At 43.8% G+C, this 144,179-nt stretch overlaps 5 protein-coding genes across 18 annotated transcripts in view; 3 read left to right on the top strand and 2 right to left on the bottom strand.

Moving 5' to 3' along the window:
* Positions 1 to 8,188, top strand: part of LOC121571394 (26S proteasome non-ATPase regulatory subunit 4) — a 12,042-nt gene extending 3,854 nt beyond the window's left edge. The window contains exons 6-10 of the mRNA XM_041882811.1: positions 1,885 to 2,100; positions 2,256 to 2,358; positions 2,541 to 2,675; positions 2,983 to 3,041; positions 7,565 to 8,188. Coding sequence (XP_041738745.1) covers positions 1,885 to 2,100; positions 2,256 to 2,358; positions 2,541 to 2,675; positions 2,983 to 3,041; positions 7,565 to 7,738 — 687 coding nt within the window. The 3' untranslated portion in view covers positions 7,739 to 8,188. The remainder of the gene's footprint in view (positions 1 to 1,884; positions 2,101 to 2,255; positions 2,359 to 2,540; positions 2,676 to 2,982; positions 3,042 to 7,564) is intronic.
* An 88-nt stretch (positions 8,189 to 8,276) lies between these two features.
* LOC121571393 (zinc finger protein 687b) lies at positions 8,277 to 23,324 on the top strand. Of its 3 annotated transcripts, none has more exons than XM_041882810.2 (10): positions 8,277 to 8,557; positions 9,470 to 11,839; positions 12,145 to 12,407; positions 12,940 to 13,124; positions 13,835 to 14,011; positions 14,318 to 14,480; positions 19,126 to 19,497; positions 21,272 to 21,384; positions 21,699 to 21,795; positions 22,004 to 23,324. In XM_041882810.2, the coding sequence occupies exons 2-10, from the start codon at positions 9,484 to 9,486 to the stop codon at positions 22,586 to 22,588; spliced, it is 4,311 nt and encodes a 1,436-aa protein (XP_041738744.1). In that variant the 5' UTR covers positions 8,277 to 8,557; positions 9,470 to 9,483; the 3' UTR covers positions 22,589 to 23,324. The 3 variants fall into 3 exon arrangements, with proteins under 3 accessions (XP_041738744.1, XP_041738742.1, XP_041738743.1); XM_041882808.2 differs by having other exon boundaries at positions 12,103 to 12,407; XM_041882809.1 differs by lacking the exon at positions 8,277 to 8,557 and adding an exon at positions 8,573 to 8,766 and having other exon boundaries at positions 12,103 to 12,407.
* A 3,995-nt stretch (positions 23,325 to 27,319) lies between these two features.
* aqp10b (aquaporin 10b) lies at positions 27,320 to 30,001 on the bottom strand. The gene is made up of 6 exons (XM_041882813.1): positions 29,771 to 30,001; positions 28,908 to 29,034; positions 28,654 to 28,791; positions 28,443 to 28,561; positions 28,003 to 28,220; positions 27,320 to 27,792 (listed from the first exon to the last, which is right to left on the bottom strand). Exons 1-6 carry the CDS (start codon positions 29,855 to 29,857, stop codon positions 27,597 to 27,599), a joined length of 885 nt encoding a protein of 294 aa, XP_041738747.1. The 5' UTR covers positions 29,858 to 30,001; the 3' UTR covers positions 27,320 to 27,596.
* Positions 30,002 to 64,558: 34,557 nt separating this feature from the next.
* LOC121571396 (ubiquitin-associated protein 2-like) lies at positions 64,559 to 128,645 on the bottom strand. Of its 12 annotated transcripts, none has more exons than XM_045221894.1 (30): positions 128,619 to 128,645; positions 122,090 to 122,221; positions 119,044 to 119,121; positions 117,700 to 117,810; positions 117,304 to 117,478; positions 117,015 to 117,110; positions 116,247 to 116,301; positions 114,619 to 114,663; positions 113,385 to 113,491; positions 111,433 to 111,495; positions 111,265 to 111,317; positions 96,078 to 96,163; positions 93,390 to 93,567; positions 78,424 to 78,625; positions 77,856 to 78,157; positions 77,430 to 77,602; positions 77,116 to 77,233; positions 76,855 to 76,891; positions 75,288 to 75,483; positions 75,088 to 75,154; positions 74,622 to 74,949; positions 74,261 to 74,361; positions 73,964 to 74,017; positions 73,654 to 73,735; positions 73,021 to 73,241; positions 72,593 to 72,698; positions 67,818 to 67,943; positions 66,081 to 66,151; positions 65,704 to 65,907; positions 64,559 to 65,593 (listed from the first exon to the last, which is right to left on the bottom strand). In XM_045221894.1, exons 2-30 carry the CDS (start codon positions 122,177 to 122,179, stop codon positions 65,495 to 65,497), a joined length of 3,624 nt encoding a protein of 1,207 aa, XP_045077829.1. In that variant the 5' UTR covers positions 122,180 to 122,221; positions 128,619 to 128,645; the 3' UTR covers positions 64,559 to 65,494. The 12 variants fall into 12 exon arrangements, with proteins under 12 accessions (XP_045077829.1, XP_045077828.1, XP_045077831.1 ...); XM_045221893.1 differs by having other exon boundaries at positions 128,442 to 128,633; XM_045221896.1 differs by having other exon boundaries at positions 65,704 to 65,904; positions 128,442 to 128,633.
* Positions 128,646 to 133,504: 4,859 nt separating this feature from the next.
* Positions 133,505 to 135,716, top strand: LOC121572469 (protein C1orf43 homolog). Its single transcript, XM_041884540.1, has 3 exons — positions 133,505 to 133,660; positions 135,284 to 135,342; positions 135,509 to 135,716. The coding sequence occupies exons 1-3, from the start codon at positions 133,505 to 133,507 to the stop codon at positions 135,714 to 135,716; spliced, it is 423 nt and encodes a 140-aa protein (XP_041740474.1).
* Positions 135,717 to 144,179: the final 8,463 nt, after the last annotated feature.

The following is a 144,179-nucleotide window of genomic DNA, read 5'->3' as shown; positions in this document are numbered from 1 at the left end:
ATTCCATGTGTTATTTCATAGTTTTGATGTCTACAGTATTATTCTACAATGTAAAAAAATAAATAAATAAAGAAACCCTTGAATGAGTAGGTGTGTCCAAACTTTTGAGTGGTAGTGTATGTATGTGCATATATATATATATATATATATATATATATATATATATATATATATATATATATATATATATATATATAGTGCATTCGGTAAGTATTCAGACCCTTTACTCAGTACTTTGTTGAAGAACCTTTGGCAGCGATTACAGCCTCGAGTCTTCTTGGGTATGACGCTATGCTTGGCACACCTGCATATGTGGAGTTTCTCCCATTCTTCAAGAACATGCACAATTGGTGGCTGACTAAATACTTTTCCCCCCACTGTATATATGTATGTATGTCCAATTGAAGTCGGAAGTTTACATCCACTTAGTCATTTAAAACTCGTTTTTCAAACACTCCACAAATTTCTTGTTAACAAACTATAGTTTTGGCAAGTCGGTTAGGACATCTACTTTGTGCATAACACAAGTAATTTTTCCAACAACTGTTTACAGACAGATGATTTCACTTATAATTCACTGTATCACAATTCCAGCGGGTCAGAAGTTTACATACACTAAGTTGACTGTGCCTTTAAACAGCTTGGAAAATTCCAGAAAATTATGTCATGGCTTTAGAAGCTTCTGATAGGCTAATTGACATAATTTGAGTCAATTGGAGGTGTATCTGTGGATGTATTTCAAGGCCTACCTTCAAACTCAGTGCCTCTTTGCACTTCACAAAATAGATGGCATCATGAGGAAGGAAAATTATGTGGATATATTGAAGCAACATCTCAGGACATCTGTCAGGAAGTTAAAGCTTGGTCACAAATGGGTCTTCCAAATGGACAATGACCCCAAGCATACTTCCAAAGTTGTGGCAAAATGGCTTAAGGACAACAAAGTCAAGGTATTGGAGTGGCCATCACAAAGCCCTGACCTCAATCCTACAGAAAATGTTTGGTCAGAACTGAAAAAGCATGTGCGAGCAAGGAGGCCTACAAACCTGACTCAGTTACACCAGCTCTGTCAGGAGAAATGGGCCAAAATGCACCCAACTTATTGTGGGAAGCTTGAGGAAAGCTACCCAAAACGTTTGACCCAAGTTAAACAATTTAAAGGCAATGCTACCAAATACTAATTGAGTGTATGTAAACTTCTGACCCACTGGGAATGTGATGAAAGAAATAAAAGCTGAATTAAATCATTCTCCCTACTATTATTCTGACATTTCGCATTCTTAAAATAAAGTGGTGATCCTAACTGACCTAAGACAGGGAATTTTTACTAGGATTAAATGTCAGGAATTGTGAAAAACTGAGTTTAAACTTATTTGGCTAAGGTGTATGTAAACTTCCGACTTCTACTGTGTGTATGTGTGTACAGAACCAGTCAAAAGTTTGGACAACCTACTCATTCAAGAGTTTTTCATGATTTTTACAATTTTCGATATTGTAAAATAATAGTGAAGACATCAAAACTATGAAATAACACATGGAATAATTTAGTACTAACTCATGATAGTACATTTGCAAAATATTTTTTCGCTTTGTCATTATGGGGTATTGTGTGTAGATTGATGAGGAAAACAAATTATTTAATCAATTTTGGAATAAGGCTGTAACCTAACAAAATGTGGAAATAGTCAAGGGATCTGAATACTTTCCAAAGGGTGTGTGTGTGAGAGTAACACAATTCCTGCTTGTTTCCAGTCCGAGCTAAATACATACATTTATTTTATACGTTTTCATAGATAATACAGTATTAACTTCTGAATGGATCATTCTCTCCCTCCCCTTCTCCCATATTCTCTATTGTGTCTCTCTCCCTCCATCTTCCTCCAGGAGTTCAATACGGAGAAGCTGACCGCCTTTATCAACACTCTGAATGGGAAGGAGGGGACGGGCTCCCACCTGGTGACTGTACCCCCAGGGCCTAGCCTGGCTGACGCCCTGCTCTCCTCCCCCATCCTGGCTGGAGAGGGAGGCTCCATGATGGGCCTGGGCGCCAGCGACTTTGAGTTTGGCGTGGACCCCAGTGCCGACCCCGAGCTTGCTCTGGTAAAAAGGCAATAGGGTTCCTTTAAAGTTACATTTTTTACATTTAGGTCATTTAGCAGATGCTATTATCCAGAGTGACATAGTCAGTGAACCAGAGTTACCAGCATACAGTTTCTCTGGCCTCAAACTCTAACCGCGTGTCCCTCTGTACTCAGGCTCTGCGTGTGTCCATGGAGGAGCAGAGACAGAGGCAGGAGGAGGAGGCTCGCCGGGTGGCTGTTGCTTCTGCAGCCGATGTCACCACAACCACAGCAGACGGTAAGGAGAGGGAGGGTAGGGATAGATGTGTGTGTGTATATGTAGTGAGTAGGTTTTGTGTATCGCTTTGTCTGATGTATTATTTATGCCTAACCATTCTAATTTCTAAAGTATGTAGGGTATAAAAGAAGAGAATACAGATGTTTGCACTGTATAATGGTTGAATTGACTCGCTCTCTCAGAATCCGAGGAGGCCCTGCTAAAGATGTCAGTGTCTCAGCCTGAGACGGGTGGTGCTGCAGTTCTGCCTGACTTCAGCAATATGACAGAGGAGGAGCAGATTGCATACGCCATGCGGATGTCCCTGGCCGGAGAGGGTGGGTTATAATCACCATCCACACTCATGCTTTCTGAATAACACCCACTGACACACACACACATTGCGGTGTGGATTATTAAAAATGGACCACAGGTAGGTATTTTTTTGACCGTTTTGTTTTAAAGCTTGGGACCTACCAATGACCTGGACTGTCATAGTTACACTGACACACCGCAAACCAAAACAAAGGGACAGATGCGGCCACTTGACATTGCCAGATACATATTGAGTTTCCATATGATATATAAATTGTATTTTATTTTGACTCTCTCCCTCCGTTCCCTGCCAACCGTCCCTGTGATTAGAGTATGGAGATGCGATGGCTATGGACACAGGTGCCCCCATGGACACTGAAACTGCCAAGGTAGGTAACTTGCATGATCAATGAAATCAGAAACTATATAGTTTGTTATTCAATAGAGTCGTGTGGTGTCTGTCCACAAACATTTCCCAGTTGCAGTTTACGAAACATGCCCTTTCTCGATTTAGTCACTGGACAGCGATTACTCACCTCGTATTGGACAAAGATTTTTTCTTTAACGAGTTGGATGCGAAGGATATTCTACAGGCACCCGACAAGGCCCAAATCCCTGTCATTTGCATGAGACCGAGACAGAGATATCGTGGACGTAGGTCGGGGTGCCTTGTAAGGATCCGACGGCGAGCGAGTAAACTGCCTCTACCATCAGTCCTATTAGCCAACGTACAATCATTGGAAAACAAAATAGACGACCTACGATCACGGATATTCTACCAACCGGACATTAAAAACTGTAATATCTTATGTTTCACTGAGTCGTGGCTGAACAACGACATGGATAACATACAGCTGGCGGGATATACGCTACATCGGCAGGATAGAACGGTCTGTGTATATTTGTAAACAACAGCTGGTGCACGAAATCTAATATTAAGGAAGTCTCAAGGTTTTGCTCGCCTGAGGTAGAGTATCTCATGATAAGCTGTAGACCACACTATTTACCAAGAGTTTATCTATATGTTTCGTAGCTGTCTATTTACCACCACAAACCGATGCTGGCACTAAGAGTGCACTCAATGAGCTGTATAAGGCCATAACAAACAGGAAAACGCTCATCCAGAGGCAGCGCTCCTAGTGACCGGGGACTTTAATGCAGGGAAACTTAAATCCGTTCTACCAGCATGTTAAATGTGCAGCGAGGGAAGAAAAAAACCTAGACCACCTTTACACCACACACAGAGACGCGTACAAAGCTCTCCCTTTCCCTCCATTTGGCAAATCTGACCATAATTCTATCCTCCTGATTCCTGCTTATAAGCAAAAACTAAAGCAGGAAGCGCCAGTGACTGGGTTAATAAGGAAGTGGTCAGATGACGCAGATGCTAAGCTACAGGACTGTTTTGCTAGCACAGACTGGAATATGTTCCGGGATTCTTCAGAATGCATTGAGGAGGACACCACATCAGTCACTGGCTTCATCAATAAGTGCATTGATGACGTCCTCCCCACAGTGACCGTATGTACATTTTCCAACCAGAAGCCATGGATTACAGGCAACATCCGCACTGAGCTAAAGGGTAGAGCTGCCGCTTTCAAGGAGCGGGACTCTAACCTGGACGCTTATAAGAAATCCCGCTATGCCCTCCGACGAACCATCAAACAGGCAAAGAGTCAATACAGGACTAAGATTGAATCGTACTACACCGGCTCTGACGCTCGTCGGATGTGGCAGGGCTACAAAGGGAAGCACAGCCGCGAGCTGCCCAGTGTCACAAGCCTACCAGACGCGCTAGATCACTTCTATGCTCGCTTCGAGGCAAGGAACACTGAAGCATGCATGAGAGCATCAGCTGTTCCGGATGACTGTGATCACGTTCTCCATAGCCGATGTGAGTAAGACTTTTAAGCAGGTCAACATTCACACGGACTACCAGGACGCGTACTCCCGAGCATGCGATGACCAACTGGAAGTGTCTTCACTGACATTTTCAACATGTCCCTGACTAAGTCTGTAATACCAACATGTTTCAAGCAGACCACCATAGTCCCTGTGCCCTAGAACACTAAGATAACCTGCCTAAATGACTACACGTCTGTAGCCATGAAGTGCTTTGAAAGGCTGGTCATGGCTCACATCAACAGCATTATCCCAGAAACTGTAGACCCACTCCAATGTGCATACTGCCCCAACAGATCCACAGATGATGCAATCTCTATTGCACTCCACACTGCCCTTTCCCACATGGACAAGAGGAACACCTACCTGAGAATGCTATTCATTGACTACAGCTCCGCGTTCAACACCATAGGGACCCTGGGATTAAACACCTCCCTCTGCAACTGGATCCTGGACTTCTTGACGGGCCGCCCCCAGGTGGTAAGGGTAGGCAATAACACATCTGCCACGCTGATCCTCAATACGGGGGCCTCTCAGGGGTGCGTGCTCAGTCCCCTCCTGTACTCCCTGTTCATCCATGACTGCATGGCCAGGCACGACTCCAACACCATAATTAAGTTTGCCGACGACACAACAGTGGTAGGCCTGATCACCGACAACGATGAGACAGGTCAGAGACCTGGCCGTGTGGTGCCAGGATAACAACCTCTCCCTCAACGTGATCAAGACACAGGTGATTATTGTGGACTACAGTAATAAAAAAAGAGGACTGAGCACTCCCCCATTCTCATCGACTGGGCTGCAGTGGAACAGGTTGAGAGCTTCAAGTGCCTTGTGTCCACATCACCAACAAACTATCATGGTCCAAACACACCAAGACAGTCGTGAAGAGGACACGACGAAGCCTATTCCCCCTCAGGAGACTGAAAAGATTTGGCATGGGTCCTCAGATCCTCAAAAAGTTATACAGCTGCACCATCGAGAGCATCCTGACTGGTTGCATCACTGCCTTGTATGGCAACTGCTCATCCTCCGACCGCAAGGCACTACAGAGGGTTGTGCGTACGGCCCAGTACATCACTGGGGCCAAGCTTCCTGCCATCCAGAACCTCTATACCAGGCGGTGTCAGAGGAAGGCCCTAAGAATTGTCAACGACTTCAGCCACCCTAATCATAGACTGTTCTCTCTGCTACCGCACGGCAAGCGGTACCGGAACGCCAAGTCTAAGTCCAAAAGGCTTCTTAACAGCTTCTACCCCCAAGCCATAAGACTCCGGAACAGCTAATCATGGCTACCCGGACTATTTGCATTGTCCCCTCACCCCATCCCCTCTTTTACTCTGCTCCTACTCTGTTTATTATCTATGCATAGTCACTTTAACTTCACCCACAGAGCTGGTGTAACTGAGTCAGGTTTGTAGGCCTCCTTGCTCGCACACACCTTTTCAGTTCTGCCCACAACTCTTCTATATGATTGAGGTCAGGGCTTTGTGATGGCCACTCCAATACCTTGACTTTGTTGTCCTTAAGCCATTTTGCCACAACTTTGGAAGTATGCCTGGGGTCATTGTCCATTTGGAAGACCCATTTGCGACCAAGCTTTAACTTCCTGGCTGATGTCTTGAGATGTTGCTTCAATATATTCACATAATTTTCCTTCCTCATGATGCCATCTATTTTGTGAAGTGCACCAGTCCCTCCTGCAGCAAAGCACCCCCACAGCATGATGCTGCCACCCCCGTGCTTCACGGTTGGGATGGTGTTCTTCGGCTTGCAAGCATCCCCCTTCTTCCTCCAAACATAACGATGGTCATTATGGCCAAACAGTTCTATTTTTGTTTTATCAGACCAGAGTACATTTCTCCAAAAAGTACGATCTTTGTCCCCATGTGCAGTTGCAAACCGTAGTCTGGCTTTTTTATTGCGGTTTTGGAGCAGTGGCTTCTTACTTGCTGAGCGGCCTTTCAGGTTATGTCGATATAGGACTCGTTTTACTGTGGATATAGATACTTTTGTACCTGTTCCTCCAGCATCTTCACAAGGTCCTTGGCTGTTGTTCTGGGATTGATTTACACTTTTCGCACCAAAGTACGTTAATCTCTAGGAGACAGAACGCGTCTCCTTCCTGAGCGGTATGATGGCTGCGTGGTCCCATGGTGTTTCTACTTGCGTACTATTGTTTGTACAGATGAATGTGGTACCTTCAGGCGTTTGGAAATTGCTCCCAAGGATGAACCAGACATGTGAAGCTGATTTCTTTTGATTTTCCCATGATGTCAAGCAAAGAGGTGCTGAGTTTGAAGATAGGCCTTGAAATACATTCACAGGTACACCTCCAATTGACTCAAATTATGTCAAGTAGCCTATCAAAGCTTCTAAAGCCATGACATCATTTTCTGGAATTTTCCAAGCTGTTTAAAGGCACAGTCAACTTAGTGTATGTAAACTTCTGACCCACTGGAATTGTGATTGATTGTGAATTATAAGTGAAATAATCTGTCTGTAAACAATTGTTGGAAAAATTACTTATGTCATGCACAAAGTAGATGTCCTAACCGACTTGCCAAAACTATAGTTTGTTAACAATAAATTTGTGGAGTGATTGAAAAACAAGTTTTAATGACTCCCACCTAAGTGTATGTGAACTTCCGACTTCAACTGTAGCCTCGCTACTGTTATTTTATTTTACTGCTGCTCTTTATTTTTTATTTTTTTTGTACTTATCTATTGTTTTACTTAACCAACAATGCAGTTAAGAAGAATAAGTGTTAAGGGCTTGTAAGTAAGCATTTCACTGTATATATTCTGTTGTATTTGGCGCATGTGGCAAATAAAATTGTATTTGTTTTATCTCATTCATGTGTAAGTTCTCCATCTCCCTTCCAATCAGAATCACCTTAATTTGCTAAGTACATGTACCAGGAATTTGACCTGCCGAAATGGTGCTGACAACAAACAGAATATATAATCAGTGGCCTTATTAATGATGTGCCTTGTGGCTCTTCCTCAGGAGGAGGATGACTATGATGTGATGCAGGACCCAGAGTTCCTCCAAAGCGTCCTGGAGAACCTGCCAGGTGTCGACCCTAACAATGAGGCCATCCGAAACGCCATGGGCTCACTGGCCTCCCAGACAGGCCCACCGAAGCCTAACCGCAAGAAGGACGAGGAGAAGAAGAAATGAGGCACGGGACAGACAAATTGACGACACACATGGGTTGCGTCCGAAATGGCACCCTTTTCCCTAAATAGTGCACTACTTTTGACAGGGCTCTGGTAGGGTAGTTGACACCGACAGACTAATGCAAGGCTACAGACAGGAAGCCAGTTGGACGGACACTAATGCATGACATGACTTACTGATGATGGACAGTCGACAACATCCACAAGAAACACACAAACAGACCAGACAATAAGACCAAACCGGGATGCCATCTGTCTTTACTGTCATGGAATTGGGTAGGATTGTCATATCGGCATACAATCTAAAAATGGAATATCCATCTTTTCCGGTTTCCCACTGATTTACCCCATCTTCACTGACTGACTCGCTGACTGACTGGCAATGTAAACTAAACAGTATCCTCCTTTTTTTCCTTTGTTTTTTCTATAGCAATAAAAATGATGGATGATGCTTGTTGGTATGTATGCCTGTCTCATTGATTGCTTGCCCAGTCCCCACTCCCCTCTCAACCCCAAATAGCTAGAACAGGAAAGCTTAATAAGAGAGCGGTGTGTGTGATCTATTGTGGCAAGAATTAACATATCTTGATAACATATCTGGTTTTATTGTATACAAACTGTAGACCAGGTTTGTGTTTCCATTTAGAAATTAACAAATTACATTTGTCTCTATGTGGCACCATTCCCTTGACAATATATTTTTGTAGCTTCGGCAGTAAATTGCATTGATACAATTATCTGATAGGACCTCTTCATCATGTGACAGGAAGTAAAGGCTCTTCATCTGGAGCGAGCGACTATAGTGGAATCACAGATTCAGGTAAACTATAAATATGTGCATTTGAGAATCAAAATACCGGTCCCACCAATTGTCCACAGTGACAATGATCCATGGTTATTTCCAGTAAGCGGTTATGAATGTATGGAATGGCCTCCGCTAAAGGACCTCTCCCGCTGGCTTGGCTTGGGCTCAGCGCGGCCGGGCCAGCCTGGCGGGGGAAGCCGAAAATAAACTCACAGCTGCGAGACGTTTGTGGTTTTAAATAATTAATCATTGTGAAGCCATCCATATGTAAAGTATATCGGAAGCTGAATTTAACGTCCACATTCAGTGAATGAATCTATTGAACAGATCAACAGAATTTGATTTTTGGCTAGTTAGCTATCTGTTGTTGCAAGTCTCGCCTTAGCTTTTAGCTAGCGTTAGCTAGTTGTTGACATAATCGTAGCGAGACGGGCTGTCTGTGTCAAACTGCGTTGTGTTCATGTTAGCTAGCTAGGTAATATAGCAGTCCCCCTCTCGCAATGTTTACTGTATGCAATGATTTGAGAAGCTGGCTAATGTTCGTGTCGGCTTAACAGTCGTAGCTAGCTAGCTACCACACTGATCGGTCAAATAAATCCTGCTCTGTTGTCAATCGACTTGGATCTGTGTTGTTAACTTGCTTAGCTACTAACTAGCTAGCTACCTTTACTGAACAGCAACATGTAAGGATAGCCAGCTGGCAATCAATTTAGCAATTTTAGTACTGCTGCATATATTGCAGGTTTTTAATCCTAGATGTAATGCAAAATTGGGTGCTGTTTTTATCTCCTTTTTTATTTTAGCTTTTGTATACATGATTTAGCTACAATTGCGACAATGAGAAACAGGATATTTTAATCTTGCAATCATATCACTCATTCTCTGTCCTCTTGGTTCTCTGTTCTCTGGGTGTACCCTCTCTTGCAGTATTTGGTCCCGGCATGGGGGACATGAAGACCCCAGATTTCGATGACCTATTGGCAGCGTTTGACATTCCCGACATCGATGCTAAAGAGGCCATCCAGTCTGCTGATGAGGCTGAGGGCCCACACGGGCCAGGCAGTGCACCTCTGGGAAAGCCAGACGGTGGGGTTGGTGTAGGGCCGTCTCTGAGACCATCTAGCCCCCCGGACCCCCAGGCTGACACCCCTATTGTCAGCGTTATCGTAAAGAACCGCGTACGACCCGACAACATGGGTGGAGGGGATGGGGACACAGACCAGGACACTATGGACAGCATTGCTGGGGTCGCTGTGGGTCCACGGCTCGGTGCCTGTGCCCCAGGCATGGCGGAATCTGAACCACTCAACCACAATGGGTTTGCGGCTGCTGGTGTGACCCTGCCTCTAACCCAGGCTCAGGCCCAATCTAATGAGGAACCATGGTCAGTGTGTACCCCCAAAACAGAGGGCGGAGGAGGCGGTGCTGGATCAACTAAATCTGTCAAGCAGGTTGGCAATATATTCAACAGACTGAAGCCTCTCATGGCGCAAGGGTCGGGAGACCCTGTAGGGAGGGCGAGGAAGATGCAGCTCCTACAGCACCAGCAGCAGCACACACAGCAAGAGGCAGACAAAGAAGGAGGAGATGAGGGCAAAGCTTCGTTATCCTCCTCTTCATCTGCCGTGTCTGCACCTCTTGTCCCAGGAGTGTCAGTAGGACTGTCCTCTCCTTTCTTCCTGCCTTCCAAGCCTCTGCTCCCGTCCCCGCCATCAGCCCTCTCCTCACACCCGCTGCACTCATCTCAGCCGTTTAATGGGGCACCTAAAGCCGGCCCGGCATTATTATGTCCCCAAGGCTCACAGGGGGATGATTCCGATCCAGACCTAGGGCCCCCGCTGCTGATCCAGGAACACCCTGACTCCCCCTCCCGCACCCCTCCCAAACTGATCTGTAGTTTTAGGTCCCCTGCTGGCAGCTCTGACTCCACCCGTCCCATGGCCTCATCGGCAGCTCACCCCAAACCAGGGGACACTCCCTCGGGCTCTAGCGTGACCTCCTCAACCCCTCAGTCAGGCTCCACCAAGAGTCTACCACAGGAAGACAAACACCCAGAGCATGTTATAGAAGAGCGGGACTCACCTGAAAGTCCTGAGCCTGAGATACCCAAATCGGCATCACCAGTAACCGCCAAGAGGTGCTCTAGCCCTGCAGTAGCCTCCACGCCACCCCCCTCAGACCTACAGGAGCCTAAGGAGGAGGAGGAGGAGATGGAGGTGGGGAATGGAATAGAGAAGGCTATGGATGGCAAGGCAGATTTTGGAAAGGAAGAGGGTGCAAGAACAGGAGAGGAGAAAATGGAGGTGGATGATTGCAAGTCTAAACCTCCAGCCACTGAAGGTGGCACCTCAACTCCAGGAGGGCCTGCGGCTCCTGCCCGGCCCCTCAAAGTGCGGATAAAGACCATCAAAACCTCCACTGGTGGAATCACCAGAACTGTTACCAGGGTCGCACCCAAAGCAGGTGCTGCTGGAGCAAAGGGTTTGGAGCCCAGCAAAGCTCCACCAGGGGGGCGCAAGACCCCAGCCAACAGGGCCTGGAAACCTGACACTGCCTCTGGTCGTATGGCAGCCTCCCAGCCACAGAAAGCAAAGAGCCTCAAAACACTACCCGTGTCTACACTAGCAGCCAGTACTGCTATGCTAGCCGCTGCAACCAAGGCTCAGAGCAAGATGGCTGCCTCCTCGGACAAGGCAAAGGTATCTGCCACTGCTGTTAGCATCACTAAATCTGCCGCCCTGCCTGCCACTCCCTCGGTTGCCTCCTCTCCTAAGTTCTCAGTAGCCACTGGTGGGATGAGTGTACGTCCTGTCGGTGCTAAAACGACTAACGGAGGCAGCGCCAGCGTCCTAGCCGGCACTCACCAGCCAAACAAGCCTGCCTCCATTGTGAACAGCACGGGCGCCGTCATCTCCCGCAGCCAGTCTAGCCTGGTGGAGGCCTTCAACAAGATCCTCAACAGCAAGAACCTGCTGCCCAGTTATAAGCCGGACCTTTCGGCGGCTCCGCCCCCAGAGTGGGGGCTCCCTCTGCCTGCCACGGGCTACCGCTGTCTGGAATGTGGCGATGCCTTCGCCCTGGAGCGCAGCCTGGCCCGCCACTATGACAGGCGCTCGCTGCGCATCGAGGTGACCTGCAACCACTGTGCCAAGCGGTTGGCCTTCTTCAACAAGTGCAGCCTGCTGCTCCACGCCAGGGAGCATAAGGAACGAGGGCTAGTCATGCAGTGCTCTCACCTCGTCATGAGGCCTGTCACCGTGGAGCAGATGATTGGCCAGCAGGACACCACACCCATCGGTAAGGCGGGTCTTTCGGGAAGAGTTTAGTGAAAATGTCTGCATCACATAGGGCTCTGGTCAAAATTTGTGCCAAAAGGTTTAAGCAATTTAGGACGCATACAATGTGGCTTCATAAACAAAGCTTTATTTCTGTCAGGATGTGGTACATGTTATTGCGTTCAATACAAGAGAGAGATGAGAGATACCATCATGCACCTGTAAATAAGTTCAATTGACTTACATCTTTGTATTCTTGCTTTACTTTCTTGCTTTGTTGACCAGGCATGTGTTCCCCTTCTTCAATCTCCTCTCCTCCTCCTCCAGTCTCTTCCCCCTCCACCACGTCCGGAGCCCCCGCCGTGTCGTCTAGTTCCAGCCCAATGAAGGACACACAGTCTCCCTCCGCAGCCCAGCTGAGACCGGTCCGCCATGCGCCCCAGAGCCCCCAGGCGCTGATGCCCCTCCCCATCAAGAAGGGCGAGGTGCTGCAGTACAACAACTTCAAGTGTCCAGAGTGCCAGGCCCAGTTCTCTGGCAAGGCCGAACTGGTCGCCCACTTCCAGCAGATCAGAGCTACCCCCAACTCGGTGAGTCCTTTGATACAGAGCCTGAAGTGTGGGTATGCATTACTCACATGGTAATGACGAACTACTAGTGTCAAATCTTAGTCATACGTAATGACTGAATAAGGTGATTTCCCAGACACAGATTAAGCCTTGTCCTGGACTAAGGAGCACTTTCAATGGACTGTTTTACTTTATGTATTAGTTAATACTATTACGCAATACTAGTGTTTACTATGAAAACAAGCTATTTATTTGTAATGCCTCAATACACCTAATTAACTGTTAAACCATTTCTCTCTCTCCCTTTGACTAAGGTATACACAGTACTAGTTTTAGTAGAAGTTTTGCAGTATTAGAAGTAGTAGTGTATTCACAGTGTTATGCCTTAGGCAACTTTTAAACCTTTTCTCCCACTCTCTCCTCCCTTCCCAAACCTGTACGCTGTGCTCCCCTCCAATGATGCTGCTAATGTTTACTATGAAAACGAGTTATGATTAATGCCTCAACGTGTGTGCTGTATGTCAATTGTTAAACCTCTCATCTTCCTGCCCAGACCTGTACCCTGTGCTCCCCTCCCATGATGCTGCCTAACTGGTGCAGTGTGTCGGCTCACCAGAGGATTCATAAGCACCGAGCACCCCACGTCTGTCCAGAGTGTGGGGGCATCGCCCGGCAGGCCAGCTTCCAGACCCACCTGGAGGAGGCCTGTCTGCACTTCGCCCGCCGCATCGGATACAGGTGAAGAGAGAGTGTCTGCACTGATAATCTCCCGAGTGGCGCAGTGGTCTAAGGCACTGCATTGCAGTGCTAGCTGTGCCACTAGAGATCCTGGTTTGAATCCAGGCTCTGTCGTAGCCGGCCGTGACCGGGAGACCCATAGGGCGGCGCACAATTGGCCCAGCGTCGTCCAGGGTAGGGGAGGGAATGGCCGGCAGGGATGTAGCTCAGTTGGTAGAGCATGGCGTTTGCAATGCCAGGGTTGTGGGTTCGATTCCCACAGGGGGCCAGTATGAAAAATAAAAAAATAATGTATGCACTCACTAACTGTAAGTCGCTCTGGATAAGAGCGTCTTCTAAATGACAAAAATGTAAATGTAATAAGTCGGCAACAAATGTAATAAGTCTGCACACAAAAGGATGTCGCAAAAGTATTTTCACTAGCCTATACAGATGTTTCGGCTAAGCAGCCTCCTTCAGTGTGTAGGTCATCTGCACTGATAGGTAAACGTGCCACAAATACATGCAAGTGAGATGCCTACAGTAATCAAATGCAAATACATATCTCACTCAAAGATATATGTGAAAAGACACATGGTTGAAGATTTTTGCCGTAGTTGCATCACAATCAAACCACCCAATTGTCAACGGACGGTCTATATTAGCATCAGTGACAACAGCTATTAAACCTATGTGTATAACATTTGTTTTTGTTCATATCTGTTCCCCAGGTGCTCCAGTTGCCAGGTGGTGTTCGGGGGTCTGAACTCCATCAAGTCCCACATCCAGACGGCCCACTGCGAGGTGTTCCACAAGTGCCCCAGCTGCCCTATGGCCTTCAAGTCTGCCCCAAGTGCACAGGGACACATCAGCACCCAGCACCCCACCCTCACCGGGGGACAGGCCAAGTAAGTGCCCCACAGTCACTGAACCATGTTATGTCTCTTTAGGTTTAGAGCATTGTTTTGCAATCCTGGTCCTGAGGACCCAGAGGGGTGCACATTTTTGTCCTAGTGCTAAAGCACTAACACACTTAAGTCATCTGTGTTCAGGTGTGTTAAAACAAAAAATGTGCACCTCTTTGGGTCCCCAGGATTGGGAAACACTGGTTTAATGGATTTTTAAAGCGTGTCTCGTCTGTTTTTGTCACAATTTGAACCCTGATAAAAACGCTACATTCACTCCACTATTTACCTCTTTCTCTGTATTTGCAGATTGATCTACAAGTGTGTGATGTGCGATACAGTTTTTACCCAGAAACCCTTACTGTACATGCATTTCGACACCCACCTGGCCAAGCAGAAAGTGCATGTGTTCAAGTGTCCTGACTGCACCAAACTCTACGCGCAGAAAGGTTCCATGATGGAACACACAAAGGTTTGTTTAGTTACATTCTAACTCACAGGTAAACATATGATTGCAGTAAAGGAAAGTGATATGTTAGTTGATCAATCCCCTGGGGCCTGTTGCACAAAACTAGGATAAGGGATTAAGCCAGGATATCTTGGTGATCCTGGCTCAATTGATCCGTAATCCGGTTGCACTAAAGATGGATAGGGGGCAGGAGGATATGTTATGGTATAAATTACCATGGAGATTTATTCTGTGGAGCTAGCCTGCTCCAGACCAGGCTAAATTCCAGGATCTATTTAATCTCATCCCTAATGTCAGTCAGCAGTCACCACAAATGGAAACCAATAGTTATTTCACTGCTCACTATACATTGTTATCACATATAACTAGACCCACTGTCATTATTTAAACGTTTGTGATCATTAATTTCAATGATTTTGGATAAAAAATGATTTTTAGATGATGTTGCTATCATTAGATAATTTACAGTTTCCCATAGACTATAAGGCTATATATAAAATGATAGAATATTAGGGCCACAGAGGGGAAAAAAACACAAGTCATAATATTGTAACCAGTTGTTTTAAAGGAGGACAGTTGTTAAAATGACAGATGTGGGGCATTTCGTGAAATTGTACTTCAGTATGGTTTCATAAACAAAGACATGCTGATGTGCCAGAATATTAAGTATCACATTGTCATGAGTATCAAAACTGTAAAAACAATATGTAGCTTTTCTGCAGAAAGAACCAGCCTCATAAATTTATGACTTTATCCTTTTTCTTCAGTGTGGCCCTAGTACTCTGTCATATAAACAAATACACATTCCATATGAATATAAAAACACAATGTGTAACATTATGTTCCTTTATTGAATAAGGACAAAACAAAGCAGGTAAACCATCAGCTCCTTTCGAAACTGAAGTCACAGTGACTCTACAAGATGGAAAGCACAGAATCCAAGCATATTATACAAAATGATACATACACATTCAAAGGTCTGTATATAACACACCCTGCATGTCTGCACACTAAAATAAATGCAGGACAAATCCATACACATCAACTGAACAGACAAATGAATGGATGCAGTAGCCTCCCTGCAGCCTTGTATTACACACAGTATACCGCACAAACATCATAAGAGGCCAAATTCGTAAAAAAACGAACCCAAAAAACCCAAATTCCTCTGCCACCGCAGGGTACATATTTAACCAAAATTGAAAGCACACATACTAACTAAAATAATTCAACACATATTGGTCCCTCAGCAGCCGACCACTGTCGTCATCAGGGAAGATTGCCGGATTGTCCCAGTCCATGGCTGGTGGCACTCTGGGGGCCCCTCTCCTTCCTCAGGCAGGCCACATTGTGGAGGACAGCACAAGCCACAGTAATATCACATGCCCTAACAGGGCTGACCCTTAATTTGTGAAGGCAGTGAAAGCGTGCCTTCAGGAGGCCAAAGGTCATTTCAACTCTGGCCCTGGTCCTGGCATGGGCATGGTTGTAGGCCTGCTGTGCTTCCTGGGGGTCTGTGAAAGGTGTCAGGAGAAAAGGCTGGCAGCCATACCCCCTGTCTCCCAGCAACACACCAGAGAATTCACCTGTCAACACAAAATCTCATCATTACTACCTCATAAACACAGTGATATTCTTGACACAGCCATGATGGTTATAAATAGGGGTTGTGTGGCTTACCTTGTGATAGGCACTGATAGATTTCAGAGGCCCGAAAGATTCTGGAGTCATGGACTGAGCCAGGCCATTTTGCCACAACATTGCTGATCACACAGTCAGCATTGCAGACCATCTGAAATCATAAGATGAGGAATATTACACCAATCAATGCACATCACTGGCAATGCAGAGTGTTCGTCAATGGACAATATCAAAAAGTTATGTTCACCTGAACATTAATGCTGTGAAAGGATTTCCTATTCACAAAATCGGCCTCATGGGCACCTGAGGGGGCTTTTATCCTTATGTGTGTGCAGTCCACTGCACCAATGACATTGGGGAAACCTGTCACACAAAGTAATGAGTATCCTACTATGTGTTAACAGTTGTCCTGTAATTTGTAGATCCTCTTACCTGCAATCCTATAGAACTCCTCTTTGATGTCACAGAGTCTTCTGTGGCCAGGGAAGGAGATGAAGACATCTGCTAATGCTTTGATAGCCAGACACACACTCCTTATTGTGCGGCAAATTGTGGCCTTGTTCAGCTGTTCTGCATCCCCCACTGAGTACAGGAAGGCTCCACTAGCAAAAAAGCGCAAGGCCACACAAACCATTTGCTCCACACTCAGTGCATGGCTCCGTGCAGTGCGGTGCTTAATCCTGGGACCCAGTAGTCTGCATAGATACCTGATGCCATCTGCAGAAAACCTGTATCTTTCATATAGATGGTCATCAGGGGAAGGCCAGTGGGTCCAACCGGTCCCTGAAGACCCTTTCTCGCCTGAAGGCTCTCCTCAGCACAAGTGCTTCTTCATCCACCACATCTCGCACGAATGGGCATGCCATTGTCAGAGCAGAAAGGAACACACAATTTTGGGCCTTCATATAGGCTAGTGGCCACACCTGGTGCTGGGGGGTGGGCAAAGAGGGCGATGCCTTATAACGATGACTTGGTTGTACTGATTGCTGGGAAAATAAAAAAAACCTTAGAAAGATGCCACCGTCCTGTGTGCTCACAATAAGAGCTCATATGTCATGGCTCACTTGACTTTACGAGAATATACCTAATTTTTATTTTGAGCTGTGTCATCTTCTTGGAGCTGGGGGAGGAACGAAAAATAATGATTAATACATTTGTGTTACAGTTAGCATACAGTGTACATTGAAGGCATATCTCACCTCCCTCTCAAGTTTTTTTATTTCAAGGTCCAGTTTCCTAATTGTCCTCTTTTTTATTTCGGACTCCAGTGCAAGATTTTCCATCTTTTTCTTGTTGTACTGAATGTCTATGTCTGCCAGTTCTATTTGGCGCCGGAGGTGGTTGCCATACAACTTTCTGATAGCTTGTGAGCTCTGTGAACACAATACAATTAGCGCAGCTGGAATTTGGCAGGATGTGGTGTCCTTTTATTAATACGCACTATGTTGCCAGGCTGGTTTTCCCACTGTATAGCATCTGGGTCCTGTAAAAGAAATTAGATTTTTTTGATTTTGATGAGGACTCCTCACCATTGTAGAGTAAATAGTACTTTCACAGTCTTAACATGATACCTCATGCCTTCTGGAATCCAGAGAGATGGTCTCCTCCTCATCATCGTCTCCATCATGTGCTGTTGCTGCTGCACTGGGGCCTTCACCCTATCACATTTAATCGGATTCATATTGAAGCTAGTAGACAAGACATGCCAGGCCTACAGTATGCCTTTGATGGAGTACTCACTGGATCAGCATCGTCTGGTGCTTGTGCTGGTGGCTCTAACAGGAACACAGTGCTGCCAGACACTGCAAGGCAATAGGTAAACCAAAGTCAGACAGTCCAAATTGATTCAATATGAATGTGGTTGTATCCCATGTAGAGATGGAAGGACATACCTTGAATGAAGCGGGTGGCATCTTGGGAGGAACCTATGCTCGTCTCTTTCCCCCCAGGGATCCCCTCTAAGACGGGCCTGCCTTTATTTAGCTCCAAGGCCATGTCCTCTGCTGGGGGTAAGGTCAGCCTTTGGTGACCCACCACCCGTGCCTTGTCTGTGGGTATTCTTTTTCACTGCTAAAACAGTACAGACAATGTGTGAGCAGGCACCTTCTGGGTACAATATATGCTTGTGCTTTGTTAAATATTAGTCAGGGACCATACCATTCTGCAGAATGTTCTTGTATTTGATTTTGACCTGCTGCCATGTCCGTTTTGGCCCGTTCATGTTTAATCTCACACACACACACACACACACACACATTTAATGGAGTCACACTGCAAAAAATAACTTGGTATTTTTGTCTTGTTTTCAGTAAAAATATCAAAACATTTATCATAGCTTTATACAGTGTGATGGAGTTACTTTACACAATTTCACTCATATCTGCAGTGCATTTCAATTAAAAATTTAACCGTTTCATAATTACAGTACAACTGCATTTTTGGAGATGTGAATTAAATATTTGAATTGTAATTGTGATGTTTCAGCGGAGCGGTGAGTGTGAAATTGTGCACTACTTACGCATTCAGGCGGTCTGCAATACTTTGCCACGCTTTTTCTCTTTGCTTTATCACTGTGGCGGTGTTGCCTTTCTTCTTAATTATATCTTTTACCTCCTCGTATGCCTCCATGAGGATTTGTGCTTCCGACGGGGAAAAGTACGCGGCTCTAGTTGCCATGGTAAATCAGTTAATCTGTGATCTGTGGCGGGGTCTATTTGAGTGAGCCGTGAGCGCGCACCTATCCAGGATTGGTTTCACCTGGCTTAATGAATCCGTGTCTGCTCATCCTGGCTTGGTCTTTGTGCAACCAATTAAGCCTGGACGCACATGTTTTGGCTTCATTGAGCTCAGCTGAGTCATTTATCCCGGATGTCTTAATTCTACTTTTGTGCAACAGGCCCCTGGTTGGTAAATAGTAATTTATGTTAGCTCATTTGTCAATATTGTCTTCCATTTTCACTTCTCTCTTGTCTGATTGGTCATTCCTTTCTTACTTCCTCTTATCCAGACTGCTCACAGAAGGCTGTCAGTCAAACAGGAGGGCCAATCCAATGCCTCCGCCCCTGCCCCAGCCCCCACCAACACCTCAGCCCCCACCAACCCCTCAGCCCCCTCAGCCCCCTCCCTCCCAAAATCCAAGCCCTCTGCAAAAAAGGACAACTCCGATGGGGAGGACTGGGGCCGAGACGAGGAGGAGGAGGAGGAGGAGGGGGGAGAGGAAGAGGGGGATGAGGACTATGAGGAACCTGAGAATCAGTCTAGTTCTGTGGGGGTAGGCAGCCATCGTGGGACCACCTCAGAATGGAGCTGCCAGCAATGTCAGAAGAGCTTCACAAAGAGTGACGACTACATCTCTCACATGAAGACAGAGCACGGAAAGGTAAGGCCGTACAAATGTAATTATCTGTATAACAGATGCCCCACATCATAAAAAATATGAATGTGAATCGATTCTTTTTAAACAATTCTTTTTGACAAATCGAATGATTCGCTTTGCCATTGTACTATTTGGGATTCGGTTAGATCGCGGTGAATTGAATCATGGGAATCAAATAATAATTTGTGAATTTAGTAGTCTTCCGTTTGGATTATGTTGCTGTAAAACTTTTGGAAGATACTTTAAGTTGATTTGGGCATTGCAACTCGATAGATGCCAGTCAGCCTGCAGTGAACACTTCTAACGTAAGATAAATCTGACAAAACTAGAATATATACATTTCCTGAACACTGTGTGTGCTTGCTTCAGCTGTCAAAAAATCTTTGTATGGTTACGGTAGTGGGAGATGTGTTAAATGTAGAAGTCAAGCTTAATAGAAGCTAAAGCAGTTCAATACAGTAAAGATTGGTCTGATTTACTTTAGTAGAACGCTGTATTTCAGCTGGAACATCAATATTTAGCAAATGTTTCTTACTTTTTAACTCTGCATTGTTGGGAAAGGTCTCTTAAGCATTTCACAGTAATGTCTACACCTGTTGTATTCGGTGCATGTGACAAATAAAATGTTATTTCATGAACTGTGACTAATTTGTCTGGGACATGCTTGCTGTAGCTAGGTTTCCATACAATTTGCAACCGATTTTCATGTGAATATAAAAAAAATCTGCGTAAAATAATATGCACATTTTCCCACTAGAGATGTTTCAATCAAACTGACATAAAAGTCTGTGCGTGATGATGTCGTGCACATAAAAATAATGTTTGCAGTTAAATTCCCATGTACCGAATGAAAAATACAAGTTAAATGTGTTTCCATTGCATTTTCAACTCTACTGATGGTTTTGTCACAAAAAACGTCGCGTTACATAGCAAATGTGCCCACTCTGGTCTTGGCACGTGCACTCTAGCCAACATCTTGCAGATGTAGGCAACCTACATTGAGATTATTATGGATAAGAGCAATATTTTTTGTTGTCAAACGGCAGCCAAGCATCGATCATCATGTCACAAGAATAAGACCCTCAATATTTATTGGAAAGGAGCATTAAGCTCATCACGTGCACTTTCACCATCCTGTGAAGTTCATAACTTATTTCATCTGTAGCCTAATAAACTGCATGGTTCCCAAGTTGTAGTGGGAGGACCACACAACATATCGCGTGACTCCAAGTTTACTTCGATATGATGGTTATTATATAAATATTTGCACATTAAGACATTTCCACTGCAATTTCTCGCATAATTAATTTTACAGATACAAAAAGATCCCACCATGTCGAATGAAAAAAAATCTGTCGGCATTTATAAAATGTAACCGCCATATCCAGTTTCCATCAGCCCCGGTCGTGACTATTTTCATGCATCAGGTAATTCATCCGCATGAAATGGTTGGATGGAAACGTGGTTAGAGATGTTATCCAACACGTGACACCAATGTAGGTAATTACCCTGACTGGGACTCAAACCCAGGTCACTGACTGTCATTCCCAAACCATTATACAAAGGTAGAATCTCTTGCTGAGGTCGCTAGGTGTTGTACCAAGGTTGTTTAGTATTTTTAGAAGAGGTTTTATTCTTAGATCATGTCACTTTTATGAAAACAACTAAAATCTGTATGACCTTAGTGTAATGTCGGTGTCTGTGTGTATACACACACACACACACACAGAGGACTCACTCTCTCTTTTTGACCTTGTTTGTGTATCTGCCTCTGTAGGCTATGAAGAAGTTCCCGTGTTGTGTGTGTGAGAGCTCATTCTCCACCTCTTCAAGCCTACGGCGCCATGTACGCATCATCCACGAGGGCAACAAGAGAGTCTTCCACTGCCAGTGAGTGAACCCCATACTCATCTACACATCCACAAAAGCACCCTATTTTGTCCCCTGTAGCTCAGTTGGTAGAGCACGGATAGTGGGCTCGATTCCCGGGACCACTCGTACGTAAAAACAAATTCTGCATGCATGACTAAGTCACTTTGGAAAAAAGCATCTGCTAAGTGGCATTTATTATATTTGAAAATGTCTGTAGAGTGGATGTGACGAGACAATTAGCAGGGACATTTCGAATGTTAAGTTCAGTCGAATATCAGCCCACCTAGGAAAAGTGGACAGCGTCATTAGAGCCTGTACTTGTGTGTTTGCAGATATTGCACACAGGGCAAACGGACCTTCAGCAGTCAGCTCATACTGGAGAAACATATCCAGGTCCATCATCACGGGGTCAGAGCCACTGACGAACAGGTCAGTTAGAATCCATTCTTATTTCCATCACTTGGTGGCGGTACAGTTCAATCATAACTGTACTCTTGTTTTCTGTGTGCTCTCTGCATCTTCGGTCTGTAATGTTACCCATGGTGTGGTGACTTGGATCTCAGTATGTTAAACCAAAAATCAAGAATGCTTTTTTGACGTTCTCTCTTTTTCCCATCGCCCCTCTGTCCCCCTGCAGGGCTCTCCTCAGACCAGGAAGCGTTCAGCCCCGGGTACCGGCCCAGGCAGCTCATCTGAACCTGACGGGGAGGGGGGGCCACCAGGGGACGAGGAAGGCACGGACAGCGGAGAGGCCACAGAGGAGGGGGGCGAGGAGGGCAGCAATCCCGTGAAGAGAACACGAGCGTCGGCGCCTCCCGAGCCCGAGGAGGATGACGGCGTATTCCGCTGCGTGCCGTGCGGCTTCGCCACGGAGGATGGCGCCGAGTTCCAGCGCCACATCCCTCAGCATCGCGCTGACGCCGCCTCCTTCCAGTGTCTACAATGTGGCGTGTGCTTCGCCTCGGCTGGCTCCCTGGGACGCCACCGTTTCATCACCCACCGTGTGAGAGATCCCCAGGGGGAGTCCAACCACAGGCCACCCCGCACCCCCTCCTCCCCGGACGGCTTACCCTCCTCCCCACAGGAGGGAGAGGACGGGAAGGGGAGCATGAGCTGCAGGGTGTGCAGCCGGCACTTCGACAGGGCCTCCGACCTTAACACCCACTTGAGGACCCACGGCATGGCCTTCATTTCCGCCCACAAGACGGACAAGCCCCAGTAGGGTGAAGTTGCCCCTAGATGCTGATCCTGGGTCAGTTTAGCATTTCTCCCACTAATGGTTAAGGTTAGGATTGGGGAGAGGAAGCTGATCCTAGATCTGTAACTCTGGGAAACATCATCCCAGAGCCAGACAAGCCCCAGTATGGAAAGGCCTCGGAGTGACGGACAGGCCTGGGAGATGAGGTGTTTTGACTTGGAATCATTCTAGGGGAGCTGAATGTGGATGGATGAGAGCCAACCCAGATGTACTTCTGTGCAGTTTTGAGCCACTTGAGCTCTGTGTTTCTTTGTCACTAACTGTGCAGTCATACTCCCATGCTGATCATCATACTGAGCATTGGCCTGGACACGCATGAGGATGGGAGTTCTGAGGGTCAAGACCACCTGATCATAGCATTGACATCAGCCATATCTGTCCATCAACTTTTCCATGACAATACGTTTTTCTGCCATTTAATATTGTTTGTCTATCTTAATGTGAACCATACTATCTTTTCTACATGCATTTCCTTCTGTATTATCTTTCTATAATTTGTACTTGTATTCTTTTCACTCTTTCTTACTAAAATCATTTCCAGAGCCATGTGTCTTGAAAGGTATTCTGTCTTGCATTGCATCGTCAAACTCGCATCCACACAGACCAACTGTACAAAGAAAGCACTCTTGTTGGTCCTACATCAGTTTGTATGGGTCCATCTCTTTAGTGAGGGCTAGATAAAACTTTTCTCAAACACTGATTTTAAGTACTGACGTTCTATTTATTTATATGAAACACATTGTTGTTGTTTGTGAGTCATTTGCAGCCAATCTTATAGCAAGATGTAATGGTAAAAGTAGTTTGAAATGTATGCCACATACAGAGGTGAGATTTATTTATCTGTTCGATACACATTTCTGTAGGAGACGGTTACATATGCTGAACAAAAATATAAACTCAACATGTAAAGTGTTGGTCCCATGTTTCATGAGCTGAAATAAAATATCCCAGAAATGTTCCAGATGCACAAAAAGCTTCTCTCAAATTCTGTGCACAAATTTGTTTACATCCCTGTTAGTGAGCATTTCTCCTTTGCCAAGATAATCCATCCACCTGACAGGTGTGGCATATCAAGAAGCTGATTAAACAGCATGATTATTACACTGGTGCACCTTGTGCTGGGGACAAAAGGCCACTAAAATGTGCAATTTTGACACACACAATGCCACAGATGTCTCAAGTTTTGAGGCAGTGTGCAATTGGCATGCTGACTGCAGGAATGTTCACCAGAGCTGTTGACAGAGAATGTAATGTTAATTTCTCTGCCATAAGCCGCCTCCGTCGTTTTTGAGAATTTGGCAAGTACGTTCAATTGGCCTCACAACCACAGACCATGTGTAACCACGCCAGCCCAGGACTTCTACACAAACTGTCAGAAACCGTCTCAGGGAAGCTCATCGTCTTCACCTGACTACAGTTTGGAGTCGTAACCACGTCAGTTGGCAAATGCTCACCTTCGATGGCCACTGGCTCGCTGGATGAATCGCGGTTTAAACTGTACTGGGCAGATGGCGTTGTGTGGGCGAGTGGTTTGCTGATGTTAACTTGGGGAACAGAGTGCCCCATGGTGGGGTTATGGTATGGGAGGGGGGCATAAGCTACAGACAACGAACACAATTGCATTTATCAATATCGTGTTGAGATCCTGAGGCCCATTGTCGTGCCATTCTTCCGCCGCCATCACCTCATGTTTCAGTATGATAATGCACGGCCCCATGTCGCAAGGATCTGTACACTTCCTGGAAGCTCAAAATGTCCCAGTTCTTCCATGGCCTGCATACTCACCAGACATCTCACCCATTGAGCATGTTTGGGATGCTCTGAATCGACATGTACGAAAGAGTGTTCCAGTTGCCGCCAATATCCAACAACTTTGCACAGCCATTGAAGAGTGGGACAACATTCCACAAGCCACAATCAACAGCCTGATCAACTCGCACTGCATGAGGCAAATGGTGGTAACGCCAGATACTGACTGGTTTTCAGATCCAAACCCCTACCTTTTATTTTAAGTTATGTAACCAACATCTGTATTCCCAGTCATGTGAAATCCATAGATTAGGGCCTAATGAATTTAAATTGACTGATATGAACTGTAAAATCTTTGAAATTGTTGCGTTTATATATTCGTTCAGTGTAGATTATTGTAACCCATTTTTTTCGAGTGGTCCATTGTGTCGTCAAAATTCTAGCCAGGACAAGAAGAGTTCAGAGATTTTACCAGTGGTTTACATGGGTATATGTTGCACTGTACATATTATACACTAAAAGAAAGCATTCGGGTTTTGTTACTTGTTATGAAAATGTGAATTTAAGTATAGTATTTGTACTCGTAAATGTTTTGTTTTTCAACCAATTTGAAACTAAATTGAATAGGATTTTTATGGTAGCTAGCTAGCTATATATTGCCACTCACAAATAAGCAGAGGGAGAGTGCGAGGGGTTGTATTGTGTTTTAATGTGTATGGATGTTTATCTCTTTGATATGATTGTTTTCTAACTGCAGAATCAGTGCTTGCTGTACCCCACTTTCTTTTGTATCTGTTTCAATAATCTCTTATCACGTGAAGGCCAAATTCTCTGGGGGGTTTCCTTTTTTGGGGTCACCTGATATCAAATACTGTATATGTGTATATATACAGTGCATTCAGAAAGTATTCAGACTCCTTGACTTTTTCCACATTTTGTTACATTACAGCCTTATTCTAAAATTGATTAAATACAAAAAAATCCTCATCAATCTACACACAATAACCCATAATGCCAAAGCAAAAACTGCTTTTTAGAAATGTTAGCAAATGTATAAAAAATTAAAAACAGAAATACCTTATTTACATACACTACCAGTCAAAAGTTTGGACACCTACTCACTCAAGGGTTTTTCTTTATTTTTACTATTTTCTACATTGTAGAATAATAGTGAAGACATCAAAACTATGAAATAACACATATGGAATCATGTAGTAACCAAAAAAGTGTTAAACAAATCAAAATATATTTTATATTTGAGATTCTTCAAATAGCCACCCTTTGCCTTGAAGACAGCTTTGCACACGCTTGGCATTCTCTCAACCAGCTTCACCTGGAATGCTTTTCCAACAGTCTTGAAGGAGTACCACATATGCTGAGCACTTGTTGGCTGCTTTTCCTTCAATCTGCGGTCCGACTCTTCCCAAACCATCTGAATTTGGTTGAGGTCGGGGGATTGTGGAGGCCAGGTCATCTGATGCAGCACTTCATCACTCTCCTTCTTGGTCAAATAGCCCTTACACAGCCTGGAGGTGCGTTGGGTCATTGTCCTGTTGAAAAACAAATGAATGAACAAATGAATGAATTCAAAGCCCAAACCAGATGGGATGGCGTATCGCTGCAGAATGATGTGGTAGCCATGCTGGTTAAGTGTGCCTTGAATTCTAAATAAATCACAGTGTCACCAGCAAAGCACCATCACACCACCTCCTAATGTCCATTGCTCATGTTTCTTGGCCCAAGCAAGTCTCTTCTTCTTATTGGTGTCCTTTAGTAGTGGTTTCTTTGTAGCAATTTGACCATGAAGGCCTGATTCACACAATCTCCTCTGGATAGTTGATGTTGAGATTTGTCTGTTACTTGAACTCTGTAAAGCATTTATTTGGGCTGCAATTTCTGAGGCTGGTAACGCTAATGAACTTATCCTCTGCAGCAGAGGTAACTCTGGGTCTTCCATTCCTGTGGCGTATTGGCTGACCTTCATGTCTTAAAGTAATGATGGACTGTCGTTTCTCTTTGGTTATTTGAGCTGTTCTTGCCATAATATGGACTTGGTCTTTTACCAAATAGGGCTATCTTCTGTATATCCCCCCCCCCCCCAACACAACTGATTGTCTCAAACGCATTAAGAAGGAAAGAAATTCCACAAATTAAATTTTAGGAATGCACATCTGTTAATTGAAATGCATTCCAGGTGACTACCTCATGAAGCTGGTTGAGAGAATGCCAAGAGTGTGAAAAGCTGTCATCAAGGCAAATGGTGGCTATTTGAATACTTTTTTGGTTACTACATGATTCTGTTATTTCAATGTAGAAAATAGTAAAAATAAAGAAAAACCCTTGAATGAGTAGCTGTGTCCAAACTTCTGACTGGTACTGAGTATTCAGACCCTTCACTATGAGACTTGAAATTAAGTTCAGGTGCATCCTGTTTCCATTGATCATCCTTGATGTTTCTACAACTTGATTGGAGTCCACCTGTGGTAGATTAAATTGATTGGACATGATTTGTAAATTCCTTCGACCTCATGGCTTGGTTTTTGCTCTGACATGCACTGTCAACTGTGGGACCTTATATAGACAGGTGTGTGTTTGCCTTTCCAAATCATGTCCAATCAATTGAATTTACCACAGGTGGACTTCAATCAAGTTGTAGACACATCTCAAGGATGATCAATGGAAAAACTTTTGCGTGTAGATTGATGAGAAAATTATTTTCTCCATTTTAGAACAAGGCTGTAACATAACAAAATATGGAAAAAGTCAAGGCATCTGAATATATATATATATATATATATATATATATATATATATATATATATATATATATATATAGCTAAATAATGATTGCGAGTGTGGTGTTTTTATTTTCCATCTTGATTGTGGTCTACGTGCTGAATTGCCATACATTTTTTGGTGCCGTTTCAAAATAAATGTTTAAGGGAGTACTTTGCTTTATCAAGTCTTTATTTCTGTCCAGTCATTGAAGGAACTTTATAGAACTGTTTAGGGATAGTATTAATTAATTTAGGCAAGTTTACATTATGTACAACTACAGTATTTTATACAGAAATACCTCATTCCTCTGTTCATAATCGTGACACAGACATTAAGATTACACCCTTTGCAAGACACTATAGTCCTTTAGGATATAACTGTTTAAAATCCCAAATCCCACTACTGGATCCTCCCCTTTCACATGATGGCTCCATCAAGTCCATCCTTAGGGATTAAATTTTTCTGGATGTACCAGCTCCACTGCCTGCCTGCTCTCAGTGGCCTGTCGCTGGGCTGAGGACTCCGAGATGAGCCCCTTCTCTGGATGGTGGACCTCAATGAGGAGCTCGTAGATCAATGTGCCTACCAGAGCGCCGGCACAAGTGGCCACTAAAGGCACCCACCACCAACTACGTCCCACCCTGAGAGGGAAAGAGAGAAACAGCAGGTAAGAGATGTTACTATCTGTATCAGCGTAGACTACACAAAGTAAAATTATTTGAGTTCAGCTTAAGATCCTCGTGAATAATTTCAAGATCCCCCATGTACAAATGCCTAACATATTAAAGCACTTGTTTGGTTTACTTAAACAAGGGCATTAAGAGTGTCAATATGTAGCAGAACTGACTTACCTAAACACCTCGTCCCCCCAGCCAGCGATGTATGTAAACAGTCTAGGCCCGATGTCTCTGGCTGGGTTCAGGGCATAGCCGCTGTTGGAGCCCATGGAGACTCCGATCACCAACACCACCGCCCCCACCAGCACCGGCTCCAGACCTGCAGGTGCCGGGCTGTTCCTGCCGTCCCCCAGAGCCAGGATACACACCATGAGAGCAGCCGTGCCTACCACCTGGAGGTGGTGAGCCGGTTAACTACTACAGAGCAGTGACACCATGATAAGACTAACTATGAAGGCTGAGGCGTCATTCAACCTCTCCCAAATTCTTGATCAGAATACAGCCCTTAGTAAAAGAGCTGATTGAGTCTTCCAGGTACAAATACATTTCCTATGTCTTTACATGAGTTATCCTATATTCATGTAAACCCAGAAGGGGGTTCAGGTGGTTCTGACCTGGTCAATGATGCCCCCCCACAGGCTCAGGTAGTCAGCAGGGTACGTGGAGAAGATGCCTGCTGTGGCTTTGGGACCGCTCACGGTCAGGTGACCACCACTGTATAACTGTATAGCATCTGTGAATGGAAACGCACACACACACTATCATGCTCCAGCCATAACTTTTGATTCTAGTATTCAGGATTGATATTCTACATTTTGTCCTTACCATAGTACTGCAGGGCTACGGTGGCAGCAGCCATAAAGGCCCCCAGTATCTGGAACAAGACGTAGAAAGGCAGGCGTGTCCAAGGATGCCTGCCCAGAAAGCAGAGGCTGAGAGACACTGCAGGGTTCAGGTGAGCACCTTCAAGAGAACAATACAACCATTATTTGATAATGTATCAATTATTTCATCAAGATATGGCCTCTTTCTGTCCTCTCCCTCATCCACACGTATAGATTTACACTCGTAAACTTTACCTGACACCCCACGGGAAACATAGACTCCAAAGGTGGTTCCCAGAGCGAAACCCAGATTGATTGACAGGTAGTGACCTTTACTGTTCTCAGATGTCGTTACCTGGGCAACGGAGCCACATCCAAACAGCTGCAGTCACATGACACAACAAAACAAGGCCTGTATCAGAGGAGTACCATCCCTAATGTATCATAGGCAGTGAGGGTGTAATGCACATATCCCCATTTTCTAAACTACTGCTTGAATTGAAATGTCAAATAATCTCAGAATTTACTGTCATGGATAATAAATCAGGTAACCAGGAAGGCCTATATCAAATATCAGTTGAAAGTGGTTCCCCATTGTCGTCTACTCAAACAGTAGGGAAACCTTAGAGTACCATTCAAGATTAGGCATGTTCGGCTGGTAGGCCAAGGACAGTCTTTACAGTCATCTGTTCTGATGAAGTGTATTGCTTTATGATTTTGTTGTGCGCTATAATTTTAATTGACCCTGGCAGGAGCAACAAGGCATTCATCTCAAGGCTTGGGGCATGTTCAATAGGGCAGAACGTTCATTATATTGCAAACCGAAATGTACAAACATCATTCTCTTTTCCAAATTACACACATCAATCTACTGATTTAGGAACTCCCTCCCACACCTCTCCTTCCACTCTCACTCCCTCTCGGGGGTCAAAGTCCTTGGTTAGCCATTGTGACGATCCACTAATAGCAACAAATGGGTTTTTGCAAGCACTTACAATTCGAAACAAGATCAGAGCGAGATAGGACTGGAGATTCAAATTAGAATAATAGAAAACATTGTACCTGCTTAAAATCTAAACAGAACACTTCCAACTGCCCAGAATTAGAAAGGCACTCACAATCATGATGTAGACCCCCAAACACTCAGCCAAACACTCTCTGGCAAGGCTACTCCTGATTCGAAATTTATTTAGCAGTCGGTCCATCCCTGTAGTATCCAGAGTGTTTTGGACACCAAAAAGGAAGCTTTCGAATCTATAATGTCCTCATCAGTACTACTACGTAACTTGGACAGTGAACTCTTCCTCTCCGGCTAACTATTAACAAGTTCACACAGACTGAGAAGGCTTGCACTCATACCGCAATCGTCTACGTCACTTGTTTTATGGCATGGCTGAGGTTTGTGTATGTAGAGGGGTTATCACTCTGTGGGTCGTTCCATGGATAGAGTACATTTTGCGTCCCTTTTAAGTAGGAATTGTGCAGCAATATTGAATTAAGAGCCCTTTAATATAGACCACATGGACAAATCAATAAATGTTGACATGTCCCTCGTCAAGTTGTTTCTAGGAAGACTTAAACCCACTTAACCCCAATATTTATCCAAGTTAGTTATGTTGTATTTTTTTAATCTTTTTTTTTTTGGGGGGATCAGATTTAATATTGCAACTAGATTGTGGATTCTATCAATGTAATTGTCTGCATCATTTCCAATCCCCCATATTTATTTTATAAATATATATTATTTTAAATATATACACTACCGTTCAAAAGTTTGGGGTCACTTAGAAATGTCCTTGTTTTTGAAAGAAAAGCAATTTATTTGTCCATTAAAATCAAATTGATCAGAAATACAGTGTAGACATTGTTAATGTTGTAAATGGCTATCGTAGCTGGAAATGGCTGATTTTTAATGGAATATCTACATAGGCGTACAGAGGCCCATTATCAGCAACCCTCAGTCCTGTGTTCCAATGGCACGTTGTGTTTGCTAATCCAAGTTTATCATTTTAAAAGGCTAATTGATCATTAGAAAACCCTTTTGCAATTATGTTAGCACAGCTGAAAACGGTTGTGCTGATTAAAGACGCAATAAAACTGGCCTTCTTGAGACTAGTTGAGTATCTGGAGCATCAGCAATTGTGGGTTCGATTACAGGCTCACAATGGCCAGAAACAAATAACTTTCTTCTGAAACTCGTCAGTCTATTCATGTTCTGAGAAATGAAGGCTATTCCATGCTTGAAATTGCCAAGAAACTGAATATCTCATACAACGCTGTGTACTACTCCCTTCACAGAACAGAGAAAACTGGCTCTAACCAGAATAGAAAGAGGAGTGGGAGGCCCTGGTGCACAACTGAGAAAGAGGAGTGGGAGGCCCTGGTGCACAACTGAGCAAGAGGACAAATACATTAGTGTCTAGTTTGAGAAACAAACGCCTCACAGGTCCTCAACTGGCAGCTTCATTAAATAGTACACGCAAAACATCAGTCTCAACGTCAACCGTGAAGAGTCGACTCTGGGATGCTGACCTTCTAGGCAGAGTTGCAAAGAAAAAGCCATATCTCAGACTGGCCAATAAAAATAAAAGATTAAGATGTATTCATTAACAGGTGGGTTTGTGTGTTGGTGCTGGTGTGTGTGTGCTGTGTGGTAAAAATCGTAGGGTAAAAACTAACAAAATAGCCAGGCCTTACTTAATTTGGGAGCTCCCTTAATAGCTGGATCCAGGAACCTTTAACTGCTTTCCCAAGGCACTTGCTTTAAGAAGCATTTCAAAGGGAGAGAGACAGAATCATTGATAGACCTGTTTTTAAAAACTTGGTAGCGTACATTCCATCAGTCAAAACAAACATGATAATGCCTTCCAATATGGAGAAAGTTGTTTTCATTTAAGTCTACCCTAACAATGTTACTCTATATATTCATTTCACATTTCTGTTGGATATTCACTTTCTGCTTCACACTTATTAAATATATATTATTTTAATAATAACATGTAATGCATTGGAGGGATCAATATGTATTAACTGGGCTGGCACTGTCTATCAGTCCCCTTTAGATGGCATGCTCTGTCCATAATAAGTCTCTACCTAGCACGTTAAACGGTTGAGTAGGCGAATACAGAAAATCATTGGTTCTATTTAACAGGGTATGGGGCTTATTTCAAAATGTATTTCCAGGGTGGAAGAAATCTCATAAGCGTTTATAGTTTTATTGGTTAGGGGTAATTCAAGTTCCGTACAATGCTTTAAGTCCCCTGTAGCTCAGTTGGTAGAACCCATTAAATCAAATCAAATCAAATTTTATTGGTCACATGCGCCGAATACAACAGGTGCAGACATTACAGTGAAATGCTTACTTACAGCCCTTAACCAACAGTGCATTTATTTTTAACAAAAAAAGTAAAAATAAAACAACAACAAAAAAAGTGTTGAGAAAAAAAGAGCAGAAGTAAAATAAAATAACAGTAGGGAGGCTATATATACACAGGGGGGTACCGGTGCAGAGTCAATGTGCGGGGGCACCGGCTAGTTGAAGTAATATGTACATGTGGGTAGAGTTAAAGTGACTATGCATAAATAATTAACAGAGTAGCAGCAGCGTAAAAAGGATGGGGTGGGGGGGCAGTGCAAATAGTCCGGGTAGCCATGATTAGCTGTTCAGGAGTCTTATGGCTTGGGGGTAGAAGCTGTTGAGAAGTCTTTTGGACCTAGACTTGGCACTCCGGTACCGCTTGCCGTGCGGTAGCAGGGAGAACAGTCTATGACTAGGGTGGCTGGAGTCTTTGACAATTTTGAGGGCCTTCCTCTGACACCGCCTGGTATAGAGGTCCTGGATGGCAGGAAGCTTTGCCCCAGTGATGTACTGGGCCGTACGCACTACCCTCTGTAGTGCCTTGCGGTCGGAGGCCAAGCAGTTGCCATACCAGGCGGTGATGCAACCAGTCAGGATGCTCTCGATGGTGCAGCTGTAGAATTTTTTGAGGATCTGAGGACCCATGCCAAATCTTTTCAGTCTCCTGAGGGGGAATAGGGTTTGTCGTGCCCTCTTCACGACTGTCTTGGTGTGTTTGGACCATGATAGTTCGTTGGTGATGTGGACACCAAGGAACTTGAAGCTCTCAACCTGTTCCACTACAGCCCCGTCGATGAGAATGGGGGCGTGCTCAGTCCTCTTTTTTTTCCTGTAGTCCACAATCATCTCCTTTGTCTTGGTCACGTTGAGGGAGAGGTTGTTGTCCTGGCACCACACGGCCAGGTCTCTGACCTCCTCCCTATAGGCTGTCTCATCGTTGTGTTACATCACAAATTCCTCCTCTACACCAGTGTTCTATTCATACAGGGGATTAAATATTCACTCCAGTGTTCTATTTAACAGCATATTCGGGAATAATACTCTCTTCTTTCATATCTCCATACAGAATCCCTTTGTAACGTTATAAATCATTAGGTTTTCACCTCCACACCGATCACAGCGCAGCAGCCCGAGAGGTACACAAATCTTTCAATGCTTCTCCTTTCAGTGCTCACTACCTGTAGATCGATGGCCGGTGGTGGACAGAACCCCAAGATAAGGTTATAGATCTAAAAACTCAGCTCACACAGAACTGGTTGGGGTATTCATTATTTTCCCTATATAACTATACTTAGGTATTCACACCCACACCACTCCATGTGCATCTATACACCATATGTATCTTAAACGGTTCTAGCCTCCCAGAGACAGTGGTCCCAGACCACATAGACAATTCAGAAATGCCTATAGACCGCTACTTCCTATACATATATAACAACACTGTGTTCAATGACACCACGTGCTATTATTAGTAGTCCCCGACTACGATGGGCAGTGGTGGACAGAACCCCTAGATAACGTTATAGATGGAAAAACTCACACAGAACTGGAAAACTCAGCTCACATTCACACTGGAGCTAGTCCCCTGACAGCTCTCATTCACTCAGTACGTTATAGCTAAATTTCTATCTCTTATTATCCAAATTTCAATCAGCTTATTATCCATATTTCAATCTTGTTATCCAAATTTCAAATCCGTTTAATATCCAAATTCCAATCTTAATATTAATAATTTCAATACATTTATTATCCAAATTTCAAATCAGTCATATGTCATATCTCACAATCACACAACTTTCACATCCACATTCACTTAGTACTATTCCCAAACACACTCGGTAATCTCCCTTATTACCCCATGTGCATCTTCAACGATTCTCTTGTCGTTACTTGCTATGCACCATATGTATCTTAAATGGTTCTCTTGCCGCTAATTCCTATTCATATAAATAACACCCAGTATTCAAAAACACCTTGTGTTATTTGTAGTGGCTGCAGACCACGTAGACACTTCTCCTATAAATGCCTACAGACAGCTGTCAGCGGGGCTTTCCATGGTTACACCCTTGCTCTAGTCTTCTCATAAAACTAGTGAATAGCCTTTTCTCTATAAGACTATGGGTACCTTTTTATGCGTTACTCGCCTTGATTTGATTTTTTATCATTTATTTTAATTTTTATACAGTTTCATTTAAATTGACTTACTGAAATCAGTTGCCGTCCCTCAATTGTTCGCGGATGATCTGTCTTCTCCTGGGCAGTTCACAGTAAGGGTCTGGTCTGAGTGGGTCTCGTCGTCTTTTGGTCAGACAGGAATTTCCCTCACACTTCATAGAATGCGCCACCGGTTTTCCTCGCAGACCCCCACTGGAATGCTCCGCAGGCAGAATCAAATCATCCTGTTCATTGACGCCAAATTGTCGTGGAAATTCTACACAGGGACACTCAAAGTCAATCTTAAAAGAATCATCGTTTATTATCAGTTAACTGGAGAGGATCCAACAAACTTGCACCATAGTGAACGTCTGTCAGGAGCTCTCACAGGGCAGTCCCGTTAGATATTTGATACACTGCCGATTTTGCAGGTTTTCCTACTTACAAAGCATGTAGAGGTCTGTCATTTTTATCATAGGTACACTTCAACTGTGAGAGACGGAATCTAAAACAAAAATCCAGAAAATCACATTGTATGATTTTTAAGTAATTAATTTGCATTTTATTGCATGACATAAGTATTTGATCACCTACCAACCAGTAAGAATTCCGGCTCTCACAGACCTGTTAGTTTTTCTTTAAGAAGCCCTCCTGTTCTCCACTCATTACCTGTATTAACTGCACCTGTTTGAACTCGTTACCTGTGTAAAAGACACCTGTCCACACACTCAATCAAACAGACTCCAACCTCTCCACAATGGCCAAGACCAGAGAGCTGTGTAAGGACATCAGGGATAAAATTGTAGACCTGCACAAGGCTGGGATGGGCTACAGGACAATAGAAAAGCAGCTTGGTGAGAAGGCAACAACTATTGGCGCAATTATTAGAAAATGGAAGAAGTTCAAGATGACGGTCAATCACCCTCGGTCTGGGGCTCCATGCAAGATCTCACCTCGTGGGGCATCAATGATCATGAGGAAGGTGAGGGATCAGCCCAGAACTACACGGCAGGACCTGGTCAATGACCTGAAGAGAGCTGGGACCACAGTCTCAAAGAAAACCATTAGTAACACACTACACCGTCATGGATTAAAATCCTGCAGCGCTCGCAAGGTCCTCCTGCTCAAGCCAGCGCATGTCCAGGCCCGTCTGAAGTTTGCCAATGACCATCTGGATGATCCAGAGGAGGAATGGGAGAAGGTCATGTGGTCTGATGAGACAAAAATAGAGCTTTTTGGTCTAAACTCCACTCGCCGTGTTTGGAGGACGAAGAAGGATGAGTACAACCCCAAGAACACCATCCCAACCGTGAAGCATGGAGGTGGAAACATCATTCTTTGGGGATGCTTTTCTGCAAAGGGGACAGGACGACTGCACCGTATTGAGGGGAGGATGGATGGGGCCATGTATCGCGAGATCTTGGCCAACAACCTCCTTCCCTCAGTAAGAGCATTGAAGATGGGTCGTGGCTGGGTCTTCCAGCATGACAATGACCCGAAACACACAGCCAGGGCAACTAAGGAGTGGCTCCGTAAGAAGCATCTCAAGGTCCTGGAGTGGCCTAGCCAGTCTCCAGACCTGAACCCAATAGAACATCTTTGGAGGGAGCTGAAAGTCCGTATTGCCCAGTGACAGCCCCGAAACCTGAAGGATCTGGAGAAGGTCTGTATGGAGGAGTGGGCCAAAATCCATGCTGAAGTGTGTGCAAACCTGGTCAAGACCTACAGGAAACGTATGATCTCTGTAATTGCAAACAAAGGTTTCTGTACCAAATATTAAGTTCTGCTTTTCTGATGTATCAAATACTGCAATAAAATGCATATGAATTACTTAAAAATCATACAATGTGATTTTCTGGATTTTTGTTTTAGATTCCGTCTCTCACAGTTGAAGTGTACCTATGATACATTACAGGTACATGCTTTGTAAGTAGGAAAACCTGCAAAATCGGCAGTGTATCAAATACTTCCCACTGTATATCCTGCCAATGGGACATTAAAAACTAATATCTTATGTTTCACTGAGTCGTCGCTGAACGAAGACTGCTGGCGGGTTATACACTGTATAGGCAGGATAGAACAGCAGCCTCTGATGTTGTAAACAGCTGGTGCACGATATCTAAGGAAGTCTCGAGGTTTTGCTCGCCTGAGGTAGAGTATCTCATGATAACCTGTAGACCCCACTACCTACCAAGAGAGTTTTCATCTATATTCTTCGTAGCTGTCTATTTACCACCACAAACCGATGCTGGCACTAAGCCCGCACTCAATGAACTGTATACGGCCATAAGCAAACAGGAAAATGCTCATCCAGAGGTGGCGCTCCTAGTGGCCGGGGACTTTAATGCAGGGAAATTTAAATCCGTTTTACCTCATTTCTACCAGCATGTTAAATGTGCAACCAGAGGAAAAAAACTCTAGACCACCTTTACTCCTGATTCCTGCTTACAAGCAAAAACTAAAGCAGGAAGCACCAGTGACTCAGTCAATAAAAAAGTGGTCAGATGAAGCAGATGCTAAGCTACAGGACTGTTTTGCTAGCACAGACTGGAATATGTTCCGGGATTCTTCCGATGGCATTGAGGAGCACACAACATCAGTCACTGGCTTCATCAATAAGTGCATCGATGACGTCGTCCCCACAGTGACTGTACGTACATACCCCAAACAGAAGCCATGGATTACAGGCAACATCTGCACTGAGCTAAAGGGTAGAGCTGCCGCTTTCAAGGAGCGGGACTCTAACCCGGACTCTTATAAGAAATCCCGCTATGCCCTCTGACGAACCATCAAACAGGCAAAGCGTCAATACAGGACTAAGATTGAATCGTACTACACCGGCTCGACTCTCGTCGGATGTGGCAGGGCTTGCAAACTATTACAGACTACAAAAGGGAAGCACAGCCACTAGCTGCCCAGTGACACAAGCCTACCAGATGAGCTAAATTACTTCTATGCTCGCTTCGAGCAAGTAACACTGAAACATGCATGAGAGCATCAGCTGTTCCGGACGACTGTGTGATCATGCTCTCCGTTGCCGATGTGAGTAAGACCTTCAAACAGGCCGCAGGGCCAGACGGATTACCAGGACGTGTACTCCGAGCATGCGCTTCACTGACATTAACAACCTCTCCCTGTCGGAGTCTGTAATACCAACATGTTTCAAGCAGACCACCATAGTCCCTGTGCCCAAGAACACTAAGTTAACCTGCCAAAATGACTACCGACCCGTAGCACTCACGTCTGTAGCCATGAAGTGCTTTGAAAGGCTGGTCATGGCTCACATCAACACCTTTATCCCATAAACCCTAGACCCACTCCAATTTGCATACCGCCCCAACAGATCTACAGATGATGCAATGTCTATTGCACTCCACACTGCCCTTTCACACCTGGACAAAAGAAACACCTATGTGAGAATGCTTTTCATTGACTACAGCTCAGCATTCAACACCATAGTGCCCTCAAAGCTCACTGCCTTGTATGGCAAATGCTCATCCTACGACCGCAAGGCACTACAGAGGGTAGTGCGTACGGCCCAGTACATCACTGGGGCCAAGCTTCCTGCCATCCAGGACCTCTAAACCAGGCGGTGTCAGAAGTCGGCCCTAAAAATTGTCAAAGGCTCCAGCCACCCTAGTCATAGACTGTTCTCTCTGCTACCGCACGGCAAGCGGTACCGGAGCGCCAAGTCTAGGTCCAAGAGGCTTCTAAACAGCTTCTACCCCCAAGCCATAAGACTCCTGAACATCTAATCAAATGGCTACCCAGACTACCCGCACATTGATTCGGTACTGGTACCCCCTGTATATAGCCTAGCTATTGTTATTTTTACTGCTGCTCTTTAATTATTTGTTACTTTTATTTCATATTATTTTATATTGTATTTTTTTGTGTGTTTTTTTTTGTTATTCCTTAAAACTGCATTGTTGGTTAAGGGCTTGTAAGTAAGCATTTCACTGTAAGGTCTACACCTGTTGTATTCGGTGCATGTGACAAATAACATTTGATTTTAAGTAATGGCGGTGGATGAATGGCACGACAATGGGCCTCAGGATCTTGTCACGGTATCTCTGTGCATTCAAGTTGCCATCGATAAAATGCAATTGTGTTCGTTGTCCGTAGCTTATGCCTGCCCGTCCAATAACCCCACCGCCACCATGGGCACTCCGTTCACAACGTTGACATCAGCAAACCGCTCGCCCACACAACGCCATTCATGCTGTCTTACATCTGCCCGGTACAGTTGAAACCGGGATTAGTCCGTGAAGAGCACACTTCTCCAGCCTGTCAGTGGCCATCGAAAGTGAGCATTTGCCACTGAAGTCAGTTACGACGCAGAACTGTAGTCAGGTCAAGACCCTGGTGAAGACGATGAGCACGCAGATGATCTTTCCTGAGACGGTTTCTGACAGTTTGTGCAGACATTATTTAGTTGTGCAAACCCAGTCTGGGTGGCTGGTCTCAGACGATCCCACAGGTGAAGAAGCCGGATGTGGAAGTCCTGGTCTGGCGTGGTTATACGTGGTCTGCGGTTGTGAGGCCAGTTGGACGTACTGCCAAATTCTCTAAAATGACATTGGAGGCGGCTTATGTTACAGAAATTAACATTAAATTCTCTGGCAACAGCTCTGGTGGACATTCCTGCAGTCAGCATGCCAATTGCATTCTCCCGCAATAGTTTAGACATCTATGGCATTGTGTTGTGTGATAAAACTGCACATTTTAGAGTGACCTTTTATTGTCCCCAGCACAAGGTGCACCTGTGTAATGACCATGCTGTTTAATCAGCTTCTTGATATGCCACACCGGTCAGCTGGATGGATTATCTTGGCAAAGGAGAAATGCTCACTAACAGGGATGTAAACAAATTTGTGCACAGAATTTGAGAAATAAGCTTTTTGTGAATTTGAAACATTTCTAGGATCTATTATTTCAGCTCATTAAACATGGGACGTGATATGTTTAGTTTATATTTTTCTTCAGTATAGTTAGCTAGCCAAGTGGCTAATTTAGCTAGCTAGCTAGTAACTGACAGCTGTTCTTGCTTTAGTTTCTGCGATCCAGCCTGAGGCAAGCTGTCTTTAGGTATCTCACCCTCGGCCCTCCCCACGAGTGGCCTCCAGGTACCATAATAAATCAACGAAATAGATCCAAATTCACTCATTTAAATCAATCGTTTGATGTAAAACTTGGCTACTTCATGCTGAACTACAGTCGAAGGACGACATCAACATTGCCGTAAAGCGCTAGACGTTTCCCTGAAAAATGACACAATAAGACAGTTTTGAAACACACCCAGTAGTTTACTGTAATGCATGGCTTACTGTGCAGATATTTTTTGTACCTAGATTTTCACTTCAAGAGAACCAGCAGCAGCACTGTTGTGAGTGATTGGCCTTTGTCCCCTCAAAATGATGCGTAGCAAAAAAAAAAATATTCAGGCCAATACAATTAATTTATCTAACAAATTAGATATGCTTTGAATTTCAAGTGCAACAGGCTAGTCAGTCTATTGTCAATACATTCTATCAATGCACAAATTTGACTCATCAATGAAATATGACTCTTGAAGAAATGTTACTTTTAGCTCACCAACATGTATGCACCAAGTAGGGCTGTAGCGGTCATTACATTTTGTCAGCCGGTGATTGTCAAGCAAATAATTGCCGGTCGTTAATTACTATAAACACATTTACCATCTCCTGGCTTCCACACATAGACTACAAGTCTAATTGCAGACCTTTGGAACATTACATTTTAAAAAGTCTAATAAATCCATGTAATATAGCCTACAGCATCACAATAAATCAATTATTTTAGACAGGTCTAAATTACATATAAATCATATAAAACATTATATGAATAAAATGTAGTCTATTTCAGAATAGAATACTCTGAGTTGCCCTTATGTTAGGCCCTGATTTGGCTATTCCATATGGCTGTGGGCTACACTAGTTCATTTAGCAGACAAGATTTGCTTAGGATTTCGTTGCATTATTTTATATTATTTAGAATTCAATTGAACATAGCTGAATAAAATAGAAAGGATATTTTCTCAAAACTATTTGAGGAAGTGCACACGTGGCTATTCTGTGTTGATTGGTTAACAAAGAAACAGATCCTCCTACAGTGGGGAAAAAAAGTATTTAGTCAGCCACCAATTGTGCATGTTCTCCCACTTAAAAAGATGAGAGAGGCCTGTAATTTTCATCACAGGTACACGTCAACTATGACAGACAAAATGAGGAAACAAAATCCAGAAAATCACATTGTAGGATTTTTTATGAATTTATTTGCAAATTATGGTGGAAAATAAGTATTTGGTCAATAACAAAAGTTTCTCAATACTTTGTTATATACCCTTTGTTGGCAATGACACAGGTCAAACGTTTTCTGTAAGTCTTCACAAGGTTTTCACACACTGTTGCTGGTATTTTGGCCCATTCCTCCATGCAGATCTCCTCTAGAGCAGTGATGTTTTGGGGCTGTCGCTGGACCTTGAAATGCTTCTTACGAAGCCACTCCTTTGTTGCCCGGGCGGTGTGTTTGGGATCATTGTCATGCTGAAAGACCCAGCCACGTTTCATCTTCAATGCCCTTGCTGATGGAAGGAGGTTTTCACTCACGATACATGGCCCCATTCATTCTTTCCTTTACACGGATCAGTCGTCCTGGTCCCTTTGCAGAAAAACAGCCCCAAAGCATGATGTTTCCACCCCCATGCTTCACAGTAGGTATGGTGTTCTTTGGATGCAACTCAGCATTCTTTGTCCTCCAAACACGACGAGTTGAGTTTTTACCAAAAAGTCGAGGGAGATTATCAGTGGTCTTGTATGTCTTCCATTTCATAATAATTGCTCCCACAGTTGATTTCTTCAAACCAAGCAGCTTACCTATTGCAGATTCAGTCTTCCCAGCCTGGTGCAGGTCTACAATTTTGTTTCTGGTGTCCTTTGACAGCTCTTTGGTCTTGGCCATAGTGGAGTTTGGAGTATGACTGTTTGAGGTTGTGGACAGGTGTCTTTTATACTGATAACAAGTTCAAACAGGTGCCATTAATACAGGTAACGAGTGGAGGACAGGGGAGCCTCTTAAAGAAGAAGTTACAGGTCTGTGAGAGCCAGAAATCTTGCTTGTTTGTAGGTGACCAAATACTTATTTTCCACCATAATTTGCAAATAAATTCATAAAAAATCCTACAATGTGATTTTCTGGAAAAAACATTCTCAATTTGTCTGTCATAGTTGACGTGTATGATGAAAATTACAGATTTTTTTTTTTATCCACAGAGGGTTCTCCCCAACAAACTGGCAAAGTACACAGACTTACTAGAGAACCACAGAAAGCGTAAGTCCTCCTCTTCCAGTGATACTCTTGTGAAAAATGCAAAAATCACAGCCTTCGCTGCCCCAGGACGGGTAACACAAGCAACGCTTGACAAGCTGGTGCTAAATTTTGTATGTGAGGCCAACCAACCATTTTCTGTGGTTGAGACGCCATCCTTCAAGACTTTGATAGAAACCTTGCAACCTCAAACAGTAATGACAAGGAAAACGTTATGCACAAGAATACAAGAAGCTGCAAAACACAAGAAGAGCATAATCATCAAAAAGCTGAGTGCTGTGAACTATGTTGCTACCACAACAGACTGCTGGTCTGCCAGACAACGTAGCTACTTAGGTGTCACCTGTCACTGGATAGACAACACCTCACTGGAGAGGCACTCCGCTGCATTGGCTTGTAGACCTGTCAAAGGCTCGCACACGTTTGATGTCCGTGCTGCTGCATTAGAGGAAATACATTCTGAGTACCACATCAGGGAAAAAGTGACCAGGGCGACAACAGACAGTGGCTCAAACTTCCTGAAGGCCTTTCGATTATATGGTGAGGAGAAAAGGGAGGAAGCCATCAATGTACAAGAGGAGAGTGACTCCACCCTTGATGATGCAACAGAAGATCAGAGTGAGTCAGAGGTGGAGTGTCAAGATGTGTCTGCTATTCTGGATGACAACACAGGCCTTGAGTACCAACTTCCAAGGCACCAAAAGTGTGCATGCCATCTCCTCAATCTTATATCCACAGTTGATGCCACTGCTGCAGGAGGAGCTGCAAACGAAACCTACAAGAGGCTGTCTCGGTCTGCTTTTGCAAAATGTCATGCTCTTTGGAATAAAACCAGCAGGTCAACCATGGCTCATGAAACAGTGGAACGTGAATGCAAGCTGCTGTTTCTCCGACCCAATCAGACACGCTGGAGCTCCCTGTTCCTCGCTGTAGAAAGGATTGTGCGCATTCACCGAGAGCAAGGAGAACAAGCAATTCGCAATGTCTGCACAGCATTAAAGATAAAGATGTAAGTTGACAAAATTTATATTTTGTTTTAAAAGAATAATAAAAATAAATAAGCCTTGCTGATTAATGGGTGAATCCACTTGTCTCAAGTAACTAAGTTTTCTTTGCATGGTGGTGTGACAATTGTGGATGACTTGAATGAAATAATTTAACTAATTTATTTTATTTTTATTTATTTGTGTATTTAACATGTACAATGCATAATAAAGACATTGTACCAGAAATAGCTATAAGTAATTTTTTTATCGTTACATCTTTTATAGGTTCAATCCAGCTGAAATTGGGTTTTTGGTCGAGTATGCTGCTGTGATGAAGCCTGTTGCCATGGTCCTTAATATCCTCCAAGGGGAATCATCTGTGCATATGGGCCTCCTGCTGCCAACACCTTACCAGTTGCGGGACAAGCTGAAGAGGTTGGAGTCAACTTGCAAAATGTGTACACCTCTTGTTCACGCCCTACAGCAAGGGATCCAGAAACGTTTTGGAGACGTCATGAAAGAGCCTGAGCTGATTGCAGCAGCAATACTCCTACCAAGATTCAGAACATCCTGGACCACAGAGAACATCTTAAATGCTGGTAAATATACTTGTTTATCAATTCAAATGTGAACCAGTAGACATTGACCTATATAACTCTGTATAATATTACTGTAATTTAGGATTATAGTGTGTCAGTGGAAACCACAGGGTGGCAATATAGTTAGAAGCTCAGGTAGCTTTTAATGTCAAACGTCAGCAGCTTGACAGCCTATACAGTAGAAGGGTAAGAATAATGTGCAGACTTAATTCGTTTGAAAAAATGATTTATCTTGCCCTAAAACCCACAGGCCTTGACTACATCAGAAATCACCTCAACACCGACTTGGATGATGTCACCAGCACAAACAGCGGCCTCTCTGATGAAGACGACTTCTTTGCATCCATGGAGTTGGGAAAATCACAAGTAGGAGAGCTGGAGAGGTACCTTTCATGTCTGTCCCCTGCAGGTATGGATCTACTCCACACCTTTCCTCGCATCAAGAAGCTGTCACTCAAAGTCAACACAGGTCTTCCTGCATCTGCAGCCTGTGAGAGACTTTTCAGTCATGCAGGACTCCTGTTCACTGCTAAACGATCACAGCTTCACAGCAAGAACCTTGAGAGCCAGCTACTGTTGAAGCTTAATAGTGACATCACTGAGCGATTTGGTGAAATAGTTTGTTTCTGCATGTTTTGACACACACACACAAACTCCCAGTGGGGCCTTCAATATAAAAGGGTTTTCATGTTACTGTGCCAAAGAGTTCCTGGAGTGTTGACTGAAGTCAAACAGTCAAAGGGCCAGTGTCAGCCTAAAGGTTAGAATATTGCCAAATCTGTTGTCTGCCTGTGGGAGTCTAGATGGGGGAAGCTGCTCCTCTCTCAGCTGCTTTTGAGCAAAGCGTTTAATCCCCTTAACTGTGTAATGGTTGTGCTAGAGAGCACAGAGCTATTAATGTATAACTCCATTGTAAAGACACATCATACATGCTTTATGCTGCTTATCTTGGGGGGGTGGGGACAAGTGTGACTTTTTTTTTGCTGACTTTTCTTGTTAGATATTGGAGCTGGAAGTAAACATAATGCCCCATCTACAACTACATCACTCTCCTCTGATGCCTTTTAGAGAACATGCATTCAGCTTAATTTGTGTTCTGGGATACTAGGCCTGCAATATTGTTTTATTTGGCCATCTATCATGGACTGGTGCTTTTTCAGTTGATGTGTATTGCTGCTCTTTTCCTCTGCTCAGTGAGATGTGCAGTGTGGCCTAATCACAGATCAGAGTATTAATTTCTAGGCACACAGAAAAAGGGATGTTGCTTGCCATGCAATACAAAGGTACTGAGTAGGCCTAATCAACACCTATTGATTATTTTATGTTGACCGCTTCCTTCTGGTGTGCAGTTTTCTGTTCAGCATGCCTGGTATGAAATGTTTGTGTGTTTCCTTCTGTTGTTGGGAAACCTCCCGAGTGGCGCAGTGGTCTAAGGCACTGCATCGCAGTGCTAGCTGTGCCACTAGAGATCCTGGTTCGAATCCAGTCTCTGTTGTAGCCGGCTGCAACCGGGAGACCAATGGGGCGGCGCACAAGTCGTCCAGGGTAGGGGAGGGAATGGCCGGCAGGGAGGTAGCTCAGTTGGTAGAGCATGGTGTTTGCAACGCCAGGGTTGTGGGTTCGATTTCCACGGGGGGCCAGTATGAAGAAAAAAATAGAATAATGTATGCACTAACTGTAAGTCGCTCTGGATAAGAGCGTCTGCTAAATAATGTAAATGTAAATGTTGTTCTGTCACTGTGGAGACACACACATACACAGTTTATGGGCTGCCTCATTCTAGTTCTGCCTGGTAAAAAAAGTATAAACGTTTGGAAATTTGTGTTACTTGTGCTTATTTATTATTATTATTTTATTTGATAAGTACTTGAATTTACCTGAATTATTTTAATTTAAGCTATTTTGTAATTCATTTTCATTTATTTAATTAATTGGATGAACTATAATTTGCCTAAAGATGATTATTTTGTATTTTTGTCTGTCTGATTGTTGTCTTGTGTTAAAAAATAAACTCAAGTAACTCAACAGTTACTCAGTACTTGAGTAGTTTTTTCACCAAGTACTTTTTTACTCTTACTCAAGTAATTATTTGGATGACTACTTTTTACTTTTACTTGAGTCATATTATTCTGAATTAACAGTATTTTTACTTGAGTACAATTTTTGGCTACTCTACCCACCTCTGTATGTATATAAGCCAAGCTTACCTCCCACCAGAGAGACACAACCTCAACCTCTGACTCTGAATGCATCCAACCATGCTGAATACAGCAACGCATGCGCGGAGCCTTCCTGATTTGGCCATGCGACTTTGACTATTGTAGATAATCCATTTGGATTGATGCCTTTTATTTCAACGCCTCAGGCAAGTAAAACGTGCAATACGTAGCTTTTAGGTTAGTTAACAACATACATGGTGAGAAATGTAGACGTGCGCGTATATAATAATAATATGCCATTTAGCAGACGCTTTTATCCAAAGTGACTTACAGTCATGTGCGTATACATGTTTACGTAGGCCTATGGGTGGTCCCAGGGATGGAACCCACTACCCTGGCGTTACAAGCGCCATGCTCTACCAATTGAGCTACAGAGGACCACGTATAAATAGATCAATTGTGCCTTTTTGATGGAAATATTGAGGTGGGATTTTGGAGATCAGGTCATAATTTACGCGCGCTCTCTGCAAATAAGGCGGGCCAGCTGGATGTCCTAGGGCACGATATGCACCCTCTTTGCGTGGATGGCACACAGTTTGGTGTCCTCGAACAGACCGACCAGGTAAGCCTCGCTGGCCTCCTGCAGGGCCATCACCGCGGAGCTCTGGAAGCGCAGGTCGGTCTTGAAGAACAGGGCGATTTTTCTCCCCAGGCGCTGGAAGGGCACATTGCGGATGAGCTGCTCAGTGGAGCTTTGGTAACGACGGATCTCTCTGAGACACGGTGCCGGGCCTGTAACTGGGAGGCTCTCCTGCGCGCAGCCTTGGCGGCGAGCTGCATCCTGTAGGCTTTGCCACGGGTGGATTTGCGAGCGGTTTGCTTGGTTCTGGCCATGGCGCTAGCTTCCTTCTTAGACAGTCGGAGTATAGCCTCGAAATGCCCATGTGAAATGTATAAAGCCGGCAGTGGCATCTGCTGATTGGACACCATCTCCCCACCACCCCGATTGGCCCGTTGCGGAGGCCTCCTCTGTCGGCTATCGGAAGGGATGCTTTGCTTCTGTAACAGGTCAAAGAATTACAGATTTTTGCAACCGTTCATTTTCTATTTTTTATTTTATTTTGTGAGTTGATTTCACCAAAATATTGTATTGTTCAGCATTTCGTGTAGTCTACAGATATTGGGAGAGTTAGTTGTGTAAGTGCGCCCTCTAGAGTTGGTTATATGCGGAGGGATGTTGTGCTTTTCTCAGTCTGCATTGTATTCGGCTGGGAGAGGTACGTGTTCACTTCGGCGTGACATAAACTTGATATACCTGTTAAAACTAAAACGTTTCAGTGCACATAGTAACTTGTATGTATATTATATGATGAGTGTACGTACATTTAATCAAGCTGTGTCGTGAATATAGCCATTTTTGAGAGTTGAGAAATTGCTAACTTAGCTAACCTCGTGTTCTGTTTAGCTGTAAGTTAGCAATCATCATTCTATCCTCTTGTGACGAAGCTCACGTTGTTCTTTTATGTTAGGCGGATTCTGGTCGAGGGTAGAGTGTTGAACATTTTCTCTCTTTGATGTTGAACAGGTATGTATTCCCTATATCAGGTTAAAAATGTGTTCATTTAAAATGTTTTCATGTATTGATTAGTGTTTAATGGCACTGAAAAGCTCAAATGTGAAGGATTACATGTTGCTTCGTGCATATTACTGTATGTATTACCTGTTTGAAAGATGGTTTATGTCATGTTGCACAGTATTAATATAAAGGCTAAAAGCTCAGAGTTTTTGGCAGAGATAACATGAATATGACACATACATAAGATATACACCAGATGCAATGTTTATTTTCCAATGAAGTTGTATTTTATTCCTTGTATTTTTGAATGTGATTATACTTAGTCTGCATTGTATTCGGCTGGGAGAGGCGGATTCTGGTCGAGGGTAGAGTGTTGAACATTTTCTCTCTTTGATGTTGAACAGATTGAGAGAGTTGTACACAATAAAGTGCCTTCAAGTACGCCAGTGTGTTGTCTTCAGTGCACCGGAACACAACGCAGTAGTCGGCAACGAGCAGACGAGCCGGCTACATTGGTGCCGTGACCCGGATATCTTCGCTTCAGATCATCGCCAGGGTGATCGCCGGTGGTTGCTGTGACAAGTAGGAACCTCTTCGGAACGTTGACAAGTAGAAGGGCAAACATTAATGTGTAAATTGTAGCTCTTAATTGCTTACCTCAGCTACTTCTATCATTGTACAATTTTTTTTTCATATTCACATGTTTTGGTGATTCACATATCATTACCATAGTCTATTACAACTTTCTATTTAAAAAAAAATAAAAAAATGGCTGATGGCAAGGATGCGCAGACACCATTTAGTGTTGGAGATGCTGCAGGGGTAAGCCTGGGGAGGGGCAGGTTTATGAGTATGGTGGAGAGCACGCCGGTTAGGGGGTGCTGGTATACTAGGCAGACCTGTACTCTCGTCCCACACGCTTACGCACTGATGAATATTCCCCCGCACCACACATGCGTAGCTTAGGAGATGCTCCAGACATTGCAAGCAGCGTTAGTTCAGTGGGCTGTCCTGCATTTTCATACACTCACACCCAAACAGATGAACACTCTCCACGTCAGCCAGTGTCTAGTTCACATGTGAGTTCTGCAGACCTAGGGAGTCTCATCACACAGTTAGCTCATGAAATAGGAGAGAACATTGCTAGCCAATTACAGAGATCTGTTGGTAGTGCAGATAACCAAACCACTCCTACGCCTAGCCTGAACTTAGGATATGGACAGTCTGATTTGAACATGACAGGAGTAAAGTTAGTCATGAAGACAGATGTCAAAGAGCCGCCGTACTTCAGGGGTGATGGAACAGACAAACACACAGTGCATGAGTGGGAAGAGATTATGAGCGTTTACCTGAATAAGAGGGGTGTACACCCGCAAGAGCACTCCCAGGAGATAATGTCAAGACTAATGGGAAGGGCTAGAGACATTGTTAAAGTTACCCTGCGCAGTATGCCATCGCTGCAGCCAGCTGAGAACTCCAAGCTCGTCTTTGATATTCTGAAACAACATTTCAGTGAGTTAACCTACTCCTCTATGCCTTTAGCAGATTTCTATAACACACTTCCTCTGGCTGGAGAAAGTCCCATGGACTATTGGATACGCTTGAACAAGGCTGTGGATGTCGCAGATGAGTGTCTGAGAAGGCAGGGGCGAAACATTGAGGACCCCTCTCACGAAGTCACAATGATGCTGGTGAAACACTGTCCCGACCCCGCTCTTACAAGTGTCCTAAAGTGCAAAACAGCTGAAAAGTGGACAGCAAATGAGATTCATGAACACCTCGTTGAACATCAGAGAGAGGCTAGAACAATGTGTCAAGCCAAATCTTATCGGCCAAAGAACATTGGTGCACATGCTCAGGCATTAACCACAGAGACAGTCGCTGCTGAAAACCCAACAGACCTTACTGGTTACCCAAAGGCAATGGGGCTTCCATCCTCTCCTCAGACAGAGAGCATCTGCATGCAGTCTCTCATTGGCTTGCTGGACCGTGTGCTAGAGCAGACGGCACACACAACAGCAGTCGTGCCACCAAGCAGGGGGCCAGCAGCCATTGTTCAGAGTAGATGTAAAGTCTGTCAGTCTGCCGAACATTCAACTACTGCACACTGTAGACAGGCGAACCTCTGTATGGGCTGTTACAAGCCCGGCCACTGGAAGAGAGAATGCCAACAGCGCCGGCCAAGAATTAACGCTCAGCCACAGTTAGCGCACACACCACCTAACTCTGAGCAAGTTGGAGCCAGTTTAAACTAGATAGCTCACATACGGAAAGGGGATGTGTGAGCGTTGAAGATTCAACCCTTGAAAAAAGTGAAGAATTGAAGGAAATGTATGTCAATGTCTGTAAAGCAATGTCTGATAATTGCACGGTAATTGTTCAGAATATTCACAGAGTTGAGACGTTCAGTGAGTTATTTCACGCACCGGTGACAGTTAATGGCTGTGCTCAGTTGCAAGGGCTCCTCGATACAGGCTCAATGGCCTGCACGATAAGTGAAGAGGCAGAGCAGAGACTACTATCGGATAGCGTCTTGACCCCACATCAAGAACTCTCACAGCATATCATCCTTGTTGGCTGTGGAGGAGTACAAGTGCGCCCCAAGTGCATGTATGACATGGAACTAAGTCTGTATGGGGTAAAGTGCATGGTCCCAGTTCTGGTGATCACTGGTCAGAAAGACGACATAATAGTAGGCACCAACATGTTGAAACATGTACTGCATCAGCTGAAAAACGAGAACAGTTATTGGACACTTATCTCGAGCAACACAAAAGGGTCTCCAGATGGCGAACAGTTTCTAGAAATGATGACCAGTCTCACAAGATGGAGGGGTGAAGATGTCCCAGGAAAAGTAGGGACAGTGAAGCTAACTCAGGCGGTGACTCTCCTTCCCAAACAAGAGTACCTGCTGTGGGGAAGACTGCCAAGTAATATACCCAAGTCACCTGGGAGTACAGTTATGGTGGAGCCTACAACCTCCAGGTGTGTGCCTCGGGGCATTATGGTGGGGAGAGTGGTAACACCGCTATGGGGAGATGGCTGGACTCCCATGAAAGTCACTAATATCTCAGACAAACCACTCACACTGAAAAGGAACAGCAAGCTTGCGGACGTCTCTACTTGTGTTGCAGCTGAAGATCTCACACTGTTCCAGGGTTCCTGTCAGAGTGATGCTGGCTCTGTTGGATTACCTCATGTGAAACAGGACAACAACGGTGACCTGAAAGACAGACTGCAGAAGTCTGGTCTAGGAAATGTCGACATTGATCATTGTGAAGCGAGCCCCTCCACCAAGCTCCAACTTGTGACATTGCTGGAGAAATATCAGGATATATTTTCAAAGCATAATCTTGACTGTGGAGAAGCCAAGGGCTTTGCCCATAGGATCCGCCTCACTGACGACCGTCCCTTCCGTCTTCCATATCGCAGAGTGCCGCCAGCCCACTATCAAAAGCTGCGCCAAGTTCTCACCGAGATGGAGGAACAGGAAATCATACGGAAATCAATGAGTGAATATGCTTCTCCACTCGTGATGGTTTGGAAGAAAAATGGCGACCTCCGGATATGCACAGACTTTCGATGGCTGAATGCAAGAACTATCAAGGATGCTCATCCTTTGCCCCATCAATCGGACTGCTTGGCTGCCCTTGGCGGTAATGCTGTCTTCAGCACCATGGACCTCACGTCTGGATTTTATAACTTGCCCATGCATGAGGAGGACAAAAAGTATACCGCCTTCACAACACCATTAGGCCTGCACGAGTATAACAGAATGCCACAGGGGCTTTGCAACAGTCCAGCGTCCTTCATGAGGATGATGATGAGTATCTTTGGCGATCTTAACTTCAGCAGTCTCTTGTGCTACCTAGATGATCTCTTGATATTTGCCCCCAACGAACAGCAGGCCCTCAGCAGATTAGAGGTTGTTTTCCAGAGGCTACGGGAGCACAATCTAAAGTTGAGTCCAAAAAAATGCCATCTGTTGCGGAGATCTGTGAAGTTTCTCAGACACATCGTTGACAGTGACGGTGTTGCTGTTGACCCAGAGAAGGTCGAGGTCATCACCAAAATGTCAAAGAGGGACTTGATGGAAGATGATGGCTGCACTCCTTCAGTTCGCAGAGTGAAGTCGTTCCTGGGGATGGTATTTTATTACCAACACTACATACCAAATTGCTCCTCCATCGCAAAACCCCTGTTTGCTCTCACAGCTGGCCAGAAACGGAGAGGAAAGGCCGGGAAGTACAGTCAGAATGCGGGAGTCTACAGAAAGCTCAAACCTGCGGATTGGACCCTTGACTGCGATTCCGCTTTCGCCGGCCTTAAGGAGAAGCTCCTGAATTGTGTGGTCCTTAGCCATCCAGACTTTTCTAAGCCCTTGGTTTTGTCCATTGATGCGTCTCTTGATGGCCTTGGGGCAGTTCTGTCCCAGATACCAGAAGGAGAAACGAAGGCACGCCCGATCGCCTTTGCCAGCAAGACCCTCACTGGCTCACAAAAGAGGTATCCTGCTCACCGACTGGAGTTCTTGGCGCTCAAATGGAGTGTTTGTGAAAAATTCAGCCACTGGTTGAAAGGCCACACTTTTACAGTGTGGACCGACAATAATCCTTTGACCTATATAATGACCAAACCAAAACTTGACGCTTGCGAACAGAGGTGGGTGGCAAAGCTTTCCCCCTACACCTTCAGTATCAAACACATTCCTGGGGTAAAGAACATTGTGGCCGATGCCCTGAGTAGAGATCCGTTTGCTAAATCAGTGAGCCAAAGGTTGATCAGTGAGCCCTATGGAAGTCTTTTGGCCGAGGCGGAGGGAACCAAAGAGGAGAAAGTCCAAGATCTCTTCCGGAGTAAGACCCAGTGTCTCCAGGCACTTGATGCAGGGTGCTGTGTAACTATGGACCCCACTCAAGACAGGCTGGCCGGCAGTCAAGAACCCTCTCATGTGAAATCTGCTTGTGAAGCTCATGTAGAGTGGGAAAGGGGAGCAGAGATAAGAGCAACACAGTTTCTCAATGTTCTTCCCCAGGCGGTGCCCTCAGAACAAGACACACTTCCAGCCCTCTCCATCGGCGAGCTGAGGCACAGCCAGGAAATAGATCCAGTTATCAGGGAAGTCCTGCCACTCATTCAGAGGGGTGAGCCACCACCTAGGCGAGGGAGGAGGAGGTTAGCTCTTACGACCCAGACACTGTGCAAGCAGTGGCATCATCTAAAAGTCCAGGACGGAGTCCTATATAGGGTAACCAAAGACCCATTAAGCAGAGAGAAGAGGTATCAGTTTGTGCTGCCTGCTAGCTTGAAGGCCAAAGCTCTCGCTGGTGTGCATGACTTCGCTGGGCATCAAGGGCAGGCTAGGACAGCACACCTCGCCCGACAGCGTTTCTTCTGGCCGCAAATGGGAAGAGACATCAAGGAATATGTGAAATGCTGCCAACGCTGTATCCTTGCAAAGACCCCTGAACCAGCTGCCCGAGCTCCCTTGGAGAGCATTCGCACTTCGGCACCCATGGAGCTGGTGTGCATTGATTTTTGGAGTGCTGAGGACTCTAAGCAAAGATCTGTCGATGTGTTAGTCATAACAGACCACTTTACAAAATTGGCTCATGCCTTTCCCTGCGTAAACCAAACTGCAAAGCAAATAGCGAAGAAGTTATGGGATAACGTATTCTGCATCTACGGTTTCCCAGAGCGAATACATTCTGATCAAGGGGCCAATTTTGAAAGCAAACTCATAGCTGAACTCCTCAGCCTCACAGGGATTAAGAAAACACACACAACAGCATACCATCCCATGGGAAATGGGCAAACCGAAAGGTTCAATAGGACACTTGGCAGTATGTTGCGTGCCCTACCCCTGACAGCTAAGCAACACTGGGCCCAACAGATACAGACTTTGACTTTTGCGTATAATGCCACCACTCATGAAACAACTGGATATCCTCCATTCTATTTGATGTATGGTCGAGTGCCCAGACTCCCAGTAGACATGGTCTTCAAACAAGTCTTGAGGGATCCAGTCGTGGTGAATTATAAGACCTATGCAGAGAAACTGATGGCGAACCTCCATGTGGCTGCCGACATAGCTCAGCAGCATGCGAGGAAAGGACAGCAACATCAAGCTGATGGCTACAACAAGAGAGTTCGTGGAACCCACTTGAACGTTGGCGACCGAGTTTTGTTAGCTAATAAAGCAGAGAGAGGGAAGAGGAAGTTAGCGGATAAGTGGGAAGCCACTATGTATACCATCATAGACCGGAACCCTCAGACTCACGTTTACAAAGTCAGAGACGAAAGTGGGAAAACAAAAGTTGTTCATCGGAATTTGATGTTGGACGTGAGCTTCTTGCCCATGCCAGAACTAAGCGATGAAGAGACGAATGGAGCTGCCTCGGATGTGGCCAGTGAGTTTCAGCCTCCTTCTGTTGATGCTTTGAGTGGCCTAGCAGTAGACGCTTCTGAGGACCGTACATGTTCGTGGTTAAACGCATCCTCTGACTCTGAGTCTATTGGAGAAGCTGATGAGTCTGAGATGGAGAATGAGATGCCCCACTCTCTGTCCAGGAAGTCTGTTCAACTGACACCCACGAGAGCCCAGTCTAAAGAGGTCAGAGGCCAAGGGGGAAAATGAATACTCACCTGTGAGAGACTTGTCGGATTCCAGTGACCCCCTGATTTGCACATGACTGACACTGACTCTGTTGCCCCAATTGATGTTCCTGACTTAGATGAGACAGGGTCTTCGGACGTCAATTCACCTGTTACACTGATTGATAGTCAGATACCCTCCCAAGTACAAGGGTTTGAAAGTCAGGTTGTCAGAACACGTACTGGCAGGGTTGTTAAGGCAGTCGATCGCTTGATAGAGAACATGGTGCAAAAACCACTCACCAAGGGTTTTGTTACAGGAGTCAGAAGGTCACTGTCTTTCCGTTCTTTATTTTAGATACATTTTTGAGATTAAGATATTTTTCTTTATTACCAGTAGTATGACCTGAGTCATGAGATGTTCATAATGGAGGGAAAGTGTTCCAAGATTTCATATGATGTATAAGGCATCATATTCACTAGAAGGGGCAGTAGCCTGATCAACTGCTGTTTTCTTTTAACTTACTTTGTAAGTAGCTTTATACGCTGTATATGGGAAATGGAGTCCCAGGGCTATCTTGGACCAAGTGGACAAGAGTTTTATTCTATATGTTTTTGGTTATTTTCCACCCTCGAAGTGTGAAGGATTTTGGTGAAATTAAAGAGGGGTGAATGTAACAGGTCAAAGAATTACAGATTTTTGCAACCGTTCATTTTCTATTTTTTATTTTATTTTGTGAGTTGATTTCACCAAAATATTGTATTGTTCAGCATTTCGTGTAGTCTACAGATATTGGGAGAGTTAGTTGTGTAAGTGCGCCCTCTAGAGTTGGTTATATGCGGAGGGATGTTGTGCTTTTCTCAGTCTGCATTGTATTCGGCTGGGAGAGGTACGTGTTCACTTCGGCGTGACATAAACTTGATATACCTGTTAAAACTAAAACGTTTCAGTGCACATAGTAACTTGTATGTATATTATATGATGAGTGTACGTACATTTAATCAAGCTGTGTCGTGAATATAGCCATTTTTGAGAGTTGAGAAATTGCTAACTTAGCTAACCTCGTGTTCTGTTTAGCTGTAAGTTAGCAATCATCATTCTATCCTCTTGTGACGAAGCTCACGTTGTTCTTTTTATGTTAGGCGGATTCTGGTCGAGGGGTAGAGTGTTGAACATTTTCTCTCTTTGATGTTGAACAGGTATGTATTCCCTATATCAGGTTAAAAATGTGTTCATTTAAAATGTTTTCATGTATTGATTAGTGTTTAATGGCACTGAAAAGCTCAAATGTGAAGGATTACATGTTGCTTCGTGCATATTACTGTATGTATTACCTGTTTGAAAGATGGTTTATGTCATGTTGCACAGTATTAATATAAAGGCTAAAAGCTCAGAGTTTTTGGCAGAGATAACATGAATATGACACATACATAAGATATACACCAGATGCAATGTTTATTTTCCAATGAAGTTGTATTTTATTCCTTGTATTTTTGAATGTGATTATACTTAGTCTGCATTGTATTCGGCTGGGAGAGGCGGATTCTGGTCGAGGGTAGAGTGTTGAACATTTTCTCTCTTTGATGTTGAACAGATTGAGAGAGTTGTACACAATAAAGTGCCTTCAAGTACGCCAGTGTGTTGTCTTCAGTGCACCGGAACACAACGCAGTAGTCGGCAACGAGCAGACGAGCCGGCTACACTTCTTTTTTTTTTTATTTACCACGCACCCAAAACAGTACACTGCGCGCCCAAAACAATACACTGCGCGCCCAAAACAACACACTGTATGCCAAAAAACAATACACTTTGCGTGCGCCCGCAATAATACACTGCGCGCCCAAAACAATAGAACACTGCCGGCCTTTACACGCAATAATAGTCGCCAAAGTCAAGAGTGAAATCTTGTGTTATAATTTAATGCTTGCCTGCTATGGCAAACGAGGCCAATAGTACACTGCGCGGATGCAACTGCACACTGCGCGCAGGCAAAAGCATAATGTGCGCGCAACAGTACACTGCCGGCCCTTTATGCGCAATAATAGTCGCTGAAGTCAAGAGTGAAATCTTATGTTCTAATCTAATGCCAGCCTGCTATGGCAAACGATGCCAATAGTCCACTGCGCGCAGGCATTAGGACACTGCCGCGCAATAATATTCGCCAAAGTCAAGAGTGAAATCTTTTGTTCTAATCACCACATGTTCAATAATGGCATTTCCCCCCTTTATTCAAATTACAACCTCTCACTTTCAGTTATTTGAAATGAAATCATCTCTCAAATATCACTATATCTAAAACAAGCCATAGAAAGTTGGTTGCAATTTCAATTAAATCATCCAGAAACGACAGAACAAACTCAAATACACGAATAGGAGAAAATATGTATTTATTGATATTGTATGTTGTATAGCCTTACTTGTTGGTATCTCAGACGACCAGAACCTTAATAATAATCACCATACTTACTTCACATAGCACGGACATATAGTAGACTACTGACACTCACTGCTATGGAATGGGTATGGGGACACGCCGGGACCCAGACCCTACTGTTGTCGATCACACATATTAATGTCGTGTTCAGGGTGCTATCAGAGTTATCGGAAATACCTAGTTCCGACTGGAAAGTTTCACTTGAATGACCCTCCAAGTAGGAATTACAAGTGAGAAATAGTGAAAATGTTGTTGCCAATCTTATTGGTTTAAGAATTGTTCCGACTTCAAAACCACTTGAACACAATCATGTCGGAGTTACAACTTCCCATTTTCCACGAGAATGTGAAGTTGGCATAATACAGCATTCAAGTGCTAGTCGGTACTAGGAAACGGACATTTCTGACTTGCTAACTGGTTGAACGCGTTACAATAGCCTAAGTATATAATATGATTGACATAACCATAATTGAAAGGCCTTGGAAGTGCCATAAGTGAAAGCCGACATATTTCCTTATTTTTACATTAACCTCTTTAACATGTATTAAATGCATTATGAAGAAAATCGTGTACTGTTGCCTACACGGAAAAGGGGCCTTTCTGACCAAAAGTGCACCAGTATCCCAAAGTATTAATCGAAATCAAGCATAAAAAACAGCGTTAGCATTAATAAAACAATTTTTCCCACGAATTAAGTTGCACGTAAATGTGTGTATTTTCTCACAAATGATGTTCAGAAAATCTCAAACAGTACATAGGCATACAACTACAATGTTTGAAACATTATTAAATAAAGACAACATTTCTGTATATTCATAACGTTTAATTAGCCATAATAAATAAAATAAAGAAAAATAGGCTATCCGTTTATGGTTGTTGTGTGTAGCCTACTGGTTAAATTGGTGTCTTTTCGCACGAATTAAGTAGCACATAAATTCGTGTCTTTTCACACAGAAACGCACGAAATCTGCTGAAATACATTACGCTACCTGTGGTTTTCTCGAGCACGGTTATATGTCAGACATTTAAACGGCGACGGATAACGGAAAGCAAACCCCGTATTGAGTCAATACTGTCATCTATTGGTCAACATAATCCTTAACGTAAATATCCCAGGTTAGTACACAACGATTTTCCTTACATGTTGTGCTAGGTCCTGCAGGACATCACCCCCTTCATCTTGCTGGAAAAAAAATAACACACAAACACAGACATTCTTTCAATGTTGGGAACAAATTTTACATGAACATTTAAATCAAGATGCGCAAAGGCAACTACGCCGAGCGTGTGGGTGCTGTCGCACCAGTCTACCTGGCTGCCGTGCTCGAGTGCCTGACTGCTGAGATCCTGGAGTTGGCCGGAGACATTGCCCGTGCAAACAAGAAGCCTCACATCATTCCCCATTACCTACTCCCCAAGAAGACCGTCAAAGCCAAGTAAATTCGCTACTGCGGCTTCAACTTGACAACTCAACCTCCAAAGGCTATTTTAAGAGCCAACCAATTGAGTGAGTGTATACACAATTATGTCGACTATTTCTTACATACATGGCACTATATCATGTTCCCACATGAGGCCATGAATGAACAATAACACCTACTAGGCCTCGTTTGCCATAGCAGGCAAGCATTAGATTAGAACACAAGATTTCACTCTGGACTTTGGAGACTATTATTCCGCATAAAGGGTCGTCAGTGTGCTGTTGCGCGCGCACAGTGTGCTTTTGCCGGCGCGCAGTGTGTAGTTGTGTGCAGGCAGTGTACAATTGGCCTCGTTTGCCATAACAGGCTAGCATTAAAATATAACACAAGATTTCACTCTTGACTTTGACGACTATTATTGCGCGCAAAGGGCCAGCAGTGTGCTATTGTACGCACGCGCTTAGTGTACTATTGTTTTGGGCGCCCAGTGTATTGTGTTGGGCGCCCGGTCCTAAAAAAAAAGAAGCAAAGCATCCCTTCCAGTAACCGACAGAGGAGTCCTCCGCAATGGGCCAATCGGGGTGGTGGGGAGATGGTGTCCAATCAGCAGATGCCACTGCCGGCTTTATACATTTCACATGGGCATTTCGAGGCTATACTCCGACTGCAAATCTACCCTTGGCAAAGCCTACAGGAAGCAGCTCAACGCCAAGTCTGCGCGCAGGAGCGCCTCCCAGTTACAGGCCCGGCACCGTGTCTCAGAGAGATCCGTCGTTACCAAAGGGCCACTGAGCTGCTCATCCACATTGTGCCCTTCCAGCGCCTGTGGAGAAAAATCGCCGACCTGCGCTTCCAGAGCTCCGCCGTGATGGCCCTGCAGGAGGCTAGCGAGACTTACCTGGTCGGTCTGTTCGAGGACACCAAACTGTGTGCCATCCACGCAAAGAGGGTGACCATCGTGTCCTAGGACATCCAGCTGGCCCGCCTTATTCGCAGAGAGCGCGCGTAAATTATGACTTGATCTCCAAAATCCCACCTCCATATTTCCATCAAAAAGGCACAATTGATATATTTATTTGTGGTCCTCTGTAGCTAAATTGGTAGAGCATGGTGCTTGTAACGCCAGGGTAGTGGGTTCGATCCCCGGGACGTAAAAATGTATGCGCACATGACTGTATGTCGCTTTGGATAAAAGCGTCTGTTAAATGGCTTATTATATACGCGCACCTCTACATTTCTCACCATGTATGTTGTTAACTAACCCGTCTAAAAGCTACGTATTGCACGTTTTACTTGCCTGAGGCGTTGAAATAAAAGGCACCTGCTGGACCAGAAGTCATGTGGCCAACACTCTGCTTAAAATCATTAAGAGCTATAAGGAGTCCATCAACTAACTGGTCAGTCAAGTCATATAGGGAGGGATTTCATGGCCACCTGCTGGAGCAGAAGTAATGTTTGCCAACACTGGCCTTAAAATCATTAGGAGCTATAAGGAATAAGTCAACTCATCATTCAAGTAATATAGGGAGGGATCTTAGCACCACCTGCTGGATCAGAAGTACTCTTCACCGTAGGCTCAGAGAGCCATCATCTCTCAACCGGTGCAATTTTCATAAGTATGTGGTAAAAAAAAAAATACAACAGCTCATCATATAGGCTGTGGTTTCAAAACTCTAAACACATGTTCAAGTAGAGCACACCAAATCATACAGGTACTTGTTCACCACACTGAATCAGTGTTTAATCTAGAAATACATGCTTCGCATTGCAATACATGTTCTTGTAAAGTCATTGCTTTCCACAATGCAATGCTCACATCACTTTCCGTGTGATATTGTTGTTCATTTGTTCAAATGTATTTGACTATGACCTAATCCGACTGCTCTGAATTCATAATCACTTCACGGTTTGGTGTTAACCTACCGATTTTCAACTGCTTTGCCTACTGCAGATTAGGAACACTGTCATGAAAATGTATGGTTGGTATGTGCATACTGGCTGTCCTTAGGCAAACGCATTTAGAAGGGAAAGAAGTGGAACCAATTAATACTTTTCTTGCTCTTCAATCAAAACAAAACCTTCACAAAGTGGTGCGTTTTGCCCCAAAATGACCCCTGAGGATTAGTGTGTTCTCATTTGTCAGTAATTGACCCTGACATACTCCCTTTAAATTGTACTATTATACTCAAATATATACTGTAATGTACTACTATTATGATGATGACTATTATGATTTTACTTCACGGTAAGTAGAGCAAAATGCTGATATTGACAAGATCAGAGACTCGTTCTTTCCTTTTTTCAAACTCCCCGATGGTAGATGGCGCTGATGAGCGCCACTGAACCATATGCGCTGCACCCCGAAGTTAGTGACAGAAGAAGAGATACTATTGCTGCGAAAGACAACAGGAGTTGAAACGGTCACTACCTCAAGAAGTCTGATAATAAACTGAGCTGAGACTAGGTATGTAACAATGAAATGTCGTCCAATTGAGTACTCACTCTCTTAAACTTTAAATCTTGAAATAAATTATTTGTTTGTGCGTGTGAACATGATTTAGTGTGGTGAATGTATTCCAAAGAATTTAACATAAATACAGGAAATGCTTCACAGTAGGTATGGTGTTTTTTGGATGAAACTCAGCATTCTTTGTCCTCCAAACTAACGAGTTGAGGTTTTACCCAAAAGTTCTATTTTGGTTTCATCTGACCATATGACATTCTCCCAATCCTCTTCTGGATCATCCAAATGCACTCTAGCAAACTTCAGATGGGCCTGGACATGTACTGGCTTAAGCAGGGGGACACATCTGGCACTGCAGGATTTGAGTCCCTGGCGGCGTAGTGTGTTACTGATGGTAGGCTTTGTTACTTTGGTCCCAGCTCTCTGCAGGTCATTCACTAGGTCCCCCCGTGTGGTTCTGGGATTTTTGCTCACCGTTCTTGTGATCATTTTGACCCCACGGGGTGAGATCTTGCGTGGAGCCCCAGATCGAGGGAGATTATCAGTGGTCTTGTATGTCTTCCATTTCCTAATAATTGCTCCCACAGTTGATTTCTTCAAACCAAGCTGCTTACCTATTGCAGATTCAGTCTTCCCAGCCTGGTGCAGGTCTACAATTTTGATAACAAGTTCAAACAGGTGCCATTAATACAGGTAACGAGTGGAGGGCAGAGGAGCCTCTTAAAGAAGAAGTTACAGGTCTGTGCGAGCCAGAAATCTTGCTTGTTTGTAGGTGACCAAATACTTATTTTCCACCATAATTTGCAAATAAATTCATAAAACATCCTACAATGTGATTTTCTGGATATTTTTTTCTCAATTTGTCTGTCATAGTTGACGTGTACCTATGATGAAAATTACAGGCCTCATCTTTTTAAGTGGGAGAACTTGCACAATTGGTGGCTGACTAAATACTTTTTTCCCCCACTGTATATTAATTTGGAGCTATTTATGCAACTTTAGTTGTGATACAAACGTTCGGCTATATGTTTAGATTTTGTTGTACATTCTAAGGCTGCATGATGCGACTAATGATGATTAGAAAAAAGTCGCAAGAAAGGCATAAGCTATGCTTTGTTATTTGCGCAGGCTGCACACATTTCATCAGCCTCTCATTCACAATTTCACAAGCACTTGATAATGCCTCGAATTTCCCGGCGGCATCCCCTTTGTGTGGCCGTAACGCCCCCTAAAAAAATCCATGCCTTTGGCGGCCAATGGCCTTTGTGCTGAATATAATAATTATAATTCCCTTCTCCCGGTTGTGTGCTCAGAAGCACCTCTCCCTCACATGTCTCAGTTCTTAATAGCCAATGCCCATCACATTTTACATTTACATTTTAGTCATTTAGCAGACGCTCTTATCCAGAGCGACTTAGTTAGCACATACATTATTTTATCGAACCCACAACCCTGGCGTTGCAAACGCCATGCTCTACCAACTGAGCTACATCCCCTGCTGGCCATTCCCTCCCCTACCCTGGACGACGCTGGGCCAATTGTGCGCCGCCCCATGGGTCTCCCGGTCGCGGCCGGCTACGACAGAGCCTGGATTCGAACCAGGATCTCTAGTGGCACAGCTAGCACTGCATCGCACAGTGGCACAGACCACTGCGCCACTCGGGGTCGCAGTCGGGTCTTTCTCACAGGCTACAAGTGAAGACAGACACATCAGGGACGCAACTGCGCGCGTCCTTATCCAATTTCCGAGGTGCACATTGAAGATATTGGAAGAACATGTACTTTGTCAGCCAACAAGATTAAACTTTCGTACTATGGGGGATAGCTGTCTATGTCAATCTACTATCCCCCATAGTATAAAAGTCAACCTATTTTATTCTGTAGGAGAAATAAATATTCCAAACAGTCTGGGACAAGCAATAAGGCTGACGCAACAGATCAGAACGTTTAGCTTAAAATATTGATAAACTATTAGACTATTTCTTCACATAAGCGCTTCAATGCACACATGGCAGTAGGCTATAAGCGTTAATGTTCCAAATGCAATCAATTAGCGGGAGATTGCCATTCTCAAAAATGATCGCAAATGCAATTACGCATGTAATACTTTTATCATAAAGGTGAAGTTTTATGGTGAAAATTATCTTCCCCAAACTTGAAACTCACTCGCTGCGTATGTATGCCAGTTAGCCTCTACACCCGTTGTAAAGTGTATTAATGTGCTTAATTTTAAGTAGTTATTTGGCCACTTTAGTTGTGATAAACAGATAGGCCTATGGGCTAGACTACATGAGTTGTGCGACTATGATTTGAAAAAGTAGCAAAAAAAAGGTATGCGCTGTTTGCCTTACTGCACACAAGCTAATATTGTCACCCATCAGACTGTTCTTGATTTAATCTTTACATAAACTAAATAATATGTGTTTTGATTTAGATGGACCATTATCATGCACCTGTCTCAAAACAGGGTCAGGGGGTTAAAAAATATAAATGTCAACTATGCAAAAAAAATAAAAATGTGTAAAGTGGTTAACCCACTGGCTATAGGGTGAATGCACCAATTTGTAAGTCGCTCTGGATAAGAGCGTCTGCTAAATGACGTAAATGTAAATGTATGCACTTAAATAGCGAATGGAGGACGCTTTTCCCGTGCTTCATTTTCATGCCAGCCAGGTAGGCTATACTCATGTTGTAAAGAGAAGCAATGTGCCTAATATTAGGAAAGTTGAGAAATATAGTAGGCCTAGCCTATACAAAGCTAATGGGATCCTCCTCCTTTTAATAGAGGCCATCACTCTGTTTTCTCACGCAATTGCATAGCCCATAGAAATGTTGTGCAACATGAGCTCTCGGGGAGTGTTTGATTAGATTTTCCATTACATGTGCATTGATGTCAGAGTGATTAGAGGGACAATAGAGTGCTGAATACCAGGCAGTTAGCAAGTTTGGTAGGCTACTAATGACCATCAGCAGCATCAGAGCATGGAGAAGCCTAATTATCGTGTCTAAACGGTCACGTAGAATTTGACTGCCGTCATGACTCGTGACCGCTGGTGTGGCGGTAATACGGTCACCATAACAGCCCTAGCACCAAGTATGCACTATGCATAGTTCTACAGAGAAACAATCACCGATTTGTGAGTTTTATTTGATACTGCTGTAAGAACAACCCAGCCCAGCCCACCCCGCACCCACTCCCTTGGATAACTACAGAGCAGTGATGTCCAATCCTGTTAACATAAGGCTGTCCTTGAGGGTTCCCTTCAATTCATGCCTTTTGAAGTACTGTATTCAACCAAATTATATAAAAATTGTTCTATATAGAAAGGTGATAAAGGGAAACTTGCAGAATGACAGCCCCAAGACCAAGGCTGGGCACCACTGTGTTTAGCTAACTGACTAATTTGAAAAAGACACTGCTGTATTTACAAGCCACACGATACAAGCCAAAATGATGAAAATGTATTTTTCCTGTTTATTTACTTAATATTTATATATTTTTTTACAAAATAAAAAACATTTGAAACAAAAAAGCTAACAAGTCTGTGATTTGAGAAGGGGGAAAGCCATTGAACAAACAAGGACTACAGTACTTGTGAGTGATATACACTACATGGCAAAAAGTATATGGACACCTGCTTGAACATCTCATTCCAAAATCATGGGCATTCATATGGAGTTGGTCACCCCTTTGCTGCTACAACAGCCTCCACTCTTCTGGGAAGGCTTTCCACTAGATGCTGGAACATTGCTGAGGGGACTTGATTCCATTCAGCCACAAGAGCATTATTGAGGTCGGGCACTGATGTTGGGCGATTAGGCCTGGCTCGCAGTCGGCGTTCCAATTCATCCCAAAGGTGTTCGATGGGGTTGAGGTCAGGGCTCTGTGCAGGCCACTCAAGTTCTTCCACACTGATCTCGACAAACCATTTCTGTATTTACCTCGCTTTGTGCACGGAGGCATTGTCATGGTGAAACAGGAAAGGGCCTTCCCCAAACTGTTGCCACAAAGTTGGAAGTACAGAATCGTCTAGAATGTAATTGTATGCTGTAGCGTTAATATTTTCCTTCACTGGAACTAAGTGGCCCAAACCATGAAAAACAGCCCCAGACCTTTATTCCTCCTCCACCAAACTTTACAGATGGCACTATGCATTTGGGCAGGTAGCGTTCTCCTGGCATCCGCCAAACACAGATTTGTCCGTCGGACTGCCAGACGGTGAAGTGTGATTCATCACTCCAGAGAACGCATTTCCACTGCTCCAGAGTCAAATGGCGGCGAGCTTTACACCACTCCAGCCGACACTTGGCATTGCGCATGGTGATCTTTGGCTTGTGTGCGGCTGCTCGACCACGGAAACCCATTTCATGAAGCGCCGACGAACAGTTTTTCTGCTGACGTTGCTTCCAGAGGCAGTTTGGAACAGTAGTGAGCATTGCAACCGAGGACAGGCGATTTTTATGTGTACGCGCTTCAGCACTCTGTGGTCCCGTTCTGTGAACTTGTGTGGCCTACCACTTCGCGGCTTAGCCGTTGTTGCTCCTAGATGTTTCCACTTCACAATAACAGCACTTACAGTTGACCGGGGCAGCTCTAGCAGGGCAGAAATTTACGAACTGACTTGTTGGAAAAGTGGCATCCTATGACGGTGCCACATTGAAAGTCACTGAGCTCTTCAGTACGGGCCATTCTACTGTCAATGTTTGTCTATGGAGATTGAATGGCTGTGTGCTCAATTTTATACACCTGTCAGCCACAGGTGCGGCTGAAATAGCCAAATCCAATAATATGAATAGGTGTCCACATACTTTTGGCCATGTAGTGTATATGTACACACACACTCATCCATAAAAATAAAAAAAAACATTTTAAAACACACAGTACAAAAAGAAAATCACTGACAAAAAAAACTAACAGTAAAACTGTCCATCAGTAATCATTTCTGCAGGTTTCCTAATAATATATTGGGGGGGGACAGGTGGTGGAGTGAGCGTGTAATGGGGATTAGAAAAATAACTGAACTTATAGGTAGGTAAGGGTGTGCCCTGGCCTCTCGTACAATGTAATTTTGTACTCCAGAATCTACAAATGTAAAAAACGTTTAAATCAGGGGTAAAGCTACTTTGCAACATAAAATGGGAAATAATTTCACATGATATGAGTTTGAGGGACCCCCAGTGTACACACACAATATAGATATCTATATTTAGATCCAGATCTATATATCTTTATGGTAAAAAATAAACTTCACAACTGCTCTGTCAATTTAGAGAATCCATTAGTGAAACTAAAATTTTGTAAAAACCAAATGGGAAACAAAGGAAAAACATAATCTGTGTTTGGGTATAGGGTGGGAATAAGGGGGTGAGGGGAGAGGGTGAGAAATAGAAAACCAGCCTGTCCCCCACCTTCAGTAAAAACAAAAACATTCGTTCTTTTAGAAAACAGTTCTATGTTAAATACAACAGAGTGAAAGGGAGGGGGGTTGAACACGATACAAAATTCCAAACAATACTCCGCTCTTAACGATCTGTTACTATAACCATTTAACTCCACCCCCCTCTCTTTTAAGACTGTCCCCCTACTCTCCTCGCCACACTAGTGCTTTCCCTCTCAGCACAGCGCCACCCGTGGCAGTGGTGAGTACTGCCGTGTGCTGAGCCGAGAGAATGGGGAGGGGATCTCTGTAGGAGAGGGGGTTATATGGAGACCATTTGTGGGGACAGGGGGCTGGATGATGGGTGGGTGTTAGTTGGCCCCCCAGTTGTAGCTGTTGTATGCAGACTTGTTGATCTGGGTCTTCTGTTGAAGCGAAGCATTCTGGCTACGCTGTCCAGTGCCACCACTCTGTTAGAAGAGAAGATAGGAAGAGACCATAATGCAAGGTAACCTGTGCCAAATATTTCTCTCCAAGATACAGTGTGACACACACATGCGCCTTCACACACACACCGTACCTGTCCGTCCTGCTGCAGATGGTGGTGCAGGATCTGCGAGTGGGGCTGCTGGTGCGGTGCCAGGATGTGCATGAAGGGAGCTGGAGCGTAACCAGCCGCGGCTGGCGGGTTGATGGGACCACCGCCGCCCAGGGCAGAGGGCAGGCTGAAGGAAGCTGGCGGTGTACCAGCGTGGAAACCCTGCTGCTTCTCAAAAGACTGCTGCTGGAGGGATTAACACAACAAGGTCGGACGCCTGTCTTTTCTAGTCTGCGGTTTTTACACTTGTTTTTGTACAAACAACATTTTATACAGACACTGGTTGTCATATCCTTTCCGTATGTTTCAGAACATAATATTTTATTATAGTGTTTATACCACTGTAGCATCATTCTCACCTGCTGTGTCTTTGTGTAAACAGACCCTGAAATGTCTGGGACCCCCGTGTTGCTTGACGTCACCGAGACTCCTGCAGAGGAAACAAAGGGGTTCGGACACATTTACTTCACATGTCTACAGGTCACAACCCCTGCAGGAGAGGCATGGAAACCCCTGGGAGTCAGAGCCACAGAGTGGTCCGGGATTAAGGCAGCAGTTTCTAGATGGAAAGTAATTCTGTCAAACATACATCACATTCTAATTAGGTGCTGGGTGAGAAACTCCACACAGAAACAAAAAGGCTTGTACATGATTTGCTCTAATACCATTCCTATAGCTATAATGGCTTGCACATGATTTGCTCTTATAGGCTACCATTATCGCTCCTATAGGATGCATTGTACATGGTTTGATTTGCTCCTAAAACTCAGACATTGATTTCGTGATGTTGTCAGGTAACCCATCTCCATCTATACACCTTGGATTGAAACTCAGTACAAGGCTGTATAGGAGCAATACAGCACTTTCGAGAAGATGGTCACTAGATGCTAATATACAGTATCAGATGCATCAATGTAAGGGAAGGAGAGCAAAAAAAGGCAGCGGGGGAATGACAGGATGAGATGGAGGAGAGGAAAACGAAAAGGAGGATACAAAGAAAGATGTGTCAGTGTATCAGTTCCAGTCAGCCACGGCGATGAGGGTCTGACTGTCTGGTGGCGGCTACGTATTGTTCTAGCACACAACTGTCCCCCTGCACGCTCTGCTGACGGAAGAAACTGGAAACATCCGGTTCAGGGGAAACGCAGAGAAGAGGCGCAAGCCTGAAAACCGGATGCTTCCGGTTTCTTCCGAACCCAGTCAGGCATTTCTTTTACGCCTGCTACATTATGTTAGTCCCCCTGTATCGCCATGGAATCGCAGGACAGGGTCAACTAAACCCTGACATTCTAACCTCAGGCGGTGACCCACACGACAACTCCAGTTTACCGATACCTAGCATTAACATCAAACTCAGGAAATTCACTTTATCTACATAAAAAAATACATTAGTTTTTATCTGCTGTAGTTGAGACAGAATATATTGAGTTTGAGGGAGAGTATCACTTTGTAAACATGCTACCTTCACACCCCATAGTCTCCTGTCCCCATTTCAGAGCATGGCAGTTCAACAGGCAGGGCCTCCATTTTGTCACTCGTTCACCACCCTTGGGGTGTGTATCCTGTGTCAACCACACAGGACAGTGGGTAGAGAGGTACTTCTGACACTAACACATTTAAGCAAGCACACGTGGGTGGAAAGCTGGCAGCACAGAGTGCATGGACCAGGGCTACTCATCAACTGTTCATTGGTTAGCAGCTAGCTAGTTAGCGCTCCATTAGCTTGCTCGCACTGCTTTAGAAATGTAAGAATTGAACATAAACACTCAGTTAGCCTCTATGGCAGTGTTTTCCAAACTTGGTCCTGGGGACCCAAGGGGTGCACACTATTTTTTGTCCTAGCACAACACAGCTGATTCAAATACAACTCATCATCAAGCTTTGATTATTTGAATCTTCTGTGAAGTGCTACAGCACCTTGGTGCCCAATGATGATTAGTACTGGGGCATGGAGACAGACAGAGGGTGGCAGTTGACTGCTTATTGGGCATTTGTGTGGTGCGGACAGTAAGCAGCGATGAGGTTAAGGAGGATGGAGGTGATGACGGCGCGAGGGAGGAAGGAGGAGGGGAGGGTTGGTGTGTGGCGGCACTCACCGACTCCAGGCCCGCTGACAGAGCTGGCTTGCTTGTTTTGCGCAGAAGCGACGGCGGCCACGGCAGTGCCGTATCCACCCTTACAGAAATCCCCACTCCCTGAAGCCTGGCCCATATCCTCATAGCCTGAAACAGTCAGACACACAGCCGCAGCCCACAGCGTTAGACACACCAGGCAAGGTTAGGGGTCGGGGGTGTCAGGCAGGGGGGGTGGGCGGTCGGTCGGGCGGAGGCAGGAAGCAAAAGGTGGTGCAGATAACAGAGGTGCTGTGTGACCAAGTGGATAGAGGGAGAGATAGGACAATGGAAGGATAGAGTTGGAGAAATGGGGGTGGAGACATGGAAGTTTAAGATGACCTCCATGTGGGATGGGGTGGAAGGTATAGCCAGAAGCCCAACTCCAGTTGTTGAATGAGCAGAAGCATGCAATGATAGGCAACAGCAACAGAACACCCACCACCCTACTCCCCCGTAATATATGTAGTAGGAGGGCCATCGATACAGTCCACTTTTCCACTCAAAAACAACTCAAATAGAACATATTACTGTACTAACAAAAGGTACAAACAAGGGTAAACTAGATATCCTTCCCCATTCAAAAGAATGGTGAGAGTTGTAGAATCATACAACTCCCATTTCCACTCCCATTTCAGTGTTTGAAACTTTTTAAGTTTTCACAAATGCACACCCTGCAAAAAAAATCAAAAGAATCCCCAAGAAATCACATGGAGCCTCGAAGTAATAATCAATATTGGTCCCTGATCACTCTTTAGCTGGCCCATACCAGACAGCACCCAGGTTTGGTGGGTTAGAATGGTTTGTTGGTAACAACGGCAGCAGGCAGTTTGTCTCCAAGTAACAGAAACCGCTCCATACCAGCTGGTCAACAACATCAGTGACTGTGGCTCAGGGTTTCCCGTTATGAAAATGTGGTGCCGGACAATTGACCAGGAGCATTTTTATTTACCGGACATTTGATACGTTTAGAAGGACCCATATGCATTGGGGGCATAACCTGATTAGGGTGTCCACCCACGGTGCTCAAAATGACAGAAATCAAATGTATATTATGGTAATTAATCTTAACATAACATGCAAGTCAAAGATGCAACGACGTGCGTCCTTGTTAGAATGAACATGTTAGAATAACTATTTACTTTTCCTCAGCCAACAAGATGAGTAACGAACAGCAAAATCCCTAGACTATGCATAGGCGCGCTTGAGTTTCAAGTTTGGGGAAGCAAATTTTCACCATAAAAATGCACCTTTATAATAAAGCATCCCATGTATCATCGCATTTGCAGACTTATGTAAGATGGCCTACTATTTGTAATGTGATGAGTAGATTGGACAGTCGTAATTTAGGCTAATAATATAACTCAATCACTGTTCTCAAAAAAGACTTCAATGCATGGCTGAGCATGTATAGCGTAGAGGCCTGCGCTATAGTAGATACGTTTCTTTCTTTGCACGGGAAAAACACATTTCATGCAAATTCTACTACACTTTATATGACTGGAGACATTAAAACTATGTTTTAATACGACAAATTACAGGATAGCCTACTCTGCTAACACTGACAAACATACCAATAAAAACAACGTTGTCCATATAATAGGCCTACGAGGAGAAGAGACAAATAGAATATGACGTCCATCTAAACTGGAGGAGGAAATTATTGTCCAAAAACAAACTTAAGTCGAACAAGGATAAGGAGTAAATATGTGCAGTGCGCACTCACAGGGGATATGGCCAATGCTCTCCACTGGTGCCAATAACAAAAGGCCGACTGTTTTTCGTTCAATTAAGTTGAGAATTTACAGTGGGGAATAAAAGTATTTAGTCAGCCACCAATTGTGCAAGTTCTCCCACTTAAAAAGATGAGAGAGGCCTGTAATTTTCATCGTAGGTACACGTCAACTATGACAGACAAAATGATACTTTTTTTTCTCCAGAAAATCACATTGTAGGATTTTTTATGAATTTATTTGCAAATTATGGTGGAAAATAAGTATTTGGTCAATAACAAAAGTTTCTCAACACTTTGTTATATACCCTTTGTTGGCAATGACACAGGTCAAACGTTTTCTGTAAGTCTTCACAAGGTTTTCACACACTGTTGCTGGTATTTTGGCCCAAGATTTTCTATGGGGTTGAGATCTGGAGACTGGCTAGGCCACTCCAGGACCTTGAAATGCTTCTTACGAAGCCACTCCTTCGTTGCCCGGGCGGTGTGTTTGGGATCATTGTCATGCTGAAAGACCCAGCCACGTTTCATCTTCAATGCCCTTGCTGATGGAAGGTGGTTTTCACTCAAAATCTCACGATACATGGCCCCATTCATTCTTTCCTTTACACGGATCAGTCGTCCTGGCCCCTTTGCAGAAAAACAGCCCAAAAGCATGATGTTTCCACTCCCATGCTTCACAGTAGATATGGCGTTCTTTGGATGCAACTCAGCATTCTTTGTCCTCCAAACAAGACGAGTTGAGTTTTTACCAAAAAGTTCTATTTTGGTTTCATCTGACCATATGACATTCTCCCAATCCTCTTCTGGATCATCCAAATGCACTCTAGCAAACTTCAGACGGGCCTGGACATGTACTGGCTTAAGCAGGGGGACACGTCTGGCACTGCAGGATTTGAGTCCCTGGCGGCGTAGTGTGTTACTGATGGTAGGCTTTGTTACTTTGGTCCCAGCTCTCTGCAGGTCATTCACTAGGTCCCCCCGTGTGGTTCTGGGATTTTTGCTCACCGTTCTTGTGATCATTTTGACCCCACGGGGTGAGATCTTGTGTTGAGCCCCAGATCGAGGGAGATTATCAGTGGTGTTGTATGTCTTCCATTTCATAATAATTGCTCCCACAGTTGATTTCTTCAAACCAAGCTGCTTACCTATTGCAGATTCAGTCTTCCCAGCCTGGTGCAGGTCTACAATTTTGTTTCTGGTGTCCTTTGACAGCTCTTTGGTCTTGGCAATAGTGGAGTTTGGAGTGTGACTGTTTGAGGTTGTGGACAGGTGTATTTTATACTGATAACAAGTTCAAACAGGTGCCATTAATACAGGAAACGAGAGGAGGACAGAGGAGCCTCTTAAAGAAGAAGTTACAGGTCTGTGAGAGCCAGAAATCTTGCTTGTTTGTAGGTGACCAAATACTTATTTTCCACCATAATTTGCAAATAAATTCATTAAAAATCCTACAATGTGATTTTCTGGATTTTTTTTACTCAATTTGTCTGTCATAGTTGACGTGTACCTATGATGAAAATTACAGGCCTCTCTCATCTTTTTAAGTGGGAGAACTTGCACAATTGGTGGCTGACTAAATACTTTTTTCCCCCACTGTATGTTCATGCTTTAGTAGCATATTTTGAATGATTTTATTTATTTCTGTATAGACAGGAGTAGGCTAATTAGGCTACATAATTTTGGCAATTGAATCAAATGTACTTAAGGAAAGCTTCCCCTAGGCTTATGGATGCGCCGCTTATGAGCCATGTCAATCTACTAGTCCCCATAGTAGAAAAGTTTCACTTGTCCAGAAAGAAATAGGCCAATCAGACCCTGGGACAGTTGTGGGACGATAGATCCAAAGTTCATACAACCAGTAGGCCTCGGCAACATATATACTTTTTTAAAGCAATGAATCTGATGCAACAGATCTGAACGTTTAGCTTAAAATGTTGATACACAATTTCTTAACATTATTAGCACAGCAATGCGCACCAGGCAGTAGGCAACGCGCGAATGAACATTTGGCTACCGGACAATGAAAGAAAGTTGTAAACCAATAGAACATGAGAGAAATAGGCTACTGGTTTCAATGTCATATGGAAGTCTTTCTAAAATAATTGCCTCCACGGATATGGTCGGATTTGCCTAGGCTACTTTTGAAGCAAGGTAAAACATACCTCATAAATTTGTAGTAAAATGTTCAGATTTCAAACAATTAAGTAACTATATATGTTTTCAAAATGCATACTGCCTCCAGCTCAAAGCGAAGCGCGCTTCAATTACCAGTTGAGAAATAAAAATTGCTCTTAAATCGCGGCCCAACAAAAAAATTTTAACACACGATTGCATTTAGAATTGTTGCGCAATCAGTGGGCTTATAAAAGAGCTGTCTGACAGATTTTCCGCTCAAAGGCTCTGTATCTGTATGCTGTCTCTGCATGTGATAAGATACATAACGAATATACACACACGCCAATTTTATTCTACATAATTATGCAAATTAACCCATAGACCGATAAGCATGACCGGTCAAATGTATTTACATCAACTGGCATTTCCATCAATGAATAGGCAAAAAAACATTACTTAACAGTGGGATTTCTCTTCTCCCGGACAATTGGCCGTTGCTAATTTTATTCATCAGCTTTTCCATTTTTGAACGGCCAAAAGCCGGCTATTACCGGCTAACGGAAACCCTGATGTGGCTATGCATGCCTGATTAGAAAGGTTGGAGTTAGTGCCGTTTCATCCACTAACCATGTTGAAGAGCGGTTGATGTAGACAGGTAATGTGGGCAATGTCAGCCTTAGCAGGCTTAGGCACAGGCAAATGTTGCATTCAAACCCAACAAACCTTTGAATGTGAGAGGCTTATTAAATATAAACGTGAAAGCACACATTGTCAACTAAACTGACTGTCAGTTGCATGCAGTGTTGATAGCCATTCTATCAGTATGTACAGTGTAAAGAGTTGAACTGAAAGACCCCTGAACAGACGCCGTTCCACAGGGTGTGTCCTCGGGGTGTGTGTTGAGTCATACCAGTGTTGTAACCATGGGAACCGTAGCCGCTGGCCTGCTGGAAGGCAGTTGCCGAGGCATTGACTCCAACGTTCACACCGTGCTGCTTCGACGAGGTAGGAGCCACCTAGAAACACACAGACAGGTTAGAGGTGAAACTAATATAATTAGTTGTCTAGCGTATTTAAAATATCAGCTGCTATCACATGCTATTTCAATTCCTTTTACAGCATACTGAATTCTCACAATTGAAGTGAAAAACTGTTTGTAGTACATTTGTGCCCCAATTATAAATTAGGACAGTTTGCATGTCATATTACAAAATGAATTTGCACAACATGCATTTCTACATGTATCAGGAGAACATACTCTTGTTAACTTCATAAACTTAATATAATTTTTTAAAAAACATCCAAAACAACACCCAGACAAAGCATGTGAAATCTCACCGGGAACATGGCGGGGCCATACTGGAAGGTGTTGGGCAGGCCCGGCACGCCGGTGTAGTAGGGCAGGCTGGTGTAGCTGTAGCCGGGGGGAAGCGCTGGGTTAAGGAAAGGCTGCTGCGTGGTGTGATGCGTCTGGCTCTGGTTCTGCTGTGTCTGCTGGGCCAACGTGGTGGCCGGCGCCGGGGACGACGCGTCACCTCGACCAAACTTTGATAAGTCACCTGCCGGAGGGGAATGGCAAAGAAAAAGGTAAAGTGTGAAAAAGGTGAGTGAAAGGGGGATGAGGGGAAGGAGGAGATGAGTGAGAAAATGTGACAATAATGTCCATTGTGTTCAAGCAACGGTAATGCGATTCACTGAGATCAGTTATTACAGCAGTACAATGGACAATAACGTAGCAGCGTATCAGTTCCAGTCAGTCACAAGGTCTGACTGTATCTGGTGCCGGCTGCACATTGTTCTAACACGCCACTGTCCCCCTGCATCGCCATGGAGACGCAGGACAGGGTCAACTGATGCGTGTTTGTTCCCAACACCAAACCCCTCCATTCACTGTGTTAGCACTCTGTACATAATCCATAGATTAGGAAAGTAGAGTAAGACATCATAGATGGGGGTTAGAGTGGTGGTTACCAGAGTAAGGGTTGTTGCTCAGGCTGCCATCTCTGCCAGTCAGTGCTGTGTTGGGGGTGGCAAACGGGATGCTGTAGTAATCCTGAGAAGACAGAAGAGGCTCAGTTTTTACTAGTACGAAAGGACTATCAGACTACATCCCATTTTCATCACGTCGCAACATAGCAAAGTTCCTGGAAACAAATGAGAGTTCCAAGAACAGTTGTTCACTTCTTCAAATAACAGTTTGCAGCTGTTGTTAGAGTTACTAGTAAAAGTCATATTTGGCCAGTCCACACGGACGGGTTACATCCAGATAGCTTAGACTCACCAGTGGTATTCTAGTCTGGAGCATCTGTAGGTCATCATAGCCGTACACCTGAGGCTGAGACACACAAGGCGGTGAGACGACAATAGAAAGGGAGAAAAAAAGTTGGGATTTTCCCTCCAATTGCAGTATACCATTACGAAGCTCTAAATATGAACTTTTATAAAAAGTGTAAAAAACAGAATATAGAATTTTGGACGATATGCGCAGATATAGGCGGTCACTCACACTTAGATAGACCTCATGATTTCCATGACCTAAAGGCAGGTTTAGTTGACAGAGACAGTGAGGAGTACTTACAGGGTAGGCGTGCAGTAGTCCGGGGGCCATAATGTATGGGTTGGGCAGCAGAGGGGGCACTCCAGGAGGAAGGTTAGGAGGTGCTTTCCCTGTAAAGAGACCAGCAGAAACAAAAGACAAAACATATGAAATAATAGGATGGAAATTATTGTATTAGAAAAAACTAAACATATACAACACACCCCATCACATCTCAAATCTAAACCACAGACCCCCGGCTGCATCCCAAATGGCACCCTATTCCCAATATAGTGCACTACATTAGACCAGGGCCCATAGGGCTCCAGTCAAAAGTAGTGCACTATATAGGGAACAGGGTGCCATTTGGGACGCAATCCCCTTAACCAACAACCCCTCTAACCTGAGGAGACTGCAGAGCTGCGTGAGGAGGCGGAGGAAGCGATAGCCTGGGCTTGTGCTGCTGTGGACATGGCTGCCGAGGCTACAGCTGGAGGTCCCATGGAGGCTGCTGTGTGGAGGCCCATGGCTGCTAGGCTGCTGACGGGGCCCAGGCCTGAGGGGGCTGACTGAGACACTGTGTTCACTGAAGAGGGCTGAGGGGCCCCCATGGAGACCTGATGCGCTGCTGCAACCACCGACGAGGAAGAGGGGGCCGAGGAAGAGGGGACCACCGAGACAGAGGAAGGGAAGGAGGAAGAGTGCAAGCTGGAGTCGTCTACTCTCTGGTGCTGTCAGGATGGATGAATGGAGAGAAGAGGAGATGGTTATGGTAAACAAGATTAAATACCCACTAGGTTAGATTAAGAAGTATTTGATGTATCCTCCATCATAGGAAATGCACTCTCTTCTATCTCACACACACTCACCATTAGACTGGCGTTGGATGTGCGGACTTGGGATTGAGCGAGACTGTTCTGTTGTGTAGAAAGGGAACTGGAGAAAGAACAACCGATCGTCCATTATCAATTTAGTTGAATAAAGAACCACTATCCACTGGCACTACTACAATCCAAACTCTTCAAATCACTCAAGCCCTTCGTTCAAACCATTCAGGGTGCCATCTTACTTGCTGTGCTGAGGCGGGGGCATGGTATTCGGGGGCAAGTCTTCATTGTGCCCCAGAGTGCTGTGCGACGACTGATTGGATGTGCTCAACAAGGACGCGGGCCCTGAGCCACTGTCCGTCAATGTAGCCATGGAGACTGACGCGGGCGTGGCCGAATCAGAGGCCAACTTCACAGACACTGCAGAGCCTGCTGCAGCTGGACAGAGAGACAGAAAGGACATAGAGGGAGAGAAATATAGAGAGAGATTCTGGGATTAGTGCCAACCCAAATGGACGACAGCTCTACAATACACACTGTCTAATTGGGCAGATTGCCATTCCAAACTGTATCCGCTTTAAGGGACACTGAATGAATAGCCGTAAAATACTAATAGAGGACCACAAAATAACAGGCATGGTTCCCGAGTACTTAACCTACATCCAGGAACACCATAGTGCCCACAAAGCTCATCACTAAGCTAAGGAACCTGGGCTAAACACCTCCCTCTGCAACTGGATCCTGGACTTCCTGACGGGCCGCCCCCAGGTGGTAAGGGTAGGCAACAACACATCTGCTACGCTGATCTTCAACACTGGGGCCCCTCAGGGGTGCGTGCTTAGTCCCTTCCTGTACTCCCTGTTGACCCACGACTGCGTGGCCAAGCATGACTCCAACACCATTATCAAGTTTGGAGGTCAGAGACCTGGCAGGTCAGAGACCTGGCAGTGAGCCTGTAATCGAACCCACAATTGCTGATGCTCCAGATACTCAACTAGTCTCAAGAAGGCCAGTTTTATTGCTTTTTAAGCAGCACAACCGTTTTCAGCTGTGCTAACATAATTGCAAAAGGTTTTTCTAATGATCAATTAGCCTTTTAAAATGATCAACTTGGATTAGCAAACAACGTGCCATTGGAACACAGGACTGATGGTTGCTGATAATGGGCCTCTGTACACCTATGTAGATATTCCATTAAAAATCAAAATCAGCCGTTTCCAGCTACAATAGCCATTTACAACATTAACAATGTCTACACTATTTTCTGATCAATTTGATGTTATTTTAATGGACAACAAAATTGCTTTTCTTTCGAAAACAACGACATTTCTAAGTGACCCCAAACTTTTGAACGGTAGTGTATATACTAGGCGGTGTCAGAGGAAGGCCCAAAAAATTGTCAAAGACTCCAGTCACCCTGTTTATTATCTATGCATTTTCACTTTACAAATTACCTCGACAAACCTGTACCCCTGCACTTTGACTCGGTATACCCCCTGTATATAGCCCCGTTATTGTTATGTAATTTACGTGTAACTTTTTGATAATTTTTTTAAACTTTTGTTTATTTAGTAAATATTTTCTTAACTATTTCTTGAACTGCATTGTTGGTTAAGGGCTTGTAAGTAAGCATTTCACGTTAAGGTCTACACCTGTTGTATTCAGCGCATGTGACAAATAAAATGTGATTAGATTTTTGAAATGCATTACAATGCTTGTTAGTGGATTACCACGTCACACGGTTGCCATGACCACCACATATTCAGACTTCATTCACTGCAAACCCACACAGCTACCAAAATGACTCACCTTCCACAGAATGCGTCTGTATTGAATTGAATCCATTCTGAAAAAACACAAGTTCAGGTGGGCTTGTTAGGGTACACTAATTTAGGGGAGTAGTTTCCATAGCAACAGTTCATTCAATAACAGAGGGAGCCAATCAAAGAAAAGTGAAAAACAGAGCAATTACTTTATTTCTTATTTCTCTAAGAATCAAAGCAATATGAATAGAGGAATGAATCTCAAGGAGGCAGAGCAATATGAATGGAGGAATGAATGGAGGCTCACCTTGTTCTGCATGTCTTTCTGCGGGGAGGAGACGGGGGTGGGGTAGCGCCGGGCCTGGGGAGCCCTCTGGTCGTACATGTCCATCTGACTGGGGTTGGAGAGGGAGGGAATCGCATCACTGGAGGAGAAGAAGCAGGGAGATTAGATAAAGCCATAGGGCTACTTTGAGAAAAGAGAAGGTGTCCAGTGTCAAAGCTCAAGTGGGCCCAAGTGACAGAGATGCTACACATGGGTCTGTGTGTGGTGTTGTAGTTGTAGAAGACCCATATCTTACACCAATTTTGCAGTGTCTGGTATGACAGATGTGTGCTCACCAGCTGGGGCTTGTGTAGAGGCTGTTCTGAACCTGGCTTCCTGGTGTGGTGGTGGTTGGGGTGCTGTCGTACTCCTGGAGCACAGGTTCAGAGCCAAACTGCAGTGCTCCAAATTGCAGGTTCAGCCCAGAGATGTCTGCCGAGCCAGGCATCTCCACCGCCATCGCTGGAATCTGGAATCAAATATCATAAAGATATGGTTAATGTCAGGGACAGCAAGGTAATTAAGTTATGAAAAAGTAAAGAGAGGTAGGGAGGGATACATAGGTGTTAGGCTAACAGAGTGATGAAAGTAAAGTGAATGTGTGCTCACTGTTTGCTGTGAGTGAGCAAGTGTTAACTATCGAAAATAATTCGAAGTTGGGCGCGGGGTGACTGGCCATTCACTCGGTTTACATTGTCCTTGTATCAGTGTTGAGCTGTTACCTTGGTGGTGATGGAGGTCCTCTTCTTCTGTTGCTTGAGCTTGTGCTGCTGCAATGGCAGGGGGCTGGAGCCCTGGGCGTCCGATGAGCCAGGTGACACCTGCTGCCGCAGGGGGGGCACCGTCATCTTCGGGAGGGCAGACGCGGGGTGCGCCATGTGGGACGATGGGGTGCTCTGTGAGGGCATGGAGGAGGAGACTGAGGAAGGGGGGAGGAAGGCATCCAACACAGAGGTGGTGGGCTGGTAGGGATGGCGCTTGGTGAAGGGGCTGTGGACCGCAGGCTCCGGCTGGGCCTTCATGTCTGGGGGGGAGAGAAGGGGATGGGAGAAAGGAAGGTAGGGCCTGCACCTGATGGCTATAAAACTTTTTTATTTTTTTTAAACATCAGATTCTGAACCCTGCATAGGGCATTTAAGATATCTCCTCTTCATAACCAGAAACAATACCAGTCATGTAGGCATTTCAAATGCTCTGCAAACCCAAATTAGTATAGCCTCTATGTACACCCCCTACTTTACTTGAAAACCATACAAACTACCCCTACGGTCCCAGTATATCTCCTCTTACCATACTGGCCTAGCGCTGCGGAGCTGGTGTCCCAGGAAGAGGGGGTGGGGTTGGGCTGTCCTGTCTGGGACTGCTGGGCGGCCAGCTGGGCCAAGGCCTGGGCCGTCTTAAACTGCTCCAAGAACTGGGAGCCGCTGGTCGTCCCTGTGCTGCCTCCTTTAGGGTCCCCCACCTCCCCGAAGCCCTTCCGCAGCATGTTCACCTGCAATGGGAACAAAAGAGGAGGAACTGAAATTCTGCACGTTTTAGGAATGAGCGTCAAACAGAATAGATCAGCTGTGCTGGTTTATAGCTAGAACTAGTGTTGTCACGATACCAACATTTTACTAACACCTTACATTCGTAAGGTTGTGGCAGTGATGGTGGACTGAAGATAGTGGTGCAGAATGCCTAATGAGAAATCGCAATATTCATTATCTCTAAAACTGACTAAATAGTAGCACAACACTGATCTATTTTATCGTGGGCAATAACATTCAAGCTGGACAATAACCCCAAAAAACGTATAAGGCTAGAGAACTTTATTGCTGAATATTACGAACACAGTCAAAGCCAAAACATGTCGGAAAGGAACACAAAAAAAAGAAATAGAGAACCAAACCAAGAGAAGGCTACGTGATTCCTCGATAGACACCGATGATTTATGCTTTTCACCACCTGGTACGCCAAGAGTGGAAACCGACCTGCTAAAATCAATAAATGATAAATTGGGCGTACTTGAACTAAAGAAAAGAAATAAAGGAGATGAAGGCGAGCCTCGAAATGAGTGACGAAAAAGCTGCGACAATGGAGAAAGAAACAAACAAGCTAAAAGAGTCAATACTATTGAAACGGACGTTAAAGAACTTAAAAAGGAGAGCATGTTTCTGAGAGAAGCCTTTCTATGAATACAGAATAGATCCATGCGAGAAAATCTGGTACTTACTGGTATTTAAAAAAAATTGGGGTGAAGACCCTGAAAGCGTGGTGAAAGAATTCCTTCTTAAAAGTGCTACAGATCCCAGGCGATACTGTCGACAAAATTAAACACGAACGTGTACACCATTTCGGACAAAGAGGACAGCGATGCGAGCGCCCAATAGTTGCCAAATTTGCATTCTTTAAAGCTAAAATAATGTTTAAAGCCTGGATTTTTAAAAAAAGACTTGCTGGCACGAAAATAGGAATGAATGATCAGTTCCCGAAAGAAATTGCAGAATGGCGCAAAGTTCTGTACGCACTCTTCAAGGTGAATAGACTTAAAGGGAAACGTGTACCTCTTGTATTCGATTAAATGTACATTGATAACCAACTGTTCCGAGACAACAAGACTACTCCATGGCTATTCTAATTAGCAAACTCTGGATTAGTTTAAAAAAACAGCCCGCAACATGGTTTGTGAAATTACATCAAATGCGTGCGAAATCGCACAGGAAGAAAAAAAGATAGTGTTGGTAATATGGGTCATATATTTTTTTACCGTTTGAGCTAGAGACAAGCATGCCTGTCGCACTGTTGTGCTCCATTTGTCCTCCCTGGCACTCAGAGGCTGCGTGACAGCGTACTTGCAAAGCGTACTGAAACTGGCCTGTGCTCTTGGTTATACCAGGGTTGAAATTATACAAAGTATCAACTTTGCTCGCTCTGCATGCTGCTCCAATGTATCAAATACACAAATGTAACTGCATCCCCACTCGCCATCACAGCTAAATTATATTTTAAAAACTGATTGAGGAATAGATGTGCATGAAGAGCGGACAGAGAGAAGCAGGTGAGTGATGGCAAGAAGAGGATGATGGCTGGCTGATTACAGCTCCCACACGTGATACGATATGTGTATGAAAGTGAAGTGGATATTACTGGACCGGCGCATACAAGAGACTAGTGGCTGTTGCTTAAATTTGTTTAACTGAATGTATAAACAAAACTGACTTTATAAAACATTTAGCGGGTTCTTTAGATTGGTAGGGCAGAACAATTTAGTAGTATCATATGAAACTGTACTACAGTATATAAAAAAAGTTGCTATCATAGGTATCATGACATTTTGGTACCGCGATATTACCGTGGCGCCGGAATACCGTGCAACATTAGCTACAACACTTAAGTAGTCACTAAAACTGAAGAAAACTGGAGGCCTCTTACACTTCAATGTTGTGATGCGAAAATCCTGGCAAAATGCATAGCACAGAATAAAAAAGGTTTTACCAGATATTGTTCATCCTGATCAGACAGGTTTTTTACCTGGACAATATACGACAATTACTTGAAACAATTGAACATTATGAAACATCAAAAGATACCAGGCCTGGTCTTCATAGCAGATTTTGAAAAGGCGTTTGATAAAGTAAGACTAGAATTTATATATAAATGCCTGGATTACTTTAATTTCGGTGAATCTCTTACACAATGGGTTAAAGTTACGTACATCAACCCCAGATGTAAAATAGTAAATAATGGTTACTTCTCAGAAAGTATTGAGCTTTTAAGAGGAGTAAAACAAGGCTGTCCGTTGTCTCCATATCTATTTATTATGGCCATTGAAATGCTAGCTATTAAAATTAGATCCACCAAGAACATCAAGGTGTTAGAAATCCAGGGGATAAAAACAAAAACAAGTGTCAATGTGATGACTGAAGTTTTTTTCTTAAGTCCGCAATCTGGATCCCTGCAGTCTAATTGACGATCTTGATCACTTTTCTAGCCTCTCTGGACTAAAACCTAATTATGACAACTGTACCATATTACGTATTGATCGTTAAAAGACACAGTGTTTACACTGCTACTAATTTACCAATAAAATGGGCAGATTGTGAAGTAGACATACTTGGTATTCACATCTCAAAAAATATAAATGAACTTACCACAATCAATTTCAATAGAAAGTTTGCAAAAATAGATAAGATTCCATGGAGAACTAAATGTCTATTTATGGAAAAATCACATTGATTAACTTTGATCATATCACAGTTAACTTACTAACGGCACTGCCTACTCCAAACGACTTGTTTAAAAAAATCATATGAGCAAAAAATATTTCCTTTTATTGGGAATATATATATATATATATATTTCCTTTTATTGGGAATATATATATATATATTTCCTTTTATTGGGAATATATATATATATATTTCCTTTTATTGGGAATATATATATATATATTTCCTTTTATTGGGAATATATATATATATATTTCCTTTTATTGGGAATATATATATATATATATATATATATATTTCCTTTTATTGGGAATATATATATATATATATATTCTTTTATTGGATATATATATATATATTTCCTTTTATTGGATATATATATATATATTTCCTTTTATTGGGAATATATATATATTATTTTATTGGATATATATATATATATATATATCTCTGCAAAAAAAGAAACGTCCCTTTATCAGGACCCTGTCTTTCAAAGATAATTCGTAAAAATCCAAATAACTTCACAGATCTTCATTGTAAAGGGTTTAAACACTGTTTACCATGCTTTTTCAATTAACCATAAACAATTAATGAACATGCACCTGTGGAACGGTCGTTAAGACACTAACAGCTTACAGACGGTAGGCAATTAAGGTCACAGTTATGAAAATCTAGGACACTAAGAGAGGCCTTTCTACTGACTCCAAAAGAAAGATGCCCAGGGTCCCTGCTCATCTGCGTGAACGCGCCTTAGGCATGCTGCAAGGAGGCATGAGGACTGCAGATGTGGCCAGGGCAATAAATGGCAATGTCCGTACTGTGAGACGCCTAAGACAGCGCTACAGGGAGACAGGACGGACAGCTGATCGTCCTCGCAGTGGCAGACCACGTGTAACAACACCTGCACAGGATCGGTACATCCGAACATCACACCTGCGGGACAGGTAAAGGATGGCAACAACAACTGCCAGAGTTACACCAGGAACGCACAATCCCTCCATCAGTGCTCAGACTGTCCGCAATAGGCTGAGAAAGGCTGGACTGAGGGCTTGTAGGCCTGTTGTAAGGCAGGTCCTCAATAGACATCCCCGGCAACAACGTCGCCTATGGGCACAAACCCACCATCTCTGGACCAGACAGGACTGGCAAAAAGTGTTCTTCGCTGACGAGTCGCGGTTTTGTCTCACCAGGGGTGATGGTCGGAGGATTTGCGTTTATCGTCAAAGGAATGAGCGTTACAACGAGGCCTGTACTCTGGAGCGGGATCGATTTGGAGGTGGAGGGTCCGTCATGGTCTGGGGCGGTGTGTCACAGCATCATCAGACTGAGCTTGTTGTCATTGCAGGCAATTTCAACGCTGTGCGTTACAGGGAAGACATCCTCCTCCCTCATGTGGTACCCTTCCTGCAGGCTCACCCTGACATGACCCTACAGCATGACAATACCACCAGCCATTCTGCTTGTTCTGTGCGTGATTTCCTGCAAGACCGGAATGTCAGTGTTCTGCAATGGCCAGCGAAGAGCCCGGATCTCAATCCCATTGAGCACGTCTGGGACCTGTTGGATCGGAGGGTGAGGGCTAGGGCCATTCCCCCCAGACTTCAGGTGCCTTGGTGGAAGAGTGCGGTAACATCTCACAGCAAGAACTGACAAATCTGGTGCAGTCCATGAGGAGGAGATGCACTGCAGTACTTAATGCAGCTGGTGGCCACACCAGATACTGACTGTTCCTTTTGATTTTGACCCCCCTTTGTTCAGTGACACTTTACCCCATTTCTGTTAGTCACATGTCTATGGAACTTGTTCAGTGTATATCTCAGTTGTTGAATCTTGTTATGTTCATATAAATATTTACACATTAAGTTTGCTGAAAATAAACGCAGTTGACAGTGAGAGGACGTTTCTTTTGTTGCTGAGATATCTCTATATATTATATATATATATATATATATATATATATATATATATATATATATATATATATATATATATATATATATATATATACACACACACATAACCGTTCAAAAGTTTGGGGTCACAGACAGACAATTTGTTGAGGTAATCTGAAGAGATTTCACCCCATGCTTCCTGAAGAACCTCCCACAAGTTAGATTGGCTTGATGGGCACTTCTTACGTACCATACGGTCAAGCTGCTCCCACAACAGCTCAATTTTTTTATTTTTTATTTCACCTTTATTTAACCAGGTAAGCAAGTTGAGAACAAGTTCTCATTTACAACTGTGACCTTGCCAAGATAAAGCAAAGCAGTGCGATAAAAACAACGACACAGCGTTACATATGGGGTAAACAAAACAAAGTCAAAAATACAACAGAAAATATATATACAGTGTGTGCGAATGTAGAAAATTATGGAGGTAAGGCAATAAATAGGCCATAGTGCAAAATTGTTATAATTTCGTATTAACACTGGACTGATAGATGTGCAAAAGATGATGTGCAAATAGAGATACTGGGGTGCAAATTAGCAAAATAAATAACAATATGGGGATGAGGTAGTTGGATAGGCTAATTACAGATGGGCTGTGTACAGGTGCAGTGATCGGTAAGCTGCTTTCACAACTGACGCCTAAAGTTAGTGAGGGAGATAAGAGTCTCCAGCTTCAGAGATTTTTGCAGTTCGTTCCAGTCATTGGCAGCAGAGAACTGGAAGGAATGGCGGCCAAATGAGGTGTTGGCTTTGGGGATGACCAGTGAGATATACCTGCTGGAGCGCATACTACGGGTGGGTGTTGCTATGATGACCAGTGAGCTAAGATAAGACTGGGATTTGCCTAGCAGTGATTTATAGATGACCTGGAGCCAGTGGGTTTGGCGACGAATATGTTGTGAGGGCCAGCCAACGAGAGCGTACAGGTCACAATGGTGGATAGTATATGGGGCTTTGGTGACAAAACGGATGGCACTGTGATAGACTACATCCAATTTGCTGAGTAGAGTGTTGGAGGCTATTTTGTAAATGACATCGCCGAAGTCAAGGATCGGTAGGATAGTCAGTTTTACGAGGGCATGTTTGGCAGCATGAGTGAAGGAGGCTTTGTTGCGAAATAGGAAGCCGAACTTTTGATTGGAGATGCTTAATGTGAGTCTGGAAGGAGAGTTTACAGTCGAACCAGACACCTAGGGATTTGTAGTTGTCCACATACTCTAGGTCAGACCCGCCGAGAGTAGTGATTCTAGTCGGGTGGGCGGGTGCAAGCAGCGTTCGGTTGAAGAGCATGCATTTAGTTTTACTAGCGTTTAAGAGCAGTTGGAGGCTACGGAACGAGTGTTGTAAGGCGTTGAAGCTCGTTTGGAGGTTTGTTAACACAGTGTCCAATGAAGGGCCAGATGTATACAAAATGGTGTCGTCCGCATAGAGGTGGATCCGAGCGTAACCGGCATCAAGAGCAACATCATTGATATACACAGAGAATAGAGTCGGCCCGAGAATTGAACCCTGTGGCACCCCCATAGAGACTGCCAGAGGTCCAGACAACAGGCCCTCCGATTTGACACATTGAACTCTATCTGAGAAGTAGTTGGTGAACCAGGCGAGGCAGTCATTTGAGAAACCAAGGCTATTTAGTCTGCCAATAAGAATGCGTCGAAAGCCTTGGCCAGGTCGATGAAGACGGCTGCGCAGTACTGTCTTTAGTGATCTAGAGTGTCACCCCCTTTTGAAGAGGGGGGGGCATGGGCAAGTTGCAGCGGAGGGTGCAGAGCTGGTGACCGGGGTACTGGTAGCCAGGTGGAAAGCATAATTCTCGATTATTGTAGATTTATCGGTGGTGACAGTGTTTCCTAGCCTCAGTGCAGTGGGCAGTTGGGAGGAGGTGCTCTTATTCTCCATGGACTTTACAGTGTCCCAAAACTTTTTGGAGTTAGTGCTACAGGATGCACATTTCTGTTTGAAAAAGCCAGCCTTTGCTTTCCTAACTGATTGTGTATATTGGTTCCTGACTTCCATGAAAAGTTGCATATCGTGGGGGCTGTTCGATGCTAATGCAGTACGCCACAGGATGTTTTTGTGCTGGTCAAGGGCAGTCAAGTCTGAGGAGAACCAGGGGCTATATCTGTTCTTAGTTCAGACTTTTTTGAATGGGGCATGCTTATTTAAGATTGAGAGGAAAGCACTTTTAAAGAACAACCAGGCATCCTCTACTGACGGAATGAGGTCAATATCCATCCATGATACCCGGGCCAAGACAACAGCTTGTAATGGTGACAAAGTTTGGTCTGAGGCTAAACATAAACAGGATGCGGGAAGCCTGTTGAAACCACATCAGACGATTTCATCGGCAAACAAGTCGTGTTGGATCGGCGGGGCTCCGTGTCAACACTAGGAGGTCCCGTCCGATCGACAGAGAGGTAGATAGCCGGGAGATGGGCCTGGCTAGAGGCTAGCTCAAGGCTAACTGGTGCTTGCCAAAGGGCAATGGTAATTAGCCAACGACAACAGCCATTTGGTTGCAGCTAGCTGGTTGCGATGATCCGGCGCTAGGGTCCAGTGATTGCGGCAGAAAATCCGATATGCTCTGGGTCGATAGCACGCTGTGCAGACTGGCCGACAAATTGTCCAGGCTAGAGCTAGAGCAGGCCACGGACAATGGTGAAGACGCTAAGGGTGGCTAATAGCAAGTGGCCATTCGGTTGCAGCTAGGCTAGTTTCAGCTTAAGGTTCTTGATAAAAGTTATAAAGAAATAATAGAATCCTTTCCATGTTGGGTGAGGCGGATTGCAGGAAAGTATATTTAGTTAAAGAATGAAAAGTAAAATTGAGAAATATATACAAAAAACAAAAAAAACAGGCTATTTATACAAGGACACAGAAAAAAAACATGACGCACTGCTACGCCATCTTGGATTTGGCCTCAATAGAGTTGAGATCCGGTGACTGTGCTGGCCACTCCATTATAGACAGAATACCAGCTGACTGCTTCTTCCCTAAATAGTTCTTGCATAGTTTGGAGCTGAGCTGTGCTTTGGGTCATTGTCCTGTTGTAGGAGGAAATTGGCTCCAATCAAGCGCCGTCCACAGGGTATGGCATGGCGTTGCAAAATGGAGTGATAGCCTTCCTTCTTCAAGATCCCTTTTACCCTGTACAAATCCCCCACTTTCCCACCACCAAAGCACCCCCATACCATCACATTGCCTCCACCCATGCTTGACAAATGGCATCAAACACTCATCCAGCATCTTTTCATTTGGTCTGAGTCTCACAAATGTTCTTCTTTGTGATCCGAACACGTCAAACTTCGATTCGTCTGTCCATAACACTTTTTTTCCAATCTTCCTCTGTCCAGTGTCTGTGTTCTTTTGCCCATCTTAAATCTTTTCTTTTTATTGGTTAGTCTGAGATATGGCTTATTCTTTGCAACTCAGCCTAGAAGGTCAGCATCCCGGAGTCGCCTCTTCACTGTTGACGTTGAGACTGGTGTTTTGCGGGTACTATTTAATGAAGGTGCCAGTTGAGGACCTGTGAGGCGTCTGTTTCTCAAACTAGACACTAACGTATTGGTCCTCTTGCTCAGTTGTGCACCGGGGCCTCCCACCCCTCTTTCTATTCTGGTTAGAACCAGTTTGCGCTGTTCTGTGAAGGGAGTAGTACACTGCATTGTACGAGATCTTCAGTTTCTTGGCACTCTCTTGCATGGAATAGCCTTCATTTCTCAGAACAAGAATAGACTGACACGTTTCAGAAGAAAGTTATTTGTTTCCGGACAGTTTGAGCCAGTAATCGAACCCACAATTGCTGATGCTCCAGATACTCAACTAGTCTCAAGAAGGCCAGTTTTATTGCTTCTTTAATCAGCACAAGTTTTCAGCTGTGCTAACATGATTGCAAAAGGGTTTTCTAATGATCAATTAGCCTTTTAAAATGATAAACGTGGATTAGCAAACACAACGTGCCATTGGAACACAGGACTGATGGTTGCTGATAAATGGGCCTCTGTACGCCTATGTAGATATTCCATTTTTTTTTTTTATCAGTCATTTCCAGCAACAATAGCCATCAACAAACATTAACAGTCTACACTGTATTTCTGATCAATTTGATGTCATTTTAATGGACAAAAAAAAAGTGCTTTTCTTTAGAAAAAAAGGACGTTTAAGTGACCCCAACCTTTTGAATGGTAGTGTATATATATATATATACACACACACACACACACACACACACACACAGTGGGGAGAACAAGTATTTGATACACTGCCGATTTTGCAGGTTTTCCTACTTACAAAGCATGTAGAGGTCTGTAATATTTATCATAGGTACACTTCAACTGTGAGAGACGGAATCTAAATCAAAAATCCAGAAAATCACATTGTATGATTTTTAAGTAATTAATTTGCATTTTATTGCATGACATAAGTATTTGATCACCTACCAACCAGTAAGAATTCCGGCTCTCACAGACCTGTTAGTTTTTCTTTAAGAAGCCCTCCTGTTCTCCACTCATTACCTGTATAAAAGACACCTGTCCACACACTCAAACAGACTCCAACCTCTCCACAATGGCCAAGACCAGAGAGCTGTGTAAGGACATCAGGGATACAATTGTAGACCTGCACAAGGCTGGGATGGGCTACAGGACAATAGGCAAGCAGCTTGGTGAGAAGGCAACGACTGTTGGCGCAATTATTAGAAAATAGAAGAAGTTCAAGATGATGGTCAATCACCCTCGGTCTGGGGCTCCATGCAAGATCTCACCTCGTGGGGCATCAATGATCATGAGGAAGGTGAGGGATCAGCCCAGAACTACACAGCAGGACCTGGTCAATGACCTGAAGAGAGCTGGGACCACAGTCTCAAAGAAAACCATTAGTAACACACTACGCCGTCATGGATTAAAATCCTGCAGCACATGCAAGGTCCCCCTGCTCAAGCCAGCGCATGTCCAGGCCTGTCTGAAGTTTGCCAATGACCATCTGGATGATCCAGAGGAGGAATGGGAGAAGGTAATGTGGTCTGATGAGACAAAATTAGAGCTTTTTGGTCTAAACTCCACTCGCCATGTTTGGAGGAAGAAGAAGGATGAGTACAACCCCAAGAACACCATCCCAACCATGAAGCATGGAGGTGGAAACATTTTTTGGGGATGCTTTTCTGCAAAGGGGACAGGACGACTGCACCGTATTGAGGGGAGGATGGATGAGGCCATGTATCGCGAGATCTTGGCCAACAACCTCCTTCCCTCAGTAAGAGCATTGAAGATGGGTTGTGGCTGGGTCTTCCAGCATGACAACGACCTGAAACACACAGCCAGGGCAACTAAGGAGTGGCTCCGTAAGAAGCATCTCAAGGTCCTGAGTGGCCTAGCCAGTCTCCAGACCTGAACCCAATAGAAAATCTTTGGAGGGAGCTGATAGTCCGTATTGCCCAGCGACAGCCCCGAAACCTGAAGGATCTGGAGAAGGTCTGTATGGAGGAGTGGGCCAAAATCCCTGCTGCAGTGTGTGCAAACCTGGTCAAGACCTACAGGAAACGTATGATCTCTGTAATTACAAACAAAGGTTTCTGTACCAAATATTATGTTCTGCTTTTCTGATGTATCAAATACTTATGTCATGCAATAAAATGCAAATGAATTACTTAAAAATCATACAATGTGATTTTCTGGATTTTTGTTTTAGATTCCGTCTCTCACAGTTGAAGTGTACCTATGATAAAAATTAGACCTCTACATGCTTTGTAAGTAGGAAAACCTGCAAAATCGGCAGTGTATCAAATACTTGTTCTCCCCACTGTGTGTGTGTGTGTGTATATATATATATATATATATATATATATATATATATATATATATATATATATACACACATATATATATATATATATATATATACACACATACACACACACACACACACAGTATCTCACAAAAGTGAGTACACCCCTCACATTTTTGTAGATATTTGAGTATCTTTTCATGTGACAACACTGAAGAAATGACACTTTGCTACAATGTAAAGTAGTGAGTGTACAGCTTGTATATCAGTGTAAATTTGCTGTCCCCTCAAAATAACTAAACACACAGCCATTAATGTCTAAACCGCTGGCAACAAAAGTGAGTACACCCCTAAGTGAAAATGTCCAAATTGGGCACAAAGTGTCAATATTTTGTGTGGCCACCATCATTTTCCAGCACTGCCTTAACCCTCTTGGGCATGGAGTTCACCAGAGCTTCACAGGTTGCCACTGGAGTCCTCTTCCACTCCTCCATGACGACATAACGGAGCTGGTGGATGTTAGAGACCTTGCACTCCTCCACCTTCCGTTTGAGGATGCCCCACAGATGCTCAATAGGGTTTAGGTCTGGAGACATGCTTGGCCAGTCCATCACCTTCACCCTCAGCTTCTTTAGCAAGGCAGTGGTCGTCTTGGAGGTGTGTTTAGGGTCGTTATCATGTTGGAATACTGCCCTGCGGTCCAGTCTCTGAAGGGAGGGGATCATGCTCTGCTTCAGTATGTCACAGTACATGTTGGCATTCATGGTTCCCTCAATGAACTGTAGCTCCCCAGTGCCGGCAGCACTCATGCAGCCCCAGACCATGACAGTCCCACCACCATGCTTGACTGTAGGCAAGACACACTTGTCTTTGTACTCCTCACCTGGTTGCAGCCACACACGCTTGACACCATCTGAACCAAATAAGTTTATCTTGGTCTCATCAGACCACAGGACATGGTTCCAGTAATCCATGTCCTTAGTCTGCTTGTCTTCAGCAAACTGTTTGTGGGCTTTCTTGTGCATCATCTTTAGAAGAGGCTTCCTTCTGGGACGACAGCCATGCAGACCAATTTGATGCAGTGTGCGGCGTATGGTCTGAGCACTGACAGGCTGACCCCCCACCCCTTCAACCTCTGCAGCAATGCTGGCAGCACTCATACGTCGATTTCCCAAAGACAACCTCTGGATATGACGCTGAGCATGTGCACTCAACTTCTTTGGTCGACCATGGCGAGGCCTGTTCTGAGTGGAACCTGTCCTGTTAAACCGCTGTATGGTCTTGGCCAACGTGCTGCAGCTCAGTTTCAGGGTCTTGGCAATCTTCTTATAGGCCAGGCCATCTTTATGTAGAACAACAATTATTTTTTTCAGATCCTCAGAGAGTTCTTTGCCATGAGGTGCCATGTTGAACTTCCAGTGACCAGTATGAGGGAGTGTGAGAGCGATGACACCAAATTTAACACACCAGCTCCCCATTTACACCTGAGACTTTGTAACACTAACGATTCACATGACACCGGGGAGGGAAAATGGCTAATTGGGCCCAATTTGGACATTTTCACTTAGGGGTGTACTCACTTTTGTTGCCAGCGGTTTAGACATTAAAGGCTGTGTGTTGAGTTATTTTGAGGGGACAGCAAATTTACACTGATACAAGCTGTACACTCACTACTTTACATTGTAGCAAAGTGTAATTTCTTCAGTGTTGTCACATGAAAAGATATACTCAAATATTTACAAAAATGTGAGGGGTGTTGATATATATATATATAGTGGGGGAAAAAAGTATTTAGTCAGCCACCAATTGTGCAAGTTCTCCCACTTAAAAAGATGAGGCCTGTAATTTTCATCATAGGTACACGTCAACTATGACAGACAAATTGAGAAAAAAAAAAATCTAGAAAATCACATTGTAGGATTTTTAATGAATTTATTTGCAAATTATGGTGGAAAATAAGTATTTGGTCACCTACAAACAAGCAAGATTTCTGGCTCTCACAGACCTGTAACTTCTTTAAGAGGCTCCCCTGTCCTCCACTCGTTACCTGTATTAATGGCACCTGTTTGAACTTGTTATCAGTATAAAAGACACCTGTCCACAACCTCAAACAGTCACACTCCAAACTCCACTATGGCCAAGACCAAAGAGCTGTCAAAGGACACCAGAAACAAAATTGTAGACCTGCACCAGGCTGGGAAGACTGAATCTGCAATAGGTAAGCAGCTTGGTTTGAAGAAATCAACTGTGGGAGCAATTATTAGGAAATGGAAGACATACAAGACCACTGATAATCTCCCTCGATCTGGGGCTCCACGCAAGATCTCACCCCGTGGGGTCAAAATGATCACAAGAACGGTGAGCAAAAATCCCAGAACCACACGTGGGGACCTAGTGAATGACCTGCAGAGAGCTGGGACCAAAGTAACAAAGCCTACCATCAGTAACACACTACGCCGCCAGGGACTCAAATCCTGCAGTGCCAGACGTGTCCCCCTGCTTAAGCCAGTACATGTCCAGGCCCGTCTGAAGTTTGCTAGAGTGCATTTGGATGATCCAGAAGAGGATTGGGAGAATGTCATATGGTCAGATGAAACCAAAATAGAACTTTTTGGTAAAAACTCAACTCGTCTTGTTTGGAGGACAAAGAATGCTGAGTTGCATCCAAAGAACACCATACCTACTGTGAAGCATGGGGGTGGAAACAACATGCTTTGGGGCTGTTTTTCTGCAAAGGGACCAGGACGACTGATCCGTGTAAAGGAAAGAATGAATGGGGCCATGTATCGTGAGATTTTGAGTGAATCCAGGCTCTGTCGTAGCCGGCCACGACCGGGAGACCCATGGGGCGCCGCACAATTGGCCCAGCGTCGTCCAGGGTAGGGGAGGGAATGGCCGGCAGGGATGTAGAGCATGGCGTTTGCAACGCCAGGGTTGTGGGTTCAATTCCCACGGGGGGCCAATATAAAAAATAAATAAAAATAAAAGATAATGTAAGTCGCTCTAGATAAGAGCGTCTGCTAAATGACTAAAATGTAAATGTAAAACCTCCTTCCATCAGCAAGGGCATTGAAGATGAAACGTGGCTGGGTCTTTCAGCATGACAATGATCCCAAACACACCGCCCGGGCAACGAAGGAGTGGCTTCGTAAGAAGCATTTCAAGGTCCTGGAGTGGCCTAGCCAGTCTCCAGATCTCAACCCCATAGAAAATCTTTGGAGGGAGTTGAAAGTCCGTGTTTCCCAGCAACAGCCCCAAAACATCACTGCTCTAGAGGAGATCTGCATGGAGGAATGGGCCAAAATACCAGCAACAGTGTGTGAAAACTTACAGAAAACGTTTGATCTGTGTCATTGCCAACAAAGGGTATATAATAAAGTAGAGAAACTTTTGTTAAGAAGAAGTTACAGGTCTGTGAGAGCCAGAAATCTTGCTTGTTTGTAGGTGACCAAATACTTATTTTCCACCATAATTTGCAAATAAATTCATTAAAAATCCTACAATGTGATTTTCTAGATTTTTTTTTCTTCTCAATTTGTCTGTCATAGTTGACGTGTACCTATGATGAAAATTACAGGCCTCATCTTTTTAAGTGGGAGAACTTGCACAATTGGTGGCTGACTAAATACTTTTTTCCCCCCACTGTATGTATGTATGTATGTATGTATGTATGTATGTATGTATATGGGGCATACAACAATCTAAGCTCTGTAGATTTTGCTGCGAAGAGAGAATCACTAGATCATTTATTCTGGTATTGCCCCTATGTAGCTTGTTTCTGGTCACAGGTTCAGGAATGGTAAAAAAAAAAATCACAACATTCACTTAAAACTACCCTTACAAATAGCAGTGTTGGGTGATTTGGAAAGCCATAGTCAATAAATAATATAATAATACTCGTAGGAAAGGTTATCATCTTTAGCTCAATCTTTGGACACTATACGATTAGAAAGGTTTAAAATGTATGTAAAACATCACAGCACAATTGAAAAATATATGGCACATGGAAACCAAAAGAGGGTGGTCTATGGTGCTAGGTGGGATGGGTTGAGAGTGGTTTAGGGGTAGGATTAAAGAGCTTATGTTTGGTAATGTATTATTGTTATGTGACTGCTTTATATAAAAGTACCATGTATGTAAAATGTGTATGCAACATGTATATGTATATGTAGCAGAAAAGCTGTAAAAAATATATATATATATTTGTCCTCCGAAGAGGGGGTGGGGTGGTGGATGGGTTAATAAAACAGAAGGGGGAAAACATTTAGAATAGAGTGGAAGCCGTTTTGTGTGTGTCCTGTGGGCTCACCATGCTGTGCTGGGTGTAGGAGGTGCTGCTGGAGGTGGGTTGGGACAGCGGCCCACCCTGCTTGGAGTTGCTGAAGACCAGTGACTGGGGGAGGGAGGGGGGCTGGCTGGCCTCCATGGGGCCCGGGGCCTCTGCCTCGGATGGGGAAGTCTTCCCTAGCAGCACTGCCAGGTCAATCCTGCATGGGACAGGGGTCAGAGTTAGTAAGTAATTCGCCTCATCCGAGCCAGAACAGCCCATAGGGCAGGAGCCTATCTCCTGCTTCTGTAGCATGAGGCAGCTTGATGTACAAGTAAACCCCTAGACAGGACACTAGCCTATCACAGGGTCTGAGAAACGGATGTTGTTCTGACTCATGTTAGCTAATTGATTGTATATATGATAGTACGTTTTGGGGTGGAAGAAACCTGATACAGAGCTGAAATTCATAGTCATAACACCAGAAGTGCTTGAATTACAAATTTGAATTTTCTACACATGGAATCTCTCAGTAAAGTTGAAAAAACTTTGGAAATTTGACTAGACTGCAGAGTTTGGTGATGTTGAAGATACGTGTTTTACATGGACATGAGTCAGGATACACACCCTTATTAAAAAATACATGGCTTTCAGTGAGTGGATGAGGAGTTGTGGTTGCATGTATATGGGTCTTTCTATAAACTATGGTACCAGTGAGGATTTCCTACGCTGGACAACTTGCTACAGCTGTTGATAAGTCATTGATAATAATCTGCCAATTTTTTTCATGTCATTACTTTAAGATTTAAGAGGGGAACATAGCTATATTCAATACAATTCACGAGTTGATTTAAAACCTGTTTTACCTTGACAGAACTGTCCAAAATTGTGTGACATTAAAACATTACTTTTCTGTCCTTGCATTTATGGCAGTCTAAGTTGTCGTTATATTATCAACTGAACAAAAATATAAACACAACATGTTAAGTGTTGGTCCCATGTTTCATGAGCTGAAATAAAAGATCACGGAAATGTCCATGTTTACATCCCTGTGAGTGAGCATTTCTCCTTTGCCAAGATATTCCATCCACCTGACAGTTGTGGCATATCAAGAAGCTGATTAAACAGCATGATCATTACCCAGGTGCACCTTGTGCTGGGGACAATAAAAGGCCACTCTAAAATGTGCAGTTTTGTCACACAACACCACAGATGTCTAAACTATTGAGAGAGAATGCAATTGGCATGCTGACTGCAGGTATGTCCACCAGAGCTGTTGCCAGATTATCGAATGTTAATTTCTTGACCATAAACCGCCTCCAACGTCGTTTTAGAGAATTTGGCAGTACGTCCCACAACCGCAAACCACGTGTATGGCGTCTGGTGGGCGAGCGGTTTGCTGATGTCAATGTTGTGAACAGAGTGCCCCATGGTGGCAGTGGGGTTATGGTATGGGCAGGCATAAGCTACGGACAATGAACACAACTGCATTTTATCAATGGCAATTTGAATCCAGCAACTTCGCACAGCCATTTAAGAGGAGTGGGACAACATTCCACATGCCACAATCAACAGCCTGATCAACTCTATGTGAAGGAGATGTGGCGCACTGGATGAAGCAAATGGTGGTCACATCAGATACTGACTGATACTTTTCTGATCCACGTCCCTACCTTTCTTTAAGGTATCTGTGACCAACAGATGCTCATCTGTGTTCCCAGTCAAGCGCAATCCATAGCTTAGGGCCTAATGAATTTATTTCAATTGACTGAATTCCTTATATGAACTAAGTTAGTAAAATCTTTGAACTTCTTGCATTTATATTTTTGTTCAGTATATATTAATAGGGTGTTAGGGGTCAAAATGAAACGGTGGTTCTGGTGTTATACTTTGTATTCCATGTTATAGAGAAGCTTCTCAGGAACCCAGAACACTTCATTTCACAAGGAAAGGACTTACCCTTGCCGAGATGTCTTATTTTCAAGTGATCAGAAAAAGGTGAAAGGTCAGTGGTCAACGTTAATCTCTAGACAAAAATGGCACCAAATCACCTGTCTGGATTCTTAATTTTAACACGTTTTGTCCAATAGCTGAAGAAAGGGTTGTCATATTGTTTTAGGGCTGATGTAGAACAGAGTTGTTTCAAATAAATGGGGCACTTCATATGCAAATTAGGCAGTACAGAATACATAATTACAGTAACTTAAAATCAAAAACGTAAGGTAGGGTGGTCATATTAACAAATCCTTATGCAAAACTGAAAGTTCGTTACTATTTGAAACAATTTATGAAATTAGAATGCAATTTATACTACTTTCTGCAAACTAGGTACTTAATATGGTCATTCGTATGTACGGAATCTAACAAATACAGCATTTTAAGGCCATTAATTTAACGTAAGGCGGTCATGTTAACATATATTTACATTTTATGCAGAACTGGGAGGTTGTAACAATTTAACGAAGCAAAACCAAATAATTTATATAAAAACACTTAATGTGCTGTTACCGTCATCTGCTAGGCCTGTTGTATAGGTGGAGTTATGGGCCAATTTGCATATATTCCTCCAAGTAAACATGTGGAACTGCATAAAAATATGTTCTTTTGAACCATTAAGAAATTGATCCAATGTCACAAATTGACCCCATTATTTATAGAAAGACGTGTGATAGCGTGACTGTAGAGTGAATGGCTGTGGGTGTGTTCGCATTCCGCGTCAGGCTCGCCCACCTCTGTCCTGCAGTGATGGTGACATTCTCCTGGGGGTGTGGCATGGAGGCCACACTGGAGGCTGTGAAGATCTTGGTCTCTGACAGCTAGAGATGAGAGCGATTGAAAGATTAAAAAAACTGAACAAGAAAAAAACAGAAAACAAAACAAATAGACAAACTCTCATATGTGTTAGGTGTAATCGCAGTAAAATGTGTGACCTATTGTTGGTTACTACATAACTCCATAAGTGTTATTTCATCATTTTGATGTCTTCACTATTATTCTACAATGTAGAAAATAGTACATACAATTTTTTTATTAAACTGGAATGACTGGTACCAGCCAAAAGTTTGGACACCAACTCATTCCAGGGTTTTTCTTTATTTGTACTATTTTCTACGTTGTAGAATAATAGTGAAAACATCAAAACTATGAAATAACACATATGGAATCATGTAGTAACCAAAAAGGTGTTAAACAAATCAAAATATATCTTATATTTGAGATATTCCAAAAAAGCCACCCTTTGCCTTGACAGCTTTGCACACGCTTGGAATTCTCTCAACCAGCTTCACATGGAATGCTTTTCCAACAGTCTTGAAGGAGTTCCCACATATGCTTAGCACTTGTTGGCTGCTTTTCCTTCACTCTGCAGTCCGACTCATCCCAAACCATCTCAATTGGGTTGAGGTCGGGGGATAGTGGAGGCCAGGTCATCTGATGGAGCATTCCATCACTCTCCTTCTAGGTAAAATAGCCCTTACACAGCCTGGAGGTGTGTTGGGTCATTGTCCTGTTGAAAAACAAATGATAGTCCCACTAAGCCACAACCAGATGGGATGGCGTATCGCTGCAGAATGCTATGGTAGCCATGCTGGTTAAGTGTGCCTTGATTTCTAAATGAATCAGTGTCACCAGCAAAGCACTCCCACACCATAGCACCACCACCTCCATGCTTTACGGTAGGATCAACACATGCAGAGATCATCCGTTCACCCACACCGCATCTCACAAAGACACGGCAGTTGGAACCAAAAATCTCAATTTTGGACTCCAGACCAAAGGACAAATTTCCACCAGTCTAATGTCCATTGCTCATGTTTCTTGGCACAAACAAGTCTCTTCTTATTATTATTGGTGTCCTTTAGTAGTGGTTTCTTTGCAGCAATTCGACTATGAAGGCCTGAATCACACAGTCTCCTCTGAACAGTTGATGTAGAAATGTGCCTGTTACTTGAAATCTATGAAGCATTTATTTGGGCTGCAATTTCTGAGGCTGGTAAATCTAATGAACTTATCCTCTGCAGCAGAGGTAACTCTGGGTCTTCCATTCCTGTGGCGGTCCTCATGAGAGCCAGTTTCATCATAGCGCTTGATGTTTTTTGCGACTGCACTTGAAGAAACGTTCAAAGTTCTTGACAATTTCCGTATTGACTGATCTTCATGTCTTAAAGTAATGATGGACTGTCGTTTATCTTTGCTTATTTTAGCTGTTCTTGTCATAATATGGACATGGTCTTTTACCAAATAGGGCTATCTTCTGTATATCCCCCGACCTTGTCACATCATAACTGATTGGCTCAAACGCATTAAGGAAAGAAATTCCACAAATTAACTTTAAGAGGGCACACGTGTTAATTGAAATGCATTCCAGGTGACTACCTCATGAAGCTGGTTGAGAAAATGCCAAGAGTGTGCAAAGCTGTCATCAAGGCAAAGGTGGCTACTTTGAAGAAACTGAAATATGAAATATTTGGAATTGTTTAACACTTCGATTACATGCTCAAAATGGCCAGAAACAAATAACTTTCTTCATAAACTCGTCAGTCTATTCTTGTTCTGAGAAATGAAGGCTATTCCATGCGAGAAATTGCCAAGTAACTGAAGATCTCGTACAACGCTGTGTACTACTCCCTTTACAGAACAGCGCAGACTGGCTCTAACCTGAATAGAAAGTGGAGTGGGAGGCCCCGGTGCACAACTGAGCAAGAGGACAAATACACTGCTCAAAAAAATAAAGGGAACACTAAAATAACACATCCTAGATCTGAATGAATGAAATAATCTTGAATACTTTTTTCTTTACATAGTTGAATGTGCTGACAACAAAGCCACAAAAATGATCAATGGTCTGGATTTGGAGTCACCCTCAAAATTAAAGTGGAAAACCACACTACAGGCTGATCCAACTTTGATGTAATGTCCTTAAAACAAGTGAAAATGAGGCTCAGTAGTGTGTGTGGCCTCCACGTGCCTGTATGACCTCCCTACAACGCCTGGGCATGCTCCTGATGAGGTGGCGGATGGTCTCCTGAGGGATCTCCTCCCAGACCTGGACTAAAGCATCCGCCAACTCCTGGACAGTCTGTGGTGCAACGTGGCGTTGGTGGATGGAGCGAGACATGATGTCCCAGATGTGCTCAATTGGATTCAGGTCTGGGGAACGGGCAGGCCAGTCCATAGCATCAATGCCTTCCTCTTGCAGGAACTGCTGACAAACTCCAGCCACATGAGGTCTAGCATTAGGAGGAACCCAGGGCCAACCGCACCAGCATATGGTCTCACAAGGGGTCTGAGGATCTCATCTCGGTACCTAATGGCAGTCAGGCTACCTCTGGCGAGCACATGGAGGGCTGTGCGGCCCCCCAAAGAAATGCCACACCATGACTGACCCACCGCCAAACTGGTCATGCTGGAGGATGTTGCATGCAGCAGAACATGCATGCAACCATGCAACTAGGGCGGCAGGTAGCTTAGTGGGTAAGAGCATTGTGCCAGTAACCGAAAGGTCGCTGGTTCTAATCCCCGAGCCGACTAGGTGAAAAATCTGTCGATGTGCCCTTGAGCAAGGCACTTAACCCTAATTGCTCCTGTAAGTCGCTCTGGATAAGAGCGTCTGCTAAATGACAAAAAAAAAAAAAAAAAAGAACATTCTCCACGGCGTCTCCAGACTCTGTCACGTCTGTCACGTGCTCAGTGTGAACCTGCTTTCATCTGTGAAGAGCACAGGGCGCCAGTGGCAAATTTGCCAATCTTGGTGTTCTCTGGCAAATGCCAAACGTCCTGCACGGTGTTGGGCTGTAAGCACAACCCCCACCTGTGGACGTCGGGCCCTCATACCACCCTCATGGAGTCTGTTTCTGACCGTTTGAGCAGACACATGCACATTTGTGGCCTGCTGGAGGTCATTTTGCAGGGCTCTGGCAGTGCTCCTCCTGCTCCTCCTTGCACAAAGGCGGAGGTAGCAGTCCTGCTGCTGGGTTGTTGCCCTCCTACGGCCTCCTCCACGTCTCCTGATGTACTGGCCTGTCTCCTGGTAGCGCCTCCATGCTCTGGACACTACGCTGACAGACACAGCAAACCTTCTTGCCACAGCTCGCATTGATGTGCCATCCTGGATGAGCTGCACTACCTGAGCCACCTGTGTGGGTTGTAGACTCCGTCTCATGCTACCACTAGAGTGAAAGCACCGCCAGCATTCAAAAGTGACCAAAACATCAGCCAGGAAGCATAGGAACTGAGAAGTGGTCTGTGGTCACCACCTGCAGAACCACTTCTTTATTGGGGGTGTCTTGCTAATTGCCTATAATTTCCACCTGTTGTCTATTCCATTTGCACAACAGCATGTGACATTTATTGTCAGTGTTGTTTCCTAAGTAGACAGTTTGATTTCACAGAAGTGTGATTGACTTGGAGTTACATTGTGTTGTTTAAGTGTTCCCTTAATTTTTTTGAGCAGTGTACATTAGTGTCTAGTTTGAGAAACAGACGCCTCACAGGTTCTCAACTGGCAGAGTCATTAAATAGTACATGCAAAACACCAGTCTCAACGTCAACAGTGAAAAGGCGACTCCGGGATGCTGACCTTCTAGGCAGAGTTGCAAAGAAAAAGACAAATCTCAGACATGAAGCTGCCAGTTGAGGACCTGTGAGGCGTCTGTTTCTCAAACTAGACACTAATGTATTTGTCCTCTTGCTCAGTTGTGCACCGGGGCCTCCCACTTCTCTTTCTATTCTGGTTAGAGCCAGTTTGCGCTGTTCTGTGAATGGTGTAGTACACAGCGTTGTACGAGATCTTCAGTTTCTTGGCAATTTGGAATAGCCTTCATTTCTCAGAACATGAATAGACTGACGAGTTTCAGAAGAAAGTTATTTGTTTCTGGCCATTGTGAGCCTGTAATCGAACACACAATTGCTGATGCTCCAGATACTCAACTAGTCTCAAGAAGGCCAGTTTTATTGCTTATTTAATCAGCACAACAGTTTTCAGCTGTGCTAACATAATTGCAAAAGGGTTTTCTAATGATCAATTAGCCTTTTAAAATGATAAACTTGGATTAGCAAACACAACATGCCATTGGAACACAGGACTGATGGTTGCTGATAAATGGGCCTCTGTACACCTATGTAGATATTCCATTAAAAATATAATAAATCAGCCGTTTCCAGCTACAATAGCCATTTACAACATTAACAATGTCTACACTGTATTTCTGATCAATTTGATGATATTTTAATGTACAAAAAAAATTGCTTTTCTTTAGAAAACTAGGACATATCTAAGTGACCCCAAGCTTTTGAACGGTAGTGTACACACACACAGTTGAAGTCGGAAGTTTACATACACCTTCCCCAAATACATTTAAACTCAGTTTTTCACAATTCCTGACATTTAATCCTAGTAGAAATTCCCTGTCTTAGGTCAGTTAGGATCACCACTTTATTTTAAGAATGTGAATTGTCAGAATAATAGTAGAGAATTATTTATTTCAGCTATTATTTATTTCATCACATTCCCAGTGGGTCAGAAGTGTACATACACTCAATTAGTATTTGGTAGCATTGCCTTTAAATTGTTTAACTTGGGTCAAATGTTTTGGGTAGCCTTCCACAAGCTTCCCACAATAAGTTGGGTGAATTTTTGCCTATTCCTCCTGACAGAGCTGGTGTAACTGAGTCAGGTTTGTAGGCCTCCTTGCTCGCACACGCTTTTTCAGTTCTGCCCACAAATGTTCTATAGGATTGAGATCAGGGCTTTGTGATGGCCACTCCAATTCATTGACTTTGTTGTCCTTAAGCCATTTTGCCACAACTTTGGAAGTATGCTTGGGTCATTGTCCATTTGGAAGACCCATTTGCGACCAAGTTTTAACTTCCTGACTGATGTCTTGAGATGTTGCTTCAGTATATCCACATAATTTTCCTTCCTCATGATGCCATCTATTTTGTGAAGTGCACCAGTCCCTCCTGCAGCAAAGCACCCCCACAGCATGATGCTGCCACCCCCGTGTTTCACGGTTGGGATGGTGTTCTTCGGCTTGCAAGCCACCCCCTTTTTCCTACAAACATAACAATGGTCATTATGGCCAAACAGTTCTATTTTTGTTTCATCAGACCAGAGGACATTTCTCCAAAAAGTACAATCTTTGTCCCCATGTGCAGTTGCAAACCGTAGTCTGGCTTTTTTATGGCGGTTTTGGAGCAGTGGCTTCTTCCTTGCTGAGCGGCCTTTCAGGTTATGTCAATGCAGGACTCGTTTTACTGTGGATATAGATACCTTTGTACCCGTTTCCTCCAGCATCTTCCCAAGGTCCTTTGCTGTTGTTCTGGGACCAAAGTACGTTCATCTCTAGGAGACAGAACGCGTCTCCTTCCTGAGCGGTATGACGGCTGCGTGGTCCCATGGTGTTTATTCTTGCATACTATTGTTTGTACAGATGAACATGGTACCTTCAGGCATTTGGAAATTGCTCCCAAGGATGAACCAGACTTGTGGAGGTCTACAATTTCTTTTGAGGTCTTGGCTGATTTCTTTTGATTTTCCCATGATGTCAAGCAAAGAGGCACCGAGTTTGAAGGTACGCCTTGAAATACATCCACAGGTACACCTCCAATTGACTCAAATGATGTAAATTAGCCTATCAGAAGCTTCTAAAGCCATTACATCATTTTCTGGAATTTTCCAAGCTGTTTAAAAGGCACAGTCAACTTAGTGTATGTAAACTTCTGACCCACTGGAATTGTGATACAGTGAATTATAAGTGAAATAATCTGTCTGCAAACAATTGTTTGAAATATTACTTGTGTCATGCACAGATGTCCTACCGACTAGCTAAAACTATAGTTTGTTAACAAGAAATATGTGGAGTGGTTGAAAAACGAGTTTATGACTCCAACCTAAGTGTATGTAAACTTCCGACTTCAACTGTACACACACACGAATTGGCGACGGCACTAGAACAGTCTGCAGCACCCGTCCTCACCCTACTAGAATCTGAAGTCAAATGTCTACTGTTTGCTGATGATCTGGTGCTTCTGTCCCCAACCAAGGAGGGCCTACAGCAGCACCTAGATCTTCTGCACAGATTCTGTAAATTGCATTAAGACAAAAATAATGGTGTTCCAAAAAAGGTCCAGTTGCCAGGACCACAAATACAAATTCCATCTAGACACCAAGAGCAGGGTTTCCCAAAGTTGGTCCTGGGGCCCTCCCTGGGTGCACGTTTTGGTTTTTGCCCTAGCACTACACAGCTTTTTCAAATAATCAAAGCTTGATGATGAGTTGGCTATTTGAATCAGCTGAGTAGTGCAAAAACCAAAATGTGCACCCAGGGGGGACCCCAGGACCGAGTTTGGGAAACACTGCCCTAGAGCACAAACAAAACTATACCTACCTCGGCTTAAACAGCAGCACCATAGTTAACTTCCACAAAGCTATGAACGATCTGAGAGACAAGGCAAGAAGGGCCTTCTATGCCATCAAAAGGAACAAAGTTTGACATCCCAATTAGGATCTGGCTAAAAATACTTGAATCAGATTTAGAACCCATTGCCCTTTACAGTTGTGAGGTCTGGGGTCCGCTCACCAACCAAGAATTCACAAAATGGGACAAACACTAAATTGAGACTGCATGCAGAATTCTGCAAAAACAATCTGTGTACAACGTAAAACGCCAAATAATGCATGCAGAGCAGAATTAGGCCGATGCCCGCTAATTATCAACATCCAGAAAAGAGCCGTTCAATTCTACAACCACCTAAAAGGAAGCGATTCCCAAACGTTCCATAACAAAGCCATCACCTACAGGGAGATTAACCTGGAGAAGAGTCCCCTAAAGAAGCTGGTCCTGGGGCTCTGTTGACATACATAAATAGACCCCACAGAGCCCCAGCACAGCAACACAGTTAGACCCAACCAAATCATGAGAAAACAAAAAGGTAATTACTTGACACATTGGAAAGAATTTACCAAAAAACAGAGCAAACTGGAATACTATTTGGCCCTAAACAGTGAGTGCACAGCGGCAGAATGCCTGACCACTGTGACTGACCCAAAATTAAGACCCGTGTAGCTCAGTTGGTAGAGCATGGCGTTGTGGGTTCGTTGCCCACGGGGGACCAGTATGAAGAAAAAAAACTCACTAACTAACTGTATGCACTCACTAACTGTAAATCGCTCTGGAGAAGTTGTCCTGTCCCCTTAGCAGAAAAACACCCCCAAAGCATAATGTTTCCGATGGTGTTCTTGGGGTCATAGGCAGCATTCCTCCTCCTCCAAACACAGCGAGTTGAGTTGATGCCAAAGAGCTCCATTTTGGCCTCATCTGACCACAACACTTTACATTTACATTTTAGTCATTTAGCAGACGCTCTTATCCAGAGTGACTTACAGGAGCAATTAGGGTTAAGTGCCTTGCTCAAGGGCAGACAGATTTTTCACCTAGTCAGCTCGGGGATTAGAACCAGCAACCTTTCGGTTACTGGCACAACGCTCTTAACCACTAAGCTACTTTCACCCAGTTCTCCTCTGAATCATTCAGATGTTCATTGGCAAACTTCAGACGGGCATGTATATGTGCTTTCTTGAGCAGGGGGACCTTGCGGGCGCTGCAGGATTTCAGTCCTTCACGGCGTAGTGTGTTACCAATTGTTTTCTTGGTGACTATGGTCCCAGCTGCCTTGAGATCATTGACAAGATCCTCCAGTGTAGTTCTGGGCTGATTCCTCACCGTTCTCATGAGCATTGTAACTCCACGAGGTGAGATCTTGCATGGAGCCCCAGGCCGAGGGAGATTGACAGTTCTTTTGTGTTTCTTCCATTTGCGAATAATCGCACCAACTGTTGTCACCTTTCTCCAAGCTGCTTGGCGATGGTCTTGTAGCCCATTCCAGCCTTGTGTAGGTCTACAATCTTGTCCCTGACATCCTTGGAGAGCTCTTTGGTCTTGGCCATGGTGGAGAGTTTGGAATCTGATTGATTGCTTCTGTGGACAGGTGTCTTTTATACAGGTAACAAGCTGAGATTAGGAGCACTCCCTTTAAGAGTGTGCTCCTAATCTCAGCTCGTTACCTGTATAAAAGACACCTGGGAGCCAGAAATCTTTCTGATTGAGAGGTGGTCAAATACTTATTTCCCTCATTAAAATGCAAATCAATTTATAACATTTTTGACATGCGTTTTTCTGAATTTCTTTGTTGTTATTCTGTCTCTCACTGTTCAAATAAACCTACCATTAAAATTATATACTGATAATTTATTTGTCAGTGGGCAAACTTACAAAATCAGCAGGGGATTAAATACTTTATTCCCTCACTGTATGCAAAAAACTAAAACAAAAGTAAAAACTGATCTACCCCCTAAAAAATAAAATAAAATAAAAACACTCATTGACTGAATGGCCAATGCCTTCCAGGGACCCCTCACTGACAAAGTCTCTCACTTCCCTGGAAAATGGAGCAGGACCCTCACTTCTGATGGATTTAGTGGATGATACGGTCACCATTCCTGTTGCCCAATCATGGAAGCACGTCACCTGCCGTAGGCCAAATGGAGGAAAGTGGCCTGTGGAAAGTTGGTTTTCTTTGGCGTTGGGAAGCCCGACCCAAATCCAGTTGTTTAACAGCTTCGCCCTCCCGGCTTTGGAGGATCCAGCGCCATCGTCCCCTATCCTGACTTATAATAATAATATGCCATTTAGCAGACGCTTTTATCCAAAGCGACTTACAGTCATGCGTGCATACATTTTTGTGTATGGGTGGTCCCGGGGATCGAACCCACTACCTTGGCGTTACAAGCGCCGTGCTCTACCAGCTGAGCTACAGAGGACCACGACTTCTTCCCAGGGGGATTCTGCCTCAAATTCTTTCTGGACTCGGATCACCTGATCTCGAGGGTGTCTGACGCACCGGCTCCTCAGTCAGCCACAATGCGGTTTGCGGCCAGCTTGAGGCGCAAAAACTGCCGGACCTCCTCTGCCATCTCACCAGCCGTTAAAGTTGGCAGCTCAATGGTGAGAAACATCTCGGTTCCAGGAGAAAAACCTTGTGCTATCCTGGGGCTTGGGTACAGGATATTACTAAGTGCGTCCTACAGTTTTACGCCAGAAGGGGGCTGTCGATGTCGTAATCCATGTTGGATCTAATGACATTAGGATGGCTAGCTGAAACTGGATTTTATATATATATATAACCGATTGGAACTCTGAAAGACTCCAATAAACGTCCAATTATTTCAGGCCCAGTACCATGACTGATTCGAAAGATTCAGTAGGTTGCTGGCACTACACGACTGGCTACGAGTCTACTGTAGCTCTGTTGGAGTTACGTTTGTGGATAACTTTTGACACCTTTTAGAAACAGAAGTTCTACAGAGAGGATGGTGGGTCCATCCAAATCATCTTGGAGCCTGGACCCTGTCCTCACATTTCAAGGATACGCTGAGACATTGACTTACCTACACCAAGTCCCGCTCAGGTGATCCAAATCATAAATTATCAGCATTATAATCATACTACAAGTAACCATCGACTCATTTAAACCCACTTCCTCACTCGAGGCATAGGCCTAATGGTTCAGTTCTAGGCAATATTGTACCTAATCCAATTCAAATCAATCCCATGGTATTTTCTAGTAGGGTGTTACCTGCTGAACATGGCATGTTTGTATTATAAAACACCTTATCTGAAATCCTGCAGCTGCGGCCTTTGACTGATTTATGTAAAGTTAGATTTCGAAAATGTATTTTATTGTAACTTTGGCTTCTCAAACCAATGCAGAGATTCTGGTTATAACTGAATCTTGGCTAAAGAAGTCTATGCCGGACTCTGATGTGTATCTGACAGGTTATTATGGTTTTAGATCTGCTAGAGTTCGCAGAGGGGGTGTCACCATATACATAACGAGCAATTAAAATGTTTCTGTATCCATCACCACCTCTGTCCCTAAACAATTTGAATGTCTAGTCCTAAATGTTGGACTAATTACTGATAGTGAGTGATTTTAAATATAGATTGGTTAATGCCAGTATCTGATGGGCTGAAATATAATTGTACTGAGCTAAATCTAACTCAGCTGATAACTAAACCAACTCGCCCAAACTTTAAACACCCAGAAAATCCTCTATTAGATATTATTCTAACAAATGCATCTCACAATTTTACAGCCAATGGGATATTTGCCAACGAGTTTAGTGACCATTGCTTGTATAACAGATGTTATACTACCTAAATCTCGCTCGCGCATTATTAAAGAGACTTTTTAATAATTGTAATATCCAAATGTTTTGTCTGAGCTGGGGTTGAGTGACTGGGGGATTGTGTCAACTATCACCGACTCGGATCAGGCTGTTAATTGTTTTATTTCCCTGTTTAACTCTGTTGCAGATAAACATATCGTACAAAAAAACTAAGGGTAAAAGACCGATGTAATCCTTGGTTTACACATGAATTGTCTGAGAAATTACAGCAAAGAAATTGAGCTTGGGCTAAGGCTAGATTGGCAGTCCTTGAGACATTTGAGAAATAGATGTCTATCCCTGGTTAAAAAAGCAAAATTAACACATTTATTGAATTATGTATCAGTGGTGGTAATCCAGCCAATTTCTGGAAAGTGGTCAAATCTTTTAAACTCCTCCCTCTCATTGCTCCAGCAGGTTTAGACATTTGTGATGATTTTAATAAGCATTTTGTTGTTTCAGCTAGCAATGGATAATCTCTGAAAATTCATCTCATCCCACTAGAGTCCTTTAGTCACCTCTGAACAGATTGTGGAGGATGATGCACTGACTCACATATTCTATTTTTATTTCAACCCTTTGATGTCTATGATTGCTTTGCTAAAAACATAAAGGCTGATTCACTTGATCCCTTCTTACTGCAGCCCTCTGCCCTACTTATTGCAGAACCACGGACATATTTTTTACTTGTTTCTGGTGTTATCCCTAAGATTTGGAAAGCGGCACATCCTCCCCCTACATAAAGATCCTTCTGACTTAGATAACTACCGTTCAATTACCAAATTATCTTGACTTTCCAAAGTTTTAGAATCCCTTACTAACTTTCAGCTAAGAACTTTAACTTCACTCTATTCTTAATGTGCACCAATCCGGTTTTAGACCTGGACATAGCACAGTTTCAGCTGCTACGCTTATTTTAGACGTGTTAAATTGTTTGGATCATTAAAAAAATCATTGTGCTGCCTTATTTACAGACCTTTCCAAGGCCTTCGATACTGTTGCCCAGCCCATTCTTATTCAAAAGTTGACTGAAATAGGCCTGGATCAGGTTTCTTGCAGGTGGTTTGAAAATTATCTGTCAGACAGGACTCAATGTGTGATCTCTGATGGCGTTAAGTCTCGTTTCCTGGATATTACAAAAGGTGTACTGGTGCAGAGGTCTACTGGGACCTGTTCTCTTTACTATTTATATAAAAATATTGGTCTGTTAAAACTTGTAATATTCCTCTATATGCAGACTACACTTATGTATGCCATTGCCGCAACTGTTGACCAAGCTTTGTTCGAGCAGCAATCTGACCTTGTTACCTAACAGAAAGCCCTGGTTAGTTTAACTTAATGCGGGCAAGACTAAATACATGTTGTTCTCTAGTTCTTGCAAGAAAAGTTTCAGATGGACTACATATTTATTAATTGGATGGTTCTCCCATTGATTGGGTTCCCGCCTACAAATATCTGGGCATAGACTTAATGTTTTAAAAACATATGGATGATCTAGTTAAAAAGCTAAGATTTAAAAATGGGCTTCATTTTTAGAAATAGATCTAGCCCCTCCCTAAATAGCAGAAAGCAGATTGTACAGTCAACTTTCCTGCCAGTTCTTGATTATGGTGACACCATTTACCAGATTTCAGCAGCCCCTACTCATAAACCTCCAGATGCAGTCTACCATAGCGCCATTCGTTTTATCACTGGTGACAGTTTTTATACTCACCACTGCATCCTGTATCAAAAAGGTTGGCTGGTCCTCATTAAAGTCATGTAGATCAATTAATTACTCTTTTGTTTACAAAGCCACACTACACAAGCTTCCAAATGACCTAACTCACAGGACTGGTTAACTCGAGGTCCCTATGGTCCCGACCAATTAAGGTAGATCCTCCTTTAGTTTTAGTGCCCCCCACTGTTGGAATAACCTACAAAATTCCTTGCATCTGGATTCCCTGGTGCCGCTAGGGCAGTTTAGGACTCTGGTGTTCAATGAATTCATTGAGGATTGCAGTTGTTTTGAATTGTAGTGTTTTATTCGTTGAAATTGTGCCTTGTTTTTTTAATTATTGTTTTAAATCGTAATCTAAAATAATTATTCCTGGTGTGAGAAAATGTTGGTACTCAAGGCACCATTGGGAATGAGACCCTGGTCTCAATTGGGCTAACCTGAATAAATAAAAAGTTCAAATATATTTTTGCAACAAGGCACTAAAGTAATACCGCAAAGAATTTGGCAAAGCAATTAACTTTTTTCCTGAATACAAAGTGTTTTGTTTGGGACAAATTCAATACAACACATTACTGAGTACCACTCTCCATATTTTCAAGCATAGTGGTGGCTGCATCATGTTATGGGTATGCTTGTGATCGTTAAGGACTGGGGAGTTTCAGGATTTAAAAAATTAACAGAATTGAGCTAAGAACAGGCAAAATCCGATAGGAAAACCTGGATCAATCTACTTTCCACCAGGCACTGGGAGATGAATTCACTACTCAGCAAGGCAAGATCTACACTGGAGTTGCTTACCAAGAAGACAGTGAATATTTCTGAGTGGCTGAGTTACAGATTGGACTTATATCTAATTGAAAATATATGGCAAGACCTGAAAATGATTGTCTAGCAATGATTAACAACCAACTTGACAGAGTTTGAAGAATTTTGTGAACAATAAAATGGGCAAATGATGCACAATCCTGGTGTGGAAAGCTCTTAGAGACTTACCCAGAAAGACTCACAGCTGTAATTGCTGGCAAAGGTGTTCTACAAAGTATTGACTGAGGGGGGTGAATACTTACAGTACCAGTCAAAAGTTTGGACACACCTACTCATTTTTTATTTTGTAGAACAATAGTGAAGACATCAAAACTATGAAAAACACATTGAATCATGTAGTAAAATGTTTTTTTACAAAAAAAATAAAAATAAAATAAAAGTGTTGAACAAATCCAAATATATTTTTTTGATTTTTCAAAGTAGCCACCCTTTGCCTTGATGACAGCTTTGCACACTTGGCATTATCTCAACCAGAGTCATGAGGTAGTCACCTGGAAAGCATTTCAATTAACAGGTGTTAAAAGTTAATTTGTGGAATTTATTTCCTTCTTAATGCATTTGAGCCAATCAGTTGTGTTGTGACAAGGTAGGTGTGGTATACAGAAGATAGCCCTATTTAGTAAAAGACCAAATCCATATTATGTCAAGAACAGCTCAAATAAGCAAAGAGAAACGACAGTCCATCATTACTTTAAGACATGGTCAGTCAATACGGAACATTTCAAGAACTTTGAACGTTTCTTCAAGTGCAGTCGCCAAAACCATCAAGCGCTATGATGAAACTGGCTCTCATGAGGACCGCCACAGGAAAGGAAGACCCAGAGTTACCTCTGCTGCAGAGGATAAGTTCATTAGAGTGAACTGCAACTCAGATTGCAGGCCAAATAAATGCTACAGAGTTCAAGTAACAGACATATCTCAACATCAACTGTTCAGAGGAGACTGCGTGAAATCAGGCCTTCATGGTCAAATTGCTGCAAAGAAACCACTACTAAAGGATACCAATAAGAATATGAGACTTGCTTGGGCAAAGAAACACGAGCAATGGACAATAGACCGGTGGAAATCTGTCCTTTGGTCTGATGAGTCCAAATGTGAGATTTTTGGTTCCAACCGCCGTGTCTTTGTGAAATGCAGAGTAGGTGAACGGATGATCTCCGCATGTGTGGTTCCCACCATGAAGCATGGAGATGGTGGTGTGATAGTGTGGGGGTGCTTTGCTGGTGGCACTGTCAGTAATTTATTTAGAATTTAAAAAGGCACACTTAACCAGCATGGCTACCACAGCATGCTGCAGCGTTACGCCATTCCATCTGGTTTGCGCTTAGTGGGACTATCATGTGTTTTTCCAACAGGACAATGACCCAAAACACACCTCCAGGCTGTGTAAGGGCTATTTGACCAAGAAGGAGAGTGATGGAGTGCTGCATCAGATGACCTGGCCTCCACAATCACCCGACCTCAACCCAATTGAGATGGGTTGGACCGCAGAGTGAAGGCAATGCAGCCAACAAGTGCTCAGCATATGTGGGAACTCCTTCAAGACTGTTGGAAAAGCATTCCTCATGAAGCTGGTTGAGAGAACGCCAAGAGTGTGCAAAGCTGTCATCAAGGCAAAGGGTGGCTACTTTGAAGAATCAAAAATCTATTTTGATTTGTTTAACACTTTTTTTGTTACTACGTGATTCCATGTGTTTTTCATAGTTTTGATGTCTTCACTATTATTATAGAAAATAGTAAAAATAAAGAAAAACCCTGGAATGAGGTGGTGTCCAAACTTTTGACTGGTACTGTATGTACATGAGATATTTCTGTACTGATTTTCAAAAAAGGAGCAAACATTTCTAAAAACAAGTTTTTACTTTGTCATTATGGGGTACTGTATGTTGATGGGAGAGAAAAAATTTTATCAATTTGAACCATTTTGAATTCAGGCTGTAAAAAAAAAAAAAAGAAATAAGTCAAGGTGCATGAATACTTTGTCGTCGTATGCAGAAACATACATAATGTGATTGTCATTTTTTCTGGGGGGTTTTCTGGTCAAAAGATGAGATCTGCCAAAATATGGACAGTACATCAATAAGTCACACACACAACAAAATAGGCATACCACCAAATCAATAAATAGGCATTGTAAAGTTACTCACGTCCTCATTCCAGTCCTCAGTACCCCACTCTTCTGACACGCTCCTCCAGGCACCTATACGAATGTAAAGAAAAATATACACTGAGTAATAGGTTTCAAACCGACCAGGCTTGAAACAAAAAAGGAGATGTGATGTGTAGGGCCTCATAAGATGGAGGTTCAATCTTACAAGGGGCAGAGTCAAACTTGGGTTGGTAATTTGTTCCCTCTCCTCTCGCAGAGTACTCAATCCCTACAAGAAAGGAGAAGTGAGATGTGGTAAGACTAGGGGTATACTACGTACCGGGTTTGAGGCGTTAGCGAGATAACTTTGGTAAACTGAGTTCAACTCGGGATAACCGGTACCACGAAAGTAGCTCACCTTTAAGCCAAGTACATTTCTATGGCAACGAATCCTTCAGAACTAACCTGCTCCAGGGCAGGCTAACTCTAGGCTAACTTCATTTTTTCTGAATCAAGAGTCTGAGCTGCGAGTTGAGGAGCAATTAAATCAGATTCCCTCCCTCCTGCTAAGAATGAGTCATCATCCCCTTAATTTGAGGAAGACTGATTAAATATTTTATTACTCCAATTTTATTTTGAGCTTTAAAAAATAATAACGTTAAAAGAGGTGTAAAGGTACACGTATTCGTACCGAACAGTTCGGTAAGGGGACTTCGGTTCGGACTGTGAACCCGAATGAATACATAAAAAACATTTACCAAAAAAAACAGACATGCCCCCTTTGAGTCACAAGTGCGCATCTGACACTGAAGGAGACAGTGTCATGGTGTGTTCGTAACCAAGTGGAAATTTACCACATACGACTTGAGAAGATCAACTTGAACAGCCCTCAAACTGGTAATTACTAGTGGGAAACTCGTCTATCATCCTGAGCACCCATTTCTCCCACATGGTGACCTCTGAAGTCACCTACTAAGGAAATGGCCCCTAGAACAGCATTTTTGGCAGTTAAATGCAACAAAACATTTATAAAAACCAATCTATTAATGTTGGTTTTGAACTGTAATTTGTTTACACGCATGATAGCTGTACTTTTAGTTTATCGTTGGCGCCATATTGTTTCTCAACTAGTTCAAATCATATGAATGCATTCAACTTGTATTTACGACTTCACAACTGGTTATTTCCCACCTCCCACATGGTTACAAATGCAGCATGAGAGTGGAAACTTGAGGCACAACATAACGATCCGGTCACAACAGACAATGCAAGGAACATTTTGAAAGCTGAACATTATGAATGGCATTTAATTTTCCCGCTGTACCAAAACCCACAATATATCCAGAACCGTAACACCCCTATTAAAATTAAATCATATTACACATTTAGTAATGACAGAATGCATTTGAAACTTCACACAAAGTAACACTTTTGTCTGATTTAATGCAATTATTTTATCAATAGTGGGGAAAAAGGTGCTTGTGCATTGTTAAATACACCAAAGACTGCATTAATGATAAGTAGTAAAATAAAGATGGCACTTCTAAAAGCCTATTTCACACCATAGCCTGCTGAATTTGCAAGATAACTTTTCTTTCATTTTGATTTCGGCACAAATGAAAATGTGTCACTGAGTCGCCAATGAATTGATGCTTCAGCATTGTCTCAAAAGTTTGGTGTTCAACTAGCCACATGCACGCCCATTACAAGCCTGCTAGAGTTAGCAGCAGGCGGACAAGCAATATCCACCGTCGTAGTACGGATGAAGTCTGAGCTGGAATGTTAAGCTAACTGAAGCTGGCTAGCTTTAGAAAACCCTGAGTAGATCTAGCTTGCATTGTACTATACCCCTCAGATCATTTCCAAGACGAGCAAATTAAGTAATATCAGACCCCATGGAGAGTTACCAGTTATTAACAACTAGACCACCGTCTAACCCTCCACCATCTTGCCTACACCCATCTTTCTGATACTTTCAGGCCTACAGGAAGTGTATAGGCAGGTGTTTTTGGACTAGGCACTAGCTTGGTTTCTTAATGGCTCCTTCCTCTGCCTCTAGATAAGCTAGCTGGACTTTCCACCATCTTGGTAATACACCATCTTGCAGAGATAAATGAAGTGTCTAGGCCTAGGTTGTGTGGTTTTGGACTGGGGCTGAGCAGTAGCTGGGTTCCTTACTGGGTCCTTCCTCTGACTCCAGGTTTCCCGTGTTGTTCCAGGTGCTTCCCCCGCCGTAGCTCTCCTCTGTCTGGGTAGGCTCAGCGTAGTCCGCCGGGTTGAACGTTCTGCGAGAGAGAAGAAGCCGTGGTTTTGAGCAGAACCACTTCCTATGCCTCTACCAACTGGAATATTTGACTGGGGGGTATACTGTAAAAGGAGGAAGTAAGTAAGCAGCGAGATAGAGGAAGTGATTGATGAGATCTGATGTGTAGCAGCTAGACAACATTCATCTGAGAAATGTCAGGATGACAGATTCAAAGATACTTTAGGAGGACAACCAAGGAATGGGCAGGCAGTGCTTTATTTTTCCTCAACTCTTTCTCTGGCACTGTGATTGGTGGTAAAAAAACAATGTCTTTCGACGCATCATTTCACAGCATGGCTTCAGAGACAATTATAGAAAAGCACACATCCTTCAAATAACTGTTCTCTTGCTTCTTTCAGGCTCAGGCACACAAGTTGTACAGTGCAGTACAAAATAGTGCAGTACAACCTAGTGCAGTTCAGTAGACTGACTTCAGCAGTTTTCAGGATCTGACTGGAATTCAGACTATTCATGTTTGACTAGCTCCCGATGAGAACCAACGATAACAGGGGTGCTGTAGATTGGCAGGGAAGGACTCTTGATTGAACCACTGGTCACACCAGTTTAACACAGTGCATTTAAATACTGTATCCCCGACATAGCGTATTGTAATATATTTATACTACTGTACATTATATTTTAGTTTAGCTTGTGTAAATTCCCCAGTGTAGAGATCCATAGATTTAATTTTGATACTACTACAGTGCTATTTGGGTTGTTAATCGGATTAGTCCCGCCATTCTTGATTTATTGCCTTTGTCTTGTTTCCACCCCTTATACATTGACATTTGACTGCATTGTTAAGAGCTAGTAACATAAGCATTTCAATGCACCGCTATAACACCTGCCAAACTGTGTAAACGACCAATAAACGTTCATTTGATTTCTTATGTCGCTTGTGTCAACAGGTTTACCCTCGATGTTCAAGAGACAGCTGTCATTTAATTCCATATCGTTTTACCAGGGTGCACTTCATTTTGGTTTCATCTGCCCTGATACCCTGTTTCCTGTGTGTCTATCTCCATTCTTCCCTCATGGCATTTGGCAGAATGATCCCCCCAACAGATAGCAAGATTGACACACTAACACCAGTGGCGGTGCACTCACCTCTCATCTCCTGAAAAATCATATCTGGGCCCCTTATCAATCTGGCTTTAGAGGAAAAACAACAGCAACGATTACAAGCAGCACAACGGGGACAGATGGGGATGCAGTGTGTGGTTTTAGACTATTCATTATTTTACAGAGGAATGTATGGAAATCACATGCATGGACAAGTCACTACACTCTTGCAACACACATCTGTGAACACTGCATTGTTGAGGCAGTCATTTTCTATAGGTGTAGCTGGTTGACTACAAAGGGGAAAACAGGGCTGCCAAACAAACACTGAAAACTGTGTTCCATAAGTAACAATAATTGCATTATGATCAGGAGAGGAAGCACAGTTAAAACCAACAGAACACACTCATGCAAACACAGGCTCCCAAAGGCCACAAGAGCAGCAGCGGAAGCAACACACTAAGAGTGACATGTTGGGGACAACGCAACACAATCTGCCTGGCTGTCCGTCTACGCAAGCCTATTGCGCTGGCTCACTCGCGCTCCAGGTTAGTCGCTATCCAGACCAAGCCAAACTTGCGCACACATACACGCCGGCTGACTGGAGCCGTTCTGCCACAGCAAACGCATTTGCCCTCTCCTCTAACGTATCCCTATTAAACTGTAGAATAATAATTTGTTTCAACTTGTTAAAATGAAAGGACTGATGCAGTTGAAGTAGCCATTAAAACACAATTCTCACATTTTATGATCAGTTCATCTTTCTTTCATGTCCAACAAACCAGGTGCTTCAGACATAAAAATCACCATTCATTATTTCAAAGGGATGGAATTAACATGCAGGTTCGTCTTTGAGGAAGCGTTTCAACCTGCTGCACCCCTGGGAAAGAGCCCACACTAGCAGCGCCCACTCATCTAAACCCCACAAAGCCTGGTCTTTGACAACCCTAGAAATAGTAGGCTGTGTCATCTCACTGGGGATTAATGCTAGCCCTAACACCTAAGAGGAATTATATAGCCAACTATGTGTTACTAATTATATACCAAGTGACATAAAATATATAGTAATGTGTCTTATTGAGTGAATTTGATACTACTCATTATCAAAGCCGGTTTAAAGGGCTGGAATTTGATACTACTCATTATCAAAGCCGGTTTAAAGGGCTGCTTACAATCTCGTCACTGTGAGCCTCGTCAAATCAATCAAAAATATATAGTATATATGACATCTAGGGTGCTCAATGACCAGGGTTGGGTAAGAGGCAATGCATACTGACAGACAAAACATACAACTCACACACAAACCGGTGCTCCATTTAACCCAAAGGGAAGGACAAAGAACAAGAACACACCATGTCAGAGTCACCGAGAGCAGAACCCTATGTGCAACAATCTCAATGCCTACCCATTGAGTTACATGTATGGTATGGGGTCTACCAATATCTGACTTGAATGCAAATCCGATATTCAGAGACAAGAGCTCAGAGGAACTCTGAGTTACATAAGGGTTTATCTACAGCCCACGCATTTCAACATGATTTGGCCGATTTATATTCTTCCTCCATTGGATTAAGCCTTTTAAAAATGGGCCAGGTCCTGCTCTCTGGTGACCATGGCAAAAGGTAAGAGGGAACATAATTCATTCTCTGTGAGCAGCAGATGTGTTCACTTACCCCATGCCCTGCGCCGAAAACCTGCCCCCTCGCCTGCCTCGCTCCCGTTCTCCCCCTAGGGGGACAAACAAGTTACACTACTGACAAAATAATTCCACTACAGAAAATACAATGCATTGTCCCCTGAGGAACATTTGCCGTCTTGAATGCACATTAAAATTGTATTAAGCGCACTACAGAGAATGCACGGCGCCCGACGGCAACCATTTAGTCGCATTTTGCAACCCTTTGACTTGGCTGTGAGAGTAAAATGTTTAATTGGTCTAATCGGTGCAAGCTGCACGTTGAGTGCATATAGGCCTGAAATGTACTGTTATAGATGATTAATACATGGCTACTAGGAGTAGGTATTATATTTATTTAGAGTTAGCGATCTAACGCATGTGTTTTGAGTTTCTACTTTCTCAGGTTGTTGAATTAGCCCCAAATTAATTAGCCTATGTGATATTAGTGAACATAAAGATGTAGGCAAATTCATCTCTATTGAACTACAAAAGTCAGAACATTTTGGAGCCCTATTTTGACAGTAAAATATAGCAGCCTAATTGTCAACCCAATATTTATGACAATCACTAGAATAGGGTGCACATCAAAATATCTTGAATCATGCATTCCTGACAAAATCATGGACTGGTGCCACCAACTGAAAAAGTTAGTGGCCCTGGAATGCTATGACATATTTGACACACTAGAGGGGGCTTTAGTTTATGTTGGGACCTTGTTTCAGGAGTCCAACAAACAGCTCTTGCCAAAGATGGAGGGACTTACCTCTTCCTCTGCCCCGACCCCTGTGGCCTCGCTCTGTGCCCCTGCCTGCTATCCCAGCAGCCTTTCCTCCATCCAGACCATTCTCCTGTACACGGACTGAGAGGAGAGGGAGGCCGCATTACATTAGAGGTAGTGAGGGAAAACGTGTGTGGAGTCAGAAATGGCGTTTGAAGTTAAACATATTTTTCAGAAACCTAAGGTGAGAATGGGCAGGCGCTACGAAGGGTCTACTGGTGTGCCAGCGTCACTTCCCATGACCCTAATGCAAAGGCATGTGATTTCTACTCACACTCTCGTCCCCTGCTAGCCCCTCTGCCCCTGCGTGGGGCCCCACCTCGACGACGTGCCACGTCCCTCTCCGCTCCCCTATCCCGGTTCTCCTTTCCTTCCTCTCCGGTCTCGGCATGGCCAGGCTCCTTTTGACCGGACACTCCTTTCTTCTTCCCCACCATCTCCCAAGAGTCCTGAGGAGAGGTGAGGTAACATACAGGGTTCACTTTGATTATGTTAGTGGCGAATCCTAACTTCCATTTTAAGTCGAATTTTCACTTAGGTATGCATTCATGTCAGTGGGAGATAAGTGAAAATTTGAAGTTAGAATTCTCCCTGTAGTTAGCTGGATGGGTAACCTTTTTACTCCCTCCCTTTGGCCCAACTACTAAGCCCTCACACAGGCCAAACTCACAGTATCTGGGCTACCCTCCAGCAACACGTTGATGGCTCTGTTGACATCCCCGTTGCAGTCGTGCAGTGCGATCATAGACTCATCCTGGTCCTTGCCTGTGATGTCAATCAGCTGGACAGGGGGTAACGGATAACACAATCTTCAGTGAGTATATTGCAACGTAGCCCTTTACACTCGTACTCATAATACGGTTTGAAAATGGCAGATTTGGGAACTAATAAGCGCTTAAATTGAAACACAGAGGCTGTAAAGTAACAAGCTATAAAATGTCAGATCTCAGGCTCTGCGCTTCACAGCGCTGTATGGGTTTTGACTGACAGCCATTCTGAACACCACACACTACAATAAGTTACCACCATCCCTCCCACTAAAAAGGCAACTATTGTACATTTGAGTGAGGGAAATGCTGTAAATTAAGAGGACTATGTCTTTTGAAAGATGATGTTGAGGATTATAATAAATACCACTTTGATGTTATACAAGCAAGTCAAACACCTGTGAAAGCCTAAAACTGTAAGATCGTATTGTATAATTTAGCAAGTCATGTTGGCAATAGAACAACCTTTCAAATGGTGCCCACCTGACTCAGATTGTGATTTAAAAAATGGGCCATTTTTGGATAGCGTAAACATTAGAGTGATGTAGTGTCCCCCAAACAAAATTACAAGTGTGCTTGCTCTAGTTCCTCAATGGCACAGCTAGGAGCGCTCAAAAAATATTATTTGAGTCATAAAAGTGCATTGTAATTACTTAGAAGTGTATGGCCACAGACACCAGTTAGTCCTCTGTCAAACCATTGTAATTTTGTTTGTCTTATGTTGCACTTACCCCACATTCTCCAGGAATATTCTAGTATTTCTAGATTTCGTTAACAAATGCGGCAAAAAGTACAGTAAATGTAAAATGCACATAAAATCAACAGTAATGTTTGGATTCAGTCTCGTGTCAGGTGAACCTGTTGTCGTCAATTTTGGTCTAATCATTTTACGATAATCTCCAAACTGTTCCCTTTTAATTGCTACCATGCTTATGTATATGCTACTCATATTTATTCAGTAAGAAACATTTCAATGTAGCCCTATCCTTATAGGCCAATTCCCACAAGTGTAAAGGGTTATGGAACATTTATTTGATGCATTTATACTTTAAGCAATGAAGTAAACCTAAGCTCTAGCTACCAGACCAAAGCAAAAAAAGAGGCTAAAGGTGGTTTGATGCTACAAGTAAGGACACTTCTAGAACTTTGAATGTACACTAATGTAACGGTCCTCCCTTCAGGCAGCAAAAAGGGTCTAAAAGGGTGCTGGGATGCTACATGTGATGAAGGGTGAGCCATGTTCTCACCTGCTTAACTTTTTCTTCAAAATCAGCATCATTGTGGTCCGAAATCATCTGCGCGAGTCGGATCTGCTCAGCAGTGGCCTGTGTGGAGAAAGGGTGACCACAAATAGCCTTTTAAAAAGTGTCTTATGTCATCTCAATGACAGTCGTTTATCCACCCATTAAGTATTGGTTAGGTACCACATGTAGCTCTTCCATCACAATCAAGCTATAACAATTAATATATTGTAGCAACATGGAGAAAGGCGCCAATTCTACGGCTCACTGAAGAGTGTTTCAGAACCACAAACAGCGACCGTATCCAACGCGGGAGAAGGCGCATGTGTTATAAAATAATATTCAATTTATTAGTGTTGCACCATTATTTCTACAGTGAGGGAAAAAAGTATTTGATCCCCTGCTGATTTTGTACGTTTGCCCACCGACAAAGAAATGATCAGTCTATAATTTTAATGGTAGGTTTATTTGAACAGTGAGAGACAGAATAACAACAACAAAATCCAGAAAAACACATGTCAAAAATGTTATAAATTGATTTGCATTTTAAATGAGGGAAATAAGTATTTGACCCCCTCTCAATCACAAAGATTTCTGGCTCCCAGGTGTCTTTTACACAGGTAACAAGCTGAGATTAGGAGCACTCCCTTTAAGAGTGTGCTCCTAATCTCAGCTTGTTACCTGTGTAAAAGACACCTGTCCACAGAAGCAATCAATCAATCAGATTCCAAACTCTCCACCATGGCCAAGACCAAAGAGCTCTCCAAGGATGTCAGGGACAAGATTGTAGACCTACACAAGGCTGGAATGAGCTAAAATACCATCGCCAAGCAGCTTGGTGAGAAGGTGACAACATTTGATGTGATTATTCGCAAATGGAAGAAACACAAAATAACTGTCAATCTCCCTCGGCCTGGGGCTCCATGCAAGATCTCACCTCGTGGAGTTGCAATGATCATGAGAACGGTGAGGAATCAGCCCAGAACTACACGGGAGGATCTTGTCAATGATCTCAAGGCAGCTGGGACCATAGTCACCAAGAAAACAATTGGTAACACACTACGCCGTGAAGGACTGAAATCCTGCAGCGCCCGCAAGGTCCCCCTGCTCAAGAAAGCACATATACAGGCCCATCTGAAGTTTGCCAATGAACATCTGAATGATTCAGAGGAGAACTGGTTGAAAGTGTTGTGGTCAGATGAGACCAAAATCGAGCTCTTTGGCATCAACTCAACTCGCCGTGTTTGGAGGAGGAGGAATGCTGCCTATGACCCCAAGAACACCATCCCCACCGTTATGCTTTGGGGGTATTTTTCTGCTAAGGGGACAGGACAACTTCACCGCATCAAAAGGGACGATGGACGGGGCCATGTACTGTCAAATCTTGGGTGAGAACCTCCTTCCCTCAGCCAGGGCATTGAAAATGGGTTGTGGATGGGTATTCCAGCATGACAATGACCCAAAACACACAGCCAAGGCAACAAAGGAGTGGCTCAAGAAGAAGCACATTAAGGTCCTGGAGTCTCCAGACCTTAATCCCATAGAAAATCTGTGGAGGGAGCTGAAGGTTCGAGTTGCCAAACGTCAGCCTCGAAACCTTAATGACTTGGAGAAGATCTGCAAAGAGGAGTGGGACAAAATCCCTCTTGAGATGTGTGCAAACCTGGTGGCCAACTACAAGAAACATCTGACCTCTGTGATTGCCAACAAGGGTTTTGCCACCAAGTACTAAGTCATGTTTTGCAGAGGGGTCAAATACTCATTTCCCTCATTAAAATGCAAACCAATTCATAACATTTTTAACATGCGTTTTTCAGGATTTTTTTGTTGTTATTCTGTCTCTCACTGTTCAAATAAACCTTCCATTAAAATTATAGACTGCTCATGTCTGTCAGTGGGCAAACGTACAAAATCAGCAGGGGATCAAATACTTTTTTCCCCTCACTGTACATTATATAACCATATACCATTTCTGTATCACATGCCTTAGAGCAGCATTTCCCAAACTCAGTAGTGCTGTGGTCCTCTGTAGCTCAGCTGGTAGAGCACGGCGCTTGTAACGCCAAGGTAGTGGGTTCGATCCCCGGGACCACCCATACACAAAAATGTATGCACGCATGACTGTAAGTCGCTTTGGATAAAAGCGTCTGCTAAATGGCATATTATATTATATTATAGTTCTTGGGACCCCCAGGGCTGCATGTTTTGTTATTTGCCTTAACACTACATAGCTGATTCAAATGATGAAAGCTTGATGATTATTTGAATCAGCTGTGTAATGCTAGGGCAAAAATCTAAACGTGCACCCCTTAGTGTCCTGTGGACCGAGTTTGGGAAACCCTGCCTTAGAGTGATGGACTGTGCCCTCCCCATGGCCTCCACAATGGATTAGTCCACTGAGACAGGCGCGAATCAGACAGGTGTCTTGTGCACCATGGAAAAAATTTAAATAAATTGCGACTGCTTGACTAAAGAAATCTCAGTTGACCAACAGCCTGTCGACAAATCGACTTAATTAGATCATCCTTACTATTTACATTGTTTTGTTCACAAGGTTGGTTGTTTTTCAATGTTAGTTTGAGTCTGCTGCTTCAACTGATAGCGAAGAGATGCTGTCTACTACTAGTCAGATCCAAAATCTCACACAGACACTTGACAACTTGAGTGGCCCCATTACCACAGTAACCTCCTGCCTTTAAAGTGTCAGCTGAAAAATGTTCTGATATTTTAGTTTAGACTCTGGTTACAAAATGTAAATAAATTGAGCAATATATCACAATACTTCCAACTAATACATTTTTTGTTTTAGAAACATTAAGCATGGTCTTTTTTTGGGTGCTAATTATAACGAAAAAATATTTTGGCTGGTAAAACAAAATTTAAAATATCAGAGTGGCTGGTAGATTTTTCCATCTACTTGCCACAGTGGCTGGTGGACCAAACACTTAATTTTAGGCCCTGGAACCAAAGAATCAGCTGTTGGGTCAGTGTGTGGGGTAACTAAGTGCATGACATCCAGTGTGGGCAGAAGGGTTGAGCGCAGGGTACCAACCTGAGGTCTCTGCTTGTGCTGTGTCTGGCCTGTCTGCGTCTGCTGCTCCCAGCTGCCGCAGGCTCGGTTTCCGCCCACCGACGTCATCATTTACAGTATATACAAATAACAGTATTTACAAAGGAATAATACCTGAGAAAGGTGGGAGAGGGGTTCTGTGTCAAATTCTCATTACCTTTTTTAAAATGTATTTTCCTTTACTTTCCAACCCCACCACCCCTCCCCCAATTGGGGTAAACTAGTGAACAACAACGCTTAGGCCTCTACTTCCAGCTTATACATACATTTTACAGACAGAGTCAATTTTACAATAATTATATTTAGTTTGTTTTTACTCCTGAACTTCCTCAACCTCTCCAATCATTTTCATGATGTCCATCCGGTTTGCCTCTACATGCCATATCCCCTAAACTGCTCTTTCACAAAAGTTCTCAACCTATATACTTATTATGGACACAGTATGTTTTACATTAGTTATTTTGTTATTAGTCCCAACCTTCAGCTCAATTCAACTCCTCCCATCTATCTCTTAACACCATCCATATTGGAATTCTACATGCCATATATTTCTCAACTGTACTGTGATGTTGAAAATAAACATTTTTGCTAAAAGTATTATATTATTGATCGATTGACTGACTTTTCAGATCACCCAGTAGTGCTATCTGCAGGGTTAGCTCCAGGTAAATATTGCAATCCTTCAGCCATTCCTGGACCTACAAATGGACAGTACCAAAACAAATGATCTAATGATTCTGTCTCTTCGCAGCAAGATCTGCAGAGATGGGAAGATTGTGTCCCCCATATGGATAACATTATATTGGTTGAATTTTGTATAATAATTTTAATGGAAATTCTAAGTTTTTAATCTGGCGTCGTTTTGCGTATCAGTTCATAAACCATTTGCCATGGAATCGGTACGTCAAAAATCTCTTCCCAACTATTTTGCAATCTATATGAGACAGCTGTCAATCCTTTGGTCCTTAAATGAAACTGGTATACTTTTTTATTTATCAATTAGTATATTTGAGTTTAACCACAATATTTGTTGCATTATTTGTTCTGGAGTTTCTGGAGGATTAAATTGAAACTGCAGCCAACTATCTATGGCTTGTTTTAGAAATAGTGATATTTGGGAGATGATTTCCTTTTCAAATAAATGAAAGAGAGTGGTTGTAATCTGAATAAAGGGTAAAAGGCCATTCTTGAACATGGGGTGAGACAATCTTACTAATTTGCTAGAGAACCAGTTCGGATTTAAGTATAACTTTTGTATGACTGAAGCTTTTAGTGATAGGTCTAATGCTTTAATATTTAATAATTTCTGTCCTCCAAATTTATATTCATTATATAAATAGGCCCGTTTAATTCTGTCTGGCGTGCTGTTCCAAATAAAATTGAATATTCTTTCTCATAATAAAAAATAAATAAATGTTCGCTAGGCGTAGGCAAGACCATAAGCAAATAGGTAAAATGGGATAATACTAACGTGTTAATAAGGGTGATTTTTCCACAAATAGACAAGTATTTACCTTTCCATGGTAGCAAGATCTTATCTTTTTTTGCTAACTTTCTAATAAAATGTGTTGGAGTGAGATCATTTATTTAGGGATATGTTTTCCGAGTATATCCACATCACCATCAGACCATTTTATATGTAAACTACACTAATGTAAAAAAAAATATTTTTTTGTGATCCAATACGTAATATAGTACATTTATCATAATTTGGTTGTAATCCAGAGAGGTTAGAAAATCTATCTACATCCTCTATGAGGCTGTGGAGGGATTCAAGTTGTGGATTTAAAAGAAAACATGAATCATCAGCGTACAATGACACCTTTGTTTTTAAGCCCTGGATTTCTAATGCCTTTATATTATTGTTGGATCAGATTTAAATAGCTAACATTTCAATGGCCATAATAAATAGATATGCCGATAGTGGACAACCTTGTTTTACTCCTGTTGACAGTTTAAAATTTTGTGAGAAATAGCCATTATTTACTATTTTACACCTAGGGTTACTATACATGATTTTAACCCATTTTAGAAGAGATTCTCCAAAATTGAAATGCTCCAGGCATTTAGATATAAACTCCAGTCGTACTTTATCAAAAGCCTTTTCAGAGTCAGCTATGAATAGCAGGCCTGGTTTCCCTGATTTTCATAGTGTTCTATTGTTTCCAGTACATGCCTTATATTATCTCCAATGTATCGTCCATGTAAAAAACCTGTCTGATTAGAATGAATAATGTCCGACAGCACCTTTTTAATTCTATGCACTATACATTTCGCATCACGATACTGAAGTGTAAGGGGCCTCCATTTTTTTTTTTTATGGACTGGATCTTTATATTTCCCAATTGTATCCAGTTTCAGTAATAATGAAATCAGACCTTCTTGAGTGTCTGATAATCTACCATTTACATAGGAGTGGTTAAAACATGCTAATAACGGTCCTCTGAGTATATCAAAAAAGGTTTGGTATACCTCAACTGGTTTGCCATCCAACCCTGGAGTTTCCCTGACTTAAAGTCTTTAATTGCATCCAGAAGTTCCTCCTCTGTAATTTCACCTTCACATGAGTCTTTCTGTATGGCTGTAAAGTTGACATTATCAATAGAAAATAAATCCATACAATTAGCTTCAGTTACAGGAGATGGAGGCGACTGAAACGAAAACATTTGTTTAAAGTACTTTGCTTCATCCTTTAAAATATAATTTGGTGAATCATGGTTGACTCCATCATTTGTAATCAGTTTCAGTAAATTATTTTTGGTACCATTTCTATGTTGAAGATTTTAAAAAGCATTTGGTGCATTTTCCCCCATATTCAATAGCAATTGTTAATGCGCATATTTTACATGATGGTTGGGGAGCAAATATAACCAGTACCCCCCAAAAACACGTTGTTTAACCCGAGAACTGGGAATAGTGCATAGATAATAATTTGGTAAAGGTCCTGGGCCCGGTTTCCCAAAAGCTTCTTCAGTTCATCGTTAGAACGTTCTTAGGAGCATCGTTAAATATCTGAGCAGTTTCCCAAAACAATCATTATTAACACTGCACTTGAAAAAAACGCCTGCCTCAGACCTCTCGTAGAACAGCTAAGTGCATCGTTAGATGCATTTTTGCCCTCCTGCAGCAATAATTTTGTACCTTCATTTTAACAGGAAAGACCGAGACCTAGGACTCTTTTACAAATGCACACTGTATACACACACTACAACCAACATACATACAGTGCATTCGGAAAGTATTCAGACCCCTTCCCTTTTTCCACTTTGTTACGTTACAGCCTTATTCTGAAATTGATTAAATTATTATTTAATCATCAATCTACACACAATACTCCATAATGACAAAGCGAAAACAGATTCACTCATTTTGAGTAAACTTCCGAAAGGGAATGAAGGGAAGTGAATGATCGTTAGACGACACACCCCCTTCAACATGCATACTGCAAACAGACCATACTCATCTTGTCTCCTCTTATTATCTTTGGTTGACGCGAAAAAACAAACATGGCGGCACGCACAAACTACCCATCGTCGGATTACTTTAGATTTCTAGAAAGTGTTCTACTCAATTATTTTGATCAATGGTAAGCTCACCCGTGATGTGATGAATAGTAATTGCTATTAGCTAATTCATAGTGTTTTCTGTCAGCCGAGAGTTATCTAAATATGACCGCTTGTGTTACGTCAATCTTTCCTCAGTTAAAGCTAGGACATTTTCCGGTTTTGATTATTGTGTTATGCTGCCACTACTTCTGTGAATGTCTGAACATTGCATCCAAAAATAAACAGGTCACATTCAGGACATGAGTATGTAAGGACTGTTTGTGTGAAATGTTTGTGAAAAAAAGTGTGGCCAGCTCAAATGCTGACTGTTGCGTCAATCGAAACTGGACGTTCTAATCACACCGGTTTGAGCAGACGCTGCAGGGACCACTGTAGAATGATCACACCCGCCACCCGAGTGGCGCAGCGGTCTAAGGGTTCGATCCCAGGCTGTGTCGCAGCCGGCCACGACCGGGAGACCCATGAGGCGGCCCACAATTGGCCCAGCATCGTCCGGGTTAGGGGAGGGTTTGGCCGGCCGGGATGTCCTTGTCCCATCACACTCTAGCGACTCCTTGTGGCGGGCCGGGCGCAAGGACGCTGCCTTCGGTCACCAGTTGTATGGCGTTTCCTCCGACACATTGGTGTGGCTGGCTTCCGGGCTAAGTGGGCAGTGTGTCAAGAAGCAGTGTGGCTTGGCAGGGTCGTGTTTCGGAGGACGCATGGCTCTCAACCGTCGCCTCTCCCGAGTCCATACAGGAGTTGCAGCGATGGGACAAGACTAACTACCAATTGGATATCAAAATATAGATCACACCCGTTTGTTGGTACGTGTCAAAAGGTTAAGTCGTGATGTGATGGGAATCGATAGTTACATACAGGTATTATTTTAGACGATATATCGTATTGGCAACATCGCAATATGAATTTTGCTCCAGTAGTTTTCCTTCGTAGCTTGTTCTCCATCTTTTTAAATAAGGAGCCACTGTGTTTTCAGCACTTCAAAACTCGTTTTCTCATGGCTCTCTTGTCCCTCTGCAGAAGACATACGGTGAGCAATACGTTTGGAACATCTAAAATTGCCATAAATATATAATCATAATACATATCGTATTGCCACCGAAGTATCGTGAAGACCCTGGCAATCGAGAGAAATAGTAATGGCGTCTTTTTGTAGGCACTAAGTCCTATGTGGAAATGAATGCCGTTTTTGTAGAGGTTTTGGATAAACACCAAAAATATGTATGTGGTAAACACAAGCTTAGGAGACCTTATACATTTTGTTCTATGAGAGTCTTCATCCTCTAACGTCCTTTTTTTGTGAATTTTGAAGCATTTAAGTAATTTTAAAAAGCACATAAAGGCTTCATAATTCATGAAAGGTCATGTTAACAGACTGATATTATCTCATAGAACAAACTGTATAAGATCTCCTAAACTTGTTAGCCTCAGACCATATTTTCTGCATTTATCCTAAAACCCCATTCTTTCCCCATAAATAACGGCTGAACAAAAGTGTTTTTAGGTATGATGTAGTTTGTCGATTAAAACGTCATAAAAGTATGTTAAAAATGACCAACCAAACATGCCCAGAATGTTTACAAAATGATTGATTTTTATAATTGTCGGGTTATGAGTAGAGTATGCAATTTATCATAGGAGTAATGAGAGTACCCTACGGTGGTACCTTACTCAGGGCGTGTAAAAAAATAAATAAATAAAATGTTACCTTAAGCACCACCTCGCCTTGTGTATCTATTTTAAATTAGAGTTTTTGTAGAAATAGGCGGGGTTTATGACTTTGTGGCTGTGGTAACGACCTATTCAAAGAGATGTTAGCTAGCCTAACGTTACCTAATTTTAAACAATTTGGTTCTTGCTAGCTAATTGGCCAACTAAAGTTATATAGCTAGCTAGTTAACTTTACTTGGGAGATAAGTTAGCTTTAGTATATGCAAATAGGGTCCGATTAAATTTGAGTTCGCTAGCTACTTTAGCTAATTGAGATCTAGCAAATTACATTTATTTGGCACACATTTGCTGGGAGGCTAGCTAACAAGATACTGTAGCTACTATGGTAGCTTGTTAGCGGAGGCTAGCTAACAAGATACTGTAACTACTATGGTAACTTGTTAGCCAACTAACTTAACATATATTTTAATGGAGTCTACTAGTGAACGATGCAACACACATCGCTCTGGATTTGACATTCACAACATGGTTTTATTTAGCTAACGTTAGCTAGCGATTCGTTAGTCTCTCCAGCTTGTTAGCTAACGTTACATAAACTCCATTAGTATTATTTCACTAAAACCCATTAGTTAGCTAACGTCCGGTCTTTAAATAAATATAATTTGCTTCGTAAACATAACATTATTGACTAACTGTTAGTTTGCTAAGATGTTATGTCATTTTTAGGTTACATCCATCCAGCCTGGTCGAACTTGTCGATGAGATTCCGTTCTTCTCAACCTCATGGCGAAGAGAAGACTGACTAACAGCCATCGCAGTTAGCTAGATTTTGTCTCTCAACCATTCAAATCATCACAGTTACCCTAATTGGAAAACATGGTTATTCGTACCGCCTATTAGTGAGCCCACAAACGCATAGGCTGCACATTAACGTGGTAACTAACTCACAAATCACATTACAAGTTGCACTATGCAGCATCAACCAACGCGCCGCCGTTGGGAAAGCTACCGATGGGTGTTTGTATGAACACGACACCGAGGCTCTATGTAGGCCCGTAGGCCCAAAATAAGGAAAATAAATAACATGCGATACTGACCAGAAACCCAGATGAATGTCTTATATTCTGCTATACAACCGACCACGCGGTCTCTCTGTCGACCTCCTTGTCGGATTTCGACGAAATGAAACCTCACAACCCTAGAATAATGCACTTATATGAGGAATTATGCCGAACCGACTCGCGCAGACAATAAGCGAGAGACTCGGAATTTACCTGTGTCTTTTCCACTTTGACGCCACAGATAGCTCCGTCACGTGGTTTACAAACTTGACCCTCGACACGTGATCACCCATCTATAAAAACGGGAATAAAATGTATATCAAATAAATAAACAAACTTTTAAATATTTATAGTGATTTCCTATCCTAGATTGTCCGATTTGTCTGAGTGACTGGGTGTTAAGCAGGGCCACTATAAGGTGCACTGATGAGTGTGCCAGGTAACCTCAAAAAATTAATTATTGTCATTTTAGTCGCCCTGAATGCTATTATGACTGTAATAATATTCTGCCATTTAGCAGACGCTTTTATCCAAAGCGACTTACAGTCATGCGGGCATATTTTTATTTATTTTTGTGAATGGGTGGTCCCGGAGATCGAACCCACTATGTTGGCGTTACAAGCGCCGTGCTCTACCAGTTGAGCTACAGAGGACCACAGATTGCAATTATCTTGTAAACCTATTGCATTGAAAGGGACCACTGTCCAATTCACAATATGTGATGAGTTGACGTTACATGTGTTTATGCTTCGAACACACCGACTCTGTCATTGCGTTTTGGTACACCAGAAGTACATTCATTTACATTTGTACATTTTAGTCATTTAGCAGACGCTCTTATCCAGAGCGATTTACAGTTAGTGAGTGCATACATTTTTTCATACATTCAATTCCAATAGAACGCTGTGTTTGCCTTGCAGCGTTGTGTTGCAGAGGCAGTTGCAGTGCGTTATGTGTGGTGCATACCGCAGTTGCCAACTCCTCATTAAGGAAAGTAGCTATTGGCTGTCCTAAAAGTCGCTAGTGTGAGAGATTTATTATGTTTATAATTGATGGGATGACTAACTTAGAAAGAATGCATTCTTGACTGGGCTAATGTAGGTTGTGACACCTGGCAAGCTGTGATTGATGTGAAGAGCTGTTTTAGGGGGTAAAGGGAGATAGGGATTTGTGTCTCCAGATGCTGGAATATACTGGTTCTTTGTGATCTGTGAACCTTCCTTGGACGTAGGAATGGTGGCTAAGGGAGCTGGCTCTTCTCACTATGACAGGTTGTTATGATATGGACATATGCCTGGTAACAGAGATGCATCAACGGATTGACTGAGTAAGTCTAAACCACGCTCAAGTCTCTACTCTAATTGGTCAGCAGAGAGGTGGGAAACTCCCTCTGTCAGAATATTTGAGCAAGAACCCAGAACAATGGGTTAGTTCTCTGGGGTGCCCTGCGAGGTATCTCAGAGAGCCCGTATATACGAAACATCATATTTACCATTGAAGGTTTTTGCATTAATTAAAATAACTAGTATATCTTAGAAGTCGTGTTGACCTCTTTTGTTCCTAATACCAGATTTGAATTGACGCGACTTTGACACTAGAAGTCGCTAAATGACGTCATCACCTAATTTGCATAATTGGGCATGTGCATGTAAGTCATGGGATAGACAAAAAGTGAGTAAAAAGCTGCACGAGGACTGGGCCGCCTGTGAGTGCTTTGGGACAGGGCAGCACCCGCTGCTCGCTGAGAAGAGTAAGAACGATAGGTGCTTTCACGTCAGAGTCTCCAATAACACCAGAAAAAGTTGCTAGATTTGTCGCTAGTCGCTAGAGGGGTCTGAATACTCTGTAAATATAGCGACAAAGTCGCTAAGTTGGCAACACTGTGCATACGTTGGATTTATCGAACGTATGCATCAAATTGTATGCGTAGACTTGGCAGAAAGTATCAAAATGTGAATGTAGAATTTTGGTTGCACACATATCCAGTTAAAAAGATTGTGGGATAACATAAATACCAACAGTTTGACTGCAGAATTTCTTTACATATTATTTATTCGATGACATCTACAAATTAATTGTGAGAGCATATAATATATCCTGGCTCCAACCATCTGGAGCAGATGATCGAACTGGCTTCGGTCCAGACGGTTGGAGCCAGGATCGCCCGGATGGATACCAACTACCGGGAGTCCATCAGTCCAGTTGAACGTCTGGCGATTTGTCTCTGGCTAAAGCCTTTGATACCGTAATTGATTGATATTAGATATATTTTATGTGCAACCTAGCTAGCTAAAAAAAAGGGCTCTCTAGTTAATAGCCCCTATGTGACATCAGATGTACTTTTACAGAATGTTCATTAGGACTATAACTTTTCCCAAAATTGGTTTAAAACCCTTTTTTAATGATGCAATGTTACCAAATGAAAATACATTTGGGGTGCCTTCTGCAGGACCCCTTGTTGTTCAAGACAGTTACAGTCATTCATTACATTATTATTGGAATCATGTACACTCTTAGAAAAAAGGGTTCCAAAAGTGTCCTTCTGCTTTCCCCATTAGGATAACCCTTTTTGGTTCCAGGTAGAAGCCTTTTTGGCTCCAGGTAGAACCCTTTTTGGTCTGGTTGGCGAATACATGCCTGTCCCCAAGGAGGCAGACTGGAGGGCCATCGCTGCCGAGTTCCTGGAGAGGTGGAATTTCCCCAACTGTCTTGGTAATCCAGGCTCCACCGTGCTCAGGTTCGCAATTCCACAACTACAAGGGTACATATTCAGTTGTACTCTTGGCTGTTGTAGATGCCATCTACTGTTTCCGTATCATTGATGTTGGTGCTTACGGCAAGGGAAGTGATGGCGACGCCCTCCGGGACTCTGCCTTCGGCCAGGCACTTCAGGATGGCACCCTGGAGATTCCACCACCTGCATCACTCCCTGGGGCTGAAGACCTGGGACCCATTCCCCACGTGTTCGTCGGCGACGAGGCCTTCACTTTGAGACCCAACCTCATGAGGCCCTACGCTGGACGCCAGCTGCCATTGCCAAAGCCTGTAAGGATCTTCAACAAACGACAGTCCAGGGCAAGGTTAGTTGTTGAATGCACCTTTGGGATTCTGGCAGCCCGGTGGAGAATGTATCGGAGAATGCTTGGTCTCAGCCCCGCAAATGTCGATGCCTGCATGAAGGCCAATTGTTCTCCACAACTACCTGCAGAGGGCATTCCAGGAGCCGCTCCGGAAGGAGATGGGCACGCCAAATGGTCACCTACCTGATGACCAAGACACCAACAACACCCCAAGACAGGCACTCCAGGTGAGGGAGAAGCTGACATCAGGTGAGCAGGAGCTCTAATTAAGGTTATACGACATGATAACAATGGGAAAAGGTAACTTTGGGTCCATACAAATTGTACAGTTTACACCGATCTTCACTGGTCTGACAAAATGCAGGTGGAAAAAAAACTAATTAGGAAGAGAATGTGTTTTGACTTTCATCTTGTCTTAGATCTGCAAAGGTGTAGGGAAGGAAGAAGTCTACATTAGATATCAATAAACAAATGAAACAACTGACTATGAAAACATTATAATTTAATAAGTACTCAAGTACAGGAAAGAACATGACAGGTATGTGTGTTGTAAAAATGTTACAAAAAATAAAACAACTATTGAAAGAGGAGTGTGTGTGTGCATGTATGTGCATGTAAAATACATTATGTGTAGCCTATAATCTGTAAGAGAACAAGAGCATGTATTTTTGGCACAACTGCAGACAGATACAGGAACTACTCATAAAGCCTAGACGTAGTAGGGGAACTTCAGTCATGGCCATAAAGAGAGAGAGGGCAGGGCACTAGAGATCTGAGGTACAGAGAGGAGTGGAGGAGAGGTGTGTGTGTGTGTGTGTCTCTGTGTCTTAAAAAAAAGAAAATAATGTGTAGCCATAATAAAGCTAAACAAACAAATGGCCCCTGGACGTCATGGACCAGTTAATGGAACATAACTTCACTAAAAGTTTCAACACCCTGGTTTTCAAGTGGTTTTAAATAAAATAAATATATTCACCTTTAGTCTTGTAAGAGACCAACAAGAGCGTCTGTGAATTCTCTGGTGTGTGAGTTTCAATTATGTCAATTCAGAAATCTATGTAACACTAATAATGAATGCTATCCTAGAAACAAATAAATGAATGAATTGACTGAATTTAAACAGAACTGACGTGTGTGAAAGGAGAGGTACAGTGAGGGAGGTCAAAACAACAACCAGACAACTCCTCTCCTCTTCCTGTCCTTCCTGTGAGCTGGTCGGCTAAATTGACTCCATCTCTGGAAGGGAAGAGAAAAACAACACATACAAGCATTACATAATATAACACCATAAAAGGTGAGATTTATGTTAACTAAATAATGCTTGTATAGTGTAGTTAGTGGCATAAATATTGGAACAGTGTGGTAAAGTTGGTAATTCTTGCTGTTTACTCATGGAATTTGTATTTCAGATCAAAAGATGAATATGACAGGCAAATATTTAGACATCAAGCTGTTGTTTTATGATATTTTCTAACCCAGAAACAACAGCTATACATTTGCCTCCTTTGATCTGAAATACCAATTAGCCTACATGAGTATACTGTAAAAATGACCTACTTTACTTCACTGTCGCAATACTTATGACACTACCTGTGTTGTGGATGACAAAAAACTTACCATTGAACTCGGCTTCGAAAAGCAGCTGATGAATTTTAACCTTGACTGCCGCTTTTCTTTGCTGAGGCTGCCTCTTCAGGGTTGACACCAGGCTCATAGCAAAGAGGGTCTCTTCATCCTCTTTCCTGTGAGCATCAGGTTGGGCTGCATCCCTCTCGACGGCTTGGAGGAGCCTTTGCTGAAATTAGTTGAGTGGATCTGGGGGCTGGTACATTTACATTTTTTGTCATTTAGCAGACACTCTTATCTTGTTCCTCTTTGTTTCTGTCCCTGTTTCTCTCCTTGTTTGTCTCCACGGCCACATCCTGTTCAACGAAGTCCTCAGTGGTCACTTCCGTGAGGGTCATAATAATCTCAGGTGGTCCTAGATCCAGAGGTGCTTCCTCCATTTCATCATCTTCCATGGCTGCACCGGTGGTGGTCATACTTGTGGATGATATAGACGTTGTAGAGGGTCTCGCTGCACCGGTGGAGACGGTGGTCACACTTGTAGATGACATAGAGGGTCTTGATGCACCGGTGGCGCCCACAATTGTGGATGACGTAGAGGGTCTGGCTGTAAAATTGCCACTCGTTGCCCTAGGCACAATAAATGGATCCAGAAAAGAAAGAATGTGGCAGATGTGCCAAGGCCGCTGGCCTGAAGCTGCTGACCCAGACCTCTTCTTCTCTTTCTCTGCCCTTCTCTCCTTCTGATACCTGTCCCTGAGTCCTCTCCACTTCCTCCTACAGTCTTCTGATAGCTATCATGGACATGTCACCTACTTGACACACACACACGGTTATCTGACCAAATTATCAGGGGTAGTATCTAGCATCATTTCTATTACTATTTATCTGACATACACACTCACACTCTCTCACATACACACTCACACTCTTTCAAGCATGATTATTTGGCCAAGTTATCAGGGGTAGTAGATAGCATCATTTATCACACACACACACCTCATTGGCTAGGTTAGCAAGCTAGCTAGCTAGCTAACTAGCCACATCTAGCAAAAGCTCACTACTAAACTGACCTGGAAATCCTACTATCATAGACACTTGTCTCCAAGCAGCATTTTTTGTGTTTATGTCCCTGTAGCTGTCAGCAGTTGTGTCAAAAAGACACGGTTTTGAGGATACTGCGAAAATGATTCTCTCCTCCATGTGTCCAACCGCATGCAACTGTCTGCAACACGTGTGTAGATACCTGCATTCAGTATAGTTGCGTAGCTGCGCAAAATGTTATGCAGCATTGATGCAATGACGCAGTCGGTGTGTTCGAAGCGGTAATGCTGTGAATGTTGTGCAAGGTGCTGAAGATGCTGATTTTGATATGCATTCATGAGCGAGGTGATGCGCCTATTCTCAAATGTTTATGACTGATCCTTAGTTTGGCCTAGTTGCTTATGATGGAATGTGTATGCTCTTGTATCATGGCCCCTTTGAAACTTTATGATATTATCAAATAATATTTGCTTGCCTCGACCGTCACTAAACACATACAGTAGCTACCACTTGCAACCAATGTTCCCTCTAAGCTTCGCGCGTGCGCAGGCGTGCCGTAGCCACGAAACTGCCTCGTAGCTCCCCCGGGACTGCCACGCAGAACGCAGAAGAAATATCAGCCCATGAAGAGAAGCAGGAGATTTAACTTCACTCAAATTTCTAGAGTTTTCCCTCTTAGTTAACACTATCAACGTTTCCCTTTACTGTGGAAATTGTGATCGAATCAACGCAATATTAGCCACTTTCAATGCAACATACTGAAACAAAACTAACTTTGCAAGAGATTTTGTTGTAGGCAGAACGCATCGGAGTAGGATTCTATTGCGTAGGCCTATATGGAAATAGACTATTGCCATATATGGATCTGTGCCGTTTACTTTGAACTGGACTGTGTTTATAGCTGTGGTCGTGAGTAGATGTGCTTGTTTTGAGATCAAAGCAAGAGCTGCATGTAGCCATGTGTGGACATTTTGTTCTTATCCTTTGCTAGTTAGTGAGTTATTAGCCCAGTTATGGATAATTTGTAGTCAGCAATAGGGGAGTGATTGCTCACTACAAGAAAGAGCACAAAACGTGTACATTTCTAGACATCTTTGAAAAGCAAGTCAGGTAAAGAGCTTTTTTTTGTCTTAAAGAGGCAGTGTTGTTGACAGTGTTTGTCAGTGGAAGTGACTCTTTGTGTTTTAGGTATTTGGGGAAGCGAAATATATGAAATACCAGGATGCTCTGAATGAACTGGCGGATGTGTAAGTATTATTACAAAAATGAATGTGTTTGCTCAACAAATAAATATATCAGTAGGAAGAGATGTCTTTGGTCCTCAACTCCTCATCATGTCACAGAAATCTTCACTCTCACTTTATCATGCCATTTAATTTGAGTTTGACACTACCCTCTCTCTTCTCCCTTCAGTGTGAAAGCCTACCCCAGCTCCACTAGTCTGGACCAACATCACCAGTCAGTAGCCAAGGACCTGACGGGCTCCTCAGCCCACAGCACCCCCTCCACCATACTGGTCACCTACCTGCCCTCCACCAGCCAACAGAGCAAGAGGCCAAAGCACTTCCTGGAGCTCAAGAGCTTCAAGGACAACTACAACACACTGGAGAGCCCCATGTGAGAGGTGACTGTTGGGCAGTGTTGGGGTCAGTTCCGTTTCAATTCCTTGTTTAATCCATAGGAATTGTATTCGATAGCAATAGATTGGAAGTGTGATGGAATTGACCCCCAGTTTTGCTATGGGGATTACCAAAAACATAGTAACAGAACAAGCATGTAGTGTATATACCCTAAAGCTTGTGGAAGTTCGCATTGCATGTACGTTTTACTTTATTTCCACTGGACATAAAGAGCATTGTCCCATAAGACCAATCATGTGACTGGAGTCATATCGTTATATCAGGCTCTTTATCCCAGGAATTAAATGGAGTCAATGGTACTTCAATGTACTGGTACTGACAAAGACTTTTGTACCACAGTTATGCGTTGAAACTGTTCATTTCCCCTACACCTGAATTGTCAACTTCACATGTGTCTATATATATTTGTGTTGAATGATTATTTATATAGATTAAGAACATATATATATATATACACTGCTCAAAAAAATTAAGGGAACACTTAAACAACACAATGTAACTCCAAGTCAATCACGCTTCTGTGAAATCAAACTGTCCACTTAGGAAGCAACACTGATTGACAATAAATGTCGCATGCTGTTGTGCAAATGGAATAGACAACAGGTGGAAATTATAGGCAATTAGCAAGACACCCCCAATAAAGAAGTGGTTCTGCAGGTGGTGACCACAGACCACTTCTCAGTTCCTATGCTTCCTGGCTGATGTTTTGGTCACTTTTGAATGCTGGTGGTGCTTTCACTCTAGTGGTAGCATGAGACAGAGTCTACAACCCACACAAGTGGCTCAGGTAGTGCAGCTCATGCAGGATGGCACATCAATGCGAGCTGTGGCAAGAAGGTTTGCTCTGTCTGTCAGCATAGTGTCCAGAGCATGGAGGCGCTACCAGGAGACAGGCCAGTACATCAGGAGACGTGGAGGAGGCCGTAGGAGGGCAACAACCCAGCAGCAGGACTGTTACCTCCGCCTTTGTGCAAGGAGGAGCAGGAGGAGCACTGCCAGAGCCCTGCAAAATGACCTCCAGCAGGCCACAAATGTGCATGTGTCTGCTCAAACGGTCAGAAACAGACTCCATGAGGGTGGTATGAGGGCCCGACGTCCACAGGTGGGGGTTGTGCTTACAGCCCAACACCGTGCAGGACATTTGGCATTTGCCAGAGAACACCAAGATTGGCAAATTCGCCACTGGCGCCCTGTGCTCTTCACAGATGAAAGCAGGTTCACACTGAGCACATGTGACAGAGTCTGGAGACGCCCGTGGAGAACGTTCTGCTGCCTGCAACATCCTCCAGCATGACCGGTTTGGCGGTGGGTCAGTCATGGTGTGGGGTGGCATTTCTTTGGGGGCCGCACAGCCCTCCATGTGCTCGCCAGAGGTAGCCTGACTGCCATTAGGTACCGAGATGAGATCCTCAGACCCCTTGTGAGACCATATGCTGGTGCGGTTGGCCCTGGGTTCCTCCTAATGCAAGACAATGCTAGACCTCATGTGGCTGGAGTGTGTCAGCAGTTCCTGCAAGAGGAAGGCATTGATGCTATGGACTGGCCCGCCCGTTCCCCAGACCTGAATCCAATTGAGCACATCTGGGACATCATGTCGCGCTCCATCCACCAACGCCACGTTGCACCACAGACTGTCCAGGAGTTGGCGGATGCTTTAGTCCAGGTCTGGGAGGAGATCCCTCAGGAGACCATCCGCCACCTCATCAGGAGCATGCCCAGGCGTTGTAGGGAGGTCATACAGGCACGTGGAGGCCACACACACTACTTAGCCTCATTTTGACTTGTTTTAAGGACATTACATCAAAGTTGGATCAGCCTGTAGTGTGGTTTTCCACTTTAATTTTGAGGGTGACTCCAAATCCAGACCTCCATGGGTTGATAAATTTGATTTCCATTGATAATTTTTGTGTGATTTTGTTGTCAGCACATTCAACTATGTAAAGAAAAAAGTATTTAATAAGATTATTTAATTCATTCAGATCTAGGATGTGTTGTTTAAGTGTTCCCTTTATTTTTTTGAGCAGTGTGTATATATATATATATATATATATATATATATATATATAATCTATCTATCTATATATATATATATATATATATATAAGAATTTCATGATTTATTTCAATAGTGTTTTTTACAATCCAAACTGTGTAGTGCTCTTGTGTTAAAATTAAAACATGGAATGGAATCAAATGGAATACTCTATCTCAATTGGTGTGTTTAGATTTTTCCACTAGATGGCATTATCAAGTTGGGGAGCAACTTGGCCCCCTGCATTTATTCAAGGAAAAGGGCTTAGAAAGTATGGAGGGTGATCATTGGCAGTTCGAAAATGCAATGCTTAACGCCTCAATCACACCGACAGCGTCATTGCGTTTTGGTACACCAGAATACATTCATTTCCAATGGAACGCTGTGTCTGCCTTGCAGCATTGCGTTGCAGAGGCAGTTGCAGTGCGTTCTGTGTGGTGCATATGTTAGATTTATCTAATCTATTCATCAAATTGTATGTGTAGACAGCTTGACAGAAATAGTAGCAGAAGGTGAATGTTGAACTTTTGTTGCACACATATCCAGATGATCCAGACCATTTTGCGCTGTATGTGGGATCGAGGCGTAAATGCTAAATAGGAATGTGAAAATGATCAATGCATTTTAATTTTCATATTGGTGTGCATGATTCATTCCACAATTCAATTCCAAAGTTAAAATGAAAATAGAAAATGGTAAACAGAAAATATTAAATGCAATGTGCAAAGTGAAATTGAAAGTGTCTATTTTCATTTTCCAACTACCCAATGAAGCATTTTCTCTTTCCTCTTTTCAATTTCCATTTTAATTTTCAAGGTGTATGCAAATTTATTCTTGGAGGCATGAACCAGGAGAGCAACACCACACCCCCATGTGGGCTCTCTGTACATTTGATTTTAGACTAGAGTAACCAACACACAGGGTGCGAACACAGGTCTCCTGCGCACCAGAAAAGCATAGGCCTGCTAAGCTGAAGCCTAGGAATTGACTCTGGGAGGCAATGCAACTCTTCAGGTCTCAGGCAAGGTTAGGCCTACTCAATCAATCAATCAAATGTATTTATAAAGCCCTTTTTACATCAGCAGATGTCACAAAGTGCTAAACAGAAACCCAGCCTAAAACCCCAAACAGCAAGCAATGCAGATGTAGAAGCACAGTGGCTAGGAAAAACTCCCTAGAAAGGCAGAAACCTAGGAAGAAACCTAGAGAGGAACCAGGCTCTGAAGGTTGGCCAGTCACCTTCTGGCTGTGCCGGGTGGAGATTATAACAGTACATGGCCATTAAGACCAGATTTTTCTCCAAGATGTTCAAACATTCATAGATGACCAGCAGGGTCAAATAATAATCAGTGGTTGTAGAGGTTGCAACAGGTCAGTACATCAGGAGTAAATGTCACTTGGCTTTTCATAGCCGGGCATTTAGAGGTTGAAATAGCAGGTGCGGTAGAGAGAGAGAGTTGAAAACAGCAGGTCTGGGACAAGGTAGCACGTCCGGTGAACAGGTCAGGGTTCCATAGCCGCAGGCAGAAGAGTTGAAACTGAAGCAGCAGCACGACCAGGTGGACTGGGGACAGCAAGGAGTCATCAGGCCAGGTAGTCCTGAGGCATGGTCCTAGGGCTCAGGTGCTCCGGGAGGGGAGGGAGAGAGAGAATTAGAGGGAGCATACTTAAATTCAAACAGGACACCAGATAAGACAGGAGAATAACACCAGATATAACAGACTGACCCTAGCCCCCCGGCACATAGACTATTGCAGCATAGATACTGGAGGCTGAGACAGGGGGGGTCAGGAGACACTGTGGCCCCGTCCGACGATACCCCGGACAGGGCCAACTAGGCAGGATATAATCCCATCCACTTTGCTAAAGCACAGCTCCCACACCACCAGAGGGGTATCAACAGACCACCAACCTACTACTCATCATGCATGTCTGGTAACTGAACCACCTCAATTACAATTCACCATTCCTTTGACCTCCTACTCCTCACAGAGACGCATCTGAGCCACGGCACTTAAACGACTAAAACCAGATATAAAGTATGTAGAAAAGAGAATGGACCTACAGTTCCGGCCAATTATATGGGCACAATTGCACTTTTCTTAAATAATTCCCTATTTATATTACAATAAATTGAAATAAAAAAATAAGAAATTAAAAACTTTTGGTCACCACACCTTGTTGTGGGATTTTCAACAATGAAGAACGACGGTTACGTATGTAACCACGGTTATGTGAGCTATATGGATCACTTCAATATATTGGTATCACTCCGCGGCGGAGGGATACATCCAAGGTGAGGATTTACAGATTTACTCCCATGGACACCTGTGTCACGGCTGGGGTCCGCCCCTATATATAGACCCCATTGCCGCGACACATGTTCTCTTTCATTTTCTCGGCGGACATCCGTATGGTTTGAGGTACAAACTTTCTGAAGTTCGCTTGGTAAGTCACTGTTAAGTGTAATATCTTGCGTGGAAGTATACTCACTGGCTGTTTGCAGCCTGGAGCAGCTGGTCAAATGGCCAGCCCCTCCTCTTGAGTGTTCCACTCGCTGCGCGCGGTTGATCTGTATCTTCCACCCGTCGTTTATCGTACTTGTGTTTCGTTAGCGTTACACTACGACTCCGTGTGTATCCATTAGTATGGTGGCTCTTGCTGCACAAACTGTAATTTACCTTACACGACTTGCTGACTGGCTTGTTCTATGTGTGTGTTGTGAATTGCTTTAACATGCTGCTCCCCGCGCCATAGGTGCAGGTTCTCTGCTAATTAACATGCAGGGTTTTTTCTTGTTCTTTCCCCTGCAGAGTGTAAGAGTATCGTAGTGGGCTTTCCACTACATTGAGACATTAACTTTTGAGTTCCTTAACGGAGTTACTTCATCATATGGTGCTGTTTTTACTGCTTGGATATTAAACCGGCTAGGTAATATTGCAGTTGGCGTAAAACAAAAAAACGAATAAATCAAATCCATTACCTGGTTGCTGGTTTTTTTGTCTGCCTGTTTTTCCCACACGGGTCTTCCCCGGTTTTTGCAGAGGTACTGGTTAATTTATCCCTCACCAGGTTCCTATTCCTCCAAGCGGATCATAACATAAGTTCTCCCAGGGCGTCGGACCCCTGCTCCGTGGCCTTGTTGGCTTGGCTGAGCTTATGGCTTCCCTTTGACAGGTGTGATGGTGGCATCCCCCCTGGGGATCCGCATACCTCGTGTATGCACTGCCTGGGTTTGAGCCACGCGGAGAGGGCGGTGGAGCGCCCTACTGGATGCCTGTTTTGTGTGGTATTATCAGAACGCCTGTGCCTGGCGCGATTGGAGGCAATGCGCGAGTGGGTCGGCCAGGCTCAGGCTCAGGCTGGGGACGAGCTCCCTCCCTCAGGAGTGGTGCGCCAGCGAGCTGTTAGTCCCTCTACTGGGCCCAGTACCCCCTCACAGGAAGCCTGGCCGGAGCCACCGCAGGCAGAGCCCATCTGCTGCCAGTCCTGGACGGGGGCAGGAGTCTCCGCTGGGACCATCTTGAACGGAGGGCGCATGCCCTGCGTCAGGAGGTTGATAGCTTCGGTGGCGACGACAGCTGTTCCCTGTTGGCCAAGTGATAGGCTGTTCCTGGGGGACAATGCTGGCACTATTCACCGCAGTGATCGGTGCTACCAGGCTGACAGGCCATCAGAATCCGGCAGCGGAGCTTCATCGCCCCCAGCGGCTCGAGAGGCTATGAGTAGCCACTGCACTGGATATCAAACTGGTGGACAGTGATGACTCTCCATCTGTCCCCATTTCTGCTGAGTTCCGCGAGGCCTTGCAGGAGAGCTAGGCCTCTGCCAGGGGGCCCTTCCGACTCACAGCAGAGACTGGACCATGGAGTTATGTTGCGCCATGATAGCTGCCATGGTCCTTCCGGACCTGGAGATTATAGAGCGGAACCCGCCACTGAAGCCAGGACTGCCCCAGAGTCTTTGATGCAGACTTGAAAGCCACATATTGGTCCCTCTGCTCCTTGGCCTCCTCACCAACGCGGCCATGCTGCTGCAGGCCTACCTGTAGACTCTGTTGCCCTGGCTGCAGGAGGGCACAGAGGAGCACCTCCTGGAAGCGATGGAGGTGTCTCGCCTGCTTTCCCTGCTCCAGAGGGATGAGGCCCGCGCCAACGGAAAGGTCATGGCGCAGGTGGTTACCTCCCGGCGCCATCTCTGGCTGGCCCAATCCCGTCTGCCAGCTGCTCTCCAGAGCACATTTGCCACTCTCCCCATCACCCCAGGGCTGACGTTTGGCCCAGGGGTTGATTACATTCTGGAGCAGACCGATAAGGTTCGTAGGGACCGGGAGACCCTGAGACAGTTCATGCCGTCTCCCCAGGCCCCTGGTCCAAGGCAGATGGACCATCGCCACCCACCTGTACCTGAACGACGGGGGGGTCACTCTCCTGCCCCATCGCCTCATGCTGAGGGACGACAGCGGGGAGGGGCACAGCATGCGGTGAAGCAACAACCTGTCAACTGGGACGTGCCTGGGGGACCCAGGTGCTCGGGGTGCCAGTGGAGAGGCAGGCCCCGGCAGGACCCCTGACACACCCTTCCCCGGCCTCGTCCGCTTCTCTCTGTCTCAAAGGGCAAAGTGGGAGGAGGGTGTGGAGTCCCCTTGGGTGTTGTCCACAATGCTCGAGGGGTACCGACTCCAATTCAGGTGCCGGCCCCCGTCCTTCAGGGGCCTTCGTGTCACCACGGTGGCCAACCCCATGAAGAAAACCCTGCGGCTGGAGATCTCCTCACTCCTGGACAAGGGTGCCATCCACAGGATCGAGACATCAGAACGGCTAGGTGGGTTCTACTCCACTTATTTTGTGGTCCCAAAAAGAGATGGAGGGTTTCGACCGATTCTGGACCACAGCAACCTCAATGGGTACTTGAAGGTACTGAGGTTCCACATGCTGTCCCCAGCCCGCGTGTTGCAGTCCATGTCCAGGGACCAGTGGTTTGTGACGCTCAACCTGAGGGATGCGTACTTCCATGTTCCTGTTCACCCAGCTCATTGGCAGTACCTCCGATTCGCTTTCGAAGTGACGGCTTATGAATTCATGGTTCTTCCCTTCGGCCTCTCCTTGGCACCCCGCACTTTCACAAAATGCATGGATGCTGTCCTGGCACCTCTCACGTCCCGAGGATTGTTGATCCTCAATTACCTGGACGATTGGCTGATTTGTGCCCCGACCAGGACCAAGGTCCTGTCAGACAGAGACACGCTCCTGACCCAGGCTGGGCATTACTGTAAACGACAAGAAGAGTCGTCTGACGCCCACCCAGAGGGTGGCCTTCATTTGCATGGAACTGGACTCAGTCCTCATGAGAGCACGCCTGCCCACCAGAAGGGTTCAGGCGATCTTATCTTGCCTCGACCACTTTCGGCAGGGGCGGGTCGTATCCGCCCTGACCTGCCAACGCCTGTTGGGCTTGCTGACGGTGGCCTCGTTGCTGATTCCCCTGGGCCTGCTCCATTTCCAGCCTCTTCAACGGTGGTTCAACTCCCACCGGCTGCACCCAAAGCGCCACCGTCACCGCCAGCTGCGGGTGACCGCACAGTGTCTCAGGGCATTGTTGAGGTGGTGCTGTTGCTTCTTTCTCTCAGGTAGGGTGAGGATGTGCCGCCGGGAGCTGGTCAGCACAGACGCCTTCCAGATTGGCTGGGGGGGTTTGACCAAGGACAGGTCGGCCAGCGGCTGTTGGCTACCCACTTGGAGCGGCAGGCACATCAATACACTAGATTTCCGAGCTGTACTGCTGGCCCTGCGGTCTTTCCTTCCACATCTGAAGGGAAGACATGTCCTGGTGAGAACGGACAACACCACAGTGGTGGCTTACATCAACCATCAGGGTGGACTGAGGTCCCACCGTCTCCATCTTATGGCACGGTTGCTCCTTCTCTGGGCTCAGGGACGTCTAGCGTCTCTACGCGCAGCGTACGTACCTGGCATCCTGAATGTGGCAGCAGATATGCTCTTGAGGGAGGGCCCGCCACCTTGGGACTGGAGCCTACATTCCCAGGTGGTGCAGCACCTGTGGGACAAGTTCGGGAGGGCGCAGGTGGACCTGTTTGCCTCCCTGGGCACACTGCCCCCTGTGGTATTCCATGTCGGAGCCACCAGGGCCTCTGGGCTTGGATGCTCTGGCTCACGATTGGCCAGGGCTGGAGCTTTACGCATTCCCCCCTTTTCCCCTGATCCAGGCTATGCTGGACAGGACCAGGATGGCGGAGCATCGTCTGCTGCTGGTGGCCCCATACTGGCCTAGACGACCCTGGTTCAGCCTTCTCCTGTCCCTGTTGTCTAGGACACCTTGGCAACTTCTCCTGAGACCCGACCTGCTGTCTCAGGCCGGGGGAACTCTGTGGCATCTGAGACCGCACCGCCTCA

Source organism: Coregonus clupeaformis, chromosome 8 (assembly GCF_020615455.1).
Source record: "Coregonus clupeaformis isolate EN_2021a chromosome 8, ASM2061545v1, whole genome shotgun sequence".
Lineage (NCBI taxonomy): Eukaryota > Metazoa > Chordata > Actinopteri > Salmoniformes > Salmonidae > Coregonus > Coregonus clupeaformis.
The sequence above is the reverse complement of the archived record's forward strand: the minus strand, read 5'-3'. Positions and strand labels throughout refer to the sequence as shown.

Excerpts from the sequence above, each read along its gene's own strand:
- LOC121571393 (XM_041882808.2), top strand. The coding sequence starts at position 9,484 with ATGGGGGACATGAAGACCCCAGATTTCGATGACCTATTGGCAGCGTTT. Across the intron at positions 14,012-14,317 it reads CTCACCGGGGGACAGGCCAA|ATTGATCTACAAGTGTGTGA; the intron begins GTAAGTGCCCCA and ends CTGTATTTGCAG. Across the intron at positions 19,498-21,271 it reads TGAAGACAGAGCACGGAAAG|GCTATGAAGAAGTTCCCGTG; the intron begins GTAAGGCCGTAC and ends CTGCCTCTGTAG.
- LOC121571396 (XM_045221894.1), bottom strand. The coding sequence starts at position 122,179 with ATGATGACGTCGGTGGGCGGAAACCGAGCCTGCGGCAGCTGGGAGCAG. Across the intron at positions 116,302-117,014 it reads GGGTCGGGGCAGAGGAAGAG|GGGGAGAACGGGAGCGAGGC; the intron begins GTAAGTCCCTCC and ends TTGTCCCCCTAG. Across the intron at positions 65,594-65,703 it reads ATCTGCAGCAGGACGGACAG|AGTGGTGGCACTGGACAGCG; the intron begins GTACGGTGTGTG and ends CTCTTCTAACAG.
- LOC121572469 (XM_041884540.1), top strand. The coding sequence starts at position 133,505 with ATGGCTGCACCGGTGGTGGTCATACTTGTGGATGATATAGACGTTGTA. Across the intron at positions 133,661-135,283 it reads ATGACGTAGAGGGTCTGGCT|GTATTTGGGGAAGCGAAATA; the intron begins GTAAAATTGCCA and ends TTTGTGTTTTAG. Across the intron at positions 135,343-135,508 it reads CTGAATGAACTGGCGGATGT|TGTGAAAGCCTACCCCAGCT; the intron begins GTAAGTATTATT and ends TTCTCCCTTCAG.
- aqp10b (XM_041882813.1), bottom strand. The coding sequence starts at position 29,857 with ATGGACCGACTGCTAAATAAATTTCGAATCAGGAGTAGCCTTGCCAGA. Across the intron at positions 28,792-28,907 it reads TGTTTCCCGTGGGGTGTCAG|GTGCTCACCTGAACCCTGCA; the intron begins GTAAAGTTTACG and ends GTTCTCTTGAAG. Across the intron at positions 27,793-28,002 it reads TGGGGGGACGAGGTGTTTAG|GGTGGGACGTAGTTGGTGGT; the intron begins GTAAGTCAGTTC and ends TTTCCCTCTCAG.